The 144,179-nt window shown below is 38.6% G+C and overlaps 4 protein-coding genes across 4 annotated transcripts; 3 read left to right on the forward strand and 1 right to left on the reverse strand.

Moving 5' to 3' along the window:
* Positions 1-1,007: 1,007 nt before the first annotated feature.
* On the forward strand, positions 1,008-50,201 carry wwc1 (WW and C2 domain containing 1). Its single transcript, XM_007244424.4, has 22 exons — positions 1,008-2,347; positions 13,727-13,836; positions 14,086-14,289; positions 16,043-16,119; positions 16,390-16,469; positions 19,710-19,839; positions 23,053-23,199; positions 24,268-24,338; positions 24,450-24,692; positions 28,548-28,637; positions 30,475-31,040; positions 32,889-33,006; positions 35,065-35,232; positions 35,548-35,740; positions 36,689-36,829; positions 37,513-37,574; positions 39,990-40,173; positions 41,271-41,435; positions 41,985-42,077; positions 43,890-44,120; positions 45,058-45,176; positions 45,408-50,201. The coding sequence occupies exons 1-22, from the start codon at positions 2,229-2,231 to the stop codon at positions 45,472-45,474; spliced, it is 3,378 nt and encodes a 1,125-aa protein (XP_007244486.3). The 5' UTR covers positions 1,008-2,228; the 3' UTR covers positions 45,475-50,201.
* A 1,425-nt stretch (positions 50,202-51,626) lies between these two features.
* cnot8 (CCR4-NOT transcription complex, subunit 8) lies at positions 51,627-57,460 on the forward strand. Its single transcript, XM_007244423.4, has 7 exons — positions 51,627-51,757; positions 52,516-52,709; positions 53,955-54,148; positions 54,421-54,582; positions 54,703-54,847; positions 55,325-55,435; positions 56,566-57,460. Exons 2-7 carry the CDS (start codon positions 52,593-52,595, stop codon positions 56,692-56,694), a joined length of 858 nt encoding a protein of 285 aa, XP_007244485.1. The 5' UTR covers positions 51,627-51,757; positions 52,516-52,592; the 3' UTR covers positions 56,695-57,460.
* Positions 57,461-60,811: 3,351 nt separating this feature from the next.
* Positions 60,812-101,043, reverse strand: gemin5 (gem (nuclear organelle) associated protein 5). The gene is made up of 28 exons (XM_022676252.2): positions 100,768-101,043; positions 100,519-100,673; positions 99,059-99,240; positions 98,814-98,968; positions 98,578-98,676; positions 97,456-97,588; positions 97,177-97,339; positions 95,648-95,860; positions 93,803-93,888; positions 89,925-90,007; positions 87,519-87,655; positions 87,272-87,345; positions 85,741-85,922; positions 85,484-85,623; positions 83,371-83,542; positions 80,316-80,537; positions 77,434-77,550; positions 75,745-75,867; positions 72,827-72,922; positions 72,143-72,280; positions 71,235-71,382; positions 70,906-71,025; positions 69,441-69,651; positions 67,127-67,381; positions 65,944-66,106; positions 64,543-65,029; positions 61,942-62,035; positions 60,812-61,662 (listed from the first exon to the last, which is right to left on the reverse strand). Exons 1-28 carry the CDS (start codon positions 100,907-100,909, stop codon positions 61,498-61,500), a joined length of 4,455 nt encoding a protein of 1,484 aa, XP_022531973.2. The 5' UTR covers positions 100,910-101,043; the 3' UTR covers positions 60,812-61,497.
* An 864-nt stretch (positions 101,044-101,907) lies between these two features.
* Positions 101,908-107,889, forward strand: mrpl22 (mitochondrial ribosomal protein L22). The gene is made up of 7 exons (XM_007244422.3): positions 101,908-101,999; positions 102,090-102,132; positions 103,473-103,599; positions 103,733-103,798; positions 105,541-105,618; positions 106,851-106,920; positions 107,598-107,889. Exons 1-7 carry the CDS (start codon positions 101,972-101,974, stop codon positions 107,804-107,806), a joined length of 621 nt encoding a protein of 206 aa, XP_007244484.2. The 5' UTR covers positions 101,908-101,971; the 3' UTR covers positions 107,807-107,889.
* The last annotated feature ends 36,290 nt before the right edge of the window (positions 107,890-144,179 follow it).

A 144,179-nucleotide genomic window follows, 5' to 3' on the forward strand; every position in this document is an offset into this window, starting at 1 on the left:
GCACTCTGTAAATGCAATAAACGGACTGAAGGAATTACGCTAAACACTTGCTCGCCCGCAGCCAGGAAACGTCACTCCAGCTTGCTCCTGTAAAGGCGGGAAAGATGCAGCTGGCATTTTATAATCAGTAATATACAGCTCTAAAAAAGAAACGTGAAAATTATGAGTTTCTTTGATTTTACCAAATTGACATATAATCAAGAGGAAGATTGATGATCACAAGCCATCAAACCAAGCTGATATGCTTGAATTTTTGCACCAGGAGTGGCATAAAGTTATCCAAAAACAGTGTGTAAGACTGGTGGAGAAGAACACTCCCAAAATGCATAAAACTGTGATAAAAAACAGGTTTATTCCACCTAATATTGACTTCTGAACTCTTAAAACTTATATTAATACGAACTTGTTTTCTTTGCATTATTTGAGGTCTAGAATAAAACCACAATATTAATTTTACTCAAACATATAGCTATTAATAGCAAAATCAGAGAAACTAATTCAGAAACTGAGCTGTATCATGTTGTTACTGCCCAGTGGAAAAAACACGTATCTCCAAATCAACACCTTAACAGAAGAGAGAGAGATAAAAACCTTCTGAACTTTCAGTAGACGTTGGTGAACAGTAAAAATAGTTTATATCAGGTAAATTTGAAGCAGTTCTTTCTTTATTGGTCCATTTACAAAAAATGACAAAAGTGTAGGGACAGATTGTTTTCTAATTATGTAGCTAGAAAACTAAAATTCTAATGGATAAACTTCGTTTAACCCCAACTGTCGTTTTCATCGGACAGTGATATGATATATATATATATGTAACATGCTTTATGTACTGATAATATTAGTATATTTTTATAATATTATTATTCAGAAATTATCCTCAGCAGACGCTGTGAGGACTGATGTGTTGTGCTGCGGACAGGTAGGAAGGTTAGCCAGCGAGTGTTTCCAAAGTGCTCGGTCTGTACGTGGCTCCGCTATTGGGAGAATTACGGTCATCACCTGTATGACGCCATTCATCCAACCGCAGCATAGCGACCGAGCTTGGCTTGGGAGCTGAGGGAGAACCGCAGCCACTTAAAGGAGAAGCGAGAGCTGGAAATATACGGCTGGAAGTGGCGAGTTTCTGAAGAAATGTTTTTTGGAGACCCTGGATAACAGATAGAGGCAGTCAGAAGAGAGGGCGAGGGTTGTGCGGAGCACAACTGAGGGAGAACTGAGGGAGAGAGAGAGGGGTCTGCTCCTAGTTAACAAGCGTAAGCTGGGTTGGCTCACTTGCTAAGCTAACAGGCTAACGCAGCAACAGCGCTAACGTTGGCTAGCTAGGTTAGCGTAAACATGGTGGACAGCAGCAGCAGCAGGCACTGAGGAGGGGAACTCCAGCATGTTTTGTTGTTTTGGTTTTTGGAGGAGTTTGTTTTTGCGGGGGTGGACGTGGAATAGACGTAGCTTGGTGTAATTTTCTCTCAGTTTTCTTTGAAGAACTTTTGTTAGTGTTAGTATTTTAGGGTTCCTGTTTTAGACTTAGTTAACTAAGCTAGCTTAGGTTGCTAAGTTACTTCTCTTCATAGAGAAAAAGTCTAGCTGAAACTTTTTGGAACAGCCTGAGTTTGCAACTTGTCTAGGTTAGCTAACTAGGTAGCTAATGTGTGTAATGTTTCGGAGTTGATTCTTAGTTTATTTTAAAATAGCTAAACAACTCTTTATTTCATAAGCACAGAGTATTTTTACCCTTTTTTAATTTAGCTAAGCAACTCTCTTTCATAAGCCTAGTCTTTTTTTTCTCTTACTTTTTTTTAAAAAAATATTTAGCTAAACAACTCTTTATTTCATAAGCACAGTTTTTTTTATTTTTATTTTTTTACTTTTTTATATTTAGCTAGATAACTACAGTGCTCACGGCTGTAGCTGTTGGTAGGCTGTTGGTAGGCTGCTCCTGCCTGGTGGACGGATTCTGCCAGGATGCTCCGTTGTAAACTGTAGGATCTGTGGTGGAATCTGTAGGAGCAGAAGGGAATACTGTTGGAATACCCTGGAATACCCTGAAATATAATGGATTATCCCCAGATTCCCAGACCCAGAAACGCACACACCTCGCTCCTCAGCAGTTAATGGCACTTGGGCGCTGTTTTAGCGTTGGATCAGCCCGAAAACTACACATGCTTCTTCGCCGTCAAATTGATCTACAAGACTCAACGTTAGCGGGCATATTACATGGAGACTAGTTGGACATGCCAAGGAAGGAGTTACCATTGCCAGAGGGTTGGGAAGAAGCCCGAGATTTTGACGGGAAGGTCTACTACATAGACCATATCAACCACACTACCAGCTGGATTGACCCCAGGGATAGGTAACCTAATAATTTATGATCTGTAATAGGGGTGGGCGATATGGTCTTAAAGTAATTAATATTGTGATATTTTAGTGTATTTTTTGCTATAATGATATTTTCTTTGTGATAATAATAAACACTGATATTTTATAATATTTTATTTATTCAGAAAAAGTCACTAGTTTAATTAACTTAACCCTCTAAGGCATAGTGTTGCCCTCGGGAAACAAACCAATGTTTTGGTCCATATCATACATTATTTCTCATTTATCCATATTTAATACAACGTTACATCTCTTCCCATACAATTAGGCATATAGGTAAGCATTACATAAAATGTATATGTGGAAGAGTAGGTGAAAGAAGTACAGCACTGGAAAAAATTAAAAGACTGAATCTGTTTCTCTGATTTAGCTATTTATGTGTATGTTTGAGTAAAATGAACATTGTTGTATTTTCTATAAACTACAGACAATATTTCTCCCAAATTACAAATAAAAACATTGTCATTTAGAGCATTTATTTACAGAAAATGAGAAATGGCTGAAATAACGTAAAAGATGCAGAGCTTTCAGACCTCAAATAATGCAAGGAAAACAAGTTCATATTCATAAAGTTTTTAAGAGTTCGTAAATCAATATTTGGTGGAATAACCCTGTTTTTAATCACAGTTTTATTGCATCTTGGCATGTTCTTCTCCACCAGTCTTACACACTGCTTTTGAATAACTATGCCATCCGTGGTGCAAAAATCCATGCAGTTCAGCTTGGTTTAATGGCTTGTGATCATCCATCTTCCTTTTGACTATATTCCATAGGTTTTCAATCTGGTAAAATCAAAGAAACTCATCATTTTAAGTGGTCTCTTATTTTTTCCAGAACTGTATATTTGTCTGTCTGTATTCTTACTATATTCCTACTTTCCTGTTGTGAACTTACTTTTTTTTCATTAGAATTAGAACTCCATTGTCAGATTAATCATGATGAAGCAGTGGTTCTCTTTTAATTCTGGTCCTGGTGGAGACCTCCTCCTACCCAAAAAGCATCCATGTTTTGGGTGCTTCCTTGCTCTTAAACACCTGATTCAAATGATCAGCCTGTTATCAGAAGACAGACTCTAAATTTAAGTTTGCCAGCTATATCTACAGGGACTCCCAAGCTTCAAAAAGTTAATTAATGCCATAGAGGGTTAAACTACATAGACACCTTCAACCACACCACCAGCTGGATGAACCCAAGGGATGGGTAATAATTTATCTGATCTGTGATGTTATTAGTTGTCGATATGGGCTTGAAGTAGCTAAGATCACAATATTTCATGGTATTTTAATGCTAACAATATTTTCTTTGTGATATAATAAAACACTGAAACATAAAAATAAGTATATTGTTAGTGTAAAAATAAACACAGATTTAAGCCTTTTCTTATTTTTATTACAATATTACTGTGTCATGATATATTGTTTTTGATTCGATATGGCACACCCATAATCTGTGGTGTATACAGAGAGAGGGGACTTCTGTGGGGCAAATCAATTCACTCTGCATTTTTTCTTTTACAGATTTCCTGCCTGCTTCTACAATCATAGCTAGCTTGCTATTTCAGTTATGCTCATCCATTCTCTTTAGTCTAGTCACACATGAATCATGCTAGCTCACACACATTCCTGTCACACCACCTTTTTCTTTTTTCTTTTTTGAAGATTTCCTAGCAAAGTGTTTCTGTTCTGTAGAGAACATAAAGAAACTTTGTAACATAAATTATGCATATGTAGGCTTGCATTTGCGTTGAGCCTTAACAATTTTTGTATTATTGCAAAAGAGGTTTTCAGTATTACTACTGGAATTCATTTGGACTTTGGCACAAAATCTTTACAGGAATGCCTTGGGATTAAATGAGCATTTCTAAGCTTTGGTTATTGGTTCAGATCATGTTGCATTGATTTAAGATGGGTTTGCAAAAAGGTTATCCTGATTTTTTTGTGTAATTCATTTTTCATTTTTGAGGGAAATTAGGCAACTACTGTACCTTTCTGTTTACTTTGTTCTTCTCTCTCAGCTCGCAAATTTGGAACATGATAGTGTTCGGGCCACATATTTCTCTCTTTGTCTGGTGCAACAGGTTTGGCTGTAGCCAGGAAACCAAGATGGCAGAAATTTGTAAACAAGTACCTAGGACACATTCCTGAAAGTACTGCATGAGAGCTGCCCATAGAGGCGTGCAAAAGCGAGGGCTGATTCTCCCAAATCCCTTTCACTGCATGCCAAGGTGCACAACAAGGTGAAAGTGCACAACACGGCTCTGCAAACGTTAACAAGGACGGGTAAACAGCAGTCAAAATGCACATTTTGCTCAGTGGTCTAAGAGAGCCAGAGGCTGCGGCACAGTCCTGCTGGAGCTCAGGCCTTTCAAAGAACTGAGCAGAGGAGGAATAAATTTTGCTCTAAATTCAGTCACAGTTATATTAAATGCATGAGGTCTGGCATTACTTCAGTTTTGTCATTTTATTTTTAAATAAAAAAAGGCAATAATTATATCTCCACTAGACTGAAGTTGGTGCAGTGTGCACATATCTTCTTTGAACTATGCAAGGCTGTCATGCAACAACTGAAAGGATCCACATAGAAAGGCAGGATAAAAAGGCTTTCAAGCCATTGCGTTGATGTTCGGTGTCTGTGCGCACCGCCTTGCATCAAAAGAGCTGATTAAAAATTACCAACATTTCAAATCCTGACCCAAATCTGTCAGCGCGTCTGCCTGTCTCCCACCTCCACAGCACATCCCATATAGAAGCTGCTGGTGTTCCCCTGCTGAGCAACAGTTGGAGCATTCTGTTCACATTTCCTTGCTTGCTCATTTCCACCCACCAAATATGTATTTACCATATGCCTTGATTGTGTCGATTACATGTCAATATAACAATTATTCACGTGTTGCAGTTCACACTTAAGCAGGGCAGTCTATCTAAACAGAACAGGGCTGCTGGTACTGTTACTCACAGACAGTTAATCGGTTAAAGCTCACCTTCCGTCGTTTTTTCTTTCATTTTAAAATGTCTAGTTGTGGTCTCTAGTATGAATGAATGACATGTGAGCCGTTTTTGTAAAGAAAAAGTGCTCAGGTGTCTCTGTATAGCTCTTTTTTAATGGACTGTTTTAGGGGTGTGTCCAAAATGACCGGATTCCAGCTTTGCTCATGAATATTCATACATGCAAACAGCATGCAAATATCTCTCCTCTGATTGGCTAGGAGCACTGCGACGCCTCTCCGCCGCTCTGCCGCTCACTGCCTCCCACCTCCTAACTGATGAGCGGTGATGTTGCGTCGCTTCAGCTCCGCCTCTGGGAGTTTCTCGAGCCAAGGTGGGCTGGTCTGTGAGTTTCTGCCTACGTAGGCAGAAAGATAATTCAAAATTCACCCGTTTTTCGGAGGGAGGGAGGGGGGATTTCTTGGCTTAGCTCCTGCAGACAATGGGGGCTGCAAAACAGTTTAATGTGCAGGTGTACACATTCAACTCGGAGAGACCTACTGTATTCCACAAAAAACAAGAAAAATCGGATTTTCGCGGAAGGTGAGCTTTAATGGCTTACACACATCTAAACGTAGGTCCATCGTTATACCTACTTTTGTTTGGATGATATATTTTCGCAGAAGTTATTGCTTTAAACAATATTTTTGTCATTCAAGAGCGTATATGACACTAATCTAATCATTATACACTGTCAGGAGAAGGGGGATGGTACATTTTTGTTAATCCAAAGTAAAACCAAACAGTGTAAATGTATCTGCAGGGAACAAACAATTGCAAATGAGTATAGTACAAATATATATGTACTTGAACACACAGCCCTGGGGGAACCCCTCCCCAATGACATTTTTTTTGAGAGTTTATAGCAACTTATTACACTCTTTTATAAAGCAATAAACTTTTAATTATTAAGATGGTCAATGGCCAATCAATGATAAAAAAAACAAACAAACAAAATGAGTTATATTTTAGGTCAGCAAAAATGATTGAGGTCAGACATCAACTCACGCTTGAAATTGCAGTATTATTTTTTTCAATGTTCGACATTCAGTATTTTTGTTCTTTTAGAAGTCAACAATCCATCATGTTGTGGTATTAGTCATGCATGTTTATTGATGATAGAAGTAAAATAATTGATACTTGGCAGATGTGGTCTGCCTCTGGTAGATTTGTCCTGGAAGATGAGAACAAAGTGAATTTACCTTTTCTAGTTGTAGCATAATGAGCTAGATAAGCAGGATATAACCTGCCTCACATGTCACTGCACATTCAGCATGCACTGCACACATTAGGATGGCGCTGCTGAAATTATATATTGTGCCATCCCTGTCAACAATACATGTAATATTTAAAAAAACATTGTAGATTCGCTGCAAATAACTGACTTTGCTACCCTTGTGTTGTAGACATTCAAACCACTGCCTAATTGGACCACCATCATAAAGCACTTCAGGTTCTTCATTTCTCTTAAATCTTGTGCATTTTGTGCATCAAACTACTCAGAATTTCTTCGTTTACATTTTAATGATGGACTTGCTCAGACGTTCTGAAATCACACCTATGAAAACATTGTTGCTTAGAATGATAATGAGGTCCCATTTGACAGGTTTGGCTAATGATTGGAAAAGTACAGCACCAGAGAGGCTCTAGCTGGATGACATCCTCAGGCACTGTTGTGAGCACTCTTATGATTAGCCTGCTTGAGCTCTCACTTGAGAGGCGAGGAGGTAGAGGCTGACTTGGTCATGTTTGGTTCAACTGTGAAGTATGGCTTGGTTTAGAATGACACTGACTCTGAGTATTGCCATGCTGAATGTGCAGATTTAAAGTGTGTAGTCTTGGTTCATTGTTGCTAAAAAAGTTGTCTCTTATGCTAAAGATGTGCTTGCTGTTTGACCATGCTTTCGCGCAAACAACCGACTGCTGGAAATGTAACAAAGTGACACAGACAGCCACAGCTGTGATTGGTCCGCCAGGCTTGCATCCCTGCCCTCACATAACCGCCTTCACATTTAAAACTGCAGAGATGCTGATTAATGCACTCTGCTGCGTAGCGCACTCTCCCTTGATATACGTAGGCTACGGCTTAGGTTCAACACGGAAGTATAAATTGGGCTTACTGGAGGCTTCCTTGAGAGGGCATGTCAGGCATCTGATGGCTGCTAAAAAATAAATCACTGTCTGGACTAGGGCTGTAAATCTTTGGGAATCCCACAATTCGATTCAGAATCGATTCTTGGGGTCACGATTAAATTTTTTTCCGATTTTTTCAAATCGGTTGGATTTCTTTTCCTTCGTCCTCCATTCTTTAGCGGCGCAAAAAAAAAAAAAAAAAAAGGAAAGTTAAAAAGCTCCGAGCGACAGTAGCTAAGCTCCGTGGTACAGTTAAAAAGCTCCGCACGACAGTAGCTGAGTTCCGCGGTACAAATAAAAAGCTCCGCACGACAATTAAAAAGCTCCAGGGTACAGTTAAAAAGCTCCGCACGACAGTAGCTGCACCCGCAAAAAAATCGATTATTTAAAAATGAGAATCGATTCTGAATCGCTCAATGTTAGAAATACGATAAAGGTCGAATCGTTTTTTCCTGAACCCCTAGTCTGGACCTCTGTTAGTGTGTGGTGCTGGTATGATGCAGCATACACTAACACACCACTCAAATAATTCCTGCTCTATGGTGGCCCTTTTGGGTCAGAAGGATGGAGAGAAGGATGATGATGATAAAACAGACAAAGATTACAGTCTGTTATTATGGAACTTTAAAGTTCTCCTATATTTTCAGTGAACCTTGAAAATGGATAATGGGTGTAGAAATAAGAACAATGTTATGCTTAATAGATGTGTATGATGTTGATTCGTAACATTCGATGTTGAACAGAAAATAGAAACATATATTAACATGAAGCAGATTGCTCTTTATTTTTGCTGTGTTGGGTTGATTTGGAGTATTGTGCCATGTAACATACAGTTTGTACAGTGTTGGCAGTGTTTAAAAAAAAAGTGCTTGTTTTATTTCAACCACCTGGGGATTTCTGAACGGGGAGCAGTGCAAATTCCTAAGTGCTTAGTGACTCCCTCGTGTAAGGCACACCTGGGTTGTACTGGATTTCATCTCCTCTTCTAAGCCTTCCCTGTGCCAGTCGGTGCCTGGCTCTGGCCGGAGTATTTTGGAGGGAGAGGGCGCGATAAGATTACGTAGCTGTAACCTGCAAACAAGCGCAGCAGCTCTTGAAAGAATAATGATTAGAAGCCGGACAGTTATCAGCTTGACAAGTCACTCAAGACAAAGCGTTTCCCTGGGAAGCACTTGCATTCCACACAGGGCTGTATTGTTTATTTTCCCTCAGCGTGACGCACTGAAAACATTCGCTCAGGTAAATGGAATGTTATCTCTCGCTCCGATAGGAGCTGGGCTGTCGTCAGGGGCGCAGCGGCCTTTTATTGTCGGACCTTGAGCGCGGCACGACGCTAGTTGGAGCCTCATAAATGACACAGGGAATTTATAGAGTGAGCTGAATGAAAGTGTCTGACTCATCGTTTAGCTATGCCCCGAGTTTGCACTTGGCCGCCTGCTTTGTCAGTTTGCATTAGAGCACGGGCTCTGAGCGTTTGACTTCACTGGGGTTCCCTGTGCCCCTCTGCTGCAATTTTTAGGGAGACTGAGGAGAACAGTGGTCGTCAACAGTCCCCCAGCTACAGTGGATGAATAGATTATGATGTTGATCTGTAGAGCTTTTTGACTGCAGTGCAAAATTGTACCATGGTTTGCTTAAGTTTTCATATAGCTAGAACTAGGGGTGGGCGATATGGCTCTAAAATAATATCACGAAATTACATGGTATTTTCACGATAACGATACTTTTGGTGATATGACAAAACACTGAATTAGAAAAAATATTTAGAATTTTATTGTTGCATGCAATATATGTTTTTTTTTTTTTAGATATTTCAAAAAAATTTTTTATCAGATTTGTAACAGTAGTCAATAATCCAGACTGTCATGATACTTTTAATGCACTCCAAATATTTCCATATATCCATATTAAAGTAAAATAAATTATACTGGATAGATATAATCTGTCTCTAGTAGATATATAATGGGAAATGAGAACAGTGTGAATTTTTCTTTTGCTAAAAATGTGATAATTAGGTAATTAGGGGTGGGTGATATGGCACAATATTTCAGGGTATAATATCGTTCACGATATTAAATTTTTTTGGCGATATTATCATGTATAATATGATATGGCACACCCCTAGCTAGAACTTTTAGTTATTACTAGGTAATTTGCAGTGATTCCCATATTCATGTAGATTGGTACTGCAATAGAAATGCTATGCCACCAAAAGGTTTTATTTATCTATTTTTGTGTATTTATTTATTTAGTTTTAAATAACAGTATTAGCCAAATGCTTCATGCCACTCCTACTCAATAATGGTATTGTACTATCCCTACTTTGGAATGCGTTTAAATTCAGCTTATTTGTGTATATATTTTGCTGTATTGTCAATTTTATTAAGATGTAACTTTCAGTACTAAGCTGGATTAGTCAGCAGACTTTGTCTAATGGGGAGGGATCTGTAGCTCCTGCCCTTGGCAACCTGTTTGGGTTTTGATATTTAGCAAAAAACGGCTAACACTAACGTGTGGTAAACGCAACTGCTTGTTTGCACAAAAGTTCGGAGGCCTCAAATGGCTAATTTTGAAAGGGACTAAACTGACAGGAATAGAGCTGGTGGGATCTCTTTAAGTGTGAGTGTTTTTGTGCAAAAAGATGCCTTTGCATGCACCTGCAGACCCCATTTACAACAGTTCGCATTATATGAATTGTATCTTTATCATCTTAGTCACTTGCATTTACACTTAATGGCAGGTGTGTCTAATTGGTGTGTGGGAATATGTAAATGTGCTAATTTCTTGGCAGCCAGTTGTTTTTCTTATTTCAGACTTTTTTATGCTATGCTAAAGAGGGTTGATGTCTCAAATTGTAATTTATTGCTGTTACAAATTAACAGTTGGACAACACAGAAATTGGGAAGTGACTAATTGTTGCAGCCTTAATTCTGTGCCTCATTTTATGTGTCATCAGCAATTAGCATCTATTCTGAATCCACATTGGGTGTGTTTACACTTGCATTTATTTGTGACTTGGTTTTATATCGGGATAATATTGGGATAATAGAAGAAATCATGTTCTTGCGATTGTGTATAGAGCCTAAACATTCAATCCTGCATTGGTAACACTGAAAAGCTATTTGTAAACAGTTTCTCTACTAAATTGAAAAGTTAATTTTTTATGTGATTATGCAGCAACCCTACTCATATACTGATATGCCTATCAGATGAGCATTTGCAGATTTACTGCTGTTGGCCCCTCTGAATTTAAGGTCTCAGCCAAGGAGCGTATATATCCCCAGAACTTTGAGATTAATGAGATCTGGAACCAGCTATCAGCACCCACCAGCCGCCGAGGCAGCTGTGATCACAGCCCTGCATCAGCACTGTGGAGAGATAATAAAAAAAAAAAGAAAACAGAATAATGGGATCTGCTAGGCTGCCTTTTTCTTTGTTAGCATCGCCGAAGCTATCCCTCCTCTCCTGAGCTAAATTTAGAACAGGCCATGGGGGTCTCTGCATGCCATTTCATTATTCATAAAGTGAAAAAGGAGCCGTTTCAGTTTCATGCTTTCTGTAAGTCCTGAGCCTAGGCGGAAGACCACATCTCCCAGCTCGCTCGCTGCAAAAATCAAGAGGATAAGCCAGATTCGTTCTCCTCTGAATTATACAGTGAGCGGAATGGAATGGAGGTTTTGATGTGCTTAAGCAGCAGTTTGATTAGGAAGATAATCTGTTTTTGCACTTTCTACGGTGCTGGCAATCATGAATATGCTGTATAATAATAGGACTTGATAGTATTGCAAGCAGGCTTGTAGAATGTCTGGAAGAAGGGTTTTATTCTGTGTTTTCTGACTTTCTAAGATCTCTGTGTTGTTTGCAGCAGAGAAATGCTTTGCTAGCTTGCTGTAATACCCTGCTGTGAGGTGTGGTCTGGGTTCCAGAGCACAGAGGGTTAGCCAAGGGCCTTCATTTCAAATCTAATCCAGTGTTCAGAAGCTTAAACAAGGGAGTGTAGAGGGTAAAATTGCTGCTTCCTTTTTATGTCTATATCTGTCTCTATATGCAGTTGCATCATCTTTACTGTGTGCTGTGAGCATCTTGACTAATCACACTTTCAGATGAGATTTTATTTGGATGTTTTAATATATCAGAGTGTTGAAATAATACATTTTTTTGATCTTTTACTATTTCATACAATCCTAAATCGGAAAAAGTCGGTATTGAAAATGCTAACCAATATAATTCATGTTTTGTCTGGGCAGTGTGATTTAATTTTTTTCTATGGTGCATATTTTCAGTGCTTAAAACTGATGGCACTGCATCAATAGCTAATAGAACCACTTTTTGTAAACCTTTGTTGGGCACTACCATTCAGAGTTATTGTACATTCACACATAGCACTTACTAGTGGTACTGTCTGCTTTGGGCTCTGAGGCACACAGTGTATATGTATATTGTTGTCAGGAGAATCAGTATTCCAGATCTTTTTGGGAAAGAATTGACGCAGAGTGTTCCATACCAAAGCCGAAAAAAGACGTGTCAGACTGATATCAGCAACAGGTGCAAAAAACAGTGTTGGTAAACAGCTGTGATTGCCGCAGGTGATGCAGAAAAATACAATGTTGCCTTCAGTACGTCATCATTTAAAGGAATGCTTATGCATTTTTTTTTCAACAAGACAGTGTAAAAACCACATGCTGCACACATTACAAAGAGATAATGATTATGACTTAATTGCAACCATTGCAGGCAGGATAGAAATAACAGCTGAAACACTTATTTGCTCTTTAAAAAGCAATTTAAAAAGTTTTAAGGAGAAAGGTATGGCAGCATTACAAATGCCAGACAAAGCTTGGAATATATTGGGTTATTCTGTCTGTATGTAAGTGTAAAGCCTTTTCTGGACGGGATTAGTTTTTCAGGGGGTCCTGGGGGGGTCATTTTCTTTATTATGGGGGGTCCTCTGTGATTTTATTCCCATCCGGAACGACCATGTATGTGTTTTTCTCTGATGTTGTTAGAGACATTTCTTTCTTTTGCTTAAGGTTGTATTTTAATTTAATACTTAGTTAATATTTTATGTGAAGATTTTGTAATTGCTTTAATGTGATGCTGTAATCTGCTTTTTTTGTCACCTTAGGTTTTAGTAAAATTTGTTTTTGTCCGCTACCATGTACTGTAATTACACTTTGGGTGTGTGTTTCCGCAGAGATTCGCGTAAACACAGCAGCGAGTGGAAATGGATACAGCTTACAGATGCGATTTCCATACGGATTCCCACACTTTGTGGTTGTGAACTGTTCTTTCGAATTGTTTCTGAAATTTAACATAAATAAGAGTCAGTCTCTTCTCTTCTCCAGTGTATTTTAGAGTGCTTACTTAGATGCTGCAATTGTGCTCCATTTGCAAAACCTGATATTAAGTGACAACATGATGTTATGTGACTGAGAAAGCCAAATAACTTAATGGTCCTCCTGTTTTTTCAATTGCAGTCAGGATGCAAGAGTTTTATCAGTAAAAAAAAGTGTAAAATATTTTTCACACACGTCCTCCTGAGAAACTAGTCCCGTCCGGATAGGGCTTAAGACATATATTTTTCCCTCACTTTATTCCAACTTTTTCTGATACGTGCTTGTATCACAGTTGCAGTATTTAGCATATCGTTTGGACCTCCTCTGCGTTTCTTTCAACCTCTGTTTCAGTCAAATCCACAAAGAGTAATCTACACACCACTAAAGCCCTAATGAGCAGGTTGTTCTATTGTTATCTAGCAGTCCAGCTTGTGGTTCCCAAAAGCAAGGTGCTATCTTTCGTTTGAAGGCTTGCCAGTGTGCTTTGTTGGCAGTAGCCGGCAGGCAGTGGCAATAAAGTGTGAGAGCGGATTGTGTGTGCGTCCTCACCACTGCCCCGTGGTCCTGAGCGCTGGGCTTGGAGGCCCACAGTGTGTTGCCTCAGAAACCTCCAGGCGATGGGTCAGCAGGACTTGTGGAATGCCAGGCCTCAGTTTCCGGCTATTGTGCTCGGCAAGCACCCTAGAGGTGAATAGGCAGACATTCTTCCGCCGCCCCTCCCCCTCCAGCTTTACGCGCATACACACACACAAAACATGCTCGCACACTGTGCGTTGGCAACCACCAGTGACAGCCTCCATACAGAAGATTCCCAGGCATGATGGGATGTGATGATATTGCAGCACTGGATGTCCCTCAATCCTGATAGCTAACTGTTGAGTGCTGTTTGTTGTATTACAGGCAGACCAAGCCCCTGACCTTCGCTGACTGTATTGGAGATGAGTTGCCTGTGGGCTGGGAGGAGGCCTATGATCCTAAAATTGGAGCATATTATGTTGACCACAATACAAGTAAGTGATGACAAACTCTTCAAAATGATCCATATTAAACAGAACATTTGGATGTCTTTCTGTTTACTCTTAAAAGTAGCTAAATATGCATAGTACTGCTGAAAGCATAGCATTTAAAATTTGTTCTGGGGGTGTGAGTTTATCATGTGATGGGTCTGTAGTGTGTTATGAGTCTGTTTTGCCCTCAGGTCTGTGTGTGCTTTAACTTAACTCTTGTTGTGCTCTCTTGTTGTTATCTTTCTCACGCAGAGAGCACCCAGCTGGAGGACCCGCGGGCGCAGTGGCAGCATGAACAGGAGTGCATGCTGCGGGAGTACCTCGACGTGGCCAAGGATGCACTGAGCGCCCAGAAGGAGATCTACCAGGTCAAAGAAGAACGACTCCGCCTGGCCCAGCTAGAGTTTCGGCAGCTCAATGATGCCTGGAGGGACAAGTCCTCTTCACAGACCAGCTGTAAGTAAGCTGTGTGGAGATATATCTAGGAATGGATGATATATTGGCATAAACATAAGAACTTTTAAGAACTTTTCAGTATCCAGACATCTGCTCATAACGCCATAACACTAATCTATAGTGGTGTTCCCTTTCCCGTGTAATTGAGGGCCTAGGCCAAACCCTGAAAAACAAACCTATAGCATTATCCCTCCTTTACCAAACATATAATATGCAGTCAGGCAGGTAACATACTCCTTACAGTCTCCAAACCCATATTCGACTATTTAGACTTAATATAATAAATGAGAAATGTAGTCACTTGGTCACTTCAAAGAAGACGTATTGACTACTCCAGAGTCCAGTAATGGTCTGCTTTACATCCCTCTTTTTTACGCTTGGCATTGTGCTCGGTAAAGTAAGTGTTGCGTTTAGTCGCTCAGCCATGGAGACCCATTATATGAAGCTACCAGCATAAAGTTTTGTGCTCCTCAGCATTAGGTGACCCCGCTCTGTAGCTTTACATGGTCTGGCACATGGTCGCTAAGCTGCTGTTGTTTCTAAATGCTTCCACTTTTCAGTAATGACAACATTTCATAATATATGTTAACTAGTGCTGGGTGGTATGACCAAAAACATACATTACAGTATTTTTCAAGATTTTGACAGTTTCAAGGGATGGGTATGGCGGTATGAGAAAAATGCATACCGGTTCTAATTTTCCCTATGGTATACCTAATAAACCAGTATACCACCCAAAACTAATGTTAAGCCTCTATGGCAGGGGTGTCCAAACTTTTTTGTTGGCGGCCAGACGGAGAAATATATTTGAAGTTACGGGCCACAGACTCTGTAATAAAACAAATAATGAAATATACCACTTTAAATAATACATTTTCCCGATTACTATCATTTACACACCACTTTACTTGACTTACTATCTTTTTCTATCTTTGACAGTGTTGTATAAACTAAGATTTTTCAAATTGATGTTTCATTTTATGATGTCTCTTAATATTAAATTCCTTAATTACGCCAACTTTTAGACTCTTTGGCCCGTTTTTCTGCGCTACAACTGCGCACTTTCTCCGCTTTTAGACTCTTTGACCTGTTTTTCTGGGCTACAACTGAGCACTCTCTCCGCTTTTAGACTCTTTGGCCCGTTGTTTCTGACACCTAGCGTTCAAACTTTGAATCTCACATTATAAAAACCTGCTTAACAGCGGGCCAACTTTCATTCTATTTCTAAAATACCCGCAAATAGTCCGCGGGCCGTAGTTTGGACACCCCTGCTCTATGGCATGATGTTGCCCTCAGGCAACAAAACATATTTTGGTTATTACACCATTTGTATGTAGACAGCAGTATATTTAACATTGCTGGCCTCTTGTAAACACCCAAAATGCTGATGACACTGTAAATAAGAACCACAGTGACCCAATCAAGATGAGATCAAACAAACTAATACATGCTGATTTACCCAGTGTTTATATTTGTGTCTGAAGCAGCTCTCATAGTATCTTGCATGCACTCGATGCATTTGCTAACATGCTTTTCTCTGCATGTGTTATTAGTATTCTGCTCCAGTATTCCTCTACTTCAGTGATTTAGACGTGAAAGCGTGATAGATCAAAGTAATGCCTCTCCAGCTGTAAAAGTGGTTGAATTATTTCTCTGCGTCTGCAGATCTTATGCACCGCTATGAAATTCCAAAAAGTATATGGCAGACAGCAGTGATAACATAATTGCCTTTGAACTCTTATCTCTTGTACAGTAAATTCCAGATCCTCATCAAGCAGTAAATATGATCCTGAAATTCTCAAGGCGGAGATTGTGACTGCGAAAAGTAGGGTAAGGAATGCCTTGAACACTCCATAAATATTTCATCACATACTTTTACTGTCTATACTGTGTGATTTGTGCTGTATGATAAGCCATTTCAGTTCAGCACATGCACTTCCCTACAGTTATAGGACTAAATAAGTGAGTTGTCTCGTGTATACACTAATGTGTGTGTGTCAATGCGAGTTTCTAAAGAGTCATTCTTTTTTTTCCTCTTTGCTTGTGCCGCACTTTCCATCTCTCCCCCTCTTTCCCTCCCTGTCACACTCTTTTATTCAGGTAAATAAGCTGAAGAGAGATCTGGCCTATATGAGGCAGGAACTGCTTTATAAGGAGCAGGGGTTTGAAACACTGAAAGAGTAAGTGCAACCTGACCTTGTTACACAATCACCAGCAAGACGATCGCTTCACTGCTCTAGTGTTTAGCAAATTCCTGCCTTTCACTCCGGATACCTCCTGAGAGTCAAAAGAGGACCCTTTATTATAACACAGGCCTTCATTCATTAACCCCCTAAACTAGGCACAGTTATTCAAAGCCCATAACTGCAAACGCCAGCAAAATAATCAGAACAAAATTGAAGAATGCAGTGTTTCTTACTTTCAATCCATTGCAAACAGTATGAACCCAAGATGTTTAATATTTGGTCTGATCAACTTTATTTAGTTTATTAATATGCATCCTTTCCTGTATTTCAGACCTGCAACACATTAAGTTTAGGAACAGTCTTTTAAACAGGTGACGTTAAAAGATGATTTTGATTTGGTACAAAAGCAGTGTCCATGAAATGCTTGTTCTGAAGAGCAATGATGGATGAGAAATCTCCACTTGAATAAAAATAATGAATAAATATGTGATTGAAGGAATCTTGAGGAAGTTTAGTATGTAAGAAGCAAGGATGCGTGCCTAAGATAATACTCATGATTTCTAATATATCAGATGACGCTCCATTAAAAGTTATTTAACAGTCTCTTTTGTGATTGCAATATTTAATGCAGAAAAGTACATTGAGATCTTGGACATTGCCTACAGTAAGCTTCAATTTCAATATTTCCACTTAGGCTAGTCAGACAGCGCTACACTGAGAATCCATGAGTGATACACTAAGCCAGGGCGGTATTAGCTAGCGGTTAATCTTACGTAACTTGTTTCAACATGGTAAACGGGAATCTACAGTCCGACATACTCGCCTCTGAACGGCAAAAGAGCTAACTAGCACTTAGCACAGTTAGTGGGTTATGCCAATGCTGCTCCAGCAGTGCTAGCCAGGTTTAGGAGCAGGCTACAGTCCAATAATACTCGCCTCTGAATGGCAAAAGAGCTAGCGCTTAGCGTGGTTAGCAGCTAATGCTAATACTGCTCCAGTCTCGAGCCTTGGTGCTGGAGAGCTAAATTTTGGAACTAAACTATAACGCTGTACTTCAGCGGGGAGTGGCTTTACTGCTCCTTACAAACCTGACTGGTAGAATTCATACATAAGGCACACTGGATTATACGGTGTACTGACTATTTTAGAAGAATTAAAAGATTTGAAGTGCACCTTTTATAGTGCGAAAAATACGGTACTTAGTGCCATTAATGGCCCTAAGTACCGTATTTTTTAAGAGATGTGAAAAGAGAGATGTCATTACAAAGTGCTGACCAGACAAAAAAAATTCATACTGTCAAAAATGAAATGAGTATATATATTAAATATAAGAAACACTGCATTTTTTGTATGACAACATTATGTGTATTTGAGTAAGTGTGCACTTTTGAAGCCGAAATATTTAATGATTAATTTCCTAACTCTGACATTTTGGACACGTAGTGGAAATACCATTTGTAAAAACATGACACACATGATGACATAATGACAAAGGTTACAGCTTTGTTTGTATCAGGGCTGCACTGTTTATAAGGGTATACACTATCAACTTGGTAACACACTTCTCTCAGTTTACCATTACAACATTCTTCAGAGCTTCATTGTAGTGTAGAGCTGGAAATCTGGTCTCAAGCTAACTCTCTCAGCTGACCTAGATCAGACATGTTTTTTTCTACTATTTCACCATTCCACAATTGAACCCATTTCTTCTCGTTCAGCTCCAGTTGACACAACTCTCTTAGATTTTAAAAAGTGCCTACAGAGGCTGGGCAGGTGCTTGTTGACTTGCCTGCGCTCCCCTGCCTCCCTCTTTCTCTCCCCTGTGCGCAAGAATGTGAACAGACCTGTTGCTCGGGTGGCGCGCCGAGGATTGCGTTTGCTGCCACTTGCTGCTTCTTAAATGAGTCTACCCTGATCTCAAATTGTTCCACATACTGTGTAAATTTTACATTCATGCAGTGTTTTGGAATTGACAGACCTTAAAGAATCTGTCAATCTCCGAATATCACCATGTTCAACAAAATTACGCCTCTTTATAACGTCTCTTTTCACGTTTGACTTGATCATGTTATCTTTATGATTCCTTTTAATAAGTGAGTGCACTGAAGCTGCTGGTAAACAACAGTGTTCCTTAATTCAGTACTGGATCAAAAGTTGGCTCTTGTTCTCCAAGAGTGACCAAGGCTGTTTTCACAGAGCAGGTAAAAAAATGTTTACTGAAACAGTGTGCATCATGTACATAATAGGGATGTGCAAAAGAGCAAAGCTTCATGTGAAGTTTCAGTTTCATCCTTGCCAAAATCACAGGAGCTATCAGGTAGTACCAGTGGTAGATGGCTTGCCTTATCAATGCAAAGTGGCATCCCTGCAAAAGTTTGAGGTCTGTTACCTCACTATCCCACCACTGAAACCCTCACTCGCTTCTGTTGTCCATTTTTCTTTCTCCTCACTGCCCTTTTCCCTTTAGTATGAATTCCCATTCAACTGTCTAGACTGAGTCGAATAGGATCTAAATTAATCATTGAATGTGTGGCATATCTGTGTCTTATACAGCTCTGGAAAAAAATTAGACCACTTAAGAATGATGAATTTCTTTGATTTTACCAAATTAAAAATCTCTGGAATAGAATCAAGAGGAAGATTGATGATCACAACCATCAAACCAAGCTGGACTGCTTGAAATATTGAACCAGGAGTGGAATAAAATTATCCAAAAGCAGTGTGTAAGACTGGTGGAGGAGAACATGCCAAGATGCATGAAAACTGTGATTAAAAATCAGGGTTATTCCACCAAATATTGATTTCTGGACTCTTAAAACTTTATGAATATGAACTTGTTTTCTTTGCATTATTTGAGGTCTAAAAGCTTTGCATATTTTTAGTTATTTCAGCCATTTCTAATTTTCTGCAAACAAATGCTCTAAATGACAATATTTTTATTTGGAATTTGGGAGTACCTATAAATAGCAAAATCCAAGAAACTGATTCAAAAACTTAAGTGGTCTTTTACTTTTTTCCAGAGCTGTATAACGCAAAAAGATCGTATTTAGGCGTCTTCTCCCTGCTGAATGAATGTAGCCTGAAAGTCAAGAACATGTTGTGCGGAGCCACAACAGACGCTTGGGTCCAGAAGCAAACATATTTGAAATAAAATGACGACCTTTTCCAGGCTGTAACTGCAAATATTCCTTGCTCCCTTGTCACTTAGTACCGCACATGTCTCCCTCTTACCAGAATCGACCATAAGGTGTCAAGCACTTCATATGGCTTCAAGCAGCATGAAGCCCAGGCCATCCTGAAGGAGGTCAGGACCATTAAAGATGCCATTAGCTCTGGAGAGAGGGAGAAGCAGGAGCTCATTCAGGTAATTGTTAACACTTTGTTTCACCCCTCACCTGATGACTCAAACTAAAAAAGATTAAAACACTTTTCTCAGGGTAATGGTTCTGATATTTCTGATGTGGACACAGTGCTGTGAAATCTCAGAGATAAAAATGGATGTTTCATGTTGTACGTGCGAGGCTGTCACATGGTTAAATAGTTGAAGAATGTCCTGGGTGAGGTAATTTGTTGACTGTGAGTGGCTGCCTGAGCAGGGTGAGGCCTTACATTCAAGAGAATGTTCACACACACATACCTATACCTCGAGCAATACAGAAGCACTTAGTTGTAAATAGGGTTAAAAATGTAGAGTTACATAGCAGAGTGCTGAGGTCAGACTTTTGTACGGACGTTTGGCAACTGAAATGATTTGTGTGAAAATTGCAAAATAAATCACCTTCAGTGTTTTATCATTTACATTTACATTTATGGTATTTAGCAGACGCCCTTATCCAGAGCGACTTACAACAGTGCTTCAGATTTATTTTAACTCATATTGCTGTTTCCTCCAACATTTTTTAAACAACTGCAGCAGGGCTAAGATAGTATTATTATCTGAACTAAATTAGTTTAGCTTTTGTTTGTTCTTCCTTTAACTGTGTAAACTTACTCACAGGTGACTTGAGCAACACTGCCGAGTTAAATTTGACAAAACTCCTGAGGTAGCTATCTGATAGTACCAGTGTTTGACAGCTTGCTGCAGTTGTCCGTTTTTCTTTCTCCTCAATGCCTATTCTTCCTTTTCTATGAAGGAAAAGTAGCTTGAAAATTAGCATGAATTCCCATCTGATTGTCCAGTCGTGTTGCATAAACTGGACATTTGATACTACATATTAAAGCTAGGATAGTACAGTTAGCTTAGGTAAATTAGTTTAGCATTTGTTTGTTCATCAAAAAAAGTATTCCTTTATCTGTGTAAATTTTTCACTCGAATGTGACTGCTGAGGTAAATTTATGACAAAAAAAGCTAAATGTGTGACTAGAGTAGCACTACTAAAGTAAAATCATGATAGAATAGCACGTCTGAGGTAAGTTTTTGTATTGTATGTTATTGGTTTGTCTGCTTGGATATGAAACATGTTCAGTGTTCAATAAATATTGTTAAATTGTAGTTTTGTTATTGCTATTTTGTAAAAAAAAAAAAAAAAAATCAAGACAAAAATACATTTATACTGTTTATTTCATTCAGTGAAGTAAAAATAGCAAAACATATTGAAAACCTGCATACATAAATTCCTCATTTCACATTTTGAAGTGTTAAAATTGTGCATATCTTGAAATCCTGAAATCCTTTAAGTGGAAACCTAGCTAAAGTTAACTAAAGTATGTTTCCTAAAACAGAGCAGAGTTGCACGATTGCAGGTTTGGTTCTGCAGGGCAAGACTGTATGAAAGAGAATAGTATAGTGTTTACACAGTAGGTTTTTTATTTTTGAAACATAAAAAAGCTGTGAGTTATATAGACTCTGTTAGTTTGTCTGCTTTTTCCTGTTTTTTTTTCTTCTTTTAATCCCATAGCTTTGCTCACACTGTTTGAGAAAGCACATGGAAGGGTGGGTTATACTTAAATAATATATGCCTCTGCCTTTTTCCTGCAACAGGCTGACATCTTTGTGTGTCATGCTGATTTTGTTCATGCTTCAGTACAGTTTCTCTGTTTAACACGTTAATGTTCCCTTTAATGTCTGTATTATATTATTACAATAAGTTTATTATAATTAAGGCAATTCTTTAATGTATAAATGTAGTATGTGACTTTGATTGAGGAAAAATGCTTAGATGTTTGTTTACAATTCTGTTAACCACGCTGCTATTTTGGCTTAGCGTGAAACACTTGTGGCAGGACTTTAGCCTACCTTAGCCTAGCTTTTAAAATGTAAACTTTTTTGTCATTATTTCCTACCAGAGTCTTACCAGACCCTCTTTGGGTTTACTGTTACCTAGCTGTGTGGTTAGCTAGCTGAAGAGATAGTGTGTGTGTGTATATATATATATATATATATATATATATATATATATATATATATATATATATATATAGCAGTGGTGTGCAGTCAGGCCCTTCTAACCCTTCAGAGAAGGGGTGACAGTAAGTGCATGTAAAAATGTACATACTTTTTAATCAGGAAATACATATTATAGTTATTGTAAATGTATGGATTTATAAATTAAAATGGCAGAAGGGGTACCCACTTTATTCACTGTACGGTGCACACCACTGATATATAGTATATATAGTAGTGTTTGATAGGATTAGCTTTTAGCCTAACACCTAGTTGTTAACTAATTTTGGTAGCTCTACATTGTGCTGTTTCTTGCTATTATTTTTTGCACATCTCCAAATATGTTATGTAAAAAAAAAAAAAAAAAAAACAATTGTAAAATATTACCCGGCTTTGGTTCACAGTATGTAATTTTCCTCCTTTTAAATAACTCTTTATTCAGTCATGCTAATTTTAAATACAGTTTTCTCTGGTGGGATATATCTAATGTTTCTGTATATGTATACTGTATTCTGTATAATGTTTCTAATATTCTGTAGTTCTTGGTTAGTACAGTACTTCATATTTAGTACTTCAGCTGAAGGCGAGTCTGCATATTTATAGCCTTCACTGTATTCACAGTGCTGAATGAGTCTTTTTTTTTTCATAACTACTTGATGGCAATACTAATGACCATGATGCATCCTAATTAGCTACACTAAGCATGTCTCATTGTGGCTGCAGATGCCGTTAAACTTCAAATGAAAGTAAATCATCTTCATCTGTCTTCATTATCAGTGCTCTGCATTCCGTTACAGCTTGTGTAATTGTTGTAAAATGCGAGAAAATGGTTCATAGGTTCATAATGTGTTCAAAACAGAGCTTTATTGGTGCTGCAAATGGAGGTTTCGAAAGAGACCTGTGTGGGTAGTGAAGGATGCAGATTGTTTATATGCTTGTTATTTAAATAGACATGCTTTTTCAAGTTTTTAATTGCAGGATGTCTGGTATCTTTTTTTATGTGCCAGTAATTATGTGAGTAAGTCTGTTTGTATCGGTGTGGTAACTGTGAAATTGTCATTACCGCAATCATGAATCATCATTAATTAAGAAGAACAGTGTTGCTGAAATTTATATTTGACTCTATATATATATAGTCTCTTGCTTTAGATTTTGCTTTAGAATTTGATTATTAATGTCCCTCTTCTTCTACAGAAACTAGCTGTGTTGAAGGATGGCTTCCAGCTAGACTATGGCTCTCAGTCTGAACTGTGGGCCAGCAGCCCCTCCCTCGCCAATTCAAATCTGTCACTTCCTCGCCTCTACTCGGATGCGGAGTCCCAGACAGACATACCTGCTGAAGTAAGAGAAAGTGAAAAGCACACGTAACCACCTACAATGTTTTATTAACCTTAACAAATAATAAATTAGCATTCTCTAAGCAGGAACTTCTATTGAATACCATACACATAGTTTAGTGGACATAGGTGCTGGATGACCAGATGGAAAACAACTGGGTGAAACTGTTATCTGTTACCAATAAAACTTGTTCTGATATTATTCACAGCAATTGCATTCTAGGCTGTGTTCACATTACCATGCTGGTTAAAGTGAGACAGGTCTAATTATTTTACATATTTTTATGTCTGTGTGGACATTAGATTTCAGTCCTTATTTGCTCATAGATTGTATAGGTAACAATTTTTAGGCAGGTTCATGTTCAGACAGATTAATTCATACTACAGGTACAGGGCACTTGCATTTATAAATGTGATCTATTAAATAAGCCAAATCTGGCTTGTATTCTGAATGTAGCCAAATTGACTCCAATTTGATTGGAAAACATAGAATTTTCTTGTCCGCACAGCCTTTAAAAACAGATCTGTATGACATTTAAAGCAAAAAAAGACAGATTTTAGTTTTTGATAATGTGAATGTACCATATGTCCAAGGTCATTTTCACACCTGTAGTTATTTTCACTGGTCTGAATTAGTTGATGAGTTTGTCTGCATGGAGCGTTTTCCTCCTAGGCTTGGTTTGTTTTCACGCAGGCAAAACCTAAATGTACCAAAATGCACTCCAACAAATCACATCTGTCTAGCACATGAGCGGATGTCCGCGCAGTTAGCAGAGTTGCACGGCCGCGAGCAGCGAATGCTGCATATACACCGTTCAGTATGTAAACAGCTTAGCATGGAGCAGCAGCAGAGACTGCGTTTGTTCATAGCGATTACTGTTTTCACACCTGCCCAGTCGAACAGCACCAAGCGGACAAAGAAACAGAGTCTGTTTTAAACAGACCAAATAAGGTGAAAACGCCCTAAAGCCATATCTTTCACAAATGCAGACCCAGCACAAATGATTTAAACCCTTACATTATCTGTATTAAATCTCAATACTTTCTTTTCTCTCTTCTCACAATAACACAGTTCGTTTCAAGCTCCAATAAGCTGGCTGAGAAGGTACGACTGAGTTTGAAGTATGAAGAGGCAAAAAGGAGGTACCGTCCCTCTTTTATCATTCAAAAAATAATACTGTGTATTAATGATCATTTTAAAAATGCTTATATATTTCCATATATACACATTTAACCTTGCATTCTTTCATTTAGAATTGCTAACATAAAGGTCCAGATAGCAAAACTGGACAGCGAAGCATGGCCGGGCTTGCTGGACCCTGAGAGGGACCGTCTGATCCTCATCAACGAGAAGGAGGAGCTGTTGAAGGAACTGCAGTACGTGAAGCCCTGCAAGCGCGCACCCAACGATGCTGAGAAGATCGAGACTGAGAAGAAGCGACTGGAGCAAGACCTGCAGGCTGCACGCGACAACCAGAGCAAAGCGCTAACTGAGAGGTGAGGGGGCCAGGCATTGCAGGCTTGAGTCAAAAATTGAAAATCCAATGCCAAATGATGGTGAAAGTAAAATGTTGAATGAATGGAACTTGTCCTTCTTTTAAGCTTCAGCTTAGCTTAGTAATGTGTTACATGGCAACATTATAGCAAAGTTAAACATGTTGCTTTGAAACCAGCCCATATTTCCTTATCAGTCTTCAAGGGTGAGAGAGTGCAGCAGCTGTTGTGGAAAAGTGAACTCAGTTGGGATGCTAGATGCAGATGTAGCCTGAGGATGCAAAGTGTACAATCAATCATCCCTCTCTTCGCCCACTCGACTACAGACTTGAAGCTCACAATGTTTGCCAGGTTAAGGCCAATGAACCTACACAAAAGTGAGCAAAGCTAGTACGATTTCAGGAACATTTGCAATGGCAACATTTAATTACATTTTTTACTAAATACAGTTTATATAGCATTAAACTTCCTGTCAAAAGTTCCTATCAAATATTCGTCATGCTTTCTCCTGAGGTAGTAAAAGTTGTGGCCAGTCTGCTTTTTCTGTTGTGACCGGTAGCAGTTTGTTGGCATTTGTTTTGCATAATGGCATTAGTCAGCACTAGTCTGGTCATCATTTTTTGTATCTTACACGAACCAATGAGTGAATAAATGCAAATGCCAATTCTATCCCTCCTTTTGGTTCTAGTGGTTGTGGTAAATGACCAATCTAGCAAGATTATTTAATCTTATTTAGTGATTACCTGTTCAGAAGAAAATTAGACAGCTTTGTATTTGTCTTGTAGTCCTTCTGGGCTCTAAGATGTCTCCATCGATCAAATGCATTGCTAATATTTAATTATATTTTGCTCTGATTCTGATCGTGGAGCTTTTCATATGGATGCTGTGGCTGCAGTACGTGTGTTTTACATACTATTGTGTTTGATACCTGACAACCTGGGGTATGGAAAGAGGCACAAGTTAATGGGCATTGGGGCATTTTGGGACATTTTCAAACAATTAAAAAATGAACATACTGGCTGAGGCACTGCTAGAGATGTCAAGAGATTTCAGTTCTTAAACATAGCATGTTTCTTTTATATCGAATGGCACAGCCATATTATTTTATTAGCAGAAGATCAGTTAGTACAGAAAAATATACAGCTCAGAAAAAAAAGAAACTGCTTAAAAATGATGAGTTTCTTTAATTTGAGATGGATAATCTCCAGCCATCAAACCAAGCTGAAACAGCTTGAATCTTTGCACCAGGAGTGGCATAAAGTTATCCAAAAGCAGTGTGTAAGACTGGTGGAGGAGAACATGCCAAGATGCATGAAAACAGTGTCTGAGTTATTCCACTAAATCTTGATTTTTTAGCTCTTAAAACTTTATGAATATGAACTTGTTTTCTTTGCATTGTTTGAGGTCTGAAAGCTCTGCATCTTTTTTGTTATTTTAGCCATTTCTCATTTTCTGCAATTTAATGCTCTAAATAACAATAATTTTTATTTGTAATTTGAGAGAAATGTTGTCCGTAGTTTATGGAATAAAACACTGTTCATTATTTATAAATATAGTTAGCATTACTAGTGTATTACCCATATAGTGAATCCCAAGTATACAGTTAATATATTCAGCAGTGTGGAGGATGAACAGTCATATCTGACTCATCCATTCTAATGAGGACGAATAAAACTGTAGACGTGTGCCTCCCAAAGGCTCCCTAAGAGCGAGGACACCTGCGTCTTCAGCTCAGGTTCCCTAGGTGAGAACGCCAATTAGGCCTCTTTGTTCTTTCCTTCTTTCACTCTGTTCCTTCTTCTTTTCATTTTATCTCTTTCTAGTCTTTTTTCGTATCTTTTTCTTCTCTCTCTCTCTCTCTCTCTCTCTCTCTCCCTCTCTCCTTTGTTTTCTCAGAACCCCCCCCCCCCCCCCCAACCTTGAGTCATTTGAACAGGGCGCTTGTTCTGCACACTAGATACTGTATCCTCATTGAGCTTGGCATCCGCGCTCTTCCTGTAACCTGAGCTGCAGAAGCAGGGGGATGTAGGTTGAGCACAATGGGTGCCTTTTCCAGGCCTTGTGTTCCTCGACATTCCACTGCAACTTCACTCAGACATGAAGGGACGTTCAAGTAGCCTTTTAAGCGTAAACAATACGAGTGAAATGGGAATCGACAGAAATGCAATGACAAATAATAACTGAAAACATTGGTGGCTTGTGTGATGTGTTAAACAAGGAAAGTGCTTTTTCCTGAATAGTGGTGCATCTAAAATGAATTCCACTTCCATACAGTTGCTCGGCAGTTGCTGTATGATTTGATGGTGCTAGGTCATCACTGTGGTATCTCAGATGAATGCTATGGTTTATATAAGTGCAGCACAGCAGTGCCAATAATACACGTTATAGCACAAACCTCCAGTGTATTATTGCTATTATACCACAGTTCCATTACCGCTGTGTATTGAAAAGATTTAAAGAGTAAAGGAGGATGAGAAAATATGATCTATTTGGTTATAAACACTTCGAATTAAAGTAGTTCCATTGCTGCTCTGTTTGTAGCTTCGCATGTCTGGCATGTATGTGGGGGAGTAATACATGAAGAGCTTCGGTTACAGTGCATTACCGGCTGATAACGACACTCGCAGAATGCCTCTCAGCCAATCGCATTGCAGGGTTGGAACTAACTGTGGTATAATATGGTTTATATAAGTGATTTCTATGGTATTCCATTTGTTTGCTAACTTCTTGTTGTCTAGGTGGTTGAAATGATGTTTATGTGGTGTTGCTATAAATTATTGTTGCTATGACCTTCAAGGTGGTTGCTGTTGTGTCGCTAAGTGGTTGCCATATCATCCCATGTGTTTGCTATGGTTGCATTGCATTTGATAAAAAAAAAAACAGCTTACAAACACACATCACACAATCAGACAGTGTCACTATCTTAAAAAAAAACATATGTGGTGAAAATCCAGCAGCAAAATAATTAAACAACTAGAAAAAGAAGTAAAAAATGAAACCATATGCTCAACCATAATTACAATACGATACACCCTCCAGTAGAGTATTTCCTGGCTATTTGAAGGACTTCTAGAACACTGAGCAGCCATGCATATTATTAAAAACACAGTTTCAGACCAATTATAAACAGCCCAAAAACAATATCGGCCTCAGAACAACCAGTTTGGGATAATGAGACTCTGCAAAGTAAGTTGGCAGTCAGCCCATTATTCTATTTTCCAGGCATTTTTAAAGGGGGAGCTCTGTTCCAGGTAGATTGTGTTCTTTCCAAATTACTGTCCAATGCAGCAAAACTACAGCTGCTTCCCAATTATGTACTACACATACATACTGTAAGGTATAGCCTATATATTAATCTTAATAGGATCATGCTGTGAAGATGCTACTAAGGCTTTTGAAGGTAGAGGGTAATACGAATGCAGCAAATTATAGAGAAATCCTGGAGGATAGTCTGCTTCGTCTGCAGGAGGACTACCGTATATCTTGGGAGAAGATTTATTTCCCAGCAAGACAGTGACCCGAGGTATATAGTGAAAGCTATACATATAGCAAAATGACAGAAGGACAACATGATGGATGTTCAGTAGAGACTTTGTGGCTTAACTTAAAAAGGGCTGTTCATGCCTGATAACCTGTGCAACCTGACAGAACCTGAGCAGCTTTGGAGTAATGAATCGTAATGAATAAAGTAAATTGCAGTGTCCAGATGTACAAGCCTATTGAGAGGTCCTGTGCTGTGGCAAAACATGCTATAGTAAACGGATCACCAGTCTGTACAGACATGTACATGGTGTACAGAGTTGCTTAGCAGAGAATGTATGTGTTGTAATGCAGCTGTTTCTCTCTATCCTGCTGTAGGTTGAGGTTGCACTGCAAGAGGAGCAAGTTGGTGAAGGAGCTGGAGGAGGTAGTGAGGCAAGCTTCCTCACTTCACACCCAACTAAAGAGGTAATAATATGCACTTTCCAGACTTGTGGTTTGCAGAAATATTCCTACCCCTTAAACTTGTTCACATTTTGTCACCTTACAACCACAAACTTAAATGAATTTTATTGAGATTTTAAGTTTTTTTCAAAATGTCATTCACCCCATATATCAATACATAGTAGAGACACCATTCACTGCAATTGCAGCTGAAAGTTTTTGTGGTATATCTCTACCAGCTTTGCCCATTCTTCTTTGCAAAACAGCACAAACTCAGCCAGTTTGAATGGAGAGCATTTGTGAAAACTCATTTTTATGTCTTATCTCAGATGCTCAATGAGATTTAGGTCATTCCACTGTAGCTCTGGCTGTATGTTTATTAGCTGTATGTTAATTAGCTGTATGTCATTGTCTTGCTGAAAGGCGAATCTCCATCTTAGTCTGCCCTTTTTTTTTTTGCTCCATCCATCTTCCCATCAACCTTGACCAACTTCCCTGTCCCTGCTGAAGTAAGGCATCCTCAAAGCATGATGCTGCTGCTGTCACATTTTACAGTGGCGTGGGTTCAGTGATATTTTACCAGAGAAATGAACTACAGGTGTTAAAATGCCCCAAAATAGGCCCCGAGTGGTCCAGCGGTCTAAAGTGCTGCCACTATGAGCGGGAGGTTGCAGTGTTGAAGCCCTGCTCATGCAGCTTTGCCATCAGCTGCCGGTGCAGAGGGAGCAAAATTGGCTCTGCTCCCTCCGGGTGGGTAGATGGCACTCTCTACCCACATCACTAAAGGGTGATGTCTGCAGCACAGGGCGTCTGTGAGCTCCTGGTGTGTTGAGTCCTAATGAGTGGGTTAGGTAATTGGCTGGTCAAAATTGGGGGGAAAAAAATAGAAAAAAAAAAGCCCCAAATTACATACAACTTGACCCTTTAAACTAATTAAATGACTTCTGAAGGCAATTAATTGAACTGGATAATTTTGCGCATCACACTTTTCACTTTTCATATCACATTTTTTTATTGGATAAAAAATGTTAAAACCATGAATAGTTTGTAGTTGAAAGGTAAAAATATGTGTTCAAAACGTTCAAGGGGTATGAATGCTTTTGCAAGCCACAGTGGAAAAAAAAGAAAAATCCATATTTTGTGAATACTGATGATGAAGGTATTTTTTGAATCCTGCACTTTGTTAATGCCAGTGCCGGAAATCCATTTTATTGGCGTTGGCAGCTATTTGTAAACTGTTGCTGTGATCTTTATTCATTGTGAGTTCTTGCCCCGTTTCAATATTAGCCCAATATTTTCTCTCCAAAAACTGCATGTCATGAGAAATCAGTGTTATATAAGATGATGTAAGAGCTCTGTAATCGGGACAGATTTGCTGTGAAGTACACTTAAAGGCATTTTGCAGGACTCGCCAGAGACGCTTGCCTTTTGATGTAAAGCTGCGCAGTCAAACACTGCTGACTAACTTCAACAATAGCTTTGTCGCCACTTTTTGTTCGTGAATCATGCCTAATTCATTTTCTGGTTCTGGCTGGTGCACATCAAAGGCGTGGAAGTGTGGAGAGCGAGTCCCAGGCGCATACCGCTAATGAGCCTGCCATGCTTTAATTAGCATGTTTGCTTTAGTGCAGAATGCATTTGAAGTTGGGAAAGGAACTAGGGTAGATGAAGAATGGGGAGGGAGGAGGGGGATCAGGCTTCTAGACAGAAATAGAAATAGAAATGGAAGGCTGAAGTGTGAAGTGGAGTCTGCTCTTCTTAATGCTGCCTTTTTATTTTTCTGCTCTCTCTTGTCTCTTCTCTTTCTCATATTCTCTCTCTTTCTCTTGTTCTCCTCTACCTCACTCATACACCCCTCCAGCCTGTCAGCCAGCAACCTGTCGTGTTCCTCAGGCAGCAGCCGTGGCTCGCTTACCTCCAGCCGAGGCTCTTTGGCCACTTCAAGCCTCGGCTCGTCCTCCTCGCTCAGCTTCACCGACTTCTACCTAGAGCAGCCTGAGCTGTGTGACCCAGACTTTCAGGTCAAGTTGGACTCGCTGCTGCAGGAGGGCTCCTCGTCCAGCTACAGACCCTCTAGCTCCATAACTACCATCCACGAGAACGAGGTGTCGTCTGGACCAGCGAGTGGCAGCCTGGGTCCTGGCCAGCGAGTGCAGGGCGTCCTGCGCTTGTCTGAGACGCCGCGCTCCATGAGCTCTCTCTCGCCGCGCTCTTCCCTCTCCTCACTTTCGCCACCCTGTTCGCCCCTTGTCCCCGACGCCTCCTTCCTGCCCGGAGAGGCCTTCCCGGGCCCGCCCTCGCACCTTGACCTGGAGCTGCAGGCCCGGCTCGCTGAGTTGCGGCTGGAAGGAGAGCAGCAGCTTGCTCAGTTAGCCTTTCGCGACGCTAAGCAAGACAACAGCACAGCTCCTGGGGAGCCTCCTAAAGGTATGAAAGCTCTGTTCTCACATGTGGTAGATAACTGTGGTCCTGTAGTACCTTTTTCCATGTGTTTTGTGATCTTACCTGGCCCTTAAGGACCAGGGCCCTCAAAGTAGCAACTCTGAAGTAGCAACTGTAGAGGTGGAGGAAAGTGTGTGTCAAACTAATAATTTATTATCTATTGGTCCATTCATCACAAAATAGCAAACTGTACAAAACTATCATCTATGTTTAATTAAGATGCACTATATATACAGCTTTGGAAAAAAAAATAGGCGGCCACTTCAGTATATGTTTGAGTAAATTGAACATTGTTGTTTTACATTATAAACTACGGACAGCATTTTTACAGAAATTCCAAATAAAAGTATTGTCGTTTAAAGCATTTATTTGCAGAAAATGAGAAATGGCTGAGCTTTCAGACCTGTAAAGGCAAAAATATAAGCTCATATTCATAAAGTTTTAAGAGTCCAGAAATCAATATTTATTGGAATAACCCTGGTTTTTAATCACAGTTTTAAACATGCATCTTGGCATGTTCTCCTCCACCAGTCTTACACACTGATTTTGGATAACCTTGTGCCACTCCTGGTGCAAAAATTCAAGCAGTTCAGTTTGGTTTGATGGCTTGTGGATCATCCATCTTTCTCTTGATTATATTCCAGAGGTTTTCAATTTGGTAAAATCGAAGAAACTTATAATTTTCAAGTGGTCTCTTTTTTTTCTGGAGCTGTATTTGGCAGTTGAAGTTGTTTAAAAAGCAAGACCAAAATATATTTAGGCTATTTATTTTATGGAGTTGACAGGATTAAGTTTTTGTGTTCAACAAAGACTAGATTGACTCAAAATAAATGAACAACTAAAGACGGCAAACATGAAGACCATCTGAATAGGAGAATAGGAGAGCAGGTTCTTCTTTAATGGGGGTCTTTCCACATGAAGGTACTGATGGTGCACACACAAAACATGCAGAATTTCACAGCAATATTTATAGAAAACAGAGTTTTGTCTTATGTGCCACTCCTGATTTTACTCCGGGTTATCCAAGATAACGACCATTAACTCTCCAATATGGCATTGGGTTGATATTATTTAAGCAAATGAGGACACCATCCATACAAGCGTATGTTTTTTTTTTTTAAACCACTTGTAACCGTGCCAAGTATGGGCCTTTCTATTACTTCCTTGCAAAGAACGTTCTGGTCATTAGGTCTCGCCTCAAGACGAGCTAGCTATAGATCTGGTTAACTTCTGCACTTCCAATGTACAGGCTTCTTTGCTTTTGATTATACAAGGATGCTTGAGGCTGTAAAACGTTCTTTACCAGATATATATTTTTTAATAATAGTTTTTTTTAAACTTTAAGGAGCACAAAAATAATTTTTGCTGAAGTGTTTTAGGAGAATCTTTTTAGCAAACTTCTAATTGTATGTTTCATTGCATTATATATGTATGTAATTTCCAAATTATATATTTAATTAGCAAAATGTCAGGTTATTTATTTAGTTTGTCCATTTATGTATTTTGATTTAATGAGAACTTTTAATGGTGAAAAACCTCATTAAAACCTGCAAATATATCTGTATTTGGCCTTTTTTTGCAACAGCAACAATGTGCAGTTATAATAACATTAAGCAACAGTGTGTAAATAAATATGAGCTGTCTAAGCAGCATTTTAAGACTTCATTTGACACTACAGATAAGCGTCATGAGCGGCTACAGTGAGAAGATCAAGTTTCAGATCGTTACTACTTAGTACCACTGTGTGAACTTCACTGCTGCAACCTAACACCATACCTATACCACGCATTTTAATGCGGGTTCGTCTTTCTGCTTTAACCCATGTGTCTGTAGATGTTATTACGCAAACGAAGGTTTTGGGGCCCGGCTCAAAGAAGGTGGGCGTAATGTCGGCGGTGTCTGATGAATCAGTGGCAGGAGACAGTGGAGTGTACGAGGCTTCGGAGAAAAGGTAGGTGACCAGGTCAAGTTGCTTACAGCTCAGGTGTCTGCACTTTAGATGGCTGGTTTAGAACTGCGTCTACTACAATGATGCTTTGTCAGGCTTGTGTCATTTAGAGATTAGTGGTACACAAGTGAAAGGTTAGGGTAAGCTTTGTAATGTTAAAATGATATAGGATGTGACGCAAGGAGTTACTTCCATTCACTGATTATTGTAATATTATTTTCTCGCTCAGGTTAATCAGTTTATGATTATTTGAAGATAAGAAAGTGAGGAGGGGCTCTAGGACAGGAGCTTATGTTCATTTGGCATATAGAATATCCCCTTAAAATGCTGTGCAGTCCAAGACTACGTCAGATTCCAATTCAGGGAATCAACCATTAGTTCTCCTATTTGTTCTTGAATGCCTCGTACCACACAGACAGACTTTTTTTTTTTTTTTTTTTTCCTCCACATACTACCCTATTTTTTGCACTATATGGCGCACTAAATTAGAAGGCACACTATCAATAAACATCTTTTTTCTTGTATATTTTCCTACATATTAGGAATTATAAGCTGATTATCAGGCACATTTTATGTGACAAAAGTAACTAGTAGTAGGAACAGGGGTGTTACCAAGTTTTCCTTCTAATTCAGCTGGTCTCACCACTGTAAAGCTAAACCAAGTTAAGTAAAAAAAAAAAAAAAAAAAAAAAACTGTTATTCTTAAAAAAAAAAAAAAGCATTTCAGACGAGTCAAAACAAGTCACACGAGCGCTGGATGTTAATCTACACAGATTTCTTTCCTGAAAACTGTTTTATTTGGGTGAGTAAAGTGCTTCCGTCTATTTACAGTAAGCTTAGATTTCCAGATTTAGCATTAGCGGCTAATCACTAGTTGCTAGCGGTGTTTTAACACAGTAAACACACAGACTACAGTCCGATATACTCACCTCTGAACAGCAAAAGAGCTAGATCTGTGGTTAGCAGCTAATGCTAATGCTGCTTCAGCAGTGCTAGACGGGGTTAGCAGCAGGCTACAGGCCGATAATACTCACCTCTGGACCGCTAAAGAGTTAGTGCTTAGTGCGGTTAGAAGATAATGCTAATACTGCTGGAGAACTAAACTGAAACTCCTGTATAATGCTGTACTTCAGCAGAGTGGCTTTACTGCTCCTTACAACCCTGACTGTTAAAATTCATACATACAAGGCATACTGACGACTTTTGGGAAAATTAAAGGACTTTAAGTGCGGGTTATATTGAAAAAAAAAAAAATACAATACCTGAGATCTTAGATCTACAGATTATGGTCTATTGAAACCCCGCTGGCTAAAATTCAGAGGAAAACTTACGTTTCTTATGACTTACCAAAATCCTTCACTTGTTTGTAAAGCGCTTTGAGATGATTTCTGTATAAAAGTGCTCTAGAAATAGTTCATCATTAGCATTATTAACAAGAACACTGTCTGAAAAAATTAACCAACTCCTTCATTTTATAATCTCTTCAGTATGGTGTTTTTGAAAGTGTGCATCCCCTTCTGGGGTCCACAAACGCTAAAATCTATTAGGTGTTTCCCAATAAGTCCTAGTAAGAAATTTTTTCCAATAATACCACTTCAGAAACGCATCCCCTGCTTCTCGTTGTGTTTAACTGGTGGAGATGTCATCATGTGCATCTCATCTGTTATTGGTGGGTTCTTCCATTACAAAATGCTTTGTATTAAACTGGTAAGTGGACACTCAGGAACCACAGTTAAGGACTGAAGAAGGGAATGTCTATAAGTGCTGTCTTATAATAAAAGTTGCTTCTTCTGCAAAGCAAAGAGTCAGATAGCAGGGTGCATTAAGAATAGCCTTGTACCTGCAGATGTGAGGCACATATGAACTAGTGATTTTACAGTCTAGCAGACTCAACAGACTCTGGTAATGTTTGAACCACATTTTGTGTTACATTATAACAAAGTAAAATTATTTGTAGTTTTGTGACGACCAGTTAGTTTCCGGACCCCAGAGGTTTAAATCAGTGTCAGAACACTGACTTCATTTAATAGATCTAAATTGTGCTGGTGAATGTCCCCACAGGCCTGGAATCCCTGCAGAGCAGCTGCTTGGCTATGATGAAGGAGGATCAGTCAGCTGCGCTCAGATTAGACTGGGGATGAAGTACGAAGTTAAGGAGAATCGGTTTGCTGTTTTTATCATGGAGCTGATCAACTGCAGCACTCTGTCCTTGCCTGCCAACCGAAACATGTATGTTCTCTTTCCTTATCCTTTTTGATTCTTGTTTTAGATTTAGGCCCTGAGTGTAATCTGAGTGTAATCCTTTCCTTTGGAACAGACGACTGAGCCTACTGAGATAAATATCCATAAAAAAAGTGAAATTTGAAAAAGGTTCAACTGATCGGTTCTGGAGTATGGAGTATTTACAATTTTACTGGTCTGAACAATTGAATTGTTAAGAATTTCCTTTCTCTCCCATCGGCATTGGTATTTTAAGACCTGTTGTCTCCTCAGGCTAAGTAGTGCACTGTGGCAAAAATAAAATCTATTCTCTTGCCTCTGCAGGTACGTTCGGCTGGTGGTACTGCCCTGCCCAGAAGCCACTCGCTGCCTTTTCCGCACCCGTGGCTCGCTGCCCGACGACACTGTAGAGCTGAATGAAGTGTTCGGGGTGCAGCTGTCTCCTGTCGCCCTCAGACAGAAGACCCTTCGTGTCGATGTGTGCTGTACCAGCAAGTCTGGAAGAGAAGAGTGTCTGGTAGGTAGTGTTTGTAGCTGACAGGCTCACAGCTGTGTGTAATGATGTGGACAAGGGGTGTGCCATATTCTATTGTACAGAATAATGCATTTTGGAATATTGTTAGCCAAAAAATATCCTGAAATATTGTGATGTTATTTTAGGGGCATATGGGTAATCAGGGTACAATTATTACAATTAAATATAAGTCACACTAATCTCATTTTCCACTAAATATCTATTAGAGACAGATAATATCTGCTCAGTATAATTCATTGTAATTCAGTCCTAAATATATGAAGTACATTTTTGGTATCATCACAGCAATGATTTCTGTTACAGTCTGGTGAAAAATTTAATTAGAGGTCTTCAAAGTTATGTAGTATGGAATAATATTCCCAAATTAAATGCTAGATTCATATTTTTGCAATAGTGTATTCTTGAAATTATTTTTTTAATTCAGTGTTTTGTAATATCATCAAGAATATTATCACATTTTTTATTTTTAACATTATTTATATATTCCACTGTAGTCACTAAGTGTTCCACTGTAGTGCTAAGATAATATAATTTTGAGGAAAGCTGCATTCTGGGGATTTTACTAGACTGGAAGATGTAGTCTCTGATCGAGATGGTTGTAGAAATGTGAGCCAGTAGAAGACATTTGGAAAAAAAAGATAATAATAATAAAAATTGTTAGTTGTCCAATGTGGTATACATTTACAGGTCATATCACATCAGATTGCCTAATCCCAAATTTGAAATCTTAAGTGTGACTGTGAAGAAAATCTGACTGTATTATTATTAATTATTATTTTTTGTCCGTTTATTTATCCTGTGAGTTATTATAAGGAAGTGGTAACTTTAATTAATACATTATGGTGCATAATCCACATGTGTTAAAATAAGTATATACAGTACAAGTTGTTTGATTTCTCTCATTTGTCTCTCTTTTCTCGTCTATTCAAGGCTGGTGCTCAGATAAGTCTGGCTGATGTGGACTGCTCAGAAGAGTGGTGTACCAAGTGCTATAACCTCCTCAACTACATGTACATTACGGACATGGATGGCAAGCGCAGAGAGCCAGGGCCCTCTATTCAGCCAGAGAAGGTAGTGGATACAGTACAGTGCTGTGTACTTGTTTTTGTATGCAACTGAATGTGTACTTACTCCTAGACTAAGTAAACTGAAAGAGAATGTAACTTATGTTAGCTTGGTAACTCATCTGAAAACACAGCTTCTGCTAGCTAGTTGACATGACACATCGACCAAATGGTTTACATCGGAACAGCCACTTCATTAAAACCATCTTTGTTTTACACCCATTGTCTTCTTTATCATCTCCACTTACATATAGGACCCTTTGTAGTTTTCCAGTTACAGACTGTAGTCCTGTATCTATTTCTCTGTATACTTTATTATCTTCCTTGCTCTCTGTTCTTCAATATTCAGGACCCCAGAAAAGCACTACAGAGCAGATAATATTTAGATGGTGGATCATTCTCAGCACTACACCAGCACGTGTCTGATCTGCTCGTATCAGAGTAAAAAAAGTACTTTAGGGGGTTAATAAATTATATAGAGGAACAAACGTAATACAGTCTGTAATTATTAAACCACAAATTTTCCCCAGTTAGATATTTAATTATATAGCTATGTATGAAGTGGCAGTTAACAGTAAAGGCTGAATAAAATTTGATCAAACCTTTCTCATTTATCTCAAATAAACTCAATCCTATCTCAGTTTTGCCAATAGCATACAATCCATGTCTGTCCATCTGTTCATCACTCAGGTTACATCCAGCACCACAGAAAACCCAGCAGCTAACATGGAGAACGCACCTGAGGAAGACTGGTGAGTGGCCTGTTATTACTAAATGAAGCTAGGAAGCTTTGAAACATTGTGGCAAGTAAACTTGATTTGTCCTATTTAGCATTTGGCTGAAAAGTGGTGGTAAATATCGTGGTTTAATACAAGAAAAGTCTGCTGCACTCATTTAACGCAGGGTGAATAATAAGTGAATGTTCAAGCCGAGGCAGCCTTCGCTCTGTCAGTGCCAGTCAATGGAGAGGCCTTGCTACAGCCACATCCTGTCTCTCACCTGGCAGCCCCGAACACAAACAAAGAGAGCCTGGTTTAAATTTCGCCCTGCACCTCCCCTCGTCCTCTGTGCTGAATACCTGCCTGCCTTTCTCGGCTCTCGTGGGAATTCTCCCATAGCGTAGGGGCTCGACAGAAACCCTGCTCACACACTTCCCTCATTGGTTCAGATATGCGCCTCTCTGAAATGCTACAACTTCCGAAAGGCAGTATTTTTGCGCTGTTGGATGAAAAAAAAAAAAGAACATACTGGCTTTTACTAGCTGTCTACTTGTTCTGCCTTCAGCCAATATATTGATAATTACATTATAGACTTATCAGTAAGGTTTGATTTGATGTGTTTAATCATTGGACTCCTTATGGGATCTTAAAATGATGATAATAGTATTATATTTCCAAATTATATCCTGGAAAATATCTAAAATAATTGTCACATGCCAATCTGTCAGGTATGTTTTCATAGCTGTAGCTTTGCTTTGCTTTGCTTCTGGACTTAAAAACATTTATTGCGTAGAAATATGAGGCTTCAAGTCAACTTTATGCTAAATTTGTCTAAATTTAGCGTCTTAATTTAAATTAGTGATTTGTATTTTTATATATTTATTTACGTATTTATTATTTTTTTAAGTCTTAATGCTATTTGTTTGGATGCTGTAAATACAGTTATAACACTCAACATTGACTCTAAAACAGCCACATGAAGACACCTGAGAGTGGGTGGTCTCAGTCTGTGGTGAGAACATGATCTGACCTCAATTCAGCACAACTATCAGATGCATTTACTTTGCAAGTTTGAACTAAATGACTCCTGTAACCTGTTGTGCTTTCTATATAGTTCAAACTATTACAGCTATGAACAAATCCCTTCTCTGTTGTTTCTCCATGTTAAATTTGGATGGAAATACACACTAGTCTAAACCACAAGACACATTTTTCTGTATTTGCTTTCTATCTCTTGCCCCAGACCAGTCTGACCAATAAATTTACAGAATGTTTTAGCATGATTTGTTGTGATGCATTTTTCTTTGCTTAAATTATTCCCTGTGTGAAAACAAATCAAACCAAGGAAAAAACCCTCCAAATTTACGTACTTACTAACTAAAATATTGGTGTGCAAATTCATTTAGCTAATTCTTAAATGATTGCCCAAGCTGAACATACTCTCTTTACCAAAACTAAGACCGTTTTCCCATTTGGAATTTTGGAATTTCTGAACCAAAGATCATGTGTTTGTTACATTGTATTAATTTAGCATGATTACACTTTGTTTCCTTAGTTTAATTAGTTGAATATACCTTTTACTTCTGTTTATTAATAAAGGTTGTCTACAGTTACAGTATATACAGCGGTGATGAGCTCTCTCGTGCATGTACTTTTACATTGACGCACATGCATGTGGAGTAAGTAGGTGATGGTAGCCTGCCTAAATCGTGGTTTAGTTGATTGGGACCAAGATAACCTCTTTTGTTAGGATCAAATTTTAGAACTTTGTTCCAGACTGTGATTTACGACACCTTTTATATCTGCTATTTTTTTTAAACCAAACTCAAAAGTCTAAAAGTTCAGAAGCACCCTAAGAAAAACATTTGATAATTTGGATGAACTAAAAGCTGTTAGTCAGTTTTGGCTTGTGACAGTGGGCTTAGCGAACAGTTTCAGTTGATTTACACTCTAAGAGATTTTTTAAATTACACACTCACCACAACTCTGTAAGACTTCATCCTATTACTTATGTTTGCTTGGCTGAGCCAGAATCTCACGCCACTGAAACTGCACTAGGAAAATATGCAGGCCTAACTCCTGTAATTCCCCACATGACTCAAAACCACCACCAGCTTTCTGAGCAGCTAAAACGTTCTCTCTTTTCCAGGCAGAATTTGAGTAGATAAAGAATGCAGCCCAGTCACATTCTATGGGAAAAGTACAGCTCCGCCTGCGTTCACACTTTTCTCTGTGAAGTTACTGACGGAAATGCAGTGCTATTAGTTTTCGTTTGATGTAAGAATCTGTACGGTTAATAGACAACACATTGATGTTTAATTCTGTGCAGCTTCTTGAGCTCCGTAGCTGATCTGTTTGTCGGGAGGAAGTGCTCAGTGGCTTTCAGGGAGATTTGGGATTGATTGATGTGTTGATTGATGTGTTTTCTGATGTTCTGTGCTCTGACAGGCCCACGGATCCTCTGGAGGGGGACGTCTTTGTGGATGGGGTGGATCTTGACATTGAAGGGGAGGAGTTCTACCCTGAAGGTTGCCAGTGGGAGGTGGAGGAGGAGGATGAGGAAGAGGAGGAGGATGAGGAGGCAGAGGCAGCGGCAGGCAAGCCTAGTCCAGCGGCAGCTATTCCAGAAAAGGTTTCCTCCCTTTCCTGTTTTAACGAAATGGTTCCCTTAAATCCTTGTTACTTGGAAACGTTTGACACCTTTCCTAAACTCAGGCTCTGTAGTTGTGTTTTGAACTGCTAACATTTTATTATTGTATATGACTTTCTGTTTTACTTGCTGTAAAATGGGACATTCAGTTCATGAAGGATTTAACAGTATGGCATAAATCAGCAGTTTTATAGCAGGAAAAGGGCACCTCTGAAACTAAAGTTGAGGAAACAAGCCAACTATGAGCCATGTGTCAGAATTGTCTTGACCAGGGGTGTTCAAACTTTTATGTTGGGGGCCAGAAGGAGAAATATATAGTCACGGGCCACAGACTCTGTAATAAAACAAATAATGAAATATACCACTTTAAATAATACATTTTCATGATTACTTTCATTTACACACCATTTTACTTGACTTGCTATCTTTATCTATTATTGACAGTGTTGTATAAACTAAGATTTTTCAAACTGATGTTTCATTTCATGATGTCTCTTAATATTAAACTCCTTAATTACGGCAACTTTTCAGACTCTTTTGCCGTTTTTCTGCGCTACAACTGCGCACTCTCTCTGCTTTTAGACTCTTTGGCCCATTTTTCTGTGCTACAACTGCACACTCTCGCTGCTTTTAGACTCTTTGGCCCGTTTTTCTGCTCTGCAACTGCACACCCTCTCCGTTTTTAGACTCTTTGGCCCATTTTTCTGCGCTTTAACTGAACACTTGCTCCGCTTTTAGACTCTTTGGCCTGTTTTTATGCGCTACAACTGGGCACTCTCTCCGCTTTTAGACTCTTTGGCCCGTTTCTGACACCTAGCGTTTAAACTTTGAATCTCACATTCTAAAAACTTGCTTAACAGCGGGCCAACTTTCATTCTATTTCTAAAACACCTCGCCGGCCGTTCCAAAAAAGGAAACTGGCCGCAAATGGCCCGCAGGCCGTAGTTTGGACACCCCTGTTCTCGACTTTCTGCACTTTCTTTTTGTGCTGTTTGTAATTCAGAATAGGTTTTCTTCAGTATAATTTTCTGTACTGTAACACCCCTAGTAATGTCATTATCTTTTCTGGGTTGCGACAGGTGAATAAGGAGACGAGCATGGATGGCCTCCCCAACGCTGCTTCTGTGGTCCGGCCAAAGGAGCGGCGACCTGAGGTCAACCAGCAGAATCCTTTTGTGAGGGGTAACACTATAATCCGCTCCAAGACCTTCTCCCCAGGACCCCAGAGCCAGTATATCTGCAGGGTGAGCGCATATTAATGTAAAGTGTGCATACATGGGTGTATAAATATGCAGTTTTAGATGCAGTTTTACAAGCCTATTTTCAGCCTTGTTATTTTGCCCCAAATTAAACAGTTAAATTTCCTTCTAGATCAGTAAATTCATTTAGTAAATTCAATTTGAATGTATTTTTATAGCACTTTTTTACAACAAATGTCTCAAAAAGCAGCTAATTCCAGAGTCTGATAGGGTAGTGTTGCTGTATACTCACCGTGTTGTGCATCTAGCTAGCAGCAGAGATTTTAACCTGAGCATCTCAAACTCTCCACAGTACAACAGAAACATTATTATTAGTTATTACTAGTAATTGTTGGCAGGTCTGTACTTGTCACATGACAAGTGACCAAGTGTAAATGTGGTCCAGTTGTTCTTTATTAATCATAAATATCTGGTATCACTTGAGAAGAACATTATTTATTTCCTCCGTACCTGTGGATGAACACATGTATGGAAGTAAACACAATAAGACACACATTTTAATTTACTTTTGTTTTTTTTCCCTCCATTCCCCAGATTAACCGCAGTGACAGCGACAGCTCCACGTTGTCCAAGAGGTCTCCATTTGTCCGTAATGCATCAGAGAGACGCAGTGTCCGCATGAAAAAGGTACCAACATGCTTAAATCTGACACATCCCAACATCAGTAACATTAGTGCTTGCTGTTAACAGCACTGTTATCAGAGCGGGATTTTCCCGTGAAACACCCCCTGCATTGTGAACCTGAAGACTGCAAAGTCACAGCTGGCACCTGTTTTCCTTCCGAAAAAGACTAAAAGAATTCTGTTCTCTGAAAAGAGAAGGTGAATATGTGATCGGTAGTTTAATATTTAATGCTGACATTTCCTGAGTGACCCAAGGTCAGTGTTAATGAAGCACCAGCTACATTAACCACCCCCCGGTGCGGCTTCCTGAGCACTCTGGAAAGTTCAAGTTCACTCTTGACTGCCCTGTTAAAGGAGTTTATTAAGGCATTTGAGTGCATGGTTATTTAGATAACATAAAGAAGTGCTTGTGTTTGGAGAAAAATACCAAGATTTGAAGATGTGATACTTGTAGCCTGGATGGATCAGCATACCTTAATTTAGTCAAGACTGGTTGATTTGATTAGTCATACAAATTATTTATTACAATTTACTACTTGTTGATGATGATGAGGATAAACCACACTGAACAAGAGCAATTGCATACAAATAGGTATTTTCAACTCTAGTTTACGTTACGTACGAGTTATTAGTTTACTTAGTACTGTGTTAAGAGGTACTACGTAAGTGGTAGTTTATTCAATACTGGTCAACACTACTATTTTTAGTTGTCCAGTAGCAGTGCTGTGTGGCCCAGACCAGCTGCTTTTTTTTATCAGTTACTTTATTACTGCTTATCACTTCATCTATCCAACCTATTAGACTTCTTTCTGTTAGACTTCTTCCAGTTTTCTTCAGTTTTTAGAAGTCTTTTAAAAGTGTAGAAAACAGTACTCACCGCTCTCTGCTTCATCTGTAAATTTTTATGTGTTTCTGTTTATTTTTCTAGCTCAGTTTATTACTATTGCTATCGTATTTTTTACACTATAAGGCACACTTAAAATTCTTTAATTTCCCCAGTGCGCCTTTTAATTCAGTGTGCATTATGTATGAATTTTACCAGTCAGGTAGTAAGGAGCAGTAAATCCAATCTGCGGAAGCTGAGTTTCAATCTAGTTCTCCCGCACCAAGATTTGAGACTAAAGCAGTATTAGCATTAGCTACTAACCGCGCTAGTAAGTAAGTATTATCAACCTGTAGCCTTCTTATAATCCCGGCTAGCATAGGCATTAGCCCTTAACAGCATTAAGCGCTAGTTAGCTCTTTCGTCATTCAGAGATGAGTATTTCGGACTGTAGCCCTTTTGTTTACCGTGTTAAAACAAGCTATGTGGGAAGAACCGCTAGCTAATATCGCCCTGGTTTACTGGAACACTCAGGGTTTCTCATTGTAGCGCTGTCTGGCTAGCCTAAGTGAAAATCTGGAAATCTAAGCTTTCTGTAAATGAACAAAAGTGCTTTACTCACCCATATAAACAGTTTTCAGGAGGGAAATCTGTGTGGATTAACATCGAGAGCTCGTTTAACTTTAAAAGGAAATCTTTTTTATTACAGTTTTGTTTACTTAGCTTAGCTTTACTTTACATAGTTAGCTACTCCCCCACCACCACCCAGCGGTGAGACTTGCTGAATTGGAAATTCCTTATAGTGTCTCTTAAAATGCGCCTTATAATCCTGGGCACCTCTGGTCTATGAAAATAAACCAGAAAATATACGTTGATTGATAGTGCACCTTATAATGTGAATGCGCTATATTGTTTATGAATATGAAAAAAAAAAGCTTCTTGATCACTCTGTCTCTCCCTTTCTTTCTTTACCCCGTTCCACACTCTCTCTAGCCACCAATGCAGGTGCGTGGTCTGGAAGGCGTTCTGCGGACCTCCCTGGACCTGGAGCTGGAGCTGCAGGTGTCTCGGACGCGTCACAACCGTCTGAGTGAGGAGCTGCATGTCCTTCGGCAGCTGAAAGAACAGCTGGAGAGCGCGCGGCAGCTGGGCCAGCGCAGCCTTCCCACCTGGGTGCAGGAGGACGAACGCTTTCGCCTGCTGCTCTCGCAAGCTGAGAGACAGGTGGGTGACCTGCTGGATACACACACACACACACACACACACAGCATTTCTAGCACCTACTGTACTGTACTTTTCTGGGTGGGAAATGAATCAGATGTTCTGTTCTGGTCAAGAAGGTTGTGTTCAAATTTTTATGTTCCAGTACGGATTACTCATTAGCAGCTTACAGCTGTAATCGGTAAAGCATTTTAAAGATTACGCAATCGCTGTGGTCCTTTTTTTCCGTTTTAGGGTGGACTAATTAAGATTTTTCCAGGACTTGGTTGTGTCTGTCATTAACTCGCATAATGTTTTTGTTTGGTTTAAGAGAGTGCTTTAAATAACGCCCTATTAAATTCTATGAAATGTTTATATTTAATCCCCCTATTCAGGTTTTTATACGCATTTTCTTTAATGTATTTTTACATATTCGTCAACTGTGGTTACACATATGAAAGATGTTTAGAGAAATTTAGAACTGCATCCATGAGTCGTTCAAAAGTGAGCGAGAGCAAGTCAGGACTGTTCTCATTTTTATTCAGTGTGCCTTGATGTTTACAGTGTTTAATAATGGTGTAAATTTTCAATCATGTTTAGTCACTGATTGAATAATCATTTTATTTATTATATTTTAAACTTATTGAATTTTTAAATTTATTATCGTTTGTATTAGTGACTTTTCCTTTTTCTCTGTCTGTTTTGAGGATGTGATTATAACAGCTGTTATGATTAAAGTTGGCCATTATTTAGCGGTTTATGTCCAGCCCAACTGCAGGCGAATGATAATCTGTGAAAAAGTTGTTGATTATCAATAAATTTTGATGTTCTTGTTCAAAGCGAAGGTGCTAAATTCATTTTTTAGATATAAGACAATTTCTATGTTTATACATGAAATCCATTTTTTTTAATGATTAATACTAATGTAATTACTTTTTGTTTCCCTCATTCTTCTTGGTAGACTCAAGAGGAGCAGCTGCAGGAACAGAAGGTGGAGAAGATGATGCGGACGGCAGCTAAGGAAGTGCACAAGATTCGCGGGCAAAGCCGTAAAGAGGGGCCTGAAGTCCAGTCTTTCAGGTGAAGATCACATCGATGTTTTTTTATTAATTTTTTTATTTTTTTTGTAGTTATGTAACAGAAATACTGCTTTTAGATTAGCAGTAAAAGAGAGATTATAGCTGTCCGGTATCAGGATCTCATTAGCAGTAATGCTTATTTATGGCTCGTTTGATCCTGGTCTCTTCAAATCCAGTTGGAATAGTCAGCATTTTTTTTGTTGTTTATCATTCCCTGTTTATATGTTCACAGAGAGAAGATGGCCTTTTTCACCCGAGCTAAGATAAACGTTCCTGACCTGCCAGCTGACGATGTATAGAGGATCTAAAGTATTTCCAAGTCTTAAACTGCTGTTTCCGTGAAGAAAAAGCTGACCTCTGGTGGTATTATGAAGAATGAAGAATTATGCAGAAAAAAAAGTGTATATTCAGTAGGAAGAGAATGTTATTTTAAAACACTGGGTTTAAAGCTCTCAAGTCAGAATCTGTAGATTTTTGTTTTCCTTGTATTTGTTTTGTTAATTTTTTAGCTAGTACCAACAACAGCATTTTATTTTGAATTTTGTGCTCTTTTTTTTTGCTGTCCATAGCAATGTTTCTTCTGTTACTAATAATTGTATATTGGTATCTGTACTAGGTATTTTTGTGGTAGTCGATCATTCCAAAACACCAGTGTGTTGTTTTTACAGAGGTGACGAGGAGGACAGTTGCTCTGTTGATTGGGCAAAACCGCTTACTGCAAAACTCGTATACATGATGTGAATACGGATCCTTACGGTACTTTCATGATTCATAGCACAAGAGTTAGGAAATCACTACTTGGACGCTTGTCAGTATGAGTGAATTAGGTGGAAACCGGTTCTGCCAGTGAGGTCTCGAACACAAGCAGGCACATGCTTCCGCCAAGAGGACTGGCTCTGTTCTTTTCACATATAACCTAACTGATGATGATGATGATGAAGAAAATAATGTACAAAAGATTGCTAACTTTAGCAGACATAGACATAAACAAACAAACGAAAGTACGAATAACAGTAGCCCAGAGCTCTTCTACTTCTTCTTCTTCTTTTTTTTTTCCCTTAACGGGTAGCTAGTTGTAACTCTGTGCAACATTCAATCCAGCAGGTTCCCAGCCCAGTGTTCCCAATGTTGTTTAATGCACGAGTATCACATGATTGTCATTGAGGCACAGCACGTTAACCAGTGGCCACAGTCTCAGCAATTAAGTATGTAGAAACTGCACTTAGTCCCACAGCCTCTCAGGTAGATTCTTGGCTAGTTTATGCACTTTAATAGAAAGTAATCAGAGAGCGGGCAGCGCTAATGTGGCACATTGGGGTGGCACTCGTGAGCACACAGACGTGAATGAAGGCCTGATGGTTTTTTTGTTTGTTTGTTTTTTGCTTATTGCCCAGGAAGTGAACTCAATTCATCTCTTAAAAATGCATTTGCGAACCAATTCGATGTTTTGTTAATTATTATTATAATTATTTTACTTCTCTTTTATTCTATCATTTTATTTCTAATTTTATTTCTATTTTTTCTTCCCATTTTCTTCCTAATTTACACGGACAGTTTACCCAACCCACTCATAAGGACTCCCCCTATCAATAGTAATGTCTCTATGCTCTCTCAGGGCTCCGGAAGCCAAAGGCAAGCTACATGAACAGGATTCGAACCGGTGATCTCCTGATCATAGTGGCAGCGCTTAGACTGCACCGAACCACTCTGAGCCCCCCCTCTCTTTTATTCTAAATGCTTGACTCGATTTGCTTCAAGGACTTACCAGGAAATATATATATATCGTTATTGAATTCCAGACTTGATTGCTTTAATGCATTCAGAACTTGCTGTGCAGGAAGTCCAGTTCAAGGCTAATCATCTCCTAATCAGTTGTGTAATTCCCCCTCCCCGACACATTCTTTCAAATTGAGCATCGCTGGGCTTTCTGGCTGCGGAGTGCATCTCCACTCTCAGCACATGGCGCACATCCTCTGGAGGAGGGTCGTGATGTCACTGCTAATGAAATATGGAACTGGATCATTCAGAGTGGCAAAACAGCGGCAGCAGCAGAGCTGGAGTTGAGAGCTCGATGCTTCAGAGCTCTCAGAGCCTTTCACTCGCGTTCCCCTGCACACTACACTTTAATAATGCATAGTGAGCTTGTTACGTAACTCTGTGGATCTGTGTGTTTATCCTTTCCGACTCGAGTCCCTCTGCTGCAAACTGAATTCTCACACTGAATTAATTCAGATCATTTCAGCTCAGTCCAGTCCAGTAGTAGTCATTCAGTTGTGCTTATTGGAGTGATTGGATAGGTATATGTATAGCCCTTAAAAAAATTGAGAGATCACTTCTTTTTCTGAATCAGTTTCTCTGATTTTGCTATTTATAGGTATATATTTGAGTAAAAATGAACATTGTTGCTTTATTCTATAAACTACGGACAACATTTCTCCCACATTCCTAATAAAAATATTGTCATTTAGAGCATTTATATGCAGAAAATGGGAAATGGCTGAAATAACCAAGATGATGCAGAGCTTTCAGACCTCAAATAATGCTAAGAAAACAAGTTCATAAAAATCAATATTTGGTGGAATAACCCTGGTTTTTGATCAAAATTTAATGCAGCTTGGAATGTTCTCCTCCACCAGTCTTACACACTGCTTTTGGATAACTTTATGCCACTCCTGTTAACAAATTTAAGCAGTTCTGCTTGGTTTGATGGCTGTGAGCATCCATCTTCCTGTTGATTATATTCCAGAGGTTTTTAATTTGGTAAAATCGAAGAAACTCAAAAGTTTTAGGTGGTCTCTTATTTTTTTTTTCCAGAGCTGTATATACCCAACTGGCAATAATAAGTAGGGATAGTCTGGAGGACAACTTGTATAAAGCACTACTCAGTTAATTTGTGTACATGTAACTACACTACATGGAATTTAGGCTCCCCCTGCTGGTCCATCCTTAGCATTTACACTAACTGATGCCCCTTTTTTCTTTCTATATTTTTTTTGGCTGTTGCCAGCAATAGGTTCCTCCTGTCTCCTTCCAGTTCTGAATTCCAAACAACCACTAATGCCTTTGTAATAATAATAATAATAATAATACTCATAATAAGCACTCGACATGCGGAATACTTTTTAAAACTACAGCCACACTCCTATATACTCCCTATTTGTACTTGGAAACTTCATGACTCAGCACCAGCCAGCTTATTTAGAAATTCCAACAAGACAAATCCTAAAGCCTTCAGTTTAAGTCCCAGCATTGCACACACGTGCATGTGGCGCCTGGTGGTAATATTCTCCGCCCAGGGACGGGTGCGTGTGTTCAGAACCCGTTTCTGCTCTCCTTGGGTGACCTTTTTCTTGCAGAAAGAACTGGACACGTGCCTTTGACCCCTGTGAACTCCAACTAAATTAGTTTCCCCACTATACTGTTGTTTCCTTTGCCTTGCACCTTGAGATATAAAAGAAAAGACAAAGACAAAACCAGCAAATACTGTCCCAGTCAGCACCTTTCCATTCAGAACAAGGCCCATTGGAAAGAATTGAGTTGAGTCTGAAAGCTTTACATTTAACCAAATATCTCTAATGCCTCTAGTTTGAGCTTTTTTATTTAAAAAAACAAACAAACTAATAAATAATGAGCACCAGCATTCTCAATCATCTCCCAGCTCAGGCTTATGAGAGTTCAGAGAGTAAGGCCCAGACTTCTGGGAAGTTTTTCTTTTCTTTTTTTTCTAAATCCATTCTCGCTTGGCATTCTGTTTTGCCCCTTTTTTTCACACAAGCTGCGTTCCAAATTCAAGGCTGTGTTCCGTGGTGGGGTGCATTTTTTTTTTAGCCACTATACGTCATAGAAGGCTCCTTTGTATACAGCTAAGATATGCACCTGACATTCAGGATGATTTGAAGGACACAACTGATGTATCCTTCATTATAGCCAACAGTCACCCACAAATCAATGCATACATTCAGCAAAAATTGCAAAAATGGTGGGAAATATAGACTCTTGAGCAGAGTTAGCTTTAAATTCAGAAAGTAATTCTTTAGAAAACACTCCTACTGAGGATCTACCCTACTTTGACTGCAGCCTATAGTTTGGAACGCAGCTACAGATTGTAGATTAGACTAAGTTACTGATTGCTCTAGGCTCATTTGTGTAGGCTTCTCCAGATCCACTGGTTCAGTACACGAAGTTACTACCACTGCACACCTGGCCCAGGGCCTTTAAGCTACGGTACAAACGAAAGCATGAAACTGAAGCCTTTTGGAAAAATCTTAATCCTTTACGTATTTTTGTTTTGTGGAATGTCCGTCTGTTTGAAGAGTTTGGAGACGAATGTGAGGATAGAAATGTTTCCCTTTAAACAACCTGCACTGTTGTTAGCAGCTGAATGTGAATTGTTACATGGAAACACTACACTCTAGTTTTCTGTAGTGAACTGGAAGAAGAACAGCACACGGTTAAAATAAATAAAGTGGCAGCCTGTGGAGGATGAGCGACCCTTCCGATCGACTAGGTGCTCTTTTTACTCTCTGATCCAAGGCTCTGACACGTCGCTTATCTAACACTCTGTATGTGTTTTTATGTTCTGTTGACTGTGCGGTCATTGTAATCATGTGCAAATCATGTAGGACTCGCTTTAGATAACCATGAGATTAAACAAGAAAAAAAAAAGAGAAACAAATCACCATCAGTAACTGATGCTGGTAGTGATGACTGATTTGTCGTTCATGTAGACTTACAATAGGATTCTTGTTTTCAGAGCGTATTTTTGATTCTTTTTAAATCGGACGTTTCAGTGCTGATGGAAGAAGAACTTGGTCTTTCCACAGAGGCGGATTGGAGAAAATACAGCATGTATTTATTGCACTTTTGTGATTTGGGTGTGCTGTTTTTCTTTTCTTGTGAGACTTACGAAAGCTGTGAATTTTATCATCAACACTGTACTGTCAACGAAAATTGTAAATATGTCACCAGCACAAGAATATGTTTTGTAGTTTCACAACAAATATAAAAAAAAGTTCTTTTCTTCTAATCCCCAGTCTGTCTGTCTTTTTTTTCCTTGAGTGCGAGTTTCCTGAGTTTACATCCAGATTAAGCATCTTAATAGAAGTATACATACACTAAATATAGTATTGTCCCATGGATGTAAAGAATACTGCTCCTGCACTAAATGTGGATATGAATCAGTTGTCTATTTCCACAGACATTTCTATCCAGATGCCACCAGTCACAATAATTATCCCCTATTGCATTGTCCACTGTGGGTGGTAATGCCTTCTATGATATTTTCCCAGCACACCTGCAACATTGCAAAACTTCAGAAATGCAATAAACTGTCATCGATTATCAGGCCCTGTATGTTGCCTTGCCATGAGCACACTGACCAGTGTTTGTCCCTCACAATATAACACCTCACAGACAGAAACAACACAGAAATAACATTTTATGATCAGTTTACATACTGCTCTCTTAAGTCTTTTGTCCGTGCATGTCAGCGTATAAAAATAAATGACATCTCATTAATTGAATTCATGATTTTTTTAATTCAGTCCGGTCCCATTGCCACAGATGTAGCAAACCTGGGTATTTGAGCCACCACTGCATATTCATCCATAATAATAACTATGGATTTAGAATACTATCTTACAAAAGGATAAATTATGTTTAATTCATACATCAGGAGTTATAGTAGCTAAGTAGCTAAAAAAAAATAACCCAATGTCTAGATAAGACCTGTTTAAAAGAAGAGCTAAGGAGCATGCCTAATGGACAGGCCTTAACTTTGGTCTTGTGTTATCAGTGTAACCTGAGATATATTTTTCAATAAACAACATGTCTCCAGGTTTACATAATTTGTCCAAAAAAAGCTTTGGGAAAAAATAAGAGACCATTTAAAAAGTTTATTTGATTTTACCAAATTGAAAACCATAATCAAGAGGAAGATGGGCATCACAAGTCATCAAACCAATCTGAACTGCTTGAATTTTTGCAACAGGAGTGGCATAAAGTTATGTAAAAGCAGTGTGTAAAACTGGTGGAGAACATGCCAAGACGCATGAAAACTGTGAACCAGGGTTATTCGACCAAATATTGATTTCTGAACTCAAAACTTTATGAATATAATTATTATTATTATTTTATTAATATTGTATTCTTTTTCTAATTGTGGATATTTTTTGCTTTGTTATTAATCTGAAGCCCAAATACTAAATGTGACAAAATAATAGTAGCTAAATTATAAAACCAATTTTAATCATATGGTTGTATTAGGAATAAAAAGCAATAATTATAAATTAAAAAAGTTATTTGTATTTGAAAAGTCAAGTGTATTTTTTTATATTTATATATATTTGTATTAATTTATTTAAGCGTATTTTCATTTTTATATTAATATTTGTTTGTGTTTATTTATTTAGACGTATTTTAATTGTTATATTTATATATGTTTTATTATTTATTTATTTATTTAAATGTATTTTGTGTGTTTCCGTGCTCTTAAGGCTTCCTGCTCCCGCAGCCCGTGTTCAGTGCTGGAGCGCTAGTAGCTGCTTTATCCGCCGAGCCTCAGCGCAGCAGAACTCCTGCCAGGTAAGCGAGCCGGACAGCGGGCTTCACACCTGCTCTACCTGCGGTTAACTTCAGGTTCCTGTTTTCTGGAGTTTATATTATTATCTGTTCGCGGTATTGTTTAGTGTGTGTTTGTGTATTGAAGCGTATCTAGGCAGCTAGTTAGCTTAGCTCACTTGTTTGCTAACGCTAGCTTAGCTACAGCAAACTTAGGCAGTCTGTGGTGTGAAATAGTATTAGTGGGCTAGAAGCTAAGCTAAGCTAATCAGAGGTGCGTTAGCTTGTTGGCTAGAGGGGGTAGAGTGTTTCATAACAGTAGGTTAGTTAGGTTAGCTTAGCTCCTTGTATTTGCCAGTATCTTAGCTTTTATCCTGTAGCCATATAATTAAAATTATATTTAAATACGTAGTTACTCTTTGTTCCTACCTGGCTAGAGCTACAGTACAAGCTAGCTAGGTAGCTAACTACGTAGCTTGACTAGCTAGCTAGGTTAGCTAGCTTCGTGAGCTATGTGAGCTGCCTCTTCAGTGTGTTGAACTATATTGTTTTTTTTTGTGGGTAAAACGTATTAATTTCTCAGCACCGTGTTGTTCACACAGTTTATGCACTTGCATAAAGGCAAAGCCAGCTTTCTCTAACCTACTTTCACACTTTTAAGTAGTGGTTTTAGCGTTAGGTAGCTAGATTATTTTAACAAGCTGTATTAGCTAACAGGGCATCTATCTAGCTTTGCTATGTTGTTTGAGCTTGGAGCTGAACTCAGGTGCGTTTCTTTCCAGAGTTCCAGTTTGCTTCTACCTGCCTGTGGCCGCTTTGGACTCGCCTGGGTGCTTGGTTGCTTCCTCAGCCTGCAACAATGCCAGCCGCACTTGCAGATACTAGTCAAATTATCTGCGAGGTCTGGGCCAGCAACGTGGAAGAGGAGATGAGGAAGATACGACAGATCATTCAAAATTACAACTACATCGCTATGGTATGTAATTTTTTCTCTGTGTGTTTTTTTTTTTAATAAATTCTGTATTTTGTTGTAAATCACACAGGCCTACTCAGTGTGGGCTCCATTACACTATAATGCTGTTCCTGTTTTGGTTGAAAGTGGTCATTGTAGCTTTTAAAAATCTTCTGGTTACAACAGGTTGTAAGTTTGAGTTTGTCCATACAGTAGACGACTTTGAAAAGACTTTTAACAGACTAAAGTCTGACCCCTCTCACATCTAAAGATAACTCTCACACTGTTTACTCAAAAACTGAGATTTTACAAGATCTGGGGATCACTATCTGCAAGACTGCAACTAGATTTTTTCTGAGATCATTTCCCATCAGGCTTCTGGTGGAGTTCACATACAATACCTATTACATATTAAGTTATAGATAATGTGTGTATCAATACTGTGGTTTATCAGAGACTCACAACTTTGTTTTAGATAGAATTAATGCGGTAAAGAACGTAATTCTTGCAAAATGTTTATTTATTGAACTTGTTTGTATCAAAAATAACACTGCACGATAAGATGAAGTAGTGCAAAATAAAACAATTTAAAATACAGTGTGCAGTTTTAAAGGGTTTAAAATACTGTACATATTAAAGTAAGATATATGTTTGTCGCTTTGATAAATGAAAGTCGCTTTGGACAAAAGCGGCTGCCAAATGTAATGTAGTGTAATGTAATGTAATGTTTGTAAGTATATTATAAAAAATATGTGTGTGTATGTATGTATGTGTGTGTGTGTCTGTGTGTGTGTTTGTGTGTGTGTTTGTGTGTGTGTGTGTTTGTGTGTGTGTCTGTGTGTGTGTGTGTGTGTGTGTGTGTGTGTGTGTGTGTGTGTGTGTGTGTGTATATATGTGTATATGTATGTATGTATAAAAATGTACGTAAAATATTCTTGACTTGCGGCTTCCCCTAGCTCTCCTGTTGGTTGTTGACATTGTTCACGTCACTATTTGCGTGAGCCAAGTCTAAGATAATATTAAACACGGTTGATTTTATCTGAGCACCAGAATGCAAAAAAGACTGACTAAAACTTTCAACTCTAACCACCTTACACTGAACGATTGAGATGACGAAATCGCAACTCGACTCTAGCAAAACTCTAATGATTTTATCACGACTCTGGGAATTTGTATGCGACAGTGAAATGAGGTCGACATAAGTTAGAGTTGCATAAAAGAATGGACGTTCATCCTAAAACCTGGTTTAATTTCTCTCTTCTTCACCAGGACACAGAGTTTCCCGGAGTGGTGGTCCGACCCATCGGAGAATTCCGCAGCACAGTGGACTACCAGTATCAGCTCCTGCGGTGTAATGTGGATCTGCTGAAAATCATTCAGCTTGGTCTAACTTTCATGAATGAAGATGGCGACTATCCACCCGGAACAACAACTTGGCAGTTCAACTTTAAATTCAATTTAACGTAAGTGTTGGTTATCCTTGTTTTGAGGTGACTTAGTTCAGGTCAATACAGGGCCTGTATTGTAAAGTCCTATTTAGAGAGCTTGGAGGGGAGTAAGCCTGGGATGCCAGATTTCACTGCTGAATCCTTACTGATTATGTCTGGGCTCCATGTTTGAGTTAAATGTTGCTAATCAGATCATAAACAGCCACAGCAGCCTAGTTATTAGGTGGAGGAATTTAAAGTTTGGATAAACCATTACACTAATTACCTCTCTCTGTTTTTTTAAATAGAGAAGACATGTACTCTCAGGACTCAATAGATCTTCTGCAGAACTCTGGTCTTCAGTTTAAGAAGCATGAGGAAGAGGGAATCGACACGCTGTACTTTGCAGAGCTCCTGATGACTTCAGGCTTAGTTCTGTGTGAAAATGTCAAGTGGCTCTCCTTTCATAGGTGACGAACATGAAGGAATTCTTCTTCTCAAATCTTTTATTTTTTTGCTAGTATTGTTTGATTTCTCTTTTGATGTTTAGTTCACTGATCACCTGTATATTCTTGTCTGTTTTTGGACAGTGGGTATGATTTCGGCTATCTGGTGAAGCTCTTAACAGATGCCCGCCTACCAGAAGAGGAGCATGAGTTCTTCCAAATTCTGAACCTCTTCTTTCCTGCAATCTACGATGTTAAGTATCTTATGAAGAGCTGCAAAAACTTAAAGGTGAGATTACTGTTCAGCAATATCATGTCTGGCCTTTAGAGAGGTTACATTGTGTTCTTGTGAATTCACATGCTTGTTTGTGTGTATGGGTGTTTTTATTTTGTATTAAATTAATTAAAAATAAACATCAGCTATTTAACAATCAGATGTGTTGGGCAGCCTTTGCTATATTGTGGTAAACGCTCTTTATGTGGGCTGGTTGAACTAAGCCAACATGGTTTGCCATGTTCTTGCACATATCCTTCTTTTTGAATATTCTGAGCCTGTATGCTTAACACACTATGTTCAAAAGTTTGTGGGCACCCCTTCTAATAAATTAATTAAGCTATTTGTTTATTATTAATAGGTACACTTGGTAATTGTAATGACAGTATATTTACCCTTTTTAAAATCTGATCTGAGCAAAAGACATAATAAATGAGGGTTGTAATGTGAATGTAGCTGTATGCTCTTATTAATGATCTGTGTTTTTGTCAGGGAGGACTTCAGGAGGTTGCAGACCAGCTGGAGTTGAAGAGGATTGGGAGGCAGCATCAGGCTGGATCTGATTCACTGCTGACTGGAATGGCCTTCTTCAGGATGAAAGAGGTAGGAATCTTTATCAGATATCAGCTCCAATCACTATCCTTTCTTACGACCAGTCACTGCCCTTCATTCTCTTCTGTTCGGATGTAATGCCATCCTAAAATCATTTATAAGTTTTAAGGTTATGGTGAGCTACAGTTACCCCTTCTCACTCCTAAATCTTTTAATCCACTACAGTTCCCACAATACAATGCAAAAGTTAGTGACTTGCAGCATTATGTTTCATGTTTAAAGCATGTGTGTGAAAAATTGCCAAAACTGTGCATACAGTGTATTCTCTTATCGCCTCGGCTCTCTTATTACGTCTGTATAGTGATAAACCAGGATAAATATGCATACTGTTTCATTCCTAATAGTGGATAACCTCAGATATGAAAGACCCTTGAACTAAAACATACTAAAGCACTATTCAAACATAAGCAACTGTAAACCTTGTGAAAGAAGTGCTCACTGGTTTCTCCCAGAAGCTCCCAGAAATTAAGGGCAAATGCAGAAGAAATGAACCCCCTGTTTGTTTAAACATTGAGCATAAATTAGCATTTGAAACAGCAAACTGGCCTGCTTTGCACATGGCATATACAGCTCTGAAAACTTAAAACCACTTCAAAATGATTTTCTTTGTTTTCCCCAAATTGAAAACCTCTGGAATATAATCAAAAAGAAGATGAATGATCACAAGCCATCAAACCAATCTGAACTGCTTAAATTTTTGCACCAGGAGTGGCATAAAGTTATCCAAAAGCAGTGTGTAAAACTGGTGGAGGAGAACATGCCAAGATGCATGAAAACTGTGATTAAAAACCAGGGTTATTTCAAATTTCTCAACTCTTAAAACTTTGACTATGAAATTATTATTTTTTGCGTTATTAAAGTTCTGAAAGCTCTGTGTTTTTATTTGAGCCATTTCTCATTTTCTGCAAATAAATGCGCCAAATGACAATTTTTGTTTGGAATTTGGGAGAAATGTTGTCCTAGAATAAAACAACAATGTTCATTTTACAATATAAAATCAGAGAAACTGATGCTTAACTATAGGGTTCCTATAGGATTCCTCTTAAATGTGTGGCTTTAAGAATTGTTCAGTTACTCTGAAGTGATTTGAATTGAAATCTGATACGATTCTTTCTCTACAGCTCTTCTTTGAAGACAACATTGATGATGCTAAGTACTGTGGGCGGCTCTACGGCCTGGGGTCCGGTTCCACCCAGAGTCAGAACGGCATCTCCAGCTCCTCACAAGAAGAAACCAACAACAAGCACTGACCACCGAACTGGCGGCCAAGTGGACGACGCACTTGTTTTTATCCCATCCAGCAGACGTCATTCTTTGTTCCTTAAAAATTACACAAAAACTCATTCCAGCGGCCCTGTTTTAAAGGGACGCTGGAGGAAACTACCAGTTCTTTCAGATCCAGTTTTGCTGTTGCAATCCAATCCTATTACAAACATCCCAATATTCCAAAACAAAAACTCTGTAGTGGTGATTTTCCAAGCAGCCATTGCTCCAGGACATTTTAGCTTTTGTTTTACAGCATTAAAACAACAGAAAATATTTTTTAAGCACGGGACCAGCACTTGTATCTCACTGCTAACAAGATTCAAGGCATTTTAATATGCTCACCAGCAGTTTGGCAGAATCCTGTTCAGGAATTTTTTCCCCTTGTTTTCTTAAAAAAAGAGTAAAGAAAAAAGCTTGAAGATATTCAGTGGCATAAAGGTAAGGGAAGAATTGTTTAATGTTGGAAACATGCTTGTAGGGATTGTAATATTTTAAATTATGCTGGAAAGTGTGTGTATTAAAATGTAAACTTTCAAAGAAGCCAATATCTTTCAGCATTTTTCCTATGACGTTTTAGACCTGGTTTTGCAACACCTTTTAAGACTGAACACGTTGCAGGGATACACTGGTTCTGTGTAACCGTTCTTTTAATTTGTCCACCATGAAAAGCGGATGTTTGTGGTACATATTTGTTTTTATTCCATTCGTTGTTCGAAATCATTGTATATTAAAATGTTTTGTATCAACTGATTATTTTTTTTAATTTTATTTTCCATCACATGTATATAAAAATAATTTCTTAATTAACTCTAAGTCATGTTAGAAAGAGGTGTTGAAACAAAGTCTACGTTCATTTCAGAAACTGAATTTCTGATTAAAGCCCTTTTTTTTAAATCTATTATGTAATTTTTCAATGTTGTGTTTTACTGGGGGGAAAAGGTGCAGCAGAAATGGCTGCGCATTAGTTTCCAAACTGAATTTGGACTTTGTTTCAACACTCTCTTATGCTTCTTTTATGCAGGTGCATCCCAAGAAAAGTTTATTTATTTCAGAAATTTAAAAAAGTTCCTCCTAATAAATATATACTGAGTTTATCACAGTGATCTATTTCCAGTGTTTTATTTATTTAAATGTTAATGAATATTGCTTACAGCTAATGAAAACCTCATTATCAGTCAGTATTTCAGAAAAAAAAGACCAATTGGTACTTTTGGCACAGTGCCAAGTCCTGCTGGAAAATAAATTCTGCATCTCTATAAAGCTCGTCAGCAGAGGGAAGCGTGTGTGTTTGTGCTCTTAAATTTTGTTAGATGCTGCGCTGACTTTGAACATGCTATAACATAGTGACCAACACCAGCAGATGTTAAATCTCTCCAATCCGTCACTGATTGTGGAAGCTTCCCACTAGACCTCGAGCAGCTTGGGAGTGTATGACTCTTCCTCCAGACTCTGCTCTCTTGATTTAAAAAAAAAATGGAAATGCTAATGGTGGTACTGATGGTTTAGGGATCATTGTCATCTGTTGGAGTTGCTCCATCATGTTGTCCAGCAAGTCTAATATCAACACATCGTCTGCCAGGACTTTATGAAGATGCAGATTTCATTTTCCAGCAGGACTTGGCACACTGCCCACATTGCTGAATGTACCAGTTGGTCTGAGATACTGACACTTAGGTTTTGATAACATGTGAGCCATAATCATCTACATTTAAAAAAAAATAAGCACTTGAAATTGATAGCTCTGTGTAACTAATCCTAATCTATATAGCTTTACTTTTTATTAACTTTTTATTTATATTCTGATTGGTTGATTTTCACTCATTTGGGATGTGGTTTTGGCTCTTGCATTGAATGAGTATGTGGGTTCTTGTAACTGCACTGTCCCCTGTGGGTGGTAATGCCTTCGATGGCATATTCCTGGGTACATGCGTGACTTTATTGAATGTGTGATAGTAAATGTCTGCACAACTTAAGGAAACTTAATGAAATGTATTTCCCCAGCCCTTCAGATTCCCACAATTCTCTGTTAACCTACTGCCTAGTAACTAGCTACCATAACAAAAGCTAACTAAATCCCTATCCGGATGGGATTAGTTTCTCATGGGGCCCTGGGGTAATTTTCTCTTTTATGGCACACTTTGGGCACACTTTTTTTCAAGAAGATCCACAGAAACACAACAGCGAGTGGAAACGGAGAAGCTAATGAACGCTATGTCACGTGACCGAGAAAGCCACACAACTCACTGGTCCTCCTGTTTGTTTGTTTTTTTTCTGGATGCAGGTGTTTTATCACTGAGTAGAAGTTTGAAATATTTTTTTTTCACCCCAGAGAAACTAATCCCGTCCGGATAGGGCTTAATTTAGCATTAGTTTTATTCAGTAGTTTATTTTTAAGACCGTTAAACACCTAGTGTTTGACCGCCCACCTTTTTATGGAAAATAAAAGCTCCAGCTCTTTAAAATGCTGTGCAGCCCAAGAATAATCCTAATCCCTGTTTAGGAAACCAGTACTTCATTTTCCAAGTGGTGTGAAATGTTCTTCACTGTGGTCAGTCTGTTCACATACTGTGTGAAGAGAATTCCTCCCAGGCACATGAGCAGGATATTACTACTGACATTTCCTATTTAGATGAAGTCATCATGTCTACTCAAACCACAATCAAGCAGTCATTTGGTTATTAATCTGCTGCTACGAATTATAATCAGCTCGGAAGATGATGAATCTAATTAGGCATTTTGTTTTCACCCTAGGAAATTGCATTTCCTGTCTATGTGCTTGCTCTAATTTATTGATAGCGCTGAAAAGGGCTTGAGAGATGCATCTGAGCAAATGTGATAAAAAGCTGTCCTGATTCTCTCACCAATTAAACGCTGATCTGATTTTGACAGTACAGAGATTCAGTCAGTAAGATGGGGCTTCATGGTCGCTACATTTGAGAGACTATAGGAGCTATAGAATTATTTTTTATATGTGATATAATTTTATAAATTTAACTCCCTTCCCTCACTAGGACTATTAGTAGTACTGCCCCCAACACTGTGAGGATGTAGATTAGCACATGCCTCCCTTAATATATGTATATTATACATGTGGCAAGAGAGCGTCATGCCATCTACCCAATCAGAGAGAGCAAGAACAATTGTGTTCTCTCAGACTCCGGCTGCTGATGGCAAACATGATGATCTTTAGTAAATCACAGTGGCTCCGCTCTGCCCAATTCGAGCTGCAGTACAGTTTTAGAGTGACAGTCTGCAGGTTTTTGGTGAGAACGTGAAATTACCCTGAGCATGCTAAACAGTACTTTTTAAAATGTGCATTGTGGTACAATCTCTTTTTTGTGTAGTTGAACCTGGTGATTTTAGCCAGGATTCTGTTGCGCCGTCCTTTATCTTGCCAGCTCTCTTCAGTTCTAAATCAGTGATCCCTGGACTGGGTGCCAACCTATAGTAGGGCACAACACTTGCACTAATTTACTCACTTCTAGCATGCCACCGCACCAGCATTCCAGGATCTGCTAAATGATTTGCCTCAAGCATTTTGGAAAGATTATCTGTATACTGTTGAAGTTTAAAATTGCAGAATTTTAGAATTATACAAATTTACAAAGGGTGCACAATTCATCAAAAGAACACTTTTCCAACAGTTGAGCACTGAGGTGGACTAAGAGTGCATTGGGTTTGTGTTGCAGCCAGTGGCACGAGTCAAACCTTTCACTAAGGGTGTTTACATTCACTCAGTAATCTAATTATAATCAGATTTCTGCAGTTATCAAATTATTCAAGAGGTCATGTCATTGGCATGCTCTTGATTTTGACTCGTTAACTTTTGATTTAGACCGAAAAGTCAGATTTATAAATCTTACCTCTAAATCTTGGCTCTTAGCTTCGAAATTCTAGCTGAATTAATCAAATTTCTCAGCACTTGCTGCTTGATTCATTTAAACATGTTTTTTTTTATTTTAACTGATTGCAGTTATTTGGGTCAACACATTACTCTTAGTACTGGTTTTTAATTAGTGCAACACTATTGTAGGAGGCCAGTGTGCATGTGTATGTACAAAAAATGAAGGAAAAAATTAAGAGACCACTACAGTTTCTGAATCAGTTTCTTTGATTTTGCTATTTATTGGTATATGTTTAAAATGAACATTGTTGTTTTATTCTATAAACTACAGACAACATTTCTCCCAAATTCCTCCCAAAAAGTGTTATTTAGAGCATTTATTTGCAGAAAATGAGAAATGGCTGAAATAACAAAAATATGCAGAGCTTTCAGACCTCAAATAATGCAAAGAAAACAAGTTTATATTCATAAAATTTTAGGAGTTCAGAAATCAATATTTGATGGAAAAACCCTGATTTTAAAGTACAGTTTTTTTATGCATCTTGGCATGTTTTCCTCCACCAGTCTTACACACTGCTTTTGGATAACTTTATGCTTTCACTCCTGGTGCAGTTCAGCTTGGTTTGATGGCTTGTGATCATCCATCTTCCTGTTGATTATATTCCAGAGATTTTCAATTTGGTAAAATCAAAGAAACTCATCATTTTTAAGTGCTCTCTTATTTTTTTCTTCCAGGGCTGTACGTGTAAAACAAATGTACAGAGGTGCTTTAATACAACTTGTAGCTTTAATTCAAATTCTATTTTCTTTGTGAAAAAAGGCGTTTATTAATGTACAGACAGCACAGCTGACCACTGATCAGAGTCAGTTTATACATTTAACAAAAATACAAATATATTATCAGTGAGAAAAAGTGTAAGTGCTGTTGGGACAGGAAGAACAGTTATAAAGTGAATCTCTGCCAGGCTTTGCAGAGGGAGTACGTGGTTCCGTACTGGACCAACAGGTTCTTCGCTGTCTCGCGGAGATGTTTCGGAACCGTACCAAAGTGTTTATCCATGTACAAGAGGACAATGCAGCATTCAGCCACATTAGGGAACGGGTATTTCTGAAACAAGAGTAAAATACATGTTTTGTAAGATATTCTTCAATAAGAGCTTTGTATAATTTAGCATTTGCTGCAAAAATGTAATATACTGTACTGTTTTGACACCTTCAATTCTGTTTTTTTTTTTTTTTTTTCATTATTTTGTGTTTCTTCACAGTCTGGATGACTATTAATTTACAAATGTAGGGGGGGGGGGGGGGGGGGTGGGCATTGAATGAGAAAGTGTGTCCAAACTTTTGACTGGTGCTGTATAACAGTTCACAAAATCAGCCAACTTACCTTCAAATGTTCTGGTATATCAGAAAGCTTTTTCTGATACTCAGCAACCTGTGCAGCCAGAGCGGGAAAAGACTCACCATCTGCCACATATGACCTAAGAGAAACAGACAGTCTAATTAAAGAGACATCATCTTTTATTTCCTAATTAATATCATGCGGTTAATGCTGTCATCTTACTTTAAAACAAAATAAATCATGAAGAGGAAATAGAGAGAAAAACAGATTTAAAAGAGATTATTATACAATATCTGTGTAAATAGTGAGGTGTGAGATGTGAATTATTGAATTATCGGATGAAACACTAACACGGATGAAAGTGTTTCCTCAGAGGATGGTGTGGAAAAGCAAACACCTTTATATCTTCTGAGGTGTTATCTTGTGAGTGTGAGCGAGGTCTGGTATTGGGCTGGGTATTATAATTTGATACCAAAAAGGTACAGACCAAAATATCTCTGTACTCCCGAGTACCGAAAGGTCTAAACAATTTGGTGCTTATTTTCTATACTTTGAATGAAACATGCAGAAATTTGCCAACTTTCATTCTCTCTCATTCACACTGTCTCTCTCTCTCTCATTTACTCGTTCTGTCTCTCCCTCTCTCACTTACTCGCTCTGTCTCTCCCTCTCTCACTTACTCGCTCTGTCTCTCCCCCTCTCACTTACTCGCTCTGTCGCTCCTTCTCTCACTTACTCGCTCTGTCGCTCCTTCTCTCGCTAACTTGCTCTGTCTCTCCTGCTCTCTCTCTCTCACGTTGTCTCTCGCTCTCTCGTGCTATTTCTTGCTTACTCGCTCTGTCTTTGGCTCTCTCATGCTGTCTCTCACTCACACCGTCTTTCCCTCTCTCGCTTACTTGCTCTGTCTCTTCCTATTTCGCTAACTCGCACTGTCTCTCTCTCTCCCTCTCTTACTCGCTCTGTCTCTCTCGCTCTCACGCTGTCTTTCGCTCTCTCGTGCTATTTCTCGCTTACTCGCTCCGTCTCTGGCTCTCTCGTGCTGTCTCTCTCTCACGCCGCCTTTTCCTCTCTCGCTTACTTGCTCTGTCTCTCCCTCTTTCACACTGTCTCTGGCTCTCTCGCTCGGTCTCTCACTCTCTCACTCATGCCGTCTCTCGCTCTCTCGTGCTATTTCTTGCTTACTCAACTCTGTCTCTGGCTCCCTCATGCTGTCTCTCACTCACGCTGTCTTTCCCTCTCTCGCTTACTCGCTCTGTCCCTCCCTCTTTTGCTTACTTGCTCGGTCTCTCCTTTTCTCGTTACGTCTCTTCCTCTCTCGCTCGGTCTTCCTTTTCTTGCGCTCTCTCCCTCTCTCTCACTTACTTATACTGTCTCTCCCTCTCTCACGCCATCGCTCTGTTTCTCCCTCTCTCGCTTACTCGGTCTGTCTCTATTTTTTTCGCACTGTCTCTCCCTCTTTCGCTTTCTTGCTCTGTCTCTTGCTCACTCACTCTGCCTCTTCCCCTCTCTGACTTACTTGCTCTGTCTCTCCCGCTCTCGCTAAGTCGCACTGTCTCTCTCTCTCTCTCTCTTTCTCTTTTTCTCGCTTGGTCTCTCACTCTCCCGCGCGCTGTCTTTCGTGCTATTTTACGCTCTCTCTCCCTCTCTCTCTTACTCGCTCTGTCACTTGCGCCGTCTCTCGCTCTCTCGTGCTATTTCTCGCTTACTCGCTCCGTCTCTGGCTCTCTCGTGCTGTCTCTCTCTCACGCCGTCTTTCCCTCTCTCGCTTACTTGCTCTGTCTCTCCCTCTCTCACACTGTCTCTGGCTCTCTCGCACTGTTTCTCGTTGACTCACACTGTCTCTGGCTCTCTCGCACTGTCTCTCGCTCACTCACGCTGTCTTTCCCTCTCTCGCTTACTCGCTCTGTCCCTCCCTTTTTTGCTTACTTGTCTCTCCTTTTCTCGTTCCGTCTCTTCCTCTCTTGCTCGGTCTTCCTTTTCTCGCGCTCCCTCCCCCTCTCTCGCTTACTTATACTTTCTCTCCCTCTCTCACGCCATCGCTCTGTTTCTACCTCTCTTGCTTACTCAGTCTGTCTCAATTTTTCTCGCACTGTCTTTCCCTCTTTCGCTTTCTCACGCTGTCTCTTCCCCTCTCGCTCCCTCTCTCGCTCTGTCTCTCCTTTGTAAATCACACTACACTATTATTACTGTCTCCCTCTAAAAATACAACAACCAGCATTTAAAAAATGAATCTTTGATTATAATTTATTTTTTAATGATTGGCACCACTAATATAAATATAACTTAATCAAATGCTGACATTTCTTTAAAAAAAAAATATATACATATAAATCTGAAATGCATCCAGCAACATGCTTAGAGAAAAGAAATGCTGTTGTTTTTGTTCTTAATAAAGCGCCACAAACATGCTCACTGTTTTTGTTCAGGTTGAATCGTATCTCATGGTGTAGGAAACAGGAGATGGTCTTTTATTAGAATATATTTCCCCCTCTCCACTCAGGAATAGTAATGATTTGAGTTTAAAATTCTCTTTGCCCTGGTGTATTTAATTATCTACCAGACACCTTGGCCTGGTTCTACACAGCACATTTAGTTTAAGCAGGAGAAAGTGAAGTGAATAATCAGACGCTCAATGATCTTCAATACCTTTGCTTGTTCTCCGTGTCTGCGGGTCCCTCAGGTGTGTGTGTGCTGGGAGTGAAATCAGCAGCGTGTGTGTGTGGCTGTGTGCCCGGGCCTGGCTGTGGATGGTGAGGACGGCTGTGCTGCTGGACGAGGACGGAGACTCTGCTCTGGACGTCTCTGATGGCTCTCTGGGTGGCCTGAAGGTTGCCGTGGGGCTCGGAGAGGAGGACAGTCCAGAAGCCCTCGGACCTTACGACGGGTTCAGACGCCTCGGACGCCACATCGGTCGCATGGTTGGTATCTCCATTCTCCACCGGGGTTTGGTGTCCATTGGTTTGCTGGGCGGTATTGGCTGTAGCTGCAGCAGCGGTGCCGTGGCAGCTGTGTCTCCACCAGTCTTTATACATGAGCTGGTAACAAACATAGGCCTGCAGGCTTTGGAAAACAGCCAAGTTTCTTTCATCAGCTTGCAGGAGTCGGTTTTTAAGCAGGGCTACAGAATCCATACCTGCAGGAAAAAAAAGGAAACACACCTTAAAACCAGGGATGCTATTAGCTATTTATAGGTATATGTTTGAGTAAAATGAACATTGTTGTTTTATTTTAGAAACTACAGACAACATTTCTCTCAAAATTCCAAATATAAATATTGACATTTAGAGCATTTATTGGCAGAAAATCAAAAATGGCTTAAATAATGCAAGCGAGACCTGCAGTTCTTTCAAATGTTGTTTTGAGTTCTATTGTGACCTCCTGGATGAGTTGTCCATGCCCTTTTGCGGGAGTTTTGGTTCACTGAGGTCTGCTGGAGTCGCAAAGCCTTAGAAATTACTTTGCAACATTTTCCAGCCTGATACATGATCATTGATTTTGTGTTCTAATCTGTTTTTGAGTTTCTTCTGATTGGGGCAGAATATGTTGCTTTTTTGAGATCTTTAAGGTGCTAATTGTTATCCGACAGGTTCTATTTAGATGATTTCTTGAGTCCTCAGGTCTGGCAGTAATCAGACCTGGTTGTGGTTCCAAAAGTGTGATAAATCACAGTTAATTTATGGGGGGGAAACAGTTTTTGACACAGGGCTAGATTGGTTTGGATAATTTGTGTTCCCTTAATAAATGAAATCACTATTTAAAAAGTGCTTTTTATACCTACTCAGGTTATATTTGTTTATAGTGTTGTTTACATTAAAGTGTGTTTGATAATCTGAAAAATGTAAGAATGCAAAAATTCTTTAAAAAAAGTGCAAAAACAAAAGAAATCTACATTATAATGATTTTTGTTAGTTTATGTTCAGAATGACTAACTAGCACTGGCCACCCGCTGGTACAGGTGATTTATTATGCTTGGTCTTTTAGCTTCAGATAGAAATCTTTGATCATATGTTCAGCACCTGCTGGATGTATGTTAAAGTGCAGTATTACCTTGTGGTAGAAGGAGTTGGCACATTGCATCCAGCAGAGAGAAATGGCCAACCTGGAATCCTGTAGTTACAGCTCGCAGGATCTCCTCCAGTACTGACCCCCAATCCTCCAGCAGCTGACTGACCACAGAGAGAGCCACGTCCACAGCAATATGAACCAGCAGCTGCGGAACATCAGAAAATCTTACATTATAACGATTCAATACTTAAAAACACAGCACACGCAATATTATACACTGATATTTTAACAACATGGACAATAATAATAATTGCTGTGGCTCAAAAAACTCATATCTTCAAAATGGCATTTTTACAGAAGAAGAAAAAAATGTATATATAACTTGCAAAAATGTGTTTCCAATGTAAATAACAATTGCCAGATACAGCAAATGTTTTGGTGTGATGCAATATGGTTTTTAAAAAAGGTTTATGATACATTACAGTAAGAGTTTGTCAATTCAAACAGATGTTATAAATGTATTACTATTTAAAAATGAAAAAAAAAAAAAAAAAATCTACAGAATATATTTATAAAAAAATAACTAATGCATATACAGCTCTGGAAAACAAATTAAGAGAGCATTTTAGTTTGTGAATCAGTTTCTCTGATTTTGCTATTTATAGTTATCTGTTTGTGTAAAATGAACATTGTTGTTTTATTCTATAAACTACAGACAACATTTCTCCCAAATTCCAAATAAAAATATTGTCATTTAGGGCATTTATTTGCAGAAAATACGAAATGGCTGAAAAAAAAAACAAAAAAAAAAAATGCAGAGCTTTCAGACCTTACATAATGAAAAAAAAAAAAAAAAAAAAGGTCATATTTTCATATTTTTTTTTTAATTCAGAAATTAATATTTAGTGGAATAACCCTGGTTTTTAATCACAGTTTTCATGCATCTTGGCATGTTCTCCTCCACCAGTCTTACACACTGCTTTTGGATAATTTTGAGACTCCTGGTGCAAAAAATCAAGCAGTTCAGCTTGTTTTGATGGCTTGTTTTTATCCATCTTCCACTTGATTATATTTAAGAGATTTTCAATTTGGTAAAATCAAAGAAACTCATCATTTTTAAGTGGTCTCTTATTTTTTTCCCCAGAGCTGCATATAATAAATAATGAACTACTAAATATTTTGCTAAACAAGTTAAAACTACTGAACCAGCACTAGTTGAACACACCTGCTTGACGGGTGTGCTGGTGGTGATTGGGGGGTTCTCTATGGCTCTCAGCTGTTGATGGATTGCTTTCATTTGGTCCAAGTTGGCTGAGTCCAGGCCAAACTCACTCTGCCACACTCTCAGAACAGCAGGCAGAAAGTCCTCCTCGGTGGGTTTAGACCATGTATGATACAACACTGAGCTCCAGCTCACCACACCAGCGTGAGACAGTCTCTGAGTGAGCAGCTCGTTCACACACAGCACCAGCCTGTGACCCTATAGAGAGAGAGAGAGAGAGAGAGAAAGAGAGAGAAAGAGAGAGTGAGAGAGAGAGAGAGAGAGAGAAAGAGAGAGAGTGAGAGAGAAAGAGAGAGTGAGAGAGAGAGAGAGAGAGAAAGAAGGTGTGTGTGTGAGAGAGAGAGAGAGTTCAACAAACTTACTTACAAAAAATTGGATATCTGTGCTTATATTTTGCTAAAATGTGTTTCATTATGCATTTCCTTGCATATCGATAAAGCAACAAAAACTGGAAATTTGGGCTGAATCTGAAATGGAACAGAGTGAAACCTTTAGTTAAGGGCCAAACACACAGTACAAGACATTTCTTTTTTAGGTTTTCATTAATTTTGACATGTTTTTCTCCATTTTAATAAGTTGAATAACTAGATAAGGAGATTTGCACAATAGCAGTAGCAAAATCAAGCCGAAAGTGATTATTTGCATTAAGAAGATAAACAATAGAAAACTAATCATGGGGTTAATATTCTTCAGTTTTTTTTTTTTTTGTCAGTGATTTAAAATTTTGTTTAAATTACTTTGATCTCTTTCCATTTAAACGGATGAAAGGCTGGTCTTGTACGAATGGATATAACTGCCCAAGGGCATTGTAAGGATGTCAGTTCTCACTTAATACGTACTATATACATTTATTACACACAGAGTGATCTATTTTAAGCGTTTATTTCTTTTATTGTTGATAATTATGGCTTACAGCCGATGAAAACCCAAAAGTGACCAGTGACCAATTGGTACTTTTGGCAGTGTGGGCAGTGTGTCAAGTCCTGCTGGAAAATGAAATCTGCATCTCCATAAAAGTTGTCAGCAGCAGAGGGAAGCATGAAGTGCTGTAAGATTTTCCGGGAAAACAAAACTGCACTGACTTTAGACTTGATAATAAAACACAGTGGATCAACACCAGCAGATGACCTGTCTCTCCAAACCATCACTGACCATCAGTAAATTTTGTATTTCCTTTGGAAATCAAGGGATCAGAGTCTGGAGGAAGAGTGGAGAGACACAGTCCAAACTGCTTGAGGTCTAGTGTGAAGTTTCACATCACAATCAGTGATGGTTTGGAGAGACATGTCTGTCATCTGCTGGTGTTGATCCACTGTGTTCTATTTTCCTAGAAAATTTTACAGCACTTCATGCTTCCTTTCCCTGCTGACAACTTTTATGAAGATGCGAATTTCATTTTCTAGCAGGACTTGGTATACTGCCCACACTGGCAAAAGTACAAATTGGTCTCAGTATAAAATCATAAATTAAAAAAATAAATAAAAGTATAAAAAGTTTCTGAGAGATTTTGGTTTTTTTCTTTGCCTTTAAGCCATAATTATCAACAATAAGATAAATACACTATTAAAATAGATCACTGTGTGTAATGAACACATCTATATAATATATGTGTTTCACATTTTTAGCTGAATTACTGAAATAAAGTAACTTTTCAATGATATTCTAGTTTTCTGAGACGCACTAGTAGTTGATGTTTTGCTTAACTTCCATGCAAATGAAAGGTCGCATACAGTACAAGCGTCTTTGAGAATTTTGAAAAGCGCTATATAAATAAAATGTATTATTATTAGTACAAATATGTGGGCTGTGAAGTTACAGCGTTTAAAAGGAGACATATTTATTTTTGTAAATGTTATGAGAGTATAAATGCGCCTTAAGCCTAAAAGTCAGCATTAAAAAAACATCAGGTCGATTGTTTTTTTTCCCCCAGATGTACTCTTTGTCCTTCTACTTATGGTCCAAAAATTTTGAGTGCTGTAGGATGTTCTGTGCAGACACAGCTGAGTCTGCATTAACACAAACATCCATTTTCAGGAAGTAAACAAGATTTCAGGAACAAACAGCAGAAAAGCAGCTAAATATTGATCCTGGATGCTAAAGCTGGAAGGCAGGAGGTTGGCTGGAGTAGCAGGACCTTGAACGGAGCATCCTTCATTTTTAGAGCGCTCCGCCCGACCGGCCCCGTGGCTAACATTTACATTTGCCGTGGATCTGGCCAGCTCATTAGTTCTACAAAACAAAACTTTGGGGAACTGACCAGTAAGGTGCTTTGTGTCCTCAGGATATCCTGTGCTTCCAGCCAATCCTGCGACAGCATGAACTCCTTGGCGCATCTTAAGGACAGCGAGTGGGACAGGTCGCTCTCTCCGGCGAGCTTCGCCAGGTGAGCAGCGGTCTTCAGCGACATCACGTCCCCTTTCTTGGCGATGACCTTGGCTGCGTCGAAACTGGAGTCGGCAGCAAGATAGCTGTAAAACAGGAAGTTGAGATTCGGCCAAATTAAAGTTTTGTTTTTAAAAGGAGGCGCTTGCCAGATTTCCCTCTCAGACAAGATGCAGTTCATCAGCCAAAACACATTCAGCATAGCAAGGATGCCTCTTTGAATTTTTGGCTCTGGAGCTGCATAAATAAAGTCTTAACAACTGGGATGCAATATAAAGTGCAAAAATAAACTAATACAGTACCAGTCAAACTTTATTTAATAATTCCTTTATTTATTTTTTACATTGTAGATTAATATTAAAATACAAAAAAACAATCGAGACACACATATGGAATTACGTAGTCAATCCCCTAACTTAAACCTGATCAACTGAGGCAGTGATTTGAGGTGATTTAATTGGGATAAGCTGGACCTTCACAGTGTAAAGGTAAAGCAGCAAATATTGGTCAGCACCTCCAGGAATTCCTTTCTTCAAGACACTGGGAAAACTATTCCAGGTGACTCTCCCTCAATGAAGACACTGAGATTAAAATACCAAGAGTGTGCAGATCTGTCCTCAAAGATAAATGAAGCTACTTTGAAGAATCTAAACTATAAAATATATTCTGGTTTGTTTTTAACACTTTTTTGTATAGCTTTAATATAGTCTTCAATAATACATTTCTAATGTTAAAAAAACTCTGAATGTGAAGAGGTGTATCCAAACTTTTGACTGGTACTGTTTATAAGTCTTAGTAAAGAAGTTACACAGAATACATAAAAAATAACTAGTTACACTCATTCACACTCTTACACTCACACAGACAACTAGGACAATTTAGAGAACCCAATTTTTCTGGTATTTTTTAAAGTATTTAATTTACCCTATTCCCCATTATTTTTATTGTGGGACCTAAACCCAAAACCCCAATGCTGGAAAAAAATAAGAAATAAGAAACCACTTAAAAATGATGAGTTTCTTTGATTTTACCAAATTGAAAGCCTCTGAAACTAAGATAAACTGCTTGAATGTTTGCACCAGGAGTGGCGTAAAGTTATCCAAAAGCAGTGTGTAAGACTGGTGGAGGTGCTAGATGCATGAAAACTGTGATGCATGAAAAAAAATCAGGGTTATTCCACCAAATATTGATTTATGAATATGAACTTGTTTTCTTTGCATTATTTAAGTTCTGAAAGCTCTGCATAACTTTTTTTGTTATTTCTGTCATTTCTCATCTTCTGCAAACAAATCCTCTAACTGACAATATTTTTTATAGTATAAATTCGTGATTTAGCATACCATTTAGCAGCAGTAGTGTAATGACCGTCCTTCTCCAGCACGGCGGCCCAGCTCAGGTAGACGTCCTTCAGCACAGGGTCATCAGCCTGCAGACGGGCTTTGGCCAGAGCTATGGCTTCCCTGTGGATCAACCACCAGCACTTATTTGTGAATAAACTTTACATCATTTCACATAATGAGGGATGTTCTAAACCAGTATCAACCATTTCATTAGATTAGGATTAGGAGTACACAAACTAAAATTTCACCACATTTTTTCAGATCCAATTAAAAACATATTAAATTTTGAAAATTGAGACTACAGATAACACCAATTTATTTCCTCTTACCGGTAGAACTGGTGAGCTTTGAGGAGGCTAACGGCTTCGTAGATCTTATGGATGGACACTAGGTGGGAGGCAGCTTTAAGGAACTGTTCCTGCAGGCAGAGCTGCTTCACATACGCCTCTACTGTCCGACTCCACACCTGATAACCAGCTAAAATATGCAAAAAAAAAAAAAAAAAACAGGCAACGGTAATAAAACTGCACCTTTATAGCACTGCACATCAAAATTTTGCACTTGAAATGCTTACTCAGGGTTCATACACTTTTTAACCAATAAATTTCCATTATTTTTACATTACTTTTCCATACCTTTAAGGCACATTTTCATGAGGGTTAATAATAAAATGTGTGTCAGATCCTGAGAGCTCTATTGTGTAGGGCTATATTACTGAATAAACTCTGTGCTGATGTATCGGTTACCTAAAAATAAATAAATAAACTGAAACACAAAGATTTGTAGAGCAAATTTCCATGACTATTCCTAAACTTTCTGGGTTTCTTTATTTTTCTAAAACATACCCAGTTCTGGAAAATGTTAATTTAAAATTCCATGACTTTTCCAGGTTTTTCGTGACCGTATGAACCCCGTCTTCAGTTTCAAACAACAACAACTAAAAAAACTTTTTTCAAAAGTATATTACACTACTATAGTCCTAGAAAAGCATAAAGCCCCCTGCACTGAACTGTAGAGCATCCTCCTCACTAATGCTCTTGTTAATGAATTAAATCAATCAAATCCTCACAGCATATGAGTAATTCAAAATCTAGCAGAAAGCCTTCCCTGAAAAGCAGAGACAGTTACACCAACAAAACCTCTGATTAATTCTCTGACTGAGCAGGTGTCAAAATACAGCTCTTTTGCTCATACTGTATACTGATTACTGTGTACCATTAAACTGTGAGAAGCTCACCCATGGGTGCTAAGCTCAGCAAGTGATCCGTCAGCTCTCCTTTCTCCGTAGCCATCTGCAGAGCTCCAGTCAGATCTCCCTTCCACAGCCGAAGATACGTCACTGAGTCATAGTGACCTGCTTCTACATGACTGTCCTCTGCACAAAGAGATAAAGCAAAAATAAGCACTGATTCAAAAAAAAAATACTCCTGCTATCAGTTGGTTACTTTCAGGGTTCCTACACTTTTTAACCAATACATTTCCATGCCTTCAAGGCAAATTTTCATGACCATATGATTTTTAATTAAGTGCAGATACAGACAATAAAACCAAAAATCAACTAAAACTATAATTGAAATTGATTAGAGTAGGCCTAAAATGAAAATGACACACAACATTCAATAATAAAATGTGTGTCAGATCCTGACAGTTCCTTGGTCTAGGGCTAAATAACTGAATTAACTCTGAGCTGACGTATTTTTTTTTAGTTCAAAATAGATTTTCTCCATTGATAAACAGAAAATCAAATATTGTTGACCAAATTTTCATGACTTTTCCAAAACTTTCTGGGTATTTGTATGTTTCCAAAACTTATCCAGGCCTGGAAAATGCTATTTTCAAATTCCATGATTTTTCCAGGTTTTTCATGACTGTACGAACCCTGTACTTTCTACAGTACTACTATCTCTGATTAATTTCTTACCTTCTTCCTGGAACATCCTGCAGAGGGCCTCCCTGTCTGTGAAGAGGCCGAGCTGGATGTGCTCTCCTGTGCCCGGCACACAGTCTACTGACTGGCCTGAGAAAGACAGCAATTTGAAGACAAATCAAGCAGTGATGGAACTGGAGTTGCATTTATTCAGCTTTTTCTACACAAGAAGCGCGAAATTTTCTGTGGCATAGGCCTACGTTTTCCAATGCAAACTTTTATTTTATATAAAGCTACAGTTTGATAATCACAAGTTATAATGGTATAAATCACACAGCACTGGCCTGCACAGTTTGCACAAGCCCACCTCTCCTCTCCCTTGTCCGCATTACACTCTGGAGCTCCATTCTTAATAAACAGTTTATTTTATTTTAAAATAATAAGCCTATGCTTCTTCCATGTTGCACTGTTCATTATCATCATACTGAACATATTTCGCTCAAACAACTTAGAATTATAGTTAAAAATCTCAGGTTTAATGCACTATTTACAAAAAATGTGGTATTTAAATCTGGCTGGGACAGGTTAGGGTCAGGCAAGGCGCAGGTAGGGTTGGGCTTGATTTTTTGAGCCCGATTTTAGCTCTACTGTAGGTCCAGAAAGCTTTCAGACCCTTTCGTTATGTTTTGTATTAATGAAGACGTTGGGGGGAAATTGTACTGTTTGAGAGTCAGTATATTTACATAGATGGTTGTGTTTCACCAATACGGCCACTAAACAGGCCATATTACTCTGCTCTGGGGTTTTAATGATCAAAATAATTTCCAATAAAGTCAGGGTTAAACTCCCTGTTTAAAAATGTATAGACACGCTAGCTGGCCAAGTGCGATATGTATCATTTAGTCAGCAAGCATGTCTATGCATTTTTTATCCGTCTATGCATTTTTAAAACAACCGAATAAAGTGTCTAGCAGAAAAAACAGAAAAGCACAGAGCACAGCTTTCATACCGTATAGTATTAAACAATTTATTTCCAAACTTCTATACAAATATAAGACTTAACTTTATGAAAATCTAGAGAAAATGGATCATGATGCTCTGACCTAAAGGTGTAGATTTAAATGAACTGATTTTGGAATGCTACAATTCATTATTCAACATAGAAGCAGTTCATTTCTAGGGCAAAATGGAGGTTTTTAAAAATGGACAAGGTAAAAACATTGAGAGCACTTTTCTGTTAATACTGTGTTTTTAGCACATGGATCTTAAGAAATTTAAAAAATGTTAAAATCAATGGAGAATTTAGGCCATTGGGGGAGAAGGGGTGAAAAAAGGGCACCTATAACTAGAGATTAGGTTCTCTGCCCAGGCTCGACTCATGCTATAGTACTGGGTACCTTTTTTCACCCCTGCTTTTCAAACTGCTGCTGATGCAGCATTGAGTATCATCACAGCGCTCTCGGAAGAAAAACGCAGCAACTCGGTTCTGATACATCAGCTCACAGATGCCTTGTGCTGATTGGTAGAGGTGTGTTTTAAAAAAATCGATTCTTCGATTTAAATCTTTATTTGAATCAGAGAATGTAAAATAGGTGGACGCCGTGTCTCCGTTCCCATTCATTCAATGAAAACGAAGCCAAAATCTTCCGCCATGTTGGCGATCCTGATACCCGAGTCTGCGCAGTAGAGACCAGAGGAGGGAGAAAGACTGTGGAGAGACAGCCTACTCATTTAAATAACCCCGCCCCTGAGGGCTGCCTCCACAGAGCTCACAGTCATTGGTCCCACCCATACAGTCTATGGTCCCACCCCAGCTAGGTGTAGCCCAGACCTTTTACAATAACCACACCTTTTTAAATAGAGATGAAAATGTTTAAAAAAACAAATTCTGTGGGGATATAATATATATAATGGAGGTAGAATCACTGTATATTAGAAAAAAAAACATGATTGAAAGTTGTCTGTTTTGGATTAACCTTTAACTGAGTGAATTAATGTGTAAACAGTGGAACTATGAAGCACTGTTACTAATTCAGTGATTTTTTTTCCCAGTAATAAATAATAAAGTAATAAATGTGATTACCGGCCGAGGAAGAGGCTCTTATAACGGGGGAGTTGAACTCCAGTCAGACTGGCTGCTTTTTCCTTTGAATTTAATAAAGTTTTCTCTTTTTACATTATTCATTTAGCTTGTTGTGTTTTATTGTCACTTTGCTTATTATATAGTATCACATCTGAACTAGTGGGTCTGTGTAAATTTCACACTTTTATTCGCAAATAAATACGAAATTTATAAAGCCTGTTATGTTTTTGCTTTATGTAACTAACTAAAATGGTAGTATATATGTTCATACAGAGTTAGTTAAAGGGTTGGCTTCCGAAGCCGCATTAATATTCTGTAACCACATTAAGTTTTACCCACATGTAATTAACTAAGCTACATAAAATGATAAAAAAAAAAAATGTAACTGTTGTCTATATATTTATATATATATTTATACACACACACACACACACGCATGTCTACATAATTTAAACACTAATATTTTAATAATAGAAGTTTAAGTATTCCTTGTATAATTACAACATTTCATATTCAAACTACAATTTTTATTGTAACTGAAATTTACCTAAACGAATTGATTTTGAATCGAATCGGGGCCTTGCGAATCGAAATCGAATTGAACTGGGAAATCAATGATGATACCCACCCCTACTGATTGGCATCACCCTATGAATGATGTGGGGAAAGAGCGCCTTCTACCCACCCAGAGAGAGCAAGGCCAAATGTACTTTCTCAGGGCTCTGGTAGCTGATGGCAAGCTGCATGACCTGGATTTGAACCAGCAATCTCCCGATCATAGTAGCAGTACAAAAATACCCTGAAAATAGCCTGATATATTATTTTATTTTAGATACATAACACCCACACCCCATATAAGAAGGTTTGAAAGCCATGATGTATTGCTGACCGTGTGCGTGTCTGACAGCAGCCAGCGTCAGGCAGTCCTGCTGCAGCTCCTCTTTGGGCCGGTGATCCATGGAGGTGCTGAGAGGCAGCATGGAGCGTGGCTTCCTCTTCTTCAGAGATAAGTCTGAGAGAAAAGAGTACAAACCAATTCCAATTATCTCTTCTTCACACATACACACACATAGAACTTCAGAAAATAACTGCTCTGTGGGGAAAGGTCAAGTGCACTCCAGCAGGGTGTGTGTTAATCTGTGTATTTAAGTGTAGAGCAGGGGCAGAGTACTGCCTGACATTTCAGCTACAATAGCTTCTTCACAATCTACAGTACAGAGTAATGAGTTCCCCTCTGCTCACAGAAAATCAGAGTTTATATATCAGGCATTAAAGGAATGGACCCAATGCAGACCTTTTTATCATGGGTAACAATGAGGCCAGTTCCCAAAGAGAATGGCATAAAGATAACTGTTAGTTGGCTGTTTGAATTAATTGTTAGTAAGGATGCATGATGATATGGGAATTATATTAGTACCCGATATTTTAAATGAATAATTTATTGTATGCTGGCAAAAAACAAAGTGACACTAGCTTCCACTACTACAATTGGCTAACAATGACCACTTTACTTTAAAAATCCATTATGTTAAGCTAAGTTTTATTCATTATTCGTTTTATTTGTTAATTTAAAAAATAGGTATTAAAGCTTTAAATTCTATGGAATTTTAAGGTAAATAAAGGTACATCAAACTATCAAAAACTGGTCCAGAGATAATGTCTAAGAGACTTTATCAGTATTTACAGCATCTGGTACTGACTGATGTTTATCACAGGCTGCTGTATTTCGCTGCATTCAATCTGAGCACAAAGGGCAGAACACTATAGGCCTCCATAGTAGGGGTGTGCCATATCATATCGTACGCGATAATATCGCCAACATTTTTGAATATCGTGAACGATATTAAACCCTGAAATATTGTGCCATATCACCCACCCCTAGTTATCACATCAGGGTATTAGTTTTTGGCTGTTTTTAGCAAAAGAAAAATTCACACTGTTCTCATATCTAATAAAATTTCTACTAGAGACAAATTATGTATCATTAATGTTACTGCAGCACTGGATATATGGAGATATATGTATTATTAGTATTGTGCAGTAGTGTATTCTTGAATAAAAACTAAAAAAAATCAGTGTTTTGTCATATCGTAAAGAATATCGTTATCGCAAAAATACCATAGAATATCGTGATATTATTTTAGGGCCATATCGCCCACCCCTACTCTATAGTCTGTCAATTTTGGTGCATGTTAATCTTTGTACAGCTGTTTTTGATATGTATATGTTTGTGCCGTCTTTGTCGACCAGAGAAGTAAGGTTTCTCTGTATATCTGCTTTCTGACAACATTTGTTGTAAAAATAAATAAATAAATAAATAAATAAATAAATAAATAAATATATATATATATATATATATATATATATATATATATATATATATATATATATATATATATATATATATATATATAATTAAACTGATGTACACTACAGATTTATTACTGTTGATATTAATATTTGAATGTTGCAGCAACCAGTCAATTTGTCATTCTGGCATATATAGATAAAGATTCAGTTTTTCTTAAAATAAGAAAAACACACACACACACACACACACACACACAAATATACTGACCTGGTTTTTCTTTCTTCTTTTCTTCCTTCACCTCCTTCCTAATGGCCAGGAAAGATTTTCCACCATTTAGAATTTTCTCTGGCACACATCTTTCCATACCGGCCTCTTTTAAAGAACCTAAACAGAGCACAATTTAATTAAAAGAAGATTAGGTGGGAAATATTCCTGTCTTTCTAATTACATTTATCAAGTTATCGTACAATAAATTGACACAACTTTAATAATTTAGCTGACCTCATTATTGCCCATCCAAGCAAAAATCATTTTTGTGACAAACCTAATAGGAATGTAACATTCTGGGATATTCTGAATTCCCGCTGTTTTAAGGAATTCATTTACCACAACATACTGTCATGTTTGTAAAACATGATAAACACTGATAAACGTTTTTTTACCGTATTTTTCGGACTATAAGGCGCACCGTATTATAAGGCGCACGATGAGTGAACGGTCTATTTTTAGTGTTAGTCCATACACAAGGCGCACTGGATTATAAGGCGCACTAAATGAAACTTTATTTATATCAGTAACAATAACTCTGAGCAATAAATCCTTCACAATATCTGTGAAAAATAACAACATCTCTGAGCAATAAATCAACAAGCACAGCAAGTACGTATTACTCCGCGACGCTCCTGACAACGGTAGCCGCAACGCTCCGACAGACCATAATATTATGTTGAAGCACAGCAAGTACGTATTACTCCGCGACGCTCCTGACAACGGTAGCCGCAACGCTCCGACAGACCATAATATTATGTTGAAGCACAGCAAGTACGTATTACTCCGCGACGCTCCTGACAACGGTAGCCGCAACGCTCCGACAGACCATAATATTATGTTGAAGCACAGCAAGTACGTATTACTCCGCGAGGCTCCTGACAACGGTAGCCGCAACGCTCCGACAGACCATAATATTATGTTGAAGCACAGCAAGTACCGCATTACTCCGCGAGGCTTCTGACTATAATAGCGTGTTGTGCCGAATTCGGTGAATAAAACGGTTTTAAAACAGAGATAAAGATTGGATAAGTTTCATTTCTGGATGAAGTGATTTCCAGCGCTGTTTGGATATAACTGTGGATTACAGGAGACTGGATTGATGGATTCTCTTTAGTCTGGACGCGTTTTGAAGGTAGGACCTGTGGCTGAGCGCGGGTGTGTGTTCGGGGGGTGGCGGCAGTGACCAGAGGTTACCCCAGGACAAAAGGAGAGCCTTTTATTACTGGAAACATGCGCTCTGACGCAGCTCTAATTCATGAAACATACATCCTACAGTAAAAGCACAGTTCTGGAATCCGGAGAGCCAGACGGTTCGAATGGTGTATGACATGACCGCATTCGATGAAATATGGACGAACGATAAACGCAAATATGAGAGTTATGAATTATTAAAATCATAACCAAGGCATATTTCGCCCTAAATGTTTATTTTCTGAAAGGATATTCCGCTAAATAGGCTAAATAGCTCAAAAGCAGAGATTCTAAGCTTTAAAATGGTATATTGGATGTCTATATTGAACCTGTAACTGTTCATAACTATTCAGAAACACAGCCAGTTATGAAATATTAAATATTTCTGGCCCGCCGGTGGGCCAGCGCGTGTTAAGAGGTTAACTTTACTTAGAAGTGGGCGCTAAAAAGAAACAGTTTGTGCTATTACCCCAGAACGGGTGGAAAGGAAAGTTTACCGGCACCTTGTTCTGGCCACGGAGCTACAGTGGAAACTAGCTACCCTGAGCCACAGCCGAGAGGCAGTACGGCAGTCAAAGGTAACCGCGCGCTAGCCCAAGAGGGGGATCTTTTTCTGGCGTGGGTGAGGAATTCTGCACAACAGAGCGCCGTGTACCACATAAAAATCGAGGTCAGTAAACACAAGCAAAATCCATACACAAGGCGCACTGCATTATAAGGCGCAATGACGATTTTTGGGAAAAAATAAGTATTTTAAGTGCGCCTTATAGCCCGAAAAATACGGTACTTATTTGATTAGTTCTTCCCATAATATAGATACGAACATTACTTAAAGCAGCACTAGGTAAGATTTCCTTGATTTTTGATCTTTTTAAAGAAGTAAAATTACAGCTTGAAACTCACTGCAGCGCTGCACTGAGGTGTAATAGGAGGAATAGCGGTGCTCTCGTGTCTGTGCCGGAGCTCCTCTGAGCTCAAACCACACTCTGTAAGTTTTCCGAGGCGGCCGCGACCAACGCTCGTGAGAACTGCGACCTGCTTTCCGACCTTCAGTTCTAACAGTTCTACAGGGACTACTGATTCATTCTTTACCAACTAGCATACAGACACTTTGACAGAAGCTGGGAAGACACCGAATATGTCTGTGAAAGCCAGAAAACGCGAAAAAGAAACTAATCCGCCTGAAACATTTATTACACTCTACAACTGTAGGGGGAGCCCACGAGCACAAAATCTCAATCCTACCTAGTGGAGCTTTAAATAGGGTTATTTGAAGAATCTAAAATTTAAAATATAGTTTTGCTTTAACACTTTTTTTTTTTTTTACTACATAATTTCTTTTTTTTTTATAGATTTTATAGATATCTGTCATGTAAGACCGTCTCTTCTATATACTGTAATTTTTAAGTGAATGTAGATGCAGTAAAAAAGCGCATTGGAACAGGAGCCTCGCCACTGACTAATTGACTAATCTAAAAAACAATGAACAGATTAGTTAACTATTAACATAGTATCATTTGCAGCCCTACTAGACAATAGAGATGGATAGACAGTTCATAAGATTGTCATAGAAGAATAAGAGGATGGGAAAAGCTAGACATCATACTTCACACTTTACGTTTTTATGCAGTCACTTTAAATACTTACAGGCCAGCAAAAGAACAGTAAGAAGATGAGAGGAAAGTAACCTGTGGAGAGTGCAGCAGTGGAGATGTTGGAGCACGGTCTCTGTTCATCCTCTCCTTCATCTTCTGACTGTGCTTCTTCCACACCGCTGCCTCCTTTCTCCTCCTCTCCCATCAGGGATTCATTCTCCTCGGGCTTTAAAGCTCCCTTTCCTGCTGCCTTCTTCTTCTTCTTGCTTTTCTTCTGCAGGGGTTTCTTTTTCTCCAGATCCACACGTCTCTTACCTGTTAGAACGTTAAATTCCTTTACTGCAACTTCACAGCAAGATATACTCTCCACATACCACATAGCCATAACCTCTCCGCTTAAACTGTGAGAAAAAGTCTTAAACTGACGAACACAAAGGATCGGCTTCCCAGATGGGGATTAAACCTAGTCATAGACTGTATATTTTTCCTTTAAATGGAAAGTACTATTCAATTTCTATTCAACTCTGAAAAGTCCACGACTTGTAACGTATTTTTCGCACTATAAGGTGCAGCGGATTATAATTCAGCAGGTCTTGCTGCTGGGTGGTGGTGGGGGGTAAGAAAAGATAAGCTAAACTTAAGCTAACAAAACTGTAATAAAAACAAAAAAAGTATTTCTTTAAAAGTCAAACGAGCGCTGGATGTTAATCTACAAAGATTTATCTACTGAAAACTGTTTAACTGTTTATTTGTGTAAGTAAAGCGCTTTCGTTTACTTACAGTAAGCTAAGAGTCCCAAATTTTACCAGAACTAAGGCTGAAGCATTAGCAGCTAACCACTAGCAGCTGCCGAAAGCGCTACACAGGGGAATCCTGAGTGCTCCGGTAAGCCAGAGCGATGTTAGCAGGTGCGGTTAGCGGGAACCGCTAATGCTTCTCCAGTAAAGCCAACCTACAGGCCGATAATACTTACTTCTGAATATGGAAATAGCGGTTAGGGGCTAATGCTAATGCTACTCCAGCCTTGGTGCTGGACAACTACATCGAAACTCCTTTATATTGGTGCACTTCAGTGGAGTGGCTTTACTGTTCCTTTCAACCTGACTGGTAAAATTCATACAGTGCATCCGGAAAGTATTCACAGAGCTTCACTTTTTCCACATTTTGTTACGTTACAGCCTTATTCCAAATTGTATTAAATTAATCTCTTTCCTTAAAAATCTACACAAAATACCATTATGATCATGTAAACAAAAGTTTTCTTGAGAGTTTTGAAAATTTATTAAAATAAAAAAAACAAAGAAATCATATTTACATAAGTATTCACAGCCTTTGCTTAATACTTTGTAGAACCATCCTTGGCAGCAACTACAGCCTCAAGTCTTTTTGAATATGATGCCACAAGCTTGGCACACCTCTCTTTAGGAAGTTTTGCCCATTCTTCTTTGCAGTACCTCTGAAGCTCCATCATGTTGGATGGGAGACGTCTGTGCACAGCCATTTTCAGATCTCTCCAGAGATGTTCAATCCGATTCAAGTCTGGGCTCTGGCTGGGCCACTCCAGGACATTCACAGAGTGGTCCTGAAGCCACTCCTTTGAGATCTTGGCTATGTGCTTCGGATCGTTGTCCTGCTGAAAAATGAACCGTCGCCCCAGTCTGAGGTCAAGAGCGCTCTGGAGCTCTGGTTTTCATCCAGGATGTCTCTGTACATTGATGCATTCATCTTTCCCTCTATCCTGACTAGTCTGCCAGTTGCTGAAAAACATCCCCATAGCATGATGCTGCCACCACCATGCTTGACTGTAGGGATGGTATTGGACTTTTTTCACATGGTCATAATGGGGTATTTTGTGTAGATTTTTGAGGAAAGAGATTAATATAATACAATTTGGAATAAGGCTGTAACGTACCAAAATGTGGAAAAAGTGAAGCACTGTGAACACTTTGCGGACGCACTGTACATAAAGCACACCAGAATAAAAGGAGCACTGACGATTATTAGGAAAATTAAAGGACTGTTCCAAAAATAAAAAAACTGCAAACCAGTGCAAAATCCATAAAAATATGGATTAGGAAGTTTGCTGTGGAACAGACAGACAGTCCTTAACAGACTTGTGACCTCAACTCGATAGAACACCTATGGGATGAATTTGAGTGGAGACTGCAAGCCAGGTTTTCTCGTCCAACATCAGTCTCTAACCTCACAAATGCACTTCTGGATCAATGATCAAACATTTCCATAAAACACACTACTAAACCTTGTGGAATGTCTTCCCAGAGGAGCTGAATCTGAAAATAATGTTAGCTGGCTGGTTGATGGCCTAGAAGGTGGGCAATCTGGCAATTAATCTTTCACCAAGAGGTGCACTACCCAGAAGATCTAATGGAAACCAATAAAGAGTCTTCCCAAAACTTCAACAGCAGCTCTATACAGAGCTCAAAATGTGTTGAAACTGCTGGCCGATCTAATCATGAAAGCATTCTGGGAGTTTCGCAACAATAAACCTATGAACTCAGGTGCTTTTTTTTCCATGAATGAAAAATGGCCTCCTGTTAAGCACAGTAAAATGTGTTTTTGTGTTTGTTAAATATGCCTATTTTATTCATTATGACTTAAAATTGCAGCGTTTAGTGCTGTGCTGCCACCTGCACTGCAGGTTTCTGCTTTTTCTGCTCCAGCACACCTGATTCAGCTGAAAAACGCCTCATAATTAGCTAATAATGTGGATAATAATGTGAGGCTGAGGTGAAAATAGCTGTGCAGTGCAGGTGGATGACAGGACTGCAAAACCAAGGGCGGTATTTCACAAAGCAGAGTAGGGCTTTTTTTTTTGTTAAATAAAGGCTTTTGAATAAAGCTGGATAAATTAAAGTGAGGATTGTACAACAGAAACGTCACTCGGTTTTTATCCTCTTTGACAGGTCTGACTTTGGGTTTTATAAGTTTTCTTGCTAAAGTCACACAGAGAGATCAATCCCGCTTTGTGAAAAACGCCACAGGACATATTTTAGGAGGCGTTTATCCAGACAATTCGTAAGGGATCACAAACGTTTTTTTAACCACGTCCTTTAATAATAATAATAAAAAAAAAAAAATTAATCCATGTAAACCACACTGATCCTGGGTCAGCTGCTTGAACACTCACTCTTTGGAGGACTGACGTGCTCCTGCTTGGACACAGCCCACTCCTGCACTGTGAAATCATCTCCACCAGTCCAGATCAGGTCAGGGTTAACAGGAGACCACTGCACACACAGCAGACGGCCACTGTGACCCCTGTAGTTACACACTGGCTCCTCCTTCAGGACATCCCACACCTACAGCAAAGCGGATTGAAATACACTTTCAATTACTTACACAACCAAACAGCACAGTACAGGGTTTTCAATTTTAAATGTAATTTAAAATTCAAACAATCCAAGTTTTATAAAAGAGTGGAGCTTTAATAAAAGTGTAAAATATTTGCCATGCAAAACATTTAATATTCTCTTCCTCGTCATTACCCACATTTCTTTTTTCACATTATAAGGCACACTATCAATGAACAGATATTTTCTGGCCTATTTTTATACATAAGGCACTGTATTATAAGGTGCATTTTAAGAGACACTATTAGGAACTTCTAATTCAGCATGTCACGCTGCTGAGTGGTATCTATCTAGATTTCTCTCCTGAAAACTGTTTATTTGTAGTATAGTGAACCGTGGAAATAGCATAAAGTCCGTGACTTTTGTCCCATGTTCACTGGAAGCTAAAACACACACTGCACTGACCTGCCAGATGTGTGTGTGCATTGAATGTGAATTGAGTTCAAATTCTGCCAGAGACCCTTGTCTCTTCGCATGGACAATTCAAGCCGGACGCTGACTGTCACAATCACTAATTGCCACACACTGTTCTGTCCACTGTGGGTGGTAACGTCATCTACTCTTCTGTAATGTATTTCTGGTGCACATGTAACAATGTAAAACTCTTGACAATTCTGACAATTCATGTCCCTTTAGCCTTTATTAGCATGCAGGTCATGTCAAATCAAGTAGTTTTATTGTCAATACTGCATATGTACAGGACATACAGAAAATTGAAATTAGGTTACTCTCCTTCCTAAAAGTTACAGCAACCCGTATAAACAGAACCCGAATAAACAGTAGTGTAAATATAGAGGTATAAAAGCTTAAGGCTGGTAAAGTGAATGAGTGCATGCAGTTCTTTAAATCTCACAATTGTAGGGAGATTTCAACCTCACTCACAAGATAACACCTCACAACTTATACAGGTGTAGACATTCCCAAGCCCAATTCCCAATACTTCATGATCAATCTACATACTACTATCCCATGACTTTTGGCATGATCGTGTAAAACTGAATTCTTGGTTTGTTGGTCATTAAGGTCTGATTTGCAGGCTGAACACGTTCGGTCACAGCAAACAAAGCTTTTTGCCAAACCTTTTCCTGCAGTCAATTAAACAAATATGAAGAAAGGCAGGACATAATTGACTCCTTGCTTCTGCACAAACCAGCCAAACGCACACTTTACTACAGGCGTGAATTTCACAAGGGAAGCTTAGGACATGACTCACAAGTTCATATTCATTTAGAAACAACAATACTCATTTTTAACTTAAGAAGAGTTCAGAAATCAATATTTGGTGAAATAACCCTGATAATCACCAGACGTTTGTGCGTCTAGGCATGTTCTCCTCCACCAGTCTTACACACTGCTTTTGGATAACTTTACGCCACTCCTGGTGGAAAACTTTAAGCAGTTTAGCTATGTTCGATGGCTTGTGTCCATCCATCTTCCTCTTGATTGTATTCCAAAAGTTTTTCAATGGGTTTCAATGGGTTGATGTTCATTTTACTCAAACATACCTATAATTAGTAAAACTGGAGAACCTGATAATATTGAAGTGGTCTCTAAATTTTCTGTTCTGGAGCTGTAAGTAATAGCTCCAACTCCTTAACTATTTTCTGCTTTTTTAAGTACCTTAAATACATTAATTCAAAGTAATGACCAATATTTATTTAACGTTTCCAATTAAGACAGAAATTAAATAACTGCTGTTGACAGAAAATGTTCTGTTTTGTTACATTAACCTCATTGCTTCAGACAAAACTCAACATTTCTCAGCTGGTTGACTATATCTGGAGTAATTGGAAAACTACCAATAGTTTTACCCAACTATTATTTTAGTTTGTAGAAAATAGTGGCACTAATAAACCATATTCAAAATCTGTTAAAAAGTCAGTGACTTGCCTGGGCTGTACTGTCGTAGCACACAGTTACCAGACGGGCATCGTGGTGAGGGCTCCAGGCCAGGCTGGTGATCTTGTTGGTGTGGCCAGACAGACTACGGAAGGCTTCCGTGACCAGGACTGGATTCTCTGAAGGGTTTTCTAAATAACAGTAGCATAAAGCAGCAAATGACTCACAACAAACATTTCTGAAAACATTAGAGTCCTGCTTAAAACAATCATTTTAAAACCGTAGGCTTTTTTTTTTTTTTTGCTTACCTATAGCACTGCGCAGGTCGTGGATGTAGACGAGGGCGTTGCTGGATCCGGAGGCCAGCAGGCAGTGCAGCTCTGGCTGGTCTGAGTGCTGGTGGTGCCAGCGAAGCGTGTTAATGATCTTATGGTGTTGCTGCACGGTGCACAGCAGCTTCAGACTGGGAGCCCCATACACCTCTATAGAGCTGAAACACAAACAGCAAACACAGATCTGACTAAACTGCTAAACCCACATTTAGTATGTTATCATTTTTCACACAGTGACCGAGTTCTACATTAGCTGCACTTAACCTCAGAATCTAAGCCCAAAATGAGGACTGACCTATAGAAACTTCTTAATGAACAGGCTTACATGTCAACAGTTACTGGCCAGGTTTTAGGTTGGACTTGATTATTGATGGTTCTACAAACACTTATATTAAGTAGTCTTTCATTGGAATAAATTTTTCATTGAAATAAAATGTTCGAGCTAAATACCAATAAAAAAAAAAAACGAACATGTCTTTTTACAGGTGTTCTTAAAATTTGCCAACTGAATAGATTACTTATAGTAAATGTAATGTAAGTGTATACAGAAGGACATTATGGAAGGACAGTATTAAAGGACCTCATGGAAGGATCGCATGGAAGGACCATATGTATGACAAGTATGTATGTACAGTAAGCAAGGACAGTATGGAAGGACAGCATGTATGGAAAGTATGTAAGGACAGTAAGGAAGGACAGTATAAAAGGACTGTATGGAGAGAAAGTATGTATGGACAGTATAGAAGGGTCGTATGGAAGGACTGTATGGCGGTACAGTGGAGAAGGAACTTAAAGAAGGACTGCATGGAAGGACATTATGAAAAGATGGTATGGAATAGCAGTATGGAAGGAAAGTATGGAAGGATCGTATGTATGGAAAGAAATGAAGGACAGTATGGAAGGACCTTAAGGAGGGACAGTATGGAAAGGCAGTATAGATGGACCGTATGGAAGGACATTATGGAAGGACCTTAAGGAAGGACAGTATGGAAGGACAGCATGGATGGATCGTAAGGAAGGACAGTATGGAAAGGCAGTATAGATGGACCGTAAGGAGGGACAGCATGGATGGACTGTAAGGAAGGACAGTATGGAAAGTAAGTATGGAAAGTAAGTATGGAAAGTATGGAAAGACTGTATGGAAGGAAAAAGTATGAAAGGAAAGTATGGAAGGAACGTATGGACAGAAAGTATGGAAGGACAGAATGTATAGAAAGTAAGTATGGAAAGACCATATGGAAGGAATGTATGGAAGGAATGTATGGACAGAAAGTATGGAAGGACAGAATGTATAGAAAGTATGTATGGAAATATGGAAGGACACTATGGTAAAAAAAAGTATGTAGGGACTGTATGAAATGACAGAATGGAAGGACAGTATGAACAATGCAAAAAAAAAAATGTGTAAAAAATTCTGTTTCTTATTTTTACTTTGACTTTTATTTCATTGCAGACACAGAAATCAAATATAATTTTTGCTTTGAAGCAATATGAGAGAATGGCTCACCCATCTTCATTTCCAAGGGCTAATACTTTCCCATCCGGCTTCCAGCAGAGGTCTGTGTGTGGCGAGAGCTTGTGCTGCAAGAAACAAAGAAACAAAACTTTAGTAACAAAGGGTTCCATCCATCTGGCTCACTCACAAGCTATCACCTCACCACTTACACACTGTCAGTTGTGTGATATAAGGCGAGGTCCTAATCTAACTAATGTAAAGAAGACGTGATGGGCTGTGTGCTTCTGCAGTGTCTTACAGTGATGTTGTTGGTGTCACGGATGAGCTTGTCGATGTTGCTGGCCTCTCCGGACAGCTTCCAGGGGTCGTGCTGAAAGATGATCCCGTCTCCACCACAGCTGTACAGACTGTACGAGGGCTTGTCTGCAGAACCTCCTGAGACCAGAACACACACATGCAAATTAGCACTAAAACAGGGTATTCTAAACACCTGTATGCTAATAATAAGACATTGAAACAAACAGTATTAAAATATACGTAATATTAACTATATTAAGATAAAGGGATTGAAACTAAATAATTCTAAAAATTCTAAAAATTACAAAATTTATTTAAATTTGTAGATTGACATTTTTGTAGAGAACAAATGGTTCTTTTTGGCTTAAAATTAGTGCTGTTTAACGATTAAAATAAATAATTGATGGAAGCTGGAAACATTACCTGTTAAATTTAGACATGTAATATACAGCAGGCATTTATTATTTATGTTTTTCTTATCTTCAATTCATTGTGTATACATCTATTTCTTACACGTTCATTTTATTTAAGTATTCCCTAATGATCCCTTTTTTATTTTTATTTTTTAAATGCTTATATTTGATATTTGTGTAAAGGGATTTTTATTTACTATTTTTTTTATTTATTTATTGTTTAATGCAGGTCTGAAGTGAGGGGTGCTGTGGGGAGGGAGGGGTAAAAAAAAGGGCACGGGAATGTTTGTGTCCTGTATGTGCCAAAAATCTTTAATAAAACAGACTTTGATTAAAATAAATAATTGGATTAATTACAACAATATTCTATGATTAATCAAATTTAATCACACTTCTAATAATCGTTCTTCTTAGTGCTTTTAATTATGGGCATTTAAGTACAAACAAAAGAAACACAATCAAAAGTAAATTACATTTCTATAAGTGGTGTCAATCATTTAAAACATTATTAGAGCTACACAACAATATTCTGTGATTAATCACAATTTGATTAAAATTATGATAAAAACAGACTAGAGCTATTTTTTCAGGATTCTTTCGGTGCTTTTAAATTCTAATATTTTATTATATTTTAATGTCCTGAATAAATAAATAAATGTTAAATTGAGAGCTTTAGGAAAGGATACATGCTCAATTAACAATCAGCAGCTGTTGTGTGTCTGGTGTGGTGGTTATAAAATTTAATCCATATTTTAGCATAAATAAAAAAGTAACCTAGCTTCCTTCTGAACTAACACAGTTCCAGTTAAAAGTTTGGACACACCTTGAATTCAATATTTTTTCATTATTTAAAAATTGCCTGCATTGTAGATTAATATTAAAGTCAGCCAAACAATGAAGAAAAACATATGGAATTGTTTAGTAAACAAGTAGCACCTGTTGCTTAGATGACAGCTTTGCACATCCTGGCATTTTCTCAGTCAGCTTTATGAGGTAGTCAACCTGAATAGCTTTCAGTTAACAGCAGTGCTGAAGAGGTAGAGTTGGTATACAGTGAACAGTCCTATTTGAGTAATGTTCTAATCCATGTTATGGCAAAAATTACTTAAATAAAAAAAATACTTTAAGAAATGACGTTCAGACCGAACTTTTTAAAAAGTTTTTAAAAAAATTTTTCAGACCGAAAAATTAAAAATAAATAAATTAAAATATAGAATGAGAAGGTGTGTCCAAACACCAGGCTCTGTGAATCTAGTCATGTGATTCATTCATTTAATAAAAAAAAAAAAAGTTTCCGGACGTAAGAAACAGATTAATGAGTTAAAGTTTACAGCACTATTTAAAATATATGACCTATAAAACTCTCTCAAAATTGATCTGTTTAATATTCATTCGATTTTCGGCATTATCCACACCTATCCCTAATCAACACTACAACATAACATCCTACACACACACACACCCTCCACACAGTCCTCCACTCTTCCTCCATTCTTTACTCCTCAACAGCTCATGAAAGAGCCCCCAGCCCCAGATGCACAAATTCAAATACCGAATAATCCGAGGCGTCACTCCGCCACCAGCGGCGTCCCAGGGGAACGGGCGTGGGAGAAGCGCCCAGCCAGCAGAAAGTGTGTAAACAAATTACCCCCCGCCTCTGCTTTCCAGTCAGCAGCTCTCTCAAAACAAAAGCAATTATCTCCGCCGTCTCCCAGCCTGATGACAGATATGGCGATAAAAGTGTCATGCGGCAGCGGCCGGCCCGCAAATGAAGTTTCTGCGCCTCCGTTTCCCACAGAAAGCGCCTGTGAGGGAAGGGAAGCGGGGCTTTTTTTAACGGCAGCAGCTTGCTCAATTACCACCGCACATTAAGCACGCGTTGGGCGGCGCTCTCCGCTGACGGATGGCTCTTGGCGCCGCTCCTAGTTCAATGTTTGCGGGGCCGTGGAGGGTGTTATGAATTTAACTTGTTCAGACGTCAAAGAGCAACTTACCGAATGATAGAGGAGGGATGGGGGGTCCCCAGTCCAGAGAGTAGACCGTCCTGCGGTGGTAAGTGCTGGAGATCTGAGGAGGCCTGCAGGTCACAGTACACATGGGATGACTGAGTTACGGCTGATGTTGCAACTTATTTGCTGCTTTACACAAACTGAAAATTCACACTGTGCTCATTTTACATTAAATATCTACCAGATTATTAGATTTATTAGATTTATTTTAGTTCTCTTAGATGAACAGAGTGCATTATTAATATCGTGACATGTTGGATCTTTGACTTCTGGTCAAATCTGGTAAAAATCCTGTATATATATATATATATATATATTGCAATATATGGCTCAATGATGTGATGTCTATACACATTTTATGTCTAATCCTATATTTTTTTGTAAAAAATGCACTGTGCTCATTTTACATGAAATAATAATCACCAGATTATATAATTTTATAGACTTATTTTACTTCTCTTTGATAAAGAGTTCATTATTAATACCATGACATGTTGGATCATTCTGGTCAAATCTGGTGAAAATACTCTTTTTTGATGTATTGCAATATATGGGTCAATGATGTAACGTCTAAACATTGACTGTCCAACTTCATAATTTTTTGTAAAAAAAAAAACAAAAAACTATAAGAACTGAAAATTTGCACTGTGATCATTTTACATGAAATATCTACCAGATTATATAATTTATTAGACTTATTTTATTTTTCTTAGATAAACAGAGTGAATCATTAATATTATGATGTTGGATCTTTGACTTCTGGTCAAATCTGGTGAAAATCCTGTTTTTTTTTTTTAATATATATATTGCAATATATGGCTCAATGATGTGATGTCTATACACATTTTCTGTCTTATCCTATATTTTTTTTGTACAAAAAAAAAATAATAATAAAAATTGCACTGTGCTCATTTTACATGAAATAATCACCAGATAATATCATTTTATAGACTTATTTTACTTCTCTTAGATAAAAAGAGTGCATTTTTAATATCAAGACATGTTGGATCATTCTGGTCAAATCTGGTGAAAATCCTGTTTTTTTTTGTTTTTTGTTTTTTGTATTGCAATATATGGGTCAATGACGTAATGTCTAAACATTGTCTGTCCAACTTTATAATTTTTTGTAAAAAAAAAAAAAAAAAATACATGATAATATAATATATATGTAAATAATTTATTAGACTTTTTTTAGACTACTTACTTCTCTTAGATAAAAAGAGTGCATTATTTATATCATGACACGTTGGATCTTTGACTTTTGGTCAAATCTGGTGTAAATCCTGTTTTTCTCTTTTTATATATTGCAATATATGGCTCAATGATGTGATGTCTATACACATTTTCTGTCTAATCTTAAAATTTGTTGTTGGATCATTCTAGTCAAATCTGGTGAAAATCATTTTTTATGTATTGAAATATATGGGTCAATGATGTAACGTCTAAACATTGACTGTCCAACTTTAATTTTTTGTAAAAAAAAAAAAAAGAACTGAAAATTAGCACTGCGCTCATTTTACATGAAATAATAAAATCACCAGATTATATAATTTTACAGACTTATTTTACTTCTCTTAGATAAACAGAGTGCATTTTTAATTTCATCACATGTTGGAGCTTTGACTTCTGGTTAAATCTGGTGAAAATCCTGTTTATATATATATACATTATATATATATATATATATATATATATATATATATATATATATATATATATATATATATATATATATATATAGTTATTGCAATATATATGGAGTGAATTTTGTGCCAAAAGTTTTACACAAAAAAAATAAATCCGCAATCAAAATGTTAGGAATCAAAAGCAAAAATTGTATGTTACAAATTCAAAAGAGAAAAAATATATAGCAAATATATATTTTTAAATATACTTGGTTATTTTATTATCCTTTGCAGTTATTTGAAAATTATTTCAGTTTGGTCTTTGCTTTTATTTTTGTGTTTTTGTGAATTTTCTGTGGATTTTTTTGGATTTTTCTGTTAAAGACTTGCTTCTGGAATCCCTCTTTTGCTTCTGCTTCAGTTTTTTGCTTCTGAGTTTTGGCACAGTTTTCACGGGTGGGCGGGGCTTAGAAGAAGGGGTTCCCCTTGAATCTCCATTGGTCAGCTGGTTCTGGACTGGCGGTTCCCTGAACCCTCGTCTGAGACTGACCACGCCCCCAAACACCCGCCAGCTTCAAGCGTCCTTCCAAACACGGAGTGAACAGCAGCTTCCAGCAAACAGCAACAGCAGCAGATACTTTTACAATTAAATATTATACAAACGTTATGTTTTATGTTATATTATGTTATATTATTCTCTGTTTCACTCCATTTAAAAGCTCACATTAGCAAGATGTGCTAAATATTCACGTGCAAATTATGATAGTTACCTAGTCAATGAGCTAGTGAGTTAGCTAATTACCTAATCAGTGAACTAGTCAGTTATCTTAGTCAATGAGCTAGTGAGTTAGCTAGTTACCTACTCAGTGAGCTAGTGAGCAACCTAGCCAGCAAACTAGTGAGTTATCTAGCCAGTGAACTAGTGAGTTATCTAGCCAGTGAACTAGTGAGTTAGTTACCTACTCAGTGAGCTATTAAGTTAGCTAATTACCTAATCAGTGAACTAGTGAGTTACCTACTCAGTGAGCTAATGAGTTAGCAGGTTACTTACTCAGTGAGCAAGTGAGTTACCTAGTCAGTGAACCAGTGAGTTACATAGTAAGTGTGCTACTGAGTTAGCTACTTACCTACTCAATGAGCTAATGAATTAGAATGCTACCTAGTCAGTGAACTAGTGAGTTACCTAGTCAGAGAACTAGTGAGTTACCTACTCAGTGAGCTAGTGAGTTACCTAGTCATTGAGCTAGTGAGTTAGGTAGTTACCTACTTTCAGCATGAATATTTAGCACTCTCGCTAATGTGACGTGTGAACATAACGTTTGTATAATATTTAATTGTAAAAGTATCTGCTGCTGTTGCTGTTTGCTGGAAGCTGCTGTTCACTCCGTGTTTGGAAGGACGCTTGAAGCTGGCGGGGTGTTTGGGGGCGTGGTCAGTCTCAGACGAGGGTTCAGGGAACCCGCCAGTCCAGAACCAGCTGACCAATGGAGATTCAAGGGAAACCCCTTCTTCTAAGCCCCGCCCACCCGTGAAAACTGTGCCAAAACTCACAAGCAAAAAACTGAAGCAGAAGCAAAAGAGGGACTATATGGGTTATAAAATATATGGGTTGATGATGTAACAGCTAAACATTGTCTTTCCAACTTCATAATTTTTTGTAAAAAAAAATAAATAATAAAAAAGGTTTAAATAGATAAATGAGGGATAATTAGTTCCTTGTTGTTTTTCTGTTGTTTAAAGTATTAAAATATCATGCGGTGCAACCAATAATTTAAGTAGCTATAATAAATTCCCCAACGTTATCTAATTTCTGTGGATGGAATATTAACGCCCAATCCAATCTACTTATTAGATATGTTAAAAAATCTTTAAGTAACTTAAACAACTGTTAAAGTGACGGTCTGCAAGTTTATGGTAAGAATGTGTAATACATGATAAAAAAATGACTTTTAAAACATGCATTGTGGGGGGGGGCTTCGAGTGGTCAAGTGGGCTAAGGAACCCTGCTACTTTCAATTTAAAAGAAAAAAAAACTTTTAAATTAAGGGCTGCTGCTTTAAGTACAGTTAAGACAGCAATTGTGAGATAATCACCATTTAAAAAAAACTCTATGTAATTCATTTTTAACAGCTCTATTTTTAAAGCTCTATATTGTGCACCTTTTAATGCAAGACAGTTCAATGCTTACAAACAAGCAAATATGTCACACATAATAATAATGGCTGTATCTTTTCTTACTTGTTAGAATAAGCTTCATAGATGCCCACTTTTCCATCGTCTGTGCCAAAGGCTAAGGAGCCTTCCTTCACTGGATGCCAGGCCAACTGTCAGAGAGAAAGAAATGCAGAGAGATAAGCAGCCTCTAATGCTGGCTGCTGTCAGGCTTCACAATGCCTCCTCCGCCCAGTGTACTGCTGTGCCTCTCAAACCGAACAACAGGACACAGTCTTTACCCACACACTGACTCACACTATACACTCCTGAATGGCTCAGTGGGATGCCACTGTATTCTGCACTGTGTCATGTCTCGCACCGCATGTATCCATCTCAGCGTGAGATCACTTGTCCTTCCTGCTACTGATACCAATACAGAACCCTTGGGTTTCAGACAATAGTGGCACTAAGCTGTATTATTCTTTTTATTACATTTTTAATTTTCTCAATTAAACTAATTTACTGAAAATGATATCAGGTATCAGCAGGTATTTTCTGCTATTTTCTACTTCAGACTATAAGTAACAAAACACAAAAAAATATATAGCTGCAAGCGGCAATCAGCGGGTTCAAGCACTCATCTGGCACAATGACAATGGTGCCTATTAGAGCACAGGATGGTGACGTGTAAGAAAGTCTAATACAATTTAAGACACTCTATTTGTGTCACATTTAGAGACTGTTATAATGAAACATGATCAGTGCTTTAATACATGTCTAAAAAATGCATTGGAGTTTGTAAAATATTAATCAAACCAAAAATTGTCTACAAGATACGGTTATTGATCAGGAGACGTCAACTAGAACGTTCACAAAGTTGTGTTCAGATTGACCTTTTTTTTTTAAGTTTTTTGATCAAACAAGTCAAAATTAAAACAAGGAGTGCATTTTCTGAAATGATATGTACCTACAAAGTTGCTTTAAATCTAGTTCTTAATCAAGTGGCACCCGTGGCTTGTCTGTATTTTGCAAAAAAATATATATTATAGTAAGATTTTGAACAATTTTGAATATTCTTGGGAACTGTAGTGCCCCCTTAAATTCTACAGAATATATTCTAATATAATATATTCTACAGAAGTGTTTAACATTGTGAGATAATTAGAGCAAATTCTGTTACAGCAATTTTCGTCGGATGCACGGATTCCTTGATGCATGGACACTATTGTATGTGAAACTGTTTTTAACCAGTTTTTATCTACAGACGAAAATTGAGGTCATGTGTCAATTATCCAGAGACTAGTTTGAACAGTGGCTTTTTTAAAACGATTAGCAATTCTGAATAAACAAAGCGTTTGTAAATAAACAAGCAACTGTCTTAAAGGCGACGCTGACTTACAGTGCCGCCGAGTTACAGTGTCACTGAATTAGAGTGTTATTTAAGAACACTGTCACACGCAGCGCTGCAGGTCAAGTTTAAAGGCTGATTTATACTTTCTGCATCAATCTAACTGGATTATAATATACACACTACCAAGATTAAAAGTCATGATTGGATTTGTCGGGCAAAACAACTTGTTTGGGAAGTCACTAATTTGGTTTGTCAAATGCCAAAGCAATTATTTGAAGTCTGTAATATATTGTTGGCTCAACCCTTGAGTTCCATTTAAGAATCAATAAATCACATTTATTTATCTATCTATCACATAAACAGGCATTACACTCAGGTCAGAAGGTCTTTCAGGTTTTCAACAGTTACTTTCCCCAAACTAGACCAAAAAAAGTTTGAAAACTGGGGATAACAACATAAGCCATTGTTCATAATAATAATAATAATAATAATAATAATAATAATAATAATAATAATAACATCTGCCAGTGAAATGCCTGTTTTTAGAAGATTTCTTAGGCAGCTTTGCTGAGACTTACCGCAGACACTTTGGATTTGATGCTCTGCCAGTACGTCCTGGTATCATACGGGTTGTGGATGGACATGGTGTTCCAGACTCTGATCATGTTGTCCCCAACCCCCAGCGCCAAGCACCCGGTGCCCACAGGAGAGAAGCTCATGGAATACACAAAACCTCCCAGCGTGGGTAAAGTCCAGCAGCACTCCAGAGAGGCCAGGTCCCAGCATTTAATCTGCACACAGTTCCAAAAAACATCCAGAAATCTACTGTTAATATAAAAACATTTTACAATATTTTTCAGTTTGATACAATATAATGTAGATATCGACATTAATAATAAAAAAGCCACTGCCTCAGGTGTACAAAATTACAGACTGATGTTGCCAGGCGTTCTGCCGTTTCTGCTTGGCTTGAATTTTGTGAACTGATGGCAGCACCGTGTAATGTACAGGGAGCATAGGCCTTTAGTGCATGTACATTTTTGATAGTTTATTGTACATTTACTTGCCTAAAAAATACGAAATATTTAGTAGAAGTAGGAGACACACCAAATTATATTTTCAGGAGATCCTAGGCTACTCAAATGTGCCTTAAATTAAGCTGCATATATTTAAAACATTTAGATATTTGACCCTATTTTTTATCAAAAGTTGTTTTTTTGCAGCCCAAATAAAATAATACACCTGGATGTCTGTTATTATTTGTCCGTGTATCTTATCTTAACCCTCTTATTATGTTTGGGTTCAATTTGTTGATGAGAAGGTCACTTTGACGTGGAATTTTATAATCTTTAAAAAACTTTAGAGCCATAAAATAACATAATTATATCTGTATTAGTGCCAGAACCACTGATAGTTCATTTGACAGGGGGGTGGGGAAAACATAATTTTCATGAGATATAAAAGATTAGAATTAGAATTGTTTTAAATTGCTATTTAAGTAGTCAACAAACACATATAGCATGTGACATAAACTTCAGTAAAACTATTAATATTAAATAATACATTTCTGTACTACAAATTGACCCCAAACATAAAAGATGTTAGTAAATTTGAACGTAATAGAAGGGTTAATTAATACAATCTGGCCTAAGAAAACTCATGTCTCTTACTATGAAGCCTACAATAGCAGAAAAATGCCAAAATGCTAAGACTGGTGATGCTAACAGCTTATTCGTCTCTGTACTGGTTAGAACAAGTGAGCTGTTGTTTGAGCTGATGTGTGTTTTGTTTCTATATTTTACTCTAGTCCTCAGTTATGAAGCTCAGAACACCGGTTTGTAGCTCCAATCTCAGTGTGGACCTGAGGAATCTCAGTGTGGGTTCTGATTGATACTGAAACATTGGAAGAAAAAAAAAGTTTAAAAATCAAATCACCTTTATGAAATTGCAATAAATATTGAGACCTAATTAATGTGATTTGCTAGTTGGCAGCGATGGTTACAACTTCTAAAATGGATGTATTCATTGTCATACATGAAGGGAATATACATGAGTCTTTATGGTGCATCAGAGAAGGTGACTGGACTTAAATGTTGGAGAGTCTCACCTCTCTGTCCATGGATGTGCTGATGAGTAGATCCCGATCCCCCACAGACACTGAGCTCATGTTGAAGACAATCCGGCTGTGGTTCTGACCATCGCTAGAACTGCCCAGCAAAGTCCACTTCTGCTTGCCTGACTTTGTGAGGTCCCACGCCACTAGCTCTCCTCTACATACAGAGAGAAAGAGAGAAATAACCAGACAGAACAGAGTAAGAAAGGACAAGGAAAAATACCCATTCAATAGGAAAAAAAAAAACATCACTGAGGTCTAAAAGGTTCCTACCCAAAGCAGCTGGACACAACCTGTGAAGGTCTTCCTTTAGGCCAGTGCACAGCGAGCCACAGCCTCTCCTTCACTCCAAGGTCCACACCAGCCCCCCTCCTCTTCAGAAAGGGCAGTTTCAGGGTCATCACGCCTAGAGGAAGAGCCACAGAGGAACACACCATACTGATACCCAGAGAAGAAAAACTAGGGTTGCCTGATCACAATATGTTTAGTCTATGATAATGTGTGGGAAAATGTTCCTTGACTGGATAAACAGCTAGTATACACTGTGTATTTGCTGCTGTTCTTTAATTACAGAATTTTCTATAAGCAAATAACCAATAAAAATATGCTTTCTTTAGTGTAAAAAACAGCACCATTGAGCATACAGACAAAATCTGACAATATCATTACACTATAGTACTGAAAATGAACTACCACCCAAATAATAGCTGCTCTTTGGTGATCCTGGCTATTATATAAGCCCACAAGTGGACGATGGCCTGCAATTACTGAGCTGCAAGGCCTTTCTCTATGGTCAGTGAAGCAGATTAGATTTTTCTGTTGTAGAAGTAAAAAAAATAAGAGATCACTTAAAAATGATGAGTTTACCAAATTGAAAACCTCTGGAATATAATCAAGAGAAATATGGATGATCACAAGCCATCAAACCAAGCTGTACTGCTTGAATTTTTGCATCAGGAGTGGCATAAAATTATCCAAAATCAGTGTGTAAGACTGGTGAAGAAGAACATGCCTTAATGCATGAAAACTGTGATTAAAAAACAGGGTTATTCCACCAAATATTGATTTCTGAACTCTCAAAAGTTTATGAATATGAACTTGTTTTCTTTGCATTATTTGAGGCCTGAAATCATAGTTTTTGTTATTTCAGCCATTTCTCATTTTTTGCAAATAAATGATCTACATGACGATATTTCTATTTGTAATTTGGGAGAAATGCTGTCTGTAGTTTATAGAATAAAACAACAATGTTCATTTTACACAAACATATACCTATAAATAGCAAAATCTGATAAACTGATTCAGAAACTGAAGTGGTCTCTATTTTTTTGCCAGAGCTGTAGAATATTTAAAAACATTTTAAAAGACCAATGATTACCAATAAGGTTTTCTCACCTTTGCCTCGTGCTGTGCTCCAGATTCGAACAGTCTGATCTCGACTCCCAGAAGCAAGGTAGCCTCCTCCCTCTATCTCTGTTAATCCATTTGATGCATCTGTTGACAACAAGCACAGCTGAGTTGTGTGAAGCATATTTTTCTAGGATTTAGTTGATATTTTGCCTGATGCATTTACCTACATCATCTATCTAAAAATTCTCATTATAACATCCACCATCAAACAAATCACGCACCAGTGTTGTCTGCTGGTCTAAAACAGTACAGATCCTCTTCCTTGGGTTCAGGACACCAGGCCAGGGCGTGGATCTCCTCATCGTGACCCCGAAGCCGATGGATTACCTCTCCTTTCTTGCTAATATCGATCAATACAATCATTCCATCCTTGTACCTTAAAGAAAAATGCCATTAGCTCTCCCTCAGACAGACATGAAAGGAAAAAAACATTTTACCATTGCATTTTGTGTGGTATGACACTTACCCAACTGCAACATGGTTCTCGTTGTGTGGGGAACATGCTAAACAGAAGATGGTTCTGGGTTCAGGGAAGAAGCTGTGGATGTCATTCCTGCTATACCAAAAGCATACCACAATGCCTTTCTCGTCTCCTGACACCACAAGACCCTTCTCCACTGGAGACCAATGAAGGGAGGTGATGATGTTCTAAACAAACAAACACAAAACACATTTCACAGCACATTACTCCAATAGACTCGGTTCTGATCCATCAGCTCACAGATGCCTTGTGCTGATCAACATCACCCTAGGACTGATGAGGGGAAAGAGCACCATCTAACCACCCAGAGAGAGCAAATACAATTGTGCTCTCTTAGGGCTGTGGCAGCTGATGGCAAGCTGCATGACCGGGACTGGAAAGAGTGATCTCCCAAACATAGTGGTAGCACTTTAGACTGCTGGACCACTCTGTGCCATCCCCCTCATTACTACATTACTATCATAATTGGCATTAGTTTCATTAGTCCCATAATAGAACCCTGTGGGATCCCACAAGATATTTACCAAATAATTCACTATAGTTTCTGCATTTGGACAATAACTTAAGGAAATGTAAAAAATGCCAGCCAGACAAAAGCTTTCCAACCAGAATAGACCAAGCTGGTCAACCAGCATAACCAGCAATACCAAGTAGGTTGACCTACAAGACCAAGCTGGTTGATAATTATAATAAAATGTAATGTAATGTAACAAAATAAAAATGTAACGTACACCGTGCTGGTCAATAGCTGGTTAACAGGTTTAAGGTATGCTTTTCAACCACTTTGACCACCAAACACCATTTGTCTAGCTCAGGGGTGTCCAAACTGCGGCCCGTTTCCTTTTTTAGACCGGCCCGCGAGGTGTTATAGAAATAGAATGAAAGTTGGCCCGCTGTTAAGCAGGTTTTTATAATGTGAGATTCAAAGTTTGAACACTAGGTGTCAGAAACGGGCCAAAGAGTCTAAAAGCGGAGAGAGTGCTCAAGTGTAGCACAGAAAAACAGGCCAAAGAGTCTAAAAGCGGAGAGGATGCGCATTTCTAACGCAGAAAAACGGGGCAAAAGAGTCTAAAAGTTGCCGTGATTAAGGAGTTTAATATTAAGAGACATCATGAAATTAAACATCAATTTGAAAAATCTTAGTTTACAAAAACACTGTCAAAGATAAAGATAGTCAGTCAAGTAAAATGGTGTGTAAATTAAATAATCAGGAAAATGTATCAAAAAAAGTTTGGACACCCCTGGTCTAGCTATACAACTAATTTCTTAGATTAAACTACATTACAAAGATATGTAATAAACAGAATTAGGATTTGTCCCATTTTTCCAATTGCCATAAAGAACAACCTTATAAGGTGTGGTGAGTCTCTGTGGAGAGTGTAAAGAGTACCCTAACCCCCTCCCACCATTTCTGTAAAAACACGCTGCTCCAGCTGTGGACCTACCTGATGAGCACTGTGCTCTGCCAACACAGCCTTCTGCTCAGTGTCCCACACCTTCACTGATTTATCATCTGAACTGCTGGCACAGATGTGCTCCTGCCCTTCATGCTGACAGAAAGCAAAGCCAGAAACTCTCTCTGTGTGACCACTGAGTTCTCCTGTGGGTCAGGAACAAAAACGACACTTTCAGTAGGATATGAATACAGAAATAAGTGTAGCTCAATTCCCAAAGGTAAACAACATAATTCTCACCTAGAACTGCAGCTGAGTCTGCAGTAACTTTCAGCAGGTAAACTGTGCTTTTAGCCCCAAAGCCCAGCACTCCGCTACTGTTCACATCACTGCAGCGGGAGCAGTACCAGTTCGGAGAAGCTGGAAGAAGCCTCTCGTGCATTCTGAGTGAAACGTGCTGTTTAAAAGGTGAGAAACAGGATTTCTGGTGAGTTACAGTGTTCAGCTAGCAGCTAAAGCTAACCGCTCCATTCACACACATGCTGCTTCTCCATCAACACAGCGAGAGCCGTCCGGCGGTGAGAGGTGTCGCAAACACTGCCGGTGTAAATTTTTTCCCCATTTTTTCTTTCTTATTGAAGCTTTATTAATAATAAATACAGTTTAAATATTCAAAGGCAAAACACTGGAGCTAATAGTCTGATACAATAATAGCGAAAGGCTAAAGAATATATTAAGCAGAAACAATATATATATATATATATATATATATATATATATATATATATATATATATATATATATATATATATATATACATATACAAATTAAATATAAATATACTTATAATATAATATATACAAATAAAATTATTAAAAAATAGAAACTCTTCAAAAGATGTAAAGAAGTTTTTTTTACACAATTTAAGTGTTTAATTCAAAATTATATTGTTTTAACACCTTTAAAGCCCATATAGCAAAATATATTTTAATAATATCTTATTTAAAAGTCTTTTTTTCTTCTTTTTTTCATTACTAATGCATTAAAACAACATAGATCTCTGATGTCAGAATTTATTTATTTACTTGTTCATTAATTTTAAGTTGATTTAACATTGATTGAACGTAATACATTAGATGATTAACATGTGTGCAAAAATATATATTTTTAATTTTTATTTATTTTGTTTTGAATTATAAAAAAAGTTATAAGTTAAAGTTCAAACTAAATGCCATGGTAAAATGCAAGAAAGGTATTTTTTATTTTTATATATTATGTATTCAATTTATATAAATATTAGGATCCATAGACAGGGTATCATTGGAATTCCAAAAAATCCTTTAAAAAGGAAAATAATATATTTGGTTATTCAGTGCTCTTTATAAGGACTTTATTTAATTTCATTTGTTTTTTTTTTGCAGGATAAAATAATTCTCCCTCATAACTAAATCGCCTCTATCTTTTTGCGACATTGGTGGGCGGTTTGCGGTAGTGTGTTTTCAGCATGGCGGTGTCCGCAGTGTCAGTGGCTGGTGGGTGAACAGAGCTAGCGCTTTTACTGTTTATAAAGATCCAGCTCGCTGTGTTTCTCTCTGATTTTAACGCGTTTATCATCTCCGCAGGTCCGGCCCTCCTCAGCCGGTTGGTGGGACAAATTCAGGCGAGGTTTGTTGCTTGTTGTTATTTGGTTAGCGAGTGAGTTAGCCTAGCCTAGCCTGTCCTGCAGCCTGTTGATATAGGTTAGCTATCAAGGACAGAGAAGTAGACCATAATTTAGATCTGCTGTATCCATGTAAATGACCCGCAGCTGTGTTTATATACACGTATATACACGTGTATACTGAATGTGTATTTACGTATATTATTGAGGTGAATATACAGTAAGTATACAGTTTGTATGTAAACGTGACTATACATGAAATAAAAGAACTAAGGATATACCCATTTGAAAATTTTGGTTGGCCTGTCACAATAACAATAATAATTTTAGGGGGTATATATTGTAGGGCTGGGCGATCAAAACTAACATTTCAGTATTTTTTAAGCTGCCGGGTGATATACAATATACAGCTCTGGAAAAAAATAAAAGACCACTTAAAATGATGAGTTTATTTGATTTTACCAAATTAAAAACATCTGGAATATCATCAAGAGGAAGATGGATGATCACAAGCCATCAAACCAAGCTGAACTGCTTGAGTGGTTGCATCAAGAGTGGCATAAAATCATCCAAAAGCAGTGTGTAAGACTGGTGGAGGAGAACATGCCAAGATGCATGAAAACTGTGATTAAAAACCAGGGTTATTCCACCAAATACTGATTTTTGAACTCTTAAAGCTTTATGAATATGAACTTGTTTTCTTTGCATTTTTTGAGGTCTGAAAGCTCTGCATCTTTTTTGTTATTTAAAATAATAACATTATAATAACTTTATAAAATAAAATCATAAAGAAAATGCTCTATATTGGGATATGAAGGGGCCTATATCAGGATATACATTTTTGGTCATATATCCTGACATAGGCCACTAATTGTAACCTAAAGCTGTCTAATATGATATGTGTCTGAGTAAATAGATGTGGAATTATATGTTTATGCCTGTTATTTGTTAATATATTTTTTTTGTTCTGTTTACTATTCTAAAATTAATTTGAATTATGAAATTTAAAATATTTGTGTATATATTTTATACATATAATATAATAATATAATATAATATTTTTATTCGCCTGACAGCATTAGTAGACAGGCATGCAATATTCATAATAAGTTGTATCAAATTATGCACTTAAAAATGCTCATACGTTGTATAACATATTGATTATGTTATTATCATGATAGGCCTATTATAAGGTTACCTTAATGAAATGTTTTTCTGCTGCACAATAATACACAATATAAAAACCTATTTTATACACACCTTACTGTGCTTCACCACAAATTGGGAAATATTCTTTTATGTATTTTAATTTGTTTTTCTGCGTGCATGTATTTCTCTGCTCCAGGATTCTTGCCCCCTGCTCACAGGTGTCATGTCTCCACACCACTGCACAATTAAATACCAAGAACTGGGATAGGAAAAATCGCATTGTATATCCACCTCAACAGAAGGATGAGCCCCCTAGACCAGCCGTTAGTGTTTTTTTTTTCCTTCATCTTCATGATATAACTGCTTTACCACACCATTGCAAATTGTTTTTTTTTTTATTCATTAAATGTTGCATGGTATATTTCTTACATTATCTTTTTTCCCTGTCTTTTTTAGGAGATATTTCACTGCAGACGGCAAATTAAGTACAGCAAGGACAAGATGTGGTATCTAGCTAAGCTGGTGAGTGCCACTGCTGAAACATAACAACAAACTGTTGATCATTGTTGAACAGTGTGCCATGAATCATTTTGACAGTACTACATTAAATTAAATTCATATCAAGACCACAAAAAGCCACAATTGATCACATGTGAGTGAAATGTTCACAGAGATAAGCAGACAATCTTTTTGTAAACAATCAAATACTAAGGCTAAGTTACTTTAGCTAGCATTACTATCCTAGCCCTGTACAGCTCATATCTTACTGCTGGAAAACCGCCAGTTTGTGAAGAAGTAGTACACAAAATAAACTGCTACCAAGTGTAATAAGTCATGCATTTTTTGTATTTGTTTTAATTCATGCGGTATTGATGTTCATCAGCTAGGGGCTGAAGGCGGGAGGAATTGTGGGCCTGCTGCCTCTGTTGACAAAATCCTAAAGAAAACACTGACAGAAATTACAGTTACAGAGGGAAATTTGAGGTGATTAACTATTAGCTCACAATAGGATGCTTAAGATTGTACAAATGATACATTGGAAGGGCTGATGCTATATGTATATAAGGAATAGTTTTTTTTTGTTGTAGACACAACAGCCAGCCAAAATGGGTTATGTATGTACATATAAATAAAGAGATTTTGTATCTATAGATAGCAGTATGTTCAAATATAGCAGTGAGTAATGAATTTATAGGCATGAACATAAACAGATATAGATCCAAGACTTGAACGTTTTGTTGCGTATTGAGTTGTGATTCAGTAATGAATGGTATTAGCAGTAAAAAAAAAACACCTTCAATAGGAAATTAAACTGTTGGGTAGCTGTAATTATTTTACATCCAGCTCAAAGCACTTTTTTCTACTTTATGCTGTGGTTTTGAAATTGTGAAGAATTTGTATAATTCCAATAGTAGTGAGAATACAGGCTTATGATTAATGTTCGGTGTCCAGCAGACGACTAAAATACTGAGATAAATGCTGATTCAGCAGCATTGCTCAGTAGAATGTGTTGCATTTTTGGAAGTACTTGCTGTTTCTTGGTGCTCTCTTATAGAGTAGTATATCTTCATCCTGCCTAAACAGAGGGACTGAACACTCGTATCATTTAATTTTCCAAATCACTGGGAGGTTCTATTAAATTTTCCAATTTCTGCATGAAACATAGTATTACCGTATTTTTCGCACGGTATGGCGCACTTAAAATACATACATTTTCCCAAAAATCTTCAGTACGCCTTATGTATGAATTTTACCGGGCAGGTTGTAAGGAGCAGTAAAGCCACTCCGCTGAAGTACAGCGTTATAAAAGAGTTTAAATTAAGTTCTCCAGCAGTATTAGCATTACCCGCTAACCGCAATAGTCATTCGGCCGTTCCGAGGTGAGTATTATTGACTTGTAGCCCTGGCTAGCACTGCTGGAGCAGAGTTAGCATTAGCCATTAAGTGCTAGCCATTCGGCCTTTCATAGGTTTGTGTTATTGGCCTGGAGCCTGCTTGTAACCCCAGCTAGCACTGCTCGAGCAACATTATCATTACCCGCTAAACCAGTTAGCCATTTGGCTGTTCAGAGGTAAGCATTATCGGCCTGTAGCCTGCACGTTTGTCCTGCTGAATTAGAAGGGAAACATGGCAACACCCCTGTCCCTAACACGTGCCGCTTGAAATGCACCTTATTCGGTGCGCCTTAAAGGGCGGAAAATATGGTTGTTTAATTTAGAATGTTTAATTGCAGCTTAACTTAGGCATCTGTGTTCTTTCAACAGATTAAAGGAATGTCCATCGACCAAGCCCTCGCTCAGCTCGAGTTCAGTGACAAGAAGGGAGCCATAGCAATAAAAGAGGTACCTGTAACAACAAAGATTAACACTTGATTAATATTGGGGAAAATATTGCACTGCAGTATTTTTCTTTGAGATATATATAAATCGATCACGCATAATGTTGTGAACACCTGCTCCTTGTTTTTATTTCCATTATTGATTTTTTTCAGCCATACTGGTCATATAGGACACTGTAGTTGTATAATTAAGCCCTATCTGGACAGGATTATTTTCTCAGGGGGACGTCTTTGAAAAATATTTTACACTTCTACTCGGTGATAAAACTCTTGTATCCGGACTGCAATTGAAAAAAACAGGAGGACCAGTGAGTTTTCAGGCTCTCTTGGTCACATGACATGACGTTCAGTAGCTCCTCCATTTCCACTCTCTGTTGTGTTTACGTGGATCTCCACGGAAACACGCGCCCAAAGTCTAATTGCGGTGCGTGGCAGTGAACAAATAGCTATTTTTTAAATGTGAGGAGACGAAACTCAGAGATGTAAGTCCGGACGGGAATAATATTACCGGAGGACCACAGAGTTTAGCAAAAAACAGTAGATAATTCAGACTGTACTTTTCTCAGAGGATGTCTGAGAAAAACACGTACATAGTCGTTCCGGGCGGGAATAAAATCACAGAGGTCCCCCTGAGAAACTAATCCCACCTGGATAGGGCTTTAGAGACTCTAGTTCTGTATCTGTTTCTTTGCATATTTTATTATCCTCCTTTCACTCTGTTCTTTAATGTTTGGGATACCACAGAGCAGGTATTATAGTATTTGGGTGGCAGGTCATTCTTTTCAGCACTGGCAGGGTGGTGGTGCATTAGTATGTGTTGTGTTGTGTGTGTACGAGTGGATCAGACACAGCAGTGCTGCTGGAGTTTTTAAACAATGTGTCCACTTACTGTTTACTCTATTAGACAACACTCCTACCTAGCTAATCACTCTGTAGATAAAGTAAAGTCAGTGACAGAAGCTCATCTGTTGCTGTTACACACTTTTTGTTGGTTGTCCTGTAGTCATTCATTAGTATTCACAGAATGCTGCAAGGAGGTGGTGATGTTATGCTTGATTGCCCTGTGTATATTTAGGATTTAACATCTGCCAAAAAAATATATATCAATGATGTAATAATTTGACATTGTAGAAGAATTGCATGTCTTGCAGTGCGACTACTAATGAAGCCATAATCATCAAATATCATCAAAAGGTTAAATGTTAAATGGTGCATAACATTTTTACTGTTTGACAGGTTCTTTTAGAAGCCCAGGAAATGGCCGTGAAGAACCACAATGTAGAATTCAAATCAAATTTGTATGTTGGTAAGTATTTAGATCATGTTAAAATACTTTATTTTTGTTCTATTTGTTTGTTCCATCGTGCCCATCTTATACATTTGGACACTTCAATACTGTAATACTTATAGATTAGAACAAATATGTAATGATGTAATGATAAATGGTTGCAGAAAGTAAAACAAATCATCAAATCTACCTGCATTTCTTTGTCCACGTCTTACAGTGTCTGGACAAATCTGGCACATTTATCACATTATTTCTACTAGAAGAAGGGCTGGTTATGGAAAAAGGCACATCACAAGTGTATGCAAATCAGTTGATCAATAATACTGCCCCCCTGCTGACGTCCAACCATCTGGGTCTCACTACTATCAGAGGCACACGTCTGCAGCTAAGCCAATCGGTTCTCCCTCTTTCCCTGCCCCTAAACCCATTTTTTTCCTTTTTTTTAAGCCTTTTTCAAATATGAACTAAGGGTGGTGTCAGCAAAAATTAGGGGTTTTATTTTCCCTTCAATGAATCCCACACTGAAACATGTACTTTGTGCTGGTCACATGATCAGATGATCAGATCACGGGTTGCATGTTAACAGCAGGTGTATAAACAGGGTGCTTGTTTGTGCTCTTTGTTTCATGAAGTGCTTTTTTCAGCTGACCTTTCTCTATTTTTTCTTATCTTCTTTTCTGTTTACTCTTCCACAGCTGAGTCCTTCTCAGGCAAAGGCAAATACCTCAAGAGGATTCGCTACCACGGCCGAGGCATGTTCGGCATCATGGACAAAGTGCACTGTCATTACTTCGTGAAGCTGGTGGAGGGTACGCCTCCGGTGGTAGTGCAGAAGACGCCGTTTGACCAGGCTAAAGAGTACGTTGAACAGCTGAGGAGCCGGACAATCATCCATTCCCTCTAGCTTAAACTCTCACTGCTTACCGCGCCTTTGTGATGTTAATGTAAATAGAAATGAAATAAACACCTGATTCACCTGTTTCAGAACATGTGTCTCGAATGGATCTTTATTCTGGTCATTTGTACATTTCTGATAAGTGACCGCCAAGGTTCTTGGGGGCACCTCATTTGTTCCAAGACAAAGAGACATTGAGCCGAATATGCAGCGCCCTCTGGGCGGCTTTCGCAGTCTGAGCGGTGGCGCTACATGACATTTCCGTTCATGACATTTCTGCGACGTTCTTCATTAGTTGGCTGATGAGTGTGGCCTCGGCCTTTTCCTGTAACCTTTGATGGCACTTTGCAGCTTTATGTTGTCATGTGCCCTTTTAGCGAGAACATGACCAGACTCGTTCCTCTCTCAGACGTGGACAGCAGAGCAGCTGATCGCTAATGATAGCTTCCATTTTTCATCTTTTGAAGCAAGTGCAATGGAACGCTGCAGCAAGGGACTGTGCCTTTGTACGAAGTTGAATACATTAGGCTGAGTTCATTACTGGTACGCTTATTTGTTTAGATAATAGTCATGAATTAAACATTCAGCTAACTCTAGCCATTCTCTAGCAGCTGCAAGTGAAATGAATACAGACAGAAAGAATTTGAATCAGAATTTAATAACAATAACACAGCCTGCTTTGAATATTGACATTCGTGGTCGTGATTACAGATAAAACGTGAGGCAGATTGGGAATATTTCCCGCATTGTGTGTCAGATTTAGTTTTCGTATCTTCCAGGAGCTTTCTTCTTCTGTGACTACATGCACAGTTTAAAATGTTAAAGACCCCTGCTTGGGAGGAGCACGCTCAATGTTTTATTCATACAATAAAACTGGATTTGAGTCAACTTCAGTTTTCAGGAGCCAAATCACCTTGAAGTGTCCCAGCCCCCCTCCTCCTCCCATGTGTGTGGCAGAAGAACTCGCTCCCATTTTGTGGGGTTTCATTATTCCCCTCATTAAATTAGAATGGGTCTGGTGGTGACACTTGGGCTGCTCTATCTAGCAGCACATTATGATCAAGATTGCTACTGCCTTTGGTGTCTTCATTTTTCCTCTCAATCAAGGGACCTGTTGCTTAAAGAGGTTTATGCTTGGGTTTTGGCATATGTTTAACATTAAGAGGAAATGTTGCCTGACCCAATTACACATTATGTTATAACTGACTGTTTCACAAACCAGAAACCAGGGTATTAGTCAGGGAGGAGTTTTTTTTTTTTTAGGAACCCCTAGGTTTTAAACTACAGTTAGAATTATGTGAGGATTTGGTTGCATTCGGTTTGAGAGCATTAGTACTTATGTTACTGTATACTTAAATGAAAGGTGCTTGAACAGGTTCTTCAGGAAATGCCACAGAAGAAAAATTTACTTTGTGAAGCTAAAAGACCCACAAGTAAGAGTGTAAAGACTTTTTTTTTAGAAGTGCAAGTTTCCCTATGTAAAAAGGTTTGTAAACAATTTAAAGGTTCATACTGACACATGCTTCATCAAATGCTTATTTAAAAAAAAAAAGTTTTGTGCAAAAGTGTGCCAAGAACTGACAACCAATCGGGGACACTTAAGGCCCAACACCACTTGAGTAAAGACTAACATGTCTTAAGTCTGGTCTGATGAGCAAAGAAAAAAAAATAAATATGAAAAATAAATAACCCCCCCCCAGACACTTCTGACAGCTTTTTAATTTGCAATTTGCTAATATAATCCATTTTCTGCACTTTTTAAAACTACCAATGTCTAAATTCGGTTTAAACAACCAGCCACAATACCTGGGGAAAGAAAAGAAAATTTTAATTATACAAGTGAAACTTAAGGTACTTTAATGCCTACCTTATTTGGTCCAAACTAAAGTGAGTTTGAAAGGGGCCACAAATCTCAGTCCAGACATTTTTTTTAATCCAACCAAATAAGGTGGCCTCAGCTGAATGCTTAACTATGTTGTGGTTTGTCTGCAGTGTGACCACACTTTTGTAGATACACAAACTTTCAGACCTTTAACCATATCTTTAGAAAGATTCCGCTAGCCACTCATTTATTTGCTGTAAAACAGAAAAAAAAATCTAAGGATAATTTCACACTTATTCTGCTGCACAACAACCTAGAATTTGTAACACTGCAACTCCGTGAACTCAGCACATTCTAAAAACCAATTAATTAAGTACAGATACTACCCACATGCTGATAACAGAACATGGTTCTTTAATCCACTCACTAAACTGCAGTGCGAAACCAAAACTAACTGGACCAAATGTAACAGACTTCCATGTGTAATAAAATGCCCTTATTTACACAGGTACCAAAGCTACACACTTACCTAAAACAAGCAGTTTGTACAGACCCAACCCAAATGTGGAAACTACTAAACTTACCTACCATTTTTGATCCCACTTTCCCTCCTTTACCAACCAAGATTGAGGTATTTTGGAGCCAATTGTGAATAAACTACAACCACTCAAAAAAGGCAAGAAAATAAACCCAGTAGCTTGTAACAGGTGTAGGTCCTAGAAGAAATAAAAATATTAATGATATGAAAACTTAGTTTCAAAAACAGTATTAATAACTCAATTTATCTTTAAACAACATACAGAAACCTTCCATACCAAGTTTACTTAAAATAACCCTATGTAAGCCAACCACCACTCATCCTGGTGAAACCATTAAAATCAGCCATTTCTTTAACACCCTTCACACACAGGAACTAGCAGCAAATAAATCAGGAGCATCTGAGAGCTTTTTAAAGGGAAGAGGGCTCGTTTACAGTCCCTAAGCCAATGAGAACATGGAAGAAACCATTTGACTAATTGGCAGATGCAGGAGGGGGGAACCCTAACAAAGCACCAGGAAGGACAATCACACAGGAAGCAAGAACAAAATAAAAGTCTCTATCTCTCTCTCTCTCTGTCTCTTTGTTGATGTTGTGTTGTTTCACTGTTCAAATTTATATAATATTATATTGAAATAATATACACAATCAGTGACTGGATCAGATCCCTATTTAGGTAATGTTCGGATACATATTATAGCAAGAACTTCTCAACTAAATTAACATTATTTTAGGAAATGAAGGTCAGTCAAGCCAAAAATAAAAAATAAAAATAAAATAAAACTTTGAAAGTATCCTCAAGTGCAGTTGCAAAGACCATTAAACATGTTATAATGAAACTGTCTTTTATCAGGACCAACCCAAGAAAGGAAGATATAGAGTTACTACTTTACTTTAACACTTTTAAGTTTACTACATGATTTATTGTGTGTTTCATTTACAATGTAGGAATTTTTTTTAATGAAAACACTGAATAATTAGCTGTGTCCAAATACTTGACTAGTACTGTACGTACAATCTCATTGTGATGATCTTATCTTGATTTGTTTTATTTCACTTCAATCAGCAGCCCTTAAAAAACAAACAAACAAACAAACAAATACAATTTATAATGACCTCAGTGCTGAGGAGAGGAGTGCACTGGAAGGAAAGCACATCTATAGCTTGGCATCTTTCGAGGGTGGAAGGTTGTTTTCAATTTACAGGGCTTTGCATTGACACCATAAAGGTGAAAACATCTTGTCGAGTGTCTGCAGCACTACGCCTTTCCCTAGAAGATTTCTTTTTTTTTTTTCTTCCATTTTTTTGCCGATTTAAAAGCAGCTTCCCCACACATCCAAATCCCAGGCTTGACCACTATACTAGAATCTGAAACTGATCCAGGATCAGTGGGTGTTTGGGGGGGGCAGCTTCTACCAGAGGTGCGGCTTTGTGGGCGCTTTCTAATTTCCCCACAGTTCCATGTTCTTAGTGTAACATGGGCTGACTCCTGAAGCGAGGGGCTCTTCATCTCGTCGCCTACAGTGTGTTCTCAAATAAAATGCCATCTCCTGGCCCCAATTTAAGCAGACAAGTGCCCTCAATTTCAGGTTAGAGCCCTGGTCTATCCCCTGGTTGCTGGAGCTCAGAGCACTGAGCTACAATAAGAAGAGCGACTGTTCCCTCCACATATGCTCCTATTACAGCAGGACTGCTGTGCCTTTAGCGCACAGCAAAATCAGTGGAAAGAGCCGCAGTGTGATGCCATGGACGTTGCCAGGTTTCATTTCAGGTGTCAGGTGCTTGTCAACATTAGCTAAATTACTGCATATGAGATCTGATTCATTCATATACACTGGGCACATTTTCATTTGGGTTTCATTCCAGTGGAAAAGTGGCCTTAAATTATGAGGAGACTAAAGCAGCCCCCTCCAATCTGAACTGTGTTCCAGTGATAAATCAAATTATATCAAAATGTTTAGAAGCTCATCTGTAGGGCAATTTACCACAGCATAAATTAAATAAAACAGATAAAACTCTGATGTGACAAATCCCAGAACATGAAAAGATGATCATTGAGTCAAAGTTTAGAATTTAAAATACAGACCGCTTAAAAATTATGAGTTTCTTTGATTTTACCTAATTGAAAACCTCTGGAATATAATCAAGAGGAAGATGGATGATCACAAGCCATCAAACCAAGCTGAGCTGCTTGAATGTTTGCACCAGGAGTGGCATAAAGTTATCCAAAAGTAGGGTGTAAGCCTGGTGGAGGAGAACATGCCAAGATGCATGAAAACTATTAACTCTTGAAACATTATAAATATGACATTTTGGTTATCTATATTTTACTGGAGTCATTATTTTTCAGACTACTTTTTACTTCTACTCCTTACATTTTCACATAATTAAATGTACTTTATCTGTACTACTCTTAACATTTTAAAAATAACTTCATTACTCGCATTTCATATTAGCTCATATTAATTCCAGCTTCTCATTGTTAAAAAAGAAAAAATATCCAGATAAACTTCTCCATCCAGATAGAGTGAATTTGATTGTGGATCAATTGGATGAGAAATAAAAACAGTTTTCATTCTGACACCCTATTGGTTTTGCGTATTTTGCCCCCTTCCTATTAAAACAAACAAATGGATGGCTGGTCTTGTATTAATGGCTATAACAGCCCATTGGTGCAGTGGCACTGCAAAGATGACGGCAGAGTGATCTGAGTTGCCTATAAAGACTTTGGTAGAAAGCTACCAGTATTCAAGATGCAGCCCAAGACTGCATCAGGTTTGAGTTCTTCCATATTTTTGTGTACAGTTTACCTCCTCACTGGTACACGTATCCATATAAAATCGTTTACAATTGATCAAACCTTTCTTCTAACTTTAGCCTCAAGGTTGCTGAAGTTACAGAAGTCTACAGAGTGAGTATAGGCTGTAGACTTTAATAACCACACTCAAGTCCAGCAGTTACTTAAACTGTGGCCTGACAGGCTTCTACATCAACACGCTTCTTTGCCTCGGACAAGAACGTGATGATCTTGTGCCACAAACAATAACCTGCACTCCAGGCCACGCCGGGCTGTGTTCCAGTGGTGTTGACGGTCTATAAAAATCTGCAGCATACACAGAAAACACTGTTTTGGAAAGGGGTGGGCGGGGGGGGGGATGCGCAGGGAATTGATTGTTCATCTTTTATTCAGCTGCTTCAACACGTGTTCTTCAGCTATTCCTCCAGCGAGTCTCCTCAGTGGCCCTGAGACTGAGAGGCGGTCATAATCTACCACAAAGCATGAAATGTTTCCATGTCTTGCCTGGCTGGGTACTTGTTCCTGCTGATTTTTATAAGGTGAGAGGATGTATAAAATATGGATAAGTTCAATCAAGACAAGGGGAATCTGGGGCTCGCTCGCTAAAGCTCGGTCTGCCATGCCGAGGCTGCCTTGGCTCGGCCTTCCCTCCCGCGCTCCTTTGCTTCACAAATGTTTGTGGCTTCCGGATGAAAGATTAAAGCCACTGAATAATACATGCCTTCAGTCATCGGCTAAATATCCAGAGAGTAAATTATATGTGTGATTTCCACGGGGAGCCTGCCGCTAACATAAAAAAGGAGCGAACGAGCGAGCGCTATATTATTTACGATGTTAACTCAAGCGTTCCGAAGTTGGCGTTCGACGTTTGGCTCCTCAACTTCCTGCTCCTAGTTCTTGGAGTGTAACTTTTCCTCACAGGTTAATGGCATCCTTTAGAGCTGAGGCGATCCAAAGGTCAAGAAAGGATTAACAGGAAAACAAAACATGGATTCATTTCTGACTTTTTTGCATTTCCACAGACTGAGACCTTTTTCCAGAAAAAAATCTCCCCCCAAAAAACAACAACAACAACAAACAAAAAAACACACTTATTTGGAGGCCGGCACTGTTCCCGGGAGTGCCTGGAGGTGTTCATTTTTTTCAGTCGGTGGTGGGATGGGAACAAATGATGTTAGCTTGCTAATAAAATCCATCATAGACACCCTTCGGCCCAAACCGCAAGCCAGCACTATATGCTTTGCCCTTGAGAGAGAGAGAGAGAGAGAAAGAGAGAGGGAAAAAGAGAGAGAGAGAGGCCCTAGCCCAAACAAACACTTTCATTGTGTGTTTTTTTTCCCTTCTGCTTGAGCTCTCGTTCAGTCTTGCCTCAAAGTAATATTTATCTCAGCAAGCACAGAAAAAAACAGAACAGAACAGAAAGAGAAAGAGAGAAAAATTGCATGGTGAGAGCTTTGTTTTCGGAGGCTTATTGGCTCGTGTCGTGTCAGCCTAAATCTTAACTTAAGCTAAAACGGGCCCGGCTTCGATTTATTTATCTTCTTTTATCCCCGTCCACATAGCCCAGAGATATGACTGGTGCTGGAAGAAAGTCCTGTTGGTCTAATGAAAAGTGACAGGCAAAGAAAGGCTGCAGACCATGCATATACAATGTGTTTGTAATCCAATTACTGTGTGTTTCACTTTCCCTTTATTTGAAGAATAGAGGGGGAAAAAAAAAAGATAAAAGAAGAAGTGGAGCTTCTTTTGTTTTATTATTGTCTGATCACATCAGATGTTTCAGATGATAAGAGCTGTGTTGGGGTTATATCACTGTAAGTCTGTAGTCCTAAAACTGCCTAATGAGAAATCAGATTTTTCAAATTTATAAGAGAACTGTGGGGTGTTAGATCCAAGTAACACTATACTGCCCCAAAGGTACCTAAAGACAGCAGAAATGATCAGGGAATAGTAAGAGAAGTGTTGGGGTTACATCACTGTAACACTACCTCACAGCCCCAACATTGTCTGGGGACATCAGATGTAATAATGGTATAGTAAAAGTGGTTGATGACATAAAATTGTTGATGGTATAATAAGGGCAGTGCTGATGTTATATACACTGTAGCCACAACACTACCTCATTACACAAGAAGAAAATAATCAAATAATTAAGAGCAGAGCACAGCAAAATTGACATAGTTAAATGAACTCTTTAAGAGTTGAATTTAACACTGTCCTAGGTAACGTATGGCCCATACACTAGAATTAAAATTTACAGTTAATTCAATACCATGTGGAGTCAAATATTAACTCTCATCTCTCAACTCTCATTAACACATTTACCCCATCTGGTAAACCAACTCTCAAAATGATTAATTCTATTTTTTAAGCTCATTTAAATTTGTTTTGATATATTTTCTGAGCTTCACAGGAAACAATATACCAGAGTATCTATGACATTATAACATGTGAGCTATACCACAGAAAAAAATAACTTTTTTATCCATGCAAGAGACCTTCAAAAACTGCCAAAAAACACAAGTCATAACACAAGTCTTGGGTGGAGACCCTTATCTACCATCAAACCCAACACCAAGAGGTACAGTTAATTAGTTTTGAATATAGTCCTGCAATTTTTTTTCTTGTAATTTAAAAATACAATATTTGTATTTTAAAAAAATATATATATATTTTTATATTAACCTATAATCATTTTACAATAATATTGTTTTTAATGTACTGGTTATATACAGGGCCATACTGCATATTTAACTGGAAAATCCCAGTTAAATTTTTTTAGAGTGGCATAATATAAATCCTACATTTTATTGGCACTTTATTTTGTAATTGAAAAATAATAAACTATTTTTTTAAATAAATACAAAAAATAGATTCAAGTAACTTATGATTATTTTACAAAAACATTATTTTTTATGCACTGTTTATATACAGGACCATACTGTATATTTTTTTTTAACGATGCCATACTGCCATACAACTTAAAATATCTTATTGTTATATTTAGTTGCCAGTAAGTTAATTTACTTCTTACAGTGAATTAGTTTTGAATGTTTTGTATACATACAGGATCATAGTGTGTATTTTACAGGTACTACTGGATTTTTAGTCCTGCAAGATTACAGTAAAATGTTTAATAATCTCATAATGTACATGTACAATAATTTACTGGCAAATATAGTTTTTTTATTAGTGAATCCCATCACAGCCTGTGAGAAGTAATTAGTCATTTTTAATGGTTTAATCATCGTGTGAGATTGTTTGATATGTAATTACTGCTGCAGCATCCATCAATACAGGCTGTAAACAGCAGCTCTGTGAATAAAGCTGGCAGGTTCAGCTCATATCTGTAGGTGTCACTGTTGGTGTTTGTCAGAAGATAATGCTGCAGGTTCTGTTGAGGCGGTGTGTTGTGGCACGCGGCTGCGGTGTGCAGGAGTGCAGGAGGTTGTGGGTTTAGACTTCAGTCCTCGCCTTTAATATCCGCTTATAAAAGCTCTGAACTCTCTTTACTCTCCTCACAATACAGCGCAAGGCTCTTACTTCTCCCCACACCCGTATTTAGGCATGCCCCTCCCCCCCTCGCGCTCCAACTGGCTGATTAGTTAGCGCTCACCCGCGTTCTGCTCTCTGATTGGCTACTAGTTTATAACTGAGAGAAGGCGCGAGAGAAGCGCGCGCACGGACTCGCGCGGAAAGGGGCGGGGTTGGTCTCAATATAGGTGTGAACAGCCCAGCCCCGTTTCATTTGTTGCTATCACCAGGCTGTCACTCATTTGTCTCCGGAAGCAGACGGAGGCTGCGGGTCACGGCACCAGTTATTACCTTCTTCAGCCCTTTCAACCAGAATAACAGAAAATAAAGTCAGAAGTTTGAGAGGTCGTTGACTCCTCAGCTCTTCTCTGAGCCGTGGTTCGTCCTCTGAGCTCAAAGTACTTTTATTCCTTTGAATAAAAAGTACACTTAACAGTTTGGGCACAACTACTTGTTCAATGTTTTTATTTAACAAAAAAAATCTACATTTATTTACAACCAGACTATGAAGGAGCGCATAAGGAATTATGTTTAACAAACCAAAATACTCCGTAAAGCATTTGTTAACAGATGTTAACTCGCTGTTTCTGAGGCTGGTATCTCTGATGAACTTTTCCCATACAACAGGGGTAACTCTTGGACTTGGTCTCTTGAAAACCAGTTTCATAGGGGCTCCCCTGAGGGGCTATTCCGCTGTATGGGTGCCATTTGCTTGTTGTAACTCCTCCAAATTAAATGTATTTTTTTTTTTTATGTTTTTTTTTTGTTCAACTCTGAATCCAATAACACATATATTTGACTATTCAAAACATGTACTGGTCAAACTCAGGCAACTTTTTAATTTTTCTTTTTATAAGGTTTCTGAGCCATAGATGGTTACAAAACTCATGTGACGTTTAAAAAGCATGGTTAAAAAGCAAATCCACTAATTCCTTTAATTTTCTCTCAAGAATGTCTTTATTTTAAAGAAATGGTGCATGACTGCATGTTTAAATAACTGATATTTATTGACCAAAACAATCACTCCTGTTACTGACACTCATTCCTGTTACTTTTTATGTTTTGAAAAACAGGAATGAAAGTTACAGGAACGAGTTTTTAGCATAAAATTAGCAAAAACTTGAAAAATAGCTAAATGATGGCTATGCTAATAGCATGAGGACACGGAGCACATTACAGTGATTTTCCCAAAATGTATAATATAAAATACAAATAAATAGTTCAAATATACAGAAAAACAAATGAGGGAACCTAATTTTAATCTTCTCATGGTCTTCAGAAGAACCAGCTCATGTAATATCCTGTTGTAGATGTGACTTGTAGAATGTTCCAGATGTTTCAGATGGGATAATGTGTTACGGTAACAGGACTGAGTGAAACCCAGGGACACAACTAAAATGTGTATTTTAGCTTAAATATTATGGATTTATTATGAATTTGTTTTTTTTTTTGGAGTCACACAACAATGCAAAAACCTCTAAACCTCAGGTTCAGGTTTAGGCTCAGGCTCAGGTTCAGTCTTAGGTCCAGGTTCAGTCTCAGGTTCAGGCCCAGGTTCAGGCCCAGGTTCAGGGCCAGGTTTAGGGCCAGGTTTAGGCTCAGGCTCAGGTTCAGTCTTAGGTTCAGGTTCAGTCTCAGGCTCAGGTTCAGTCTCAGGCTCAGGTTCAGTCTTAGGTTCAGGTTCAGTCTCAGGCTCAGGTCCAGTCTCAGGTTCAGGCCCAGTTTCAGGCACCACATTTATGTTGATATAAGGGTAGCTGTGAATTGTGGGGGTGAAAAAAAATCTCTCTTTTTTTTTTATGTAATTCGTACTTTATAATTTAGTGCCATCATAAAACACACCAAGGCAGACTCTCCAGTTTTGCTCCAAGTGCTGCAAATGCTGTTTTTTATATTAACAAAGAATGTTATGCCTCTATCCAGCTAATGAAATATTGATTTGGAAGAGTATTGTAAGCCGTGCAAGCTTTTAAAGTTCTTAGTGCTTTAGCTTGGAGCCAATTCATCCTTTATTTTTTCAGTAGTGCACAAACTAGATATTGATATCCCTGGAACATGTACTGTAGGCTCTTTCCTGCGCTGTAATTAGCAGCACCTCCGGCCATCATTAGAACACTGAAACACCATTTCAGCTATGTTTTATTGAACTGGTTGATATACGTAAGTGTTGACTTTTGACATGAAGTGAAATCAAGATGCACATTTACTCTGGAAATTTTTACATTTTTATTATATACATACATTGTTATATACACACATTATATATGTAGTTTATGCAGTAAAAAAAGATCATCCTTAATCACATGCTGAACACACAGAACAACACCAAGAAGAATGTAGATTACTATCAAATGAAATTTAACACTCAGAGTAAACGGCTTGTCCTTAAGTTGTGAAACACTGATAGAACAGGTCACACCTCTCCAATTAAGTGTTTCAGTTTGTTGTCCAAAAACTGTACTTATTTACATGTAAAGATTAATAGATTATATACACTAAACGTTAAAAGTTTTAGAACACCCCTATTTTAGTAGCATGGCCCAGACAAGCTGCTTGTTTATTTTCTTCCTGTCCACTCTCTACTCCACTTGGTTTCAGCAAGAGGTATCAACCCCAAAATTCTTCATGCTTGAAAGTAGACATTAAAACTAGACAGCTGTAACAAAACGAAAGATTTGGATGAAATTAAATGTTTCTTTTTCCTTTTAAAATATTGTTTTTAAAAAGAAAGTTTAGAAAAGCGGCAATTTCATGCTTTTTATTCATTTTATTCTGACAGTTGCAGATTACCTTCAATTTGTTTTTTAATATTTTGTATTACAATTACAGTTTTCAGTAACGTTGCTTGTCAAACATGAAGCTTTTCTATGTAATCCAAATGCTGGCCTGTGTCAGTCCTGTTACTGTGTGTCTGCCTGCCACGGGCTCTGAAGACTCCCATAAAATTGCCATAATGCACCCACACTCAATCGTTCCCATTCCCCCTCCTACTGATTACTGGCCTAGACTCTGGATTATATATACACCTCACTTTAACTCACTTGTCGCCCAGTATTGAACTAGTATTGAAATCTTCTAACCAGCGTTTTCTTTGTATTTTTGATCCTTTGGTTACTGACCCTTTTCGCCTTTAGACCACTCTTTAGCCTAGCCATTTGTTTGTTAGCTTCTCTCATTTCTGACCTTGTTTTGTTTATTGTTTATTATTCTTTTGTCTTGCCCTTTTGCTCTATTTTTGCTCTATTCTATCTCCTGTGTATGATCTCTTGTCTGTCTCACTCTGGTATGTTGTGTTTTTTTACACTGCTATTTTGCTCTATTCCCTGCCTGCCGGTAACTACTCTTATCTATTTAGGCTCTCATTTAGTAAGCCTGTTTTACTGTGTCTGTGCTTGTCTGTCTTATGTTAGCCTGTCAAGTGGTAAAGGGTTAAGGGTTTCACACCGGCAGCTGAGTTGTGATGTTGTTTCTAGCTCAGACGTTTGACGTACAAATGTAAGTAGTATTAGTACCACTCACGTTTGACCAACATTGTATCTCCCATTTGGCCATTTTTGGCCTCTAAACACCACTTAAACCTCTGCTGCTGCTACTGCTAGTGAAATATTGTCCATTTGGTCAAATTACTCGTGTTCCAGTTAAAGTTCTGGTGAGTCATGTCTTAAGCCAGAGGCTGTGTGGAAGATTTCCTGCCCTTTTGTTTGTGCTCCGCTGCATTTTCTCACCTGAGATATTTTGAGCACAGAGACAACTCAGCGGCCGCCGAGAGCCATAAAGATGCTTTTGTGTTAATTAGCCAGGTTCCTCCCCAGAGCACGGCTCTGAAAAAAAAGCACTGCGCCATACGGGCTCTCACGCATGCTGCCTTCCAGAGTGCCCGCACCAAAGCTGAAGAAGCTTTTTAGAAGACCCTCTAGACATCCTACAGAAGTCACGAGTGCTTTATTTTGATAAGCACAGCGCCGGCGCTAAGCAAACTGATTCACCTCAGACTGTTTGTGAAGAATCGGCGCGGACCCTTTTACTTAATTAATTTTGCCGCTGACATTTTTCCACCGTCCCCCGGTGACTACTCGCTGCCACAGGTGTTGCCTTTCATTAATTAAAATCCTAATTGATTTTGAAATGTTACACAACTTTGGACGGAGGCGGGGTGATCTTCAGGCGAGCAGACGTTGCGGGTCGTGCTGGGGCTCGGGAAGATAAATGGGCACCATTTTGCTGGAGATTGGCTGTGAGATTCCCTCGCGTTCGCTGCCACTGTTGTACCAGGAGCCCGGGCAAAGTTGACGATGTGAAATTGACTTTCTACTTCTTGTAGGCTTGTGGATTGAGAAGAACTTTATTGAGAGTTCAGGCGAAGTGCAGTTACAACAGTGAAACTTCGTAGCACTGCTTAGCACTTCTAAGTATGCTAAAACAATAAGTAGCGCAGATTGCTAAAGGCTTTTTAGCATATTTTTTTCTATTCAAGTAATTCATCCTCTGTTATTTCTGTTTGAGGGCCAACAGAGTGCAACAATGTCTTACTGGGGTTGCGCTGATTAAAATGTGCTACGCTTGGAACGCTAAGAAGATATTACCCTCTGAATCTTATCGGATGCTTAGTCCTTATAATTCTGCCTTTAAGCTCTAGTAGTGTTAGCAGCCTTGTTCTCTTTATTGTCTGCTGTTCATTATTAAAACATGTGCAGTAACACTGCCCAATCTCAGTAAAACAATTCTCTTATTCGTATTCTGTTCTGTACTGCAGAAACTACAGTACTCTTTTAAGTAATACCCCTCTCAGCCCCTCCTCCCCACACAATGTGCTCTGGAACGAGAAAAGTATTCCCAACATTTCAGCTGAACCCTGCTTGACTGCTTTCTACGCTTATGCAGTGTGCAAACGGGATTTCTGTGTCCTGGACCTCCATTAATTGATTACCACTGTCAAGCACGGCGCTTCTCCGGCTGCATTCTGAGACATATGAAGATGAGATTTCATGGGCAGGGCTGGTTATGGAACAGAAGGGAAAGTGTGAATGAAGGAGCTGTGGAACATTAGCGAAGATGGCGAGACTCAAAGAGGCGACTCCAGAGGATTATTAAGGCGAGTGATTACTGAGCTCAAGGTTGGAAAAAGCCCAAAGCGAAATGATGGAAATTGATTTTTCACTCTCTGTGTGATAAACATGAGCTGTGGAACAAGGTGTAAAAGGGCACGGTAAACCTCCAGCTTCACTTCTATTTGTGGAGCTTTACAATGAGTGTTATTTTTCCCAGTGCAGAGGCTCTGAATCTTTCATCCAAGCATTTCTTTAAACCCATTCAACTCAACAATGCTAATGGTGAGGAGCTAACCTTGCTTTTGACTGTGCTGCCCATCTACTGCCTCATTACATTCTAATGTTATTCTGAAAAAAAGAACCATTTTTTTTCCCTGATTTTCACAGTGTTTCACAATGATGTGGGTGTGCAGTGCATGAATTTCGAGAGAAGGTTCACAGTGTGCTAGAGCCCAACTGATATACTGATATTGGCATTCCACAGTTTCATTGCTATCGGTAAAAATATTGCTAATATTATGAATAGAATATAATATAGTAGCATAATTTTACATGCTACTGTTTAAAGCAATAGTTTAAAAGTTAAGAAGATTAATGGATGGAAGGACTTTGCAGGGATACAGCAGTTACACCAGCTTGTTGATGACAGTTATTATAATATTTTCAACTCTACCCACTTAAGAATGCTACTGCTTTCAATTGCAAACAAAGGTTATGGACTAAAAGTTTTATATTATATTATTTTTATGTTGCTCATTGAGTTTCGAAGGGGTGACCACTTTAGAACTGACCATCATGATAGTCAGCAAAAAACGGTTCAGCTAAATATTTTAAAATTTAAATCTAAAATGTAAATCTAAATCTAAAATCTAAAATGATGTCAGGTAATGTTATTGGCCCTAAAATTCAGATTTAATGGCTCCCTCTACAAAAACGTTAAGGTACACCTAAATAACACACCTTTCTGGACAAGCTGGCAATACAGAAGTGTCATTAAAAAGATTTCAGAATACTGGATTTAGCACCAATAAAGATGCTGTTGTCCATATGACTGTCAGTGATTTAGAATAATTACAACGATATTTCTCACAAAATCTTCTCACAATGTTAAAACTGATGTCCGTAAATTTGGAAATTTGGGGAATTTAGGGCCCTCTCTGGTGAGAATGTGTAATTGAACTAAGCATGCGGAAGAATCATTTTAAACTGGGTGGGTGTGAGTCTCCTTTCAGAGCGGATGAATTCGATTCCAGGTTATGTTCAGTCAGAGATAGAGAGAGAGCTCAATCACAATTTTACTCCTTTGTTTCTTTGCTTTTACTGTGAGTCAATTAGCTACTGATGTCTGAGGTTCCTCTTCTGAAGTCTCCATTGCTCCACCAGCCGTTTGCGTTCAGTAAAACTGAGCCGGATCCTCTTTTAGAGGCTGTACATGTGATGTAAGTACATAAAGACGTGTGAACTCGAAAAGCGACTAGACACGCCAGTTTTTAGAATTAATATATTAGCAGGGATGGTCGTTCCAATACACAATATTTTGTCCCTTCTCCACTTGGAAATGCTTCTGCTTTTAGTTTAGAAACTAAATAGTACAGACTGCCACTTTAATTTTATGCTCCAGACATTTGTTTAAACACTACAGGCTGTGTAACTGATGGGCATACGTAAAAGAGCAGGGCTTCAATGAAGTTTCGGTTTCATCCTTACCAGAATCACAGAAGCTATTAAGTGCCGAAGCTTACTGTGAAAAAGCATATTATTCTGCCAAATCATTATTGCTTGCTTGATTTCATAAAACTTAATTTTTAAGCTTTTTTTATTTCTTTTGACACTAGAACTGCTAGTCTTAATCTTCATTTTTACTATTATTAGAAAAGAGACAGAGATCAGTTGAAATATCACTTACTCTGTCATCCTTTTTACTTGCGTTTACTTGCAGACTTTTTGGCAATTTTCCTTCTCCTTGATCTTGAGTCACATACATTCTGATCTGGTTGATCAGTGAGAGTCGCATTACTACAATTTCCCTGAGTACCACTACCTGCTATAGAGGACATCTACAGGAAGAGGTGTCTGAAAAGGGATGGGAAAATCGGTAAAGAATCCAGTCAACCATCATACAGACTATTTACCCTCCTGCCCTCTGGTCGGTGCTACAGTAGCCTCCGTACTTAGATCACCAGGTAACAGAACAGCTTCTTTCCCACGACTGTCATACTCCTGAACACTGCCTCCTGATATCTGAACAATAACGACGGACTGTATTCCAACACGCATCAATAAATACATAAACTTTCATCCATTGTAGATTCTGCCCACTATTGTATATACTGTATAAATAATCTACTCTTGTAATAGTACATACTTATATTATTTATTTCACTTCATATTTAAAACCTGTTATAATCTGTACATTCATACATTCAACAATTTACTGTTCATTTGTAATATACATATTTATTTATCTTTTTTTAAGCACATCTGGATGGATGCAAACTGCGTCAGCAATTTCGTTGCTCTGTACTTGCGACATGCGCAATGACAATAAAGTTGAATTCTATTCTATATGTGTCAGATATGTATTAGATATGTATTCAATACCACATATAGAAGTGGCCCAAGCAACACATCTAGTCCACCCACATTTGACTCACTTTTACCTCCTGTGTGAATGTAGCCTTTTAAACTGCGATTTTATGAAGAAGATATTATATAACGTTGCTTTAATAAACCAAAAAGTCACTGATGTAAGCATGGAGCAGTGGAATGAAGCAAGAAAGCACTGGAATTTTCCTTAAAGCACATGCACTCACTGTGATGCATTAAACATGGCTCTCTTGGCTTAATGTGTATACCTTTTTTGGCTTCCTTTTTTCCCCACCCTCTGATATGATTTCATCAGATTTAATATCCCTGATGGTGTGGAGCGCTTGGAGAACATTGGGAGGGTGTGGTTTTTGCATCCATTCTGCGGATCAAGGCAGAGGGCAAAAGCGGAGGGCAAGTCAATGGATGGCTTCTGGGCGCTGGTGAACGCCTACACACTGATCATGGCTGGATCAGGCAGGCATTGTATCAGAGAGGTAAAAAAACCCAGGCAGCCATCACCTAAGCCCCCTTAATCATCTCTATGGGCCCTTGTCTAGACATCTGTATCCCCTTTTAGCCTGTCCATAATAATTAATCAGTGACCCCCCACACTTGACCCGTGTGTATGCGTTAATGGTCATTTGTCACGGCCTGCCTGGCCTGTCAGCCCGCGCCCCGGGTTCGCTCTTGCACATATGCTAGGGGCCCTTGGCTTGGAAAAAAGAAACATTTGCCCAGTGACTTTGTCCTTCTTTGTCAGCATCCATCGCAGGACATTAGGAAATATGAATTGCTCTCTATAAAAGAGAGGGTGTGTGTGTGTGCAGCTTCTCTCTTAGAGGTGCTTTAATGGTTCTTGGCTTGGACGGACTGGGGTTAGAGGAGAAAACCTGTGCTTGGCATAGAGCCCTTGCTTTATGTGGTTAATGTAAGTTATCTCAAATATAAAAGGTGTTTTAGATTTACAAAAGTTCTATTTCTGTTTCAGAGTAGGATAGGCTTTCATTGGCATTGGTCCAAAGAAACCATCTTGCCAACCATCATTTCACACCAGCACTATATGGTTAAGCACTATATGAGTTAAACCAGACTCTGGTTTGTTTGCACCTTTAGTGCGGTTCTCAGGTGCGGATTTGATACAGTCTTTGATTTTTTGAACAAATAAACCTTATGAGCTAAACTGCTGATAAGGCTCAGTTTAATCTGATATATGAGCCAGATAACGCTAATTAACACCACTCTCTGAACAAACGCTGTCTCTGCTCCATGCTGTTTACACGCGCGGTCTGTGCTGTGTTCACTGCTCGCCGCCACGTGACTCGTTTACTACAACTTGGTAGCGCAGCGGCAAATTTTCAGCATTCTGTGTTAAAGCAGGTTCACACTGCACAGATATTTGCGCTGACACACCGAATCTTCTCACTATATTTACTTTCTTGCTCTTACGTCAGACAGCCCTGACCAATCAGAGGAAACAACAGGCTTGCGTAGTTTATTGCTGCGCGTTCAGCTCCAATTGTGTGATAATGGTGAACCAATCCTGGCATAGATAATCATAGAGATGATACATTACATAAAAGAAAAAAGAACATACATAAAATTGTTCTATATCAAGTTGTAATAAACAACCATAGCATATTGAAAAACAAGAGCTATAATTGGCCTTAAGGTCTTATTTACTTGCTGCTGTTTTGAAGAATGAGTGTTGATTAAATAACTATTTTAAAAAGTTCTTACTCGCTTCACACTCTGCTGAACTTTATGACCAATTAGCTGATTTTGAACCTGGTTTTGTTTTGTGAAAAGCTCTGGATCTCAGCAGTGAAATGCATCGTAAACAGAAGATGAGGCCAAGGTCATTTAGGAACATGGTTTGTTTAATAACAAGTTTAGACATATAATCTGCCTAGTATTTGAGCAGATTTACCTCAGATATGGCGCACTAGCACACACTAGTACAACTAGTAGAAATGCCACCAACTATACACCAGTTAAGAGCATGTGAGATGAGATAAATCTTATATAATATATAAAGACTCACTAGCCGCTGTAGGGTCTTGCGATCTACAACGTTGTAGTTCCCAAACCAGAGGGTATTGCAGGTGCTTAAGATGCTCTCTACAGTCCCTCTGTAGAACATGGTGAGGATGGGAGGTATAAGATATGCTTTCCTCAGTCTCCACAGGATCTCTGGTCAGGAAATTGGTGTTCTTCACAATTTCCACAGCAGAGCCATTGATGTTCATCAGGGAGTGGTTACCTAGTGCTCTCCTGAAGTCAACCACCATCTCTTTGATTTTATGAATAAATCAATGAATGAATGAATAAATGAAGTTACTAGCGCCTTTCTAAAAAACCCAAGGACGCTTTACAAGTTACATGTTTTACACACAACCATTTATACTCAGCACTCATTCACATAAATTTGTGAGAAGCGGCAGCCAATAGCACACAGCGTACTCTTAACCGGAAACAACCGTCCACCTGGAGGACTGCATGGGGCACTACAGCATTTTACCCAGGACAGAGTGCCAATCCATATCTGAGCACAGTAATATATACATTTTATATACTCACAATCATATACAATACACATACCTATACAAATGTAATTTAGAGTATTTCATTTTTCTGTGTAATTTTAGAGTATCCAATTTACCTGATCTCCACCGGAGCCCCCGGAGGAAACCCACGCAGACACAGGGAGAACATGGAAACTCCACCCAGATAGGGACTTGAACCCAAGACCCCAGAGCTGGAAATCGAACCTGCTAACCACTAAGCCACAGTGCCGCCCACATTTAGAGATAGGTTGTTGGTTCTGCACCAGCCTGTTAGCCACTGCACCTCCTCTCTGTATGCTGACTCCTTATTCTTGCTGATAAGGCAAGTTGACAGTTGTGTCATCAGCACACTTGATGATTTAAAGTTATCACAATTTAAGGTCAAAGCCCTCACTGCACTGGCTGAAGCTTGGAAGACTTAATAATGGATTATAACCACCAAATTCTACAGGATAATCACACTTTAATATCAGAAGACATCTTGCAATTGTCAGAAAGAGCGAATCAGCGTCACCGTTGACCCGATTATCCTGTAGCCAGTACACACTAAGAAAAGTAAGTACAGATTTGTACTTAAAAGAGTACAAAGCTTGTCGCTGGGTCTGTACCTTATATTGAGGTACAAAAAAAGTACCTTTCAGTGAAAGCCCTTTTTGTGCCAGTAAAGATGATTAAAAATTCTAAACATTATCATCAACTAAATATGGCTAAAAAACTTGATAATCCAAAATTGTCTGGCTTTCAAATAAAAAATGTGCAATTAAAATATTTATTGTTAATTAATACAGTGATACAGAATACTGAATGTACCCTTTGGCTGCTTAAATGGTACAAATCTGTACTTATTGCTGTTAAAATTTACTTTGTACTTCAGAAGGAACAAATCTGACCCTGTAAAGACCAATATTGTACCTTTGAGGGTACAATTATGAAGAGTGTACCTTTGAGTACAAAAAAGTACTCATATCGTACCTCTGTTTTTTAGAGTGTACCAGGCATTAAAAGCAACATACTATACAAAGCATGTCCGTCAACTTTTGCTTGCCTTACACAAGCCGTGGCCGAGTTGTTTCACCAGCTCCGGAGAACTCGAGAGGAGGGAAAACGCTTGCACAGACAGATCTGACATTTGCTCAGAACAGAAGTTGGTGTTGTTCTTAAATGGGAGCAAATGACTTGTGAGTGTGTGTGTTTCTGCTTGTGCGCTTTCATGCGTGCGGTAGTTCAACTCTGCCTAGAGGTGCATCACTCAATATGTGTGTACTGCACCATGCACTGCTTCTGTAGCGCATGGGAATTCGTTCTGAAAGCACAGCGACAGCTCGGCGCAAGAAAACAACACTTTGGATACACTGATTGTAGTGGAGCCCACACACTAAGGCCCAGTCCCATTTCACCCCTTGCCCCCACCACTTAGCCCTGACCCTATGTTTTGCCTGTTCATGAGTGCCCTAGTTTTTCTTTGGATAGACTGGTAGGGGGAAGTGTTAGGGATATAGTGGTGCTTGAATGTTTGTGAACCCTTTAGATTTTTTTTTGATTTCACACTGCCAAAAAAACTGAATCTTAGCAAGTGAAATATTCTATATTTAAGGCAATAAATCTTATTTTCTTCTCTGATAAGACTATTTTGTCTTACTAAGCATTGTAAGTGTTATTTTGCTTATTTTAGGAATAATTATCTTAATCATTCTTAAGATAATTATCAATGTTAAGATAATTATCAGTGTTCTCCTGATGGTGGACTCATGAACATTAACCTTAGCCAATGTCAGACGGCCTTCAGTTGCTTAGAAGTTACCCTGGGAGCCTTACCTGATCTGTATTGTCACCGGGTTTGATAAAACTGCTTATCACTGAGTAAATCAAGCGATCAAGCTACTCCTGTTCTGCCTTTCACTCTGCCAACTGCTTTCTGTAATAACTACAAAACGCATTACTGTACTTTTATTTTAAGCACTTGAGTGGTACATTTTAGAATGAACTTCTTGCAATGCAAGTATTAAAATTGTTGAGTACTTCAGTGTAAGTATTGAGCTTTACCTTTCTACTTCTTCTTAAGCCCCCTTTTTAATAGAGCACTTTTACTTTTCGTCAAGTCTGGGTCTCTTGTACTTTATACATGTCTGCCTTTGTTACATGCTGCCAGTCTGGCGCCCATTACATAAGCATTCACACAACCCCTGGGGTCCCACTTTATAATAAGTGTCCCTAAGTACTATGTAGTTACACGGTAACAATCCACATTGTTACAAATTAACTACAGAGGTACAAGTTATGTAATTACACATGTGTATTAAGGTTAATTTTACATGTGTGAGAACACTTGCTCTATTACTTGTGTAAGTACACTCAACCTGGTACACATGTGTACTAACACAAGTCAAAATTAACCTTAATACACATGTGTAATTACATAATATGTTCCTCTGTAGTTAATCTGTAACAATGTGTACTTCATCAGTAGTTACACTGTCGTTACATGGATTGTTACCGTGTAACTACATAGTACTTAGGGACACTTATTATACAGTGGGACCGCACCAGGTGCATTAAGTATAATCTATTCTTTAAATCCTTACACTATCCAGAGTTGTTTTCATTTATTAGATCAGACCAACTCACTCACTTGCTGTTCTACAATACTGTACTAAATATTTTCAACCTTAAAAAATGAATCCCTGTGTTAGTTTAATGTGGTTTCAATGTATTATGATCGTTTTCTTCATAACAAGCAAAATAAATAGCTAGTTTTACGTTTAGAAGCATAGTCTACTACTAAAAGCCTGTTAATTAAAGTGTTCTTTATTTTTTTATGCATTTATTTGTGTATTTCACAGCGTATCTTAGGTTCGTGTTGCATTTCTTTCAACCACTTCCCCTTGTAATTTAATTCCAATTGCAAAAACAAGGGGTAGGGGAACAACTAAGAACTGGGGTTGGGCTTAATACTTAGTTTTTACCATCATCAGTCTGATTTCACCCTCGTTTTCTTGGGCCGGGCACTTGTAGCAGCGATTGCGAGTTTGGAGTAGACGTGTTTCGCCACTCAAACAGGGATCTTATTACAAGCGCGACGAGCTAATAGGTGCAAAAATTCCAAGAGTGGATGAGTCATTTTCTTTAAGGAGGTGAAAGCAGAGCAGAGCTTCGCCACTTTGCTGAGGCAAGTCATTAATATTCAGTCGGTGTGTATGTGTGTCTCTCCTGATGAGTCTTCTCTGCTCCTCTTTCTCTCTTTCTCTCTCTGAAATGCAGCGCAGTAGCTCAAACTCAACAACAGCTCACCAACTCAACAGCTGCAAAAGACGAGCTGAGAGGAGCAGCATCCATCAGCCTGCAGTGGAGCTTCCCCCACCAATGCGGTACGGCGCAGCACGGCGCGGTTCGCTCAGGGGAATTAGGACTCTCACCTCAATCCTCTCCTCGTTACCTTTTGTAATGGAAATGCCGCATTTAAAATGAGCTAAAGATAACGTCTGCGCTGCTGCCTTCCCATCACTCTCCAATAACTCCAGTGCTAGCCTTTAAAAAAATCATGCAAACCATGCAACCAGGCCCAGTCTCCTGGTAACTAACTATAGCGTCCAGGATGCTCTCACGTGGCAGCGCTAGCCTCTGTAGACTTCCCCGCAAGACAGGAAGCTGTCACAGCTGTTTAAGCTGCGAGGAAAGGGGGAAAAAAATGGAAAAAAAGAACCCAGGCCCTGCTTTAATCTGCTTTGGGCTCTCGCTAGCTCGTGGCGACTTCCAGCTACAGAGAAGCCAATCACCCAAAATGTCTGTCAAAAGCATTTGTTGTTCTTCCTTCACGCGTCCCCTGAGCAATAAGGGCAGCCGGTCTGATCATGGCCAGTCACAGTCGATTAAATATTGACTACGCAAGAGGCTTTGCCGTGCCATCAGGGGGGTTTTGTTCAAGGGATAAAAGATAAAATAAATATAGACAGGGTAATAAGAATGGACTGGACTCGTTGAAGAGCACCAGGCGCTATTAATGCACCGGGACAATGGGCATTTACTTCCAGGCAACTTAATAAGGCCTGTTTTTTTTGCGGGTGGCTAAAATGCAGCCCAATTGTGAACTGAACTGCGGGATTGTATCGATTTAGTGTCCAACTGTACAATTTTAGCTAGCATTGTCCCAGACAGAGACAAAGTTTTCGGACTCTCTAGGTGGCTTACAAATTGCTACTAACTGCTGATGTATGGGGAACAGTTTATCTCAGTTGCAAAGACCACAGTACTTTTAAACGTTGGAAATTCTTGTAGGCCTAAGAGAGGGTCTAAGAAAGTGTCTAAAAGTTTTTATGTAGATAAAAATGAATAACTGATTCACCAATTAGCATAATGCCACCATATGACCTTCTGTTACCAGGCTCCAAGATTTTGCAGTTTGCTTTTTTAGTCTGTACCTCCTTTACAGCTGTTTTGGCAGGACAAAGGGGACCTACACAATATTACACAAGTGATTATAATGTTATGATTAATATAAGTAAATACAATGTCAGAAACTACAATAGCTTTTGTGTATGTTTGGTGGGTTAACTTGGCTACAAGTTGCAAAAGTTTGATTTAGGGGATACATGTCATAAACAAAGAGTTTGGAAGTGGTTTAAACCTTATACTTGTCTGAACATTATTGAGACATAGCCGTGTCATGAACTCTGAACTCGCAGTGGACTTGTGGTATAACTGTAACTCTGCTTTGACCTCAGGCTTCATCAGAAAATGAAAGAAGATAGATGTTCAGGATTGTACCGCAAGTCCAGTCAACCTGACTTACGACTGCCAGACAATTCCCTGACCTGGATGACTGAACATTCGCATTTCTGATGTTCTGACACCTCTTTACAGATGTAATGTGGAGTAAGAGTAAGGGAAAGAAACGTACCGCGCTGACATGCTCAGACAGTAACTCAATTTTATTTCTCCATCATTATTTCCAGATTTCTCTGTCCTAAATTTGATTTCATCACTTTCTCTGGAAGGCTTCCCCGGATGTCAGTTAGCGCTCTGCTCGGAGTCATTTCAGACGGGCAGGTTATTGTGCCTGGACAGTTCTGAGGGGAGTTATTCCTCATTTTTGTGAAACGTTTAATATGATGCTGTGGCACAATCCTCGATTTCTCCAATCATTGCTCTTCTCAGTCTCTAGAAAGCTCTTTTTTTGTGTTTAAGCTTTTTTTGATCTCTTTTGTCAAATAAGAAAACTACATTTCCTTGCCTTTAAAGTGTAACTGCTGTAGAATGACCTGTTCCCACATGGCTAATTGGTAGTTTTCTTTTGTGTTTCTTTTTGTGAGGAAATGTTTCCCCAAACGGAGCCTGCCTACTGCCTCGGATGTCCTTTTCATGTGCCAGGAGAAATCCACCAAAAAAACACATTTCACTTTGCAATTCAAAGACTCAAGGTTACTGTGCCATTTGCAACTGTTGTTTCATAAATCAGTGGATAATGTAATTGCCTGAGATCAAGCCATGGAGACTATTAATTCGCTGCACTCCTCTAGAGGCACTTAAGGTGGCATTACGAACACTCGAAATGTATTATCTCAATCAGTTGACTCGCTGCAGCTCCCATTTCAGCAGCAAGGGGGAATAAATAACAGACCATTCTCTGCAACGAGCTACGTAGTCTGGCATTGTCTGAAAAATGAGACTAATGCGTTTTCTCTCTCAGGAAAGAACCATATACACTTCCCCTACTTGCACTTCCACTAAAACCTACGAATGCGAGCACAAATCTCATTTCTAGCAATGCCATTCCTCACTTGCTGTTGCGAGCGGGTCTTGGTGTTCACAACCATTATTTTTCAGGTGCTGTAATGCTGAAATATACAGCCATAAACCAGAAAAAGTAGAGCCAATATGATAAATGATCTTTTTTAAAAAGTATAGTGTTTCTTTCCTAGTCTTTCCTTGGACTTTTATTTGATTGCAGACACTATGATCCAAAGATATTTTACCTATAATATTGATTTGTTTGACTACAATAGACATTTACACTGTGTGATGATCTATACCAGATGCCACTGAGCCCAGAAAAGTGGACGCCAACTCTGGACATGGTTAGCATAAGGCTGTTTTCTGTTTTGCACAGTAAAGTTTTAGGTGGTATTTATGAATGTAACTCTATATTGCAGGGCTTAAGAAAGGTTTGACAAAAAAATCCCTTGCCCATGTGGTTTGGCTATTATATTAGTTATTGAATGTTGGATAACTATTCTTGCTTCAGTGCCGTCTGAGGGATCAGAATCAAGGGTGTTCTTTAAGCTCTAAAATTTCTACAACTCTAAATACTTTTCTATTTTCTCAAAAATAAACAAACAAATCCCTTCCAATCTTTGTTTCATGAACAATGGTTAGTTTTTAAGCATTTTAATAGTTTTCTCACACATTTATTACAGACTGTACATCTCCTGCCCATCTTTGCTTCACAAAGATTTCATGAACCAAATTATACCAAATCATGATATATATAAAATCTATAAAATAACTGTTGGAATCAATTTATGAAATCATGATTATTTAGTGACTAGCCATAAATTCATATGTCACATTATGCTACATAGGGCACCTTATCAACAGTCTATTTTCATGCCTTGCGCCTGTATCATTCCTATAGCAACAATTTTTTTTTAATCTGGTCAATTGCTGGCAAATTGTTATCTTGGCAATGGAAAACAAAGGTACGCCAATGACTAAAATTTACCTAGACACCTGATGTCAACAGTCAGATGTTCATTGCTATCTTGACAGTGAATTGTCAACACAGGTGCATCCCCAACACAAGTAAACCCATGCTTGTGCAAAAACATAAACATGCAGCAGTGCACAAACCCATACAGCGTGCCTGTTGGCAGCTATGCAAATTTTTACATCAACAATAAAAAGAATACAAAATAAAACAATATTATTTGTTTAATTATTTGTTAATTATTTGTATAATTTATTATACATCAAAACAAAATCTAGGTCGTTATCATATTACATTTGCTAGTGTTTGGAATTCATTAATGATATTCGTTATTTAAGCAAAGTGAGTAGTGTATGTGGTAGCACCATTAAAATAGCAATGCGCCAAAGTCAGAATGCACCTGGCTTTTGAAGGGAATAGCAAGTGATTGTTTTTTATTTTCAAGTTACGCCCAAAACAAATTCCCAATTAATTAAGAGAGTCAGTACGTGACTTATTTTAGTGCATTTTAGGGCAAAGAATGTTGCTTTAAAAACTTATTGAAGCATCTTTAACCATTAACCTGGCCTAGATAAAATTGATAATTTAGTCTCTATCCTTTCAAACAACAATTTCCAAATAGTTAAACAATTAAATATTTTTTTAATCAGAAATAAGATCCAGGTAAATGAGTATTTACTTCATACTCAACTTTCACTTTCCAGAAATTACCACCTGATCATTTGACCTCATGACCAAACATCTGGTTCATGAAGAAAATCATTTGGCGCTTGCTCATCTTGTGGAAATCATGTTGCCGTCTGGATGCGAGAGTTTCATCAGTGAGAGGAGATTTAATAAATGAACTACGGACGCCCCCTGATAAAGTAATCCTCTCCAAATGGACATTTAATAATGGAGGTGATTTTGATGAGAAGTTATCAAACAGTTCGCGGAGCCATTTCATACTGTGGGCATTTTATTGACAATTCCTCAATGGTGTGTTGTGACCCCTGGCCGCAATATTATTGCTGCTTTCTTGTGTGTATTTTCTTGTTTTTCAGTGTGCAGTACTGTAATTGGCCATCAGGGGAGGTCTCTATAAAAGAGCCAGGAAAAGCCTGATAAAAAGAGAGAGAGACAGAGAGTGAGAGAGAGAGAGAGAGAGTGAGAGAGAGTGAGTGAGAGTTCATGCCTGGTTTGTACCTTTCACACTCCACAACTCTTTACAATTCTTGTAATCAAGAATCTTCTTGTTGTTGTAATTTGCACACCACTTGACTGAACACAACAGGGTCACGAATTACAAGATCTTTCTCCAGGAGGAAATCAGGCAACAAGTCTCCAAAACTATGTTTTGTCACAAAAAAACACACACAAGAACTGATGCGATGCCATGCATGAGGCATGTTTGTTTTTATACCAAAGTGGACGTCTGGTAAGAAACTAGCAAAGCAAGTTGATTTAGATGATTTACAGCAAAAACACAGAAACAATATGAAGGAGAAAGTGAATAGAGGCTGACGTGTATAACTCCACCCTTGTCCTGTGTCCTGTGCTCTTATTGGCTGTAGCAGTCGCCGGCAGGTCCCGATATTAAACCTGACAGAAATTTGTCATGGGCTGGTGAGACATCAGCAATCGCTTGGCGAGTTCTTAGGTTAAATATTTCAGCTTTGACCAAACCAGTGCAGAATGAGCATTGTCTTGCCTCCAATCTAAGGGACCAAAAACAAACAGTTGGTCACTGGAAAATCTGCCCTAAATTTGTGCAGCATGAACTGGCCATTAGGGATCCTTCTCTTTGATGACCTGGAAAAAACAACTTGCTTTCTTTACACTATCTATTCTTTACGCCTGCTATCCTGTTACTTTTCATTTCACATACACCATATCTTGGGCGATCCTTTGGAAGATACATGTACACTATATATTCATTGGAACATTGCAACAACAATCTGTACCTGTGAAGCATGGAAGACTTTAGCAAAGATCGCAAGGAGCTTAAATGTTGACCAGCAATGGTGTCTACAACAATTCCTATGAATCTTGTGCTGCAGATCCCCTGTCAGACAAACACCCGAATCCTCAGAACAAACAAAAAAAAATGTAGGTAGCATGTATCGATGGGTAGCATAACTCGACAGAACACCTGGCATGGCAGAATGCATTGAAGAAAATACATGTCCTTGTCCTGATGCTGCCCAGTCCACCCAGACTCTACTTCCAGCAACGGCCCCCAGATAAAATGAGTTTGAGACCACTGGTATAGAACAAGCACACTGTAGACATTGTCAGTTCAAGTCATTAGCCTAATAAATGCAGTGATTCCTTCACTGTAACCCAGGGGTGTCCAAACTACGGCCCGCGGGCCATTTGCGACCCGTTTCCTTTTTTGGAGCGGCCCGCGAGGTATTTTAGAAATAGAATGAAAGTTGGCCCGCTGTTCAGAAGGTTTTAATAATGTGAGATTCAAAGTTTGAACGCTAGGTGTCAGAAACGGGCCAAAGAGTTGGAGAGGGTGCGCATTTCTAGCGCAGAAAAATGGGGCAAAAAAATCTAAAAGCGGAGAGAGTGCGCATTTCTAGCGCAGAAAAACAGGCCAAAGAGTCTAAAAGCGGAGAGAGTGCAAGTTTCTAGCGCAGAAAAACGGGGCAAAGAGTTGGAGAGAGTGCGCATTTCTAGTGCAGAAAAACGGGCCAAAGAGTCTAAAAGCGGAGAGAATGCAAGTTTCTAGCGCAGAAAAACAGGCCAAAGAGTCTAAAAGCGGAGAGAGTGCGCATTTCTAGTGCAGAAAAACAGGCCAAAGAGTCTAAAAGCGGAGAGAGTGCAAGTTTCTAGCGCAGAAAAACAGGCCAAAGAGTCTAAAAGCGGAGAGAGTGCGCATTTCTAGTGCAGAAAAACGGGCCAAAGAGTCTAAAAGCGGAGAGAGTGCTCGTTTCTAGCGCAGAAAAACAGGCCAAAGAGTCTAAAAGCGGAGAGAGTGCGCATTTCTAGCGCAGAAAAACAGGCCAAAGAGTCTAAAAGCGGAGAGAGTGCAAGTTTCTAGCGCAGAAAAACGGGGCAAAGAGTTGGAGAGAGTGCGCATTTCTAGTGCAGAAAAACGGGCCAAAGAGTCTAAAAGCGGAGAGAATGCAAGTTTCTAGTGCAGAAAAACAGGCCAAAGAGTCTAAAAGCGGAGAGAGTGCAAGTTTCTAGCGCAGAAAAACAGGCCAAAGAGTCTAAAAGCGGAGAGAGTGCGCATTTCTAGTGCAGAAAAACGGGCCAAAGAGTCTAAAAGCGGAGAGAGTGCTCGTTTCTAGCGCAGAAAAACAGGCCAAAGAGTCTAAAAGCGGAGAGAGTGCGCATTTCTAGCGCAGAAAAACAGGCCAAAGAGTCTAAAAGCGGAGAGAGTGCAAGTTTCTAGCGCAGAAAAACGGGGCAAAGAGTTGGAGAGAGTGCGCATTTCTAGTGCAGAAAAACGGGCCAAAGAGTCTAAAAGCGGAGAGAATGCAAGTTTCTAGCGCAGAAAAACAGGCCAAAGAGTCTAAAAGCGGAGAGAGTGCAAGTTTCTAGCGCAGAAAAACAGGCCAAAGAGTCTAAAAGCGGAGAGAGTGCGCATTTCTAGTGCAGAAAAACGGGCCAAAGAGTCTAAAAGCGGAGAGAGTGCTCGTTTCTAGCGCAGAAAAACAGGCCAAAGAGTCTAAAAGCGGAGAGAGTGCGCGTTTTTTAGCGCAGAAAAACGGGCCAAAGCGTCTAAAAGTTGCCGTAATTAAGGAGTTTTATATTAAGAGACATCATGAAATTACACATCAATTTGAAAAATCTTAGTTTACACAACACTGTCAAAGATTAAGATAGTAAGTCAAATAAAATGGTGTGTAAATCAAATTATCAGAAAAAAGTATTATTTAAAGTGGTATATTTTATTATTTGTTTTATTACAGAGTCTGTGGCCCATGACTTCAAATATATTTCTCCTTCTGGCCCCCAACAAAAAAAGTTTGGACATCCCTGCTGTAACCCCTCAAAAAGGTCACACACTCCCACTCGGCACTTTGTCTGGTTATTATGTTCCACATTGCTGACCAATCCCTGTTTCTTGGTGCCACTACACGCTCAGTCATTTCCTTTCCTCAACTTTCTCATCAGTCTTCTTCCCTTCCAAATTCCCCGGTGATTCAGCGATGTGACAGCGTTCTCTGCACAGATGGAGAGGAAGAGGATCAACTTGCTCTAGGCATACATTATCACTCTCCACACTGTCTCCCGTTTCTTCTTTTTCATCCGAGAGCGAACATGAAAGGCTACGGCCCTCACGTTTCCTCACGATTTTGCCTCTCAGAGGCAAGAAACCGATGATGACATGGTGTTATTTCCAAGATGTGGGACATTTTCCTTAGCTGATGTTGGGAGGGTGTGAATGTGTGAAGTGTGTGAGGAAGTGTATGTGTGAATTAAGAAATTCATGAATGACGCGCACTGATACGAAATGAGAGAAAGTAGGACCCAAGTGATTTACGAGGCGTGACTTTTGCAGGGTTAGTTTTTTGTGTCTGTGTCTTTTTTTTGGATGGTATAATATATACCATCCAAAAAAAAGACATGTCAGAGACATGCCTAGACAAAGGGACCATGCTTTATCTAATTATCATAACCTTATTTAGAACATTATCTTACAGTAGATCACTGCTGCTGTGTTGTTTATGCTCATATTGGGTGTTTTTTCTAAGCCAGAATAAATGGGCAAAAACTTGTCAGTGATTTCATTAGTTTGTATGCTGTAATTAGTATAAATCGATGACTGTGTATAAACAATAAAACCCGCGGGGCAGCGCTACTCCAGAACAAGGATGGAGAACCACTGAGCAGCTAATGTTCACTTTCTCTTCTTCCTCGCACTTAAGTAAAATAGGCTACACGGATCAACATAGCCAGACTCAAAGTGTGTTTCACCTCTATATATCATTTAATGGTCATCTCTAAAGAAGGATAATAATCCAAAACGTCATATAAACAGAGCTGCTAGCACACTGTGCTGCATTCAAATGGCATCAATTTAGTGTGCAGTAGCATTAGTTCAGATGTAGCAATATTCTTATTATATTTATTTAGTATTGAATGTGATAGAAGCGTTTTTTAAAAGCCCGTTCATTCTGGCCATTGAAAAATTTAGCTTGGACATGGAACACCAAATATAGGCGTATAGAGGATTAGAGCATGATTCAGGACTTCAGAGGTCTACAGCTGCTTTACCTGTGGAGCTTTTTACACCCCCCTATTTTTTGGTGAATTTTGTAAATGCAAATTAAAACGTGAATGAGGCCAGAAAAATAGAGATTTTTACAGTAGGACAAGGTGGAAAAAGTTAGAATATAGCCAAATCCAAATTTCTGAGTCTTTGAAAAAAGAAATTTTATTAGAATCATTGACATTTCAAGCCTTAAGCATCTCCTGTACTATGACGTACCATTTAATTACTTTCTTTCTGATTGCTTGATTTTTATTAAGAAAAAACTACTGTTAACCCTACGCCAAACATTTCGCCACTACCGTTGACTTCACACAGGTGTCCAGCTTAAAGCATGAATCAATGACTGGATAGAGCTTAAATGCTAAATCCAAATGAAGCTGCACTGCTATCCCAGAACTGTCTGGTGTGTTTGTACTCCCAGATGTGTGGTTGATATTGTTCGGGTTGCACAGAGATTTAAGCCCTTGTTAGATAGGCCACTGTTCATCTTACCTGGTCTATCTGAACTGCAAACAACAACACAGCCATAAAAAAAGACTATATTGCGTTGTAAGAAGAAATTCTACTAAAAGCAAAGAAAGACAAAGCTTTTTTTTCAGCTTGTTTCGATGCTGCTTCACATAACGGTAGCCTGTGTCGTCTAATGTTTCTCCATATAACTGTAGTGAATGGAAACGCAGCTTATTTCACATTTTTCTGCTAAAATTACACAACTTTTGCAAAACTTTTTTTCCCAAAAACATGATTGCAAACGCAAACCCAGCTTGTGGCACTCTCTCTCTCTCTCTCTCTCTCTCTCTCTCTCTCTACCCTTCTGTCTTCATGTCACCAGGGGAGTATTTCGATTGCTGCATCAGTTGATTGCAACAGCCATGTTCATTTTTACAGCCTTCCCCTAAAATTCAAATGGTAAAATAATGCAGCTGCATCTCAGACTCTTGCACTGATTTGTGTCACTTTTTCTCTTCGCACCTCTAGTTCTGGTGGTTCACTAACTGTGCAAGTATGTCCTAAAGCAGTTTTTCCTTCAAACAAGACGTTGCAAAATTCCCATTTCACGCAAAACGTCATTCCTGGTGCTGGATTCAACTGGATCCACTTTGGCATGTAACTGTATTTAAACCTGTGGAGGATTCGGATTATTCCCCATGTTCATTTCGCATGCATTTCCATCAGTTTGCATCATCAAATGTTCTCCTATCCATTTTAAGCAGATGCATGTCCATTGTTCTGCTCCTCATACATCATGTACGGAAGGTACTGTGCCTTCAAAAAAAACCTTCATAAACTTTAAACGATGACTCAGAACTCTGGCAAAAGCTCTTTCACCCTTAGGCTGCTTTAATCCAGGGACCCTGGAGATCATCAGAAAATCAATGATCCAGAGCTGCAGGCAGTTGATGGGATGGTATAATTATGCTGTTCCTTTCCATGGGATTTTCACCGATGATCTGTGGAAGGATGTATGAAAAAAAAAAAAACGAGATCGCGCTTTAAGCTCTTACGCTCTTACGCTCAGACGTTGCGCCGCCTGTGGCAAAGACTTTTTGGCGATGGGAGATGCCACAGTTGCCCCGAGCAATGATGGACATGATCTCCAATGATCTCCAAGAGCAAAACAGTCCCTCAGAAACAGAGGTGCTTTCTCTATGAATGCCTTAATGCATTAATATAATTAAGCATTGCTTGTACTTGTACTGGACTTGGACTTGCTTCAACCCACTGGCAGTATCTAATTTTTTCCATGGTCATAATCGTTGCCACCCAGCAGGCCTGCTGCAGAGGTGCGGAAGAGCGAGGACATTGATGTCTTTCTACTAACTGGAAGTCGTGGATGTGCTCTCTCTGCTGAATAATGAAGTGGACGAGGAGTGAGCGAGAGTCTTCTTTCGCAAATGTGGCCTTGTCTTATCTCCCTTCTGTGGGTACTGGTGACAAGATAAAAGACATGGGGGCACTGGCATGGTCAAAAAGCCCTGTGGCTCCACTTAGATATTCATCAAAGATCAGGGGCATGATTATGATGAAGTACGCTAATTTGAGACACTCATCTTTTGGAAACAAAAGCAGAAATGAAAGGGACGCTTGGAGCTCGTCTACACAAGATGAATACCCAGCTAACATAGATGTTCCTTTTCAAATAAGAACTATTTGAAAAGCTTCCAGGAAGGTTAGCCTGTAACATTTCAGAATGAATTTTCCAGGAACATTCTGAAAATGTGTGGTTTTAAGCACTGCCACTATGATCGGGAGATAGCTGGTTTGAATCCCGGTCATGCAGCTTGCCATCAGCTGTGGAGCTCTTAGAGAGCACAATTAGATGGCGCCCTTCCCCCCTCACATCTCCTCCAAAGGGTGATGTTGATCAGCACATCAGTGATGTTGATCAGGCATCTGTGAGCTGATGTATCGGAACCGAGCCGCTGCGCTTTCCTCCGAGCTTGCAGAGATGTTACTCAGTGATGTTTGCTCAGGTACTGTAACCAGCAAAAGAAGGTATAGCCAGAAAAAAACTTTATATAAAACCTACCAGACCACTGTGTTTTTAGAGAGAATATGCTTTTGGTTTGCAGCAATGGTAGAAGAAGCAAAAGTCCTGGCACTTGGTATGATCCTCGAGGCTGTATATTACAATCAAAAGTGTCTTTTTTACTTCTAATTCAGTGTTTAAAAGAGAGAGTAAAAGAGAAGATAAACACTGATATCTCCATGTTCACAGTAGTACTTTTATACGCACAATTAGAAGCACCATGTTTGCTCAGGTACTGTGACCAGCAAAAGCATTTGTGGGCAGCAAAACTTTCTGGAAAACACACTAGATCACTCTGTTTTTAGACTGAATATACTTTTGGCAAAGCATATATGGTAGTAGAAGCATATTGATGCCATTTCTTTAAAACACTAGAATGTTTAATCCCTTCCCAACTCAGTTTCTTGAATGTAAAAGAAGAAGGCATTTGGAATTATACAGAGTCTGTATATTACACTGCTATATTACACCTGTTTCCTTCTCTATATATACCTCTGCACTTACTACCTACTTACTTCCTGCCACGTATTAGATTTGGTTCTGTTTTTCTGATTTTGCCATTCATATACAAATATCAAAGATCAAAGATTAAGTGCATTCAAACCTAAAATAATGCAAATAAAACAAGTTCAAATTAATTTAGAAACTATTTTGTTTTGTCTGTCAATACAAAGTGTTACAAAACAACAACAACACTAATGTTTACTCAACAATACTAATGTATATTACAATGCTAATGGTAAATATAATCAAAAGTGTCTCTTTTAGCTCGGCAGCTTTCTTAGTTTTAATTCAATGTTTTTTTTGGATTGAACAATGGATGAAAGGGAAGATAAAGACTGGGTTTGTCATTCAGATGTATCCTTCCTTCCTATTTTTCAATGTTAAAGATGAAATTTTCAGGACTGCAGTTTTAATTGTTCTGTTTTGGATAGTTGAATCTGTGTGCAGCAGTTGTGGAGCAGATGCTTTTTGTTTGTGCCGTAAGTCCTTTTAAGGCATTTGGTATGATCCCTGAGGCTATATATTACAACGTAATGCTAAAGACAATGAAAAGTGTCTCTTTATGGCATCTTGAGTGCGGAAGTAGTCCGCGGCGTTTCTGTTTTCGGTATTGCATCCTGGTCATGGCCATGCAGGTCACGGTCACACAGCAGCACTTTAACAGCGCCCGCTCGGAGGCACATAAATGTGTCCCAATATGGCAGGCTCACTTAAAGCTGTAATGACAGCCCCAGCGTGGAAGAGGCCGTAAAGTTGATTTCTCGCCGGGCCGGTGACCTCTGCGCACCTCTGCATGAATACGCAGGGTCTGAGGGGGGAGGGGGACCGAGAGGACCACTTAATCACACTCTTAACAGCAGCTTTGCAGCCATCGCTGGTGAAGATAAACAGAGAAACAGCAGATGACAACCTTGGGCTTTCAGAGTGCCAGGGCATAAATCCTGGCGGGTGCTCAAGGAGTCACTCACAGTCACAGTTCCCTCGCTTCCCGCTCAGTTGTAAGACCCGAAAAGGGGGGGGGGGGGGGGGGGGGGGGGGTTTCTGGAGCGAGCGGAATGGCTCCATTTGTCCTGGGTTTGAACCTGGCGGAGGTGTTGGCACTATTAAAGAAATGCTTATCGGGTGATTGAGGGAAAACTCAACACAGCAGCATTAAAGATTGATTTTGTGCTGAACGAGGACTTGATCATGTGTAGGCTGCATGTTGTCTGACAGAGGCTGCGATGAAGAGGCAATAGATCTAACCGCCACAAGATTGCCAGATCCCAGAGGGTTCTTTTTGAAGGCAACTTCTGAAACACTTGAAAGCTTATCAAAAAGTCAGCTGCTTTCTTTTAACGTTGCACTTTACAGCTTAACGTATAAATCACATGCCTTCATCTGTAGTCTTACATCTCCTTCAAACAGGTCTACACTCAGCTAGGAATGCAACCAGTGATTAGGTCTATAACGGATTAAAATACTGCTTGAGGAGAAATCGAAAAAAGGATTATGCATTTTTGTTTTCTCTATGTTAAGATCCAATCTTGTCTAGGGGTTTGTGGGATCAATAACATGTGCCATTTCCTTCTGTACCTAACTGTCTACCAGTTATCTCCCAGCTCCAGACTCCATTGCCCAGAATGCACCAAATACACACATCACCTACTGTATTCACAATCACTTGAGTACTGATTTCACCTGTTTCCATCTCTATATATACCTCTGCACTTACTACCTACATACTATGTGCCAAGTATTAGATTTGGTTCTGTTTTTCTGATTCAGCATTTTTTTTAATACAAATAACAAAAAAGATACAGTGCATTTCAACCTAAAATAATGCAAATAAAACATGTTCAAATTAATTTAGAAACAAATTTGTTCTGTCTGTCTATACAAAGCGTTAGAAACAACAACAATACTAATATTTTACTCATCAACATTTGGTTCAATAACCCTGGTTTTCTTCACGTCACAGTTTTCATGCATCTTGGCATGCTCTCCACCAGTCTTTCACACTGCTTTTTGGTGATCTTATTCCACTCCTGGTCCAAAATATCGAGATATATAGAGATTATATTCCAGAGGTTTTCAGTGTGGTTCAGGTCTGGAGGTTGGGCTGGAGGTTGGGATGTCAGGGTCTTGATCTGGTGGTCCTTCATCTACAGATTGATTGACCTTGAACTTGAGTTAAAACATTAGTGTTTTAGTGAAAATGAACTTGTTAAATTTGCATTGTTTGAGATCTAAAACCACCACTTTTTTTGTTATTTTGACCATTTCTTATTTTCTGCACATAAATAGTCCAAAAGACAATATGTTTGGGAAAAATACTGTCAGTAGTTTAGTCAGCCACCTTTTCCACCTCTTTTCAAACTGCTGCTGATGCAGCACTGCTGAGTAGCATCACAATGCCCTCGGAGGAAAGCGCAGCGACTCGGTTCTGATACATCAGCTCACAGACACGCCTTGTGCAGATTCGAAACAGCGATCTCCCGATCATAGTGGCAACACTTTAGACCACTGGACCACTCAGAGCCTGAAACTGATAATTCTGATGTG

Source organism: Astyanax mexicanus, chromosome 17 (assembly GCF_023375975.1).
Source record: "Astyanax mexicanus isolate ESR-SI-001 chromosome 17, AstMex3_surface, whole genome shotgun sequence".
NCBI lineage: Eukaryota > Metazoa > Chordata > Actinopteri > Characiformes > Acestrorhamphidae > Astyanax > Astyanax mexicanus.

What these genes read in the sequence shown, in the direction of transcription:
- wwc1 (XM_007244424.4), top strand. Translation starts at nt 2,229, where the DNA reads ATGCCAAGGAAGGAGTTACCATTGCCAGAGGGTTGGGAAGAAGCCCGA. An exon ending in AGAAGCAGGAGCTCATTCAG is followed by an intron (nt 19,840 to 23,052) that starts GTAATTGTTAAC and finishes CTTCTTCTACAG; the next exon opens with AAACTAGCTGTGTTGAAGGA. An exon ending in TCTCGCAAGCTGAGAGACAG is followed by an intron (nt 44,121 to 45,057) that starts GTGGGTGACCTG and finishes TCTTCTTGGTAG; the next exon opens with ACTCAAGAGGAGCAGCTGCA.
- cnot8 (XM_007244423.4), top strand. Translation starts at nt 52,593, where the DNA reads ATGCCAGCCGCACTTGCAGATACTAGTCAAATTATCTGCGAGGTCTGG. An exon ending in AGAGCTGCAAAAACTTAAAG is followed by an intron (nt 54,848 to 55,324) that starts GTGAGATTACTG and finishes TGTTTTTGTCAG; the next exon opens with GGAGGACTTCAGGAGGTTGC. An exon ending in CCTTCTTCAGGATGAAAGAG is followed by an intron (nt 55,436 to 56,565) that starts GTAGGAATCTTT and finishes CTTTCTCTACAG; the next exon opens with CTCTTCTTTGAAGACAACAT.
- gemin5 (XM_022676252.2), bottom strand. Translation starts at nt 100,909, where the DNA reads ATGCACGAGAGGCTTCTTCCAGCTTCTCCGAACTGGTACTGCTCCCGC. An exon ending in GCTACGACAGTACAGCCCAG is followed by an intron (nt 83,543 to 85,483) that starts GCAAGTCACTGA and finishes GCTTTGCTGTAG; the next exon opens with GTGTGGGATGTCCTGAAGGA. An exon ending in CAGGATGTTCCAGGAAGAAG is followed by an intron (nt 72,281 to 72,826) that starts GTAAGAAATTAA and finishes CTCTTTGTGCAG; the next exon opens with AGGACAGTCATGTAGAAGCA.
- mrpl22 (XM_007244422.3), top strand. Translation starts at nt 101,972, where the DNA reads ATGGCGGTGTCCGCAGTGTCAGTGGCTG. An exon ending in GTGGGACAAATTCAGGCGAG is followed by an intron (nt 102,133 to 103,472) that starts GTTTGTTGCTTG and finishes TCTCTGCTCCAG; the next exon opens with GATTCTTGCCCCCTGCTCAC. An exon ending in TGTGGTATCTAGCTAAGCTG is followed by an intron (nt 103,799 to 105,540) that starts GTGAGTGCCACT and finishes TTCTTTCAACAG; the next exon opens with ATTAAAGGAATGTCCATCGA.